This window comes from Salvia miltiorrhiza, chromosome 5 (genome assembly GCF_028751815.1).
Source record: "Salvia miltiorrhiza cultivar Shanhuang (shh) chromosome 5, IMPLAD_Smil_shh, whole genome shotgun sequence".
Taxonomy (NCBI): domain Eukaryota; kingdom Viridiplantae; phylum Streptophyta; class Magnoliopsida; order Lamiales; family Lamiaceae; genus Salvia; species Salvia miltiorrhiza.
This window is the reverse complement of record NC_080391.1, coordinates 32,275,200-32,419,378: the sequence shown is the minus strand read 5'-3', so window position 1 is coordinate 32,419,378 and position 144,179 is coordinate 32,275,200. Positions and strand designations below refer to the sequence as shown.

At 36.9% G+C, this 144,179-nt stretch overlaps 3 protein-coding genes and 2 long non-coding RNA genes across 5 annotated transcripts; 3 read left to right on the top strand and 2 right to left on the bottom strand.

Moving 5' to 3' along the window:
• The first annotated feature begins 40,138 nt into the window (after positions 1 to 40,138).
• Positions 40,139 to 53,497, top strand: LOC130986866 (probable leucine-rich repeat receptor-like serine/threonine-protein kinase At3g14840). The gene is made up of 24 exons (XM_057910395.1): positions 40,139 to 40,313; positions 40,408 to 40,576; positions 42,172 to 42,243; positions 46,667 to 46,738; positions 46,815 to 46,886; positions 46,973 to 47,044; positions 47,126 to 47,197; positions 47,268 to 47,339; positions 47,431 to 47,502; positions 47,583 to 47,654; positions 47,728 to 47,799; positions 48,548 to 48,613; positions 49,099 to 49,161; positions 49,294 to 49,356; positions 49,439 to 49,471; positions 49,561 to 49,598; positions 50,630 to 50,991; positions 51,077 to 51,275; positions 51,534 to 51,668; positions 51,880 to 51,998; positions 52,081 to 52,291; positions 52,383 to 52,620; positions 52,703 to 52,853; positions 52,935 to 53,497. The coding sequence occupies exons 1-24, from the start codon at positions 40,232 to 40,234 to the stop codon at positions 53,292 to 53,294; spliced, it is 2,937 nt and encodes a 978-aa protein (XP_057766378.1). The 5' UTR covers positions 40,139 to 40,231; the 3' UTR covers positions 53,295 to 53,497.
• Positions 53,498 to 55,808: 2,311 nt separating this feature from the next.
• Positions 55,809 to 80,834, top strand: LOC130986864 (probable leucine-rich repeat receptor-like serine/threonine-protein kinase At3g14840). The gene is made up of 24 exons (XM_057910394.1): positions 55,809 to 55,981; positions 56,076 to 56,247; positions 67,710 to 67,781; positions 74,211 to 74,282; positions 74,362 to 74,433; positions 74,519 to 74,590; positions 74,671 to 74,742; positions 74,813 to 74,884; positions 74,969 to 75,040; positions 75,120 to 75,191; positions 75,263 to 75,334; positions 76,081 to 76,146; positions 76,588 to 76,650; positions 76,782 to 76,844; positions 76,927 to 76,959; positions 77,049 to 77,086; positions 77,946 to 78,310; positions 78,416 to 78,614; positions 78,846 to 78,980; positions 79,209 to 79,327; positions 79,408 to 79,618; positions 79,709 to 79,946; positions 80,032 to 80,182; positions 80,264 to 80,834. Exons 1-24 carry the CDS (start codon positions 55,900 to 55,902, stop codon positions 80,621 to 80,623), a joined length of 2,943 nt encoding a protein of 980 aa, XP_057766377.1. The 5' UTR covers positions 55,809 to 55,899; the 3' UTR covers positions 80,624 to 80,834.
• A 12,877-nt stretch (positions 80,835 to 93,711) lies between these two features.
• LOC130986863 (uncharacterized) lies at positions 93,712 to 94,579 on the bottom strand. The gene is made up of 2 exons (XR_009089458.1): positions 94,034 to 94,579; positions 93,712 to 93,913 (listed from the first exon to the last, which is right to left on the bottom strand). It is a non-coding gene; the product is annotated as an uncharacterized LOC130986863 (long non-coding RNA).
• A 12,018-nt stretch (positions 94,580 to 106,597) lies between these two features.
• On the top strand, positions 106,598 to 124,446 carry LOC130986862 (protein trichome birefringence-like 41). The gene is made up of 5 exons (XM_057910393.1): positions 106,598 to 106,997; positions 109,138 to 109,309; positions 123,531 to 123,706; positions 123,788 to 123,952; positions 124,023 to 124,446. Exons 1-5 carry the CDS (start codon positions 106,744 to 106,746, stop codon positions 124,306 to 124,308), a joined length of 1,053 nt encoding a protein of 350 aa, XP_057766376.1. The 5' UTR covers positions 106,598 to 106,743; the 3' UTR covers positions 124,309 to 124,446.
• Positions 124,447 to 136,026: 11,580 nt separating this feature from the next.
• On the bottom strand, positions 136,027 to 136,841 carry LOC130986861 (uncharacterized). Its single transcript, XR_009089457.1, has 2 exons — positions 136,763 to 136,841; positions 136,027 to 136,255 (listed from the first exon to the last, which is right to left on the bottom strand). It is a non-coding gene; the product is annotated as an uncharacterized LOC130986861 (long non-coding RNA).
• Between the last annotated feature and the right edge of the window lie 7,338 nt (positions 136,842 to 144,179).

The window sequence follows — 144,179 nt, the reverse complement described above, 5'->3', positions numbered from 1 at the left end:
ATTTACCCATTTTTATACCATGGTCCAAACTCAATTTCAGAAAAATATCCAAACCCTTAGAACCGATAACGGGGGGAGGAAGGGGGGAATTTGTCAATAATTTCATGAAAAACCTTTGCCAACAAAAAGGGATAATCTATCAAACCACTTGTCCCCACACTCCCGAACAAAATGGTGTTGTCGAACGAAAGAATCGAATTCTCCTTGAAATGACTCGTGCTATGATGATTGAGTCTCGTGTGCCCACCCATTTTTGGCCTGAAGCTGTTGCTACCTCTGTTTATCTTATAAATCGCCTTCCTACTAGAACTCTCCAACTTCAAACCCCCTTACAAAAATTGTCCACTCTTGCCGCTATACCTCTCACCCTTACTCTTCAACCTCGAGTTTTTAGTTGCTCCGTATTTGTTCATATTCCCAAACATGAAAGAACTAAACTCTCTCCTTGTGCTATTAAGTGTGTGTTTGTTGGTTATGGTGTGAACCAAAAAGGGTATAGGTGTTACAATCCCAAAACCTATCAACAGGGCCGGCCCTTATTAACATTTGGTGGGGCAATGGCCTAGGGCCCCCAATTTTTGGGGCCCCAAAATTTAGGCCCACTTATATTATATACCCTACAAAAAAAAAAAAATTTACTTACCTACTTTCTAATGGTATAGCCGACAGCAGCAGCAATCAATTCATAAAAAAAAATTTAGGCCCACTTAAGCTCTCCCACGCTCTCTCTCAACGGCTCTCTCTCTCTCTCACGCTTTCTGATTCTCTCTCTCTCAGAACTCTCATCTCTCTGCTCTCTGACTCTCACGGCTCTCCCTCTCTTTCCATCTCTCAACTCTCTCCTCCATCTCTCACTCTCAACTTGACAAATTGAACATCTCATCTGCTGTGTTCTGCGGCTGCCAGCGCCTGGAAGCGGGGAAGGGTCCGACGCCGAAGGGAGTTCTGTTCTTCTCCTCAAGTGGTCGCCGGACGTCGGTGCTCCGACCTGCTGCTGCGTCGTCGGCTCCCGGTCGCCGGTCGGGTTCAGTTCTACAGCAGAAATAAGCTGGTGTGTTGTTCCAATTTTAAATTTAATTGCTTTGAGGTTTATGGTATTTTTGGTGGATTTGTGTTTGATTGTGAAATTAGAATTTATTTGTTACAGTGGATATTGCTAATTGTTATTGTCTTATTGAGGTTGAAATTTATTGTGGTTATTATGTTGCCTAGAATATTGTTGACTATACCAGTTACTGTAGCTTTAGCAGAAAGAAGTTTTTCAAAATTAAAATTGATAAAATCATATTTACGTTCTACTATGTCTCAAGAAAGGTTGAATGGATTAGCGGTTTTATGCATTGAACATGAGGTATTAGAAAAGCTTGATCTTGAAGAAATTATTGATGATTTTGCTTCTCAAAATGCTAGAAGATCTAAGTTATTTTTGTAATTATCTCATCATTGTTTTCTAGTTTATTGCCTAGGGGCCCCTTTTTTTCCTTTTCGCCTAGGGCCCCCGGAATGTCAGGGCCGGCCCTGCCTATCAAGTCTTAACCACCATGAACTGCAATTTTCTCAAAACTGAATACTTTTATGATAATCACCTTAACAGTCAGGGGGAGAAACAGTCAGAGGGAGAGTGAGAAAGAGAGTAAGATCGACTTGCTAAGTTGGTTACCAATGCCAGGTCCGAAAGCAGATCCAACAGAAAAAGTTAGCCTTGCCACCAAACCAATCTCACCCACCTCAGAACAATCCAATCCGCTGCCCGAGCTCATATCTCCTCCGCCACTGATATCTGAGGAAGATAATATGGTGGATGGTGATACTGGGAGATATGTGCTACCACACATGAGTAATCGGGGTGTTCCTCCTAAACGATATCCCCTAGAGAAGACTATGCGAAATACTCGATACTCTGTTAGGAATTTCGCCAAGGGAAATTTGTCCAGAAGTGCCACAGCCTATGAAGCAACTTTATATGAAGAAAAGATCCCACAAACAGCAGAACAGGCTCTCAAGATCGAACATTGGAGAAATGCCATGAATAAAAAGTGATAAGTGCATTAGATCGAAATCATACATGGGAGAAGTGCAGATTGCCAAAGGGGAAGAAGCCTGTAGGATGCAGATGGGTTTTCACAATCAAACGGAAACTAGACGGTGAGACGGGCCTATTGAACGATACAAAGCAAGGCTTGTTGCAAAATGGTACACACAGACATATGAGATAGATTATGCAAAGGCATTCTCACCAGTGGCAAAAATGAACACTGTCAGAGCTCTTCTTTCTATCGCTGCCAACAAGGATTGGGATCTTTATCAGTTTGATGTTACAAATGTTTTTCTTCATGGGGAATTAGAAGAAGAAAGAAAGGTCTACATGGAAGCACCCCAGGGATTCTCAGATGAGTTTGAAGATGGTGAGGTTTGCAGATTGAAGAAAACTCTAAATGGGCTTAAACAGTCTCCTAGGGCTTGGTTTGGAAGATTTACCTCAGCTATGAAGAAATTTGGGTATCAACAGAGCAATTCAGATCATACCTTATTTCTAAAGAGACGAGGTAACCTTATCTCCTGTTTGGTTATTTATGTGGATGACATGATAATAACAGGAGATGACTTAGAAGAAATCTAAAAGTTGAAAGAAAATCTGTTCAAAGAGTTTGAAATGAAGGATTTGGGAAAACTAAAGTACTTCATCGGAATTGAAGTACTCAGATCAAATATGGAAATTTTCATCAACCAGAAGAAGTATACTCTAGATCTTCTTGCCGAGATAGGAATGCTGGATTGGAAGCCAACAGAAACACCCATTGCTGTGAATCATGTGCTACAAATTATGGAGGGGGCAGAGTTAGCAGATCGAGGGTAATATCAGCGTCTGGTAGGGAAACTCATCTACCTTTCTCATACCCGACCTGATATTGCTTATGTCGTTGGTGTTGTGAGTCAATTTATGCACCAACCACAAGCTGACCACTTAGAAGCTGCGCTCAGAATTGTGAGATATTTGAATAGAACTTTTGACTATGGGTTGCTGTTCAAAAATACTGGACATCTAGAGATACAAGCATACACTAATGCTGATTGGGCTGGAAATCCAGTCGATAGGAAATCTACAGTCAGATACTTTGCTTTTATTGGAGGTAATCTTGTCTCATGGAGAAGCAAAAAGAAAAAGGTAGTGGCTCTATCAAGTGCGGAAGCAGAGTTTGGAGAAATCAAGAGTGGTCTAACAGAAGTCCTTTGGTTAAGAAGACTGTTGATGGAACTAGGTATTCATCCAACAAAGACATGCCAGATGTTCTGCGACAACAAAGCTTCAGTATATCTGAGAATCATGTGCAACACGACAGAACGAAACATGTCGAGGTTGATAGGTACTTTATCAAAGAAAAGATCAAGGTTGATACTTTCTGAAGACCAACTCACTGATATTCTAACCAAAGCCATGAATTCCAAGAGTTTTACAGAAGTTCTTGACAAGTTGAGCATTGGAAATCCCGTCACTCAACTTGAGGGGGAGTATTGAAAGGAAAGAATCAAACAACAAAATTAAGGGATCAATCTTTCAATCAAGATCCTTAATTTATTGTTTTCTTTTATTTACTTTCTTTGTATATCTTTCTCCAACCCTATAAAAGGGTTGCTGTAATTCTCAATAACTCAAGCAATACAATACAAATTCACAGCCTCTAAATCTTTCTCTTTTAACTATGTCTATACCATGTTTTAACAAATACTGCTCGGATAGGAAACAACTATGCTCACATATGCTGATATCATCAAGACCTAAAGGTTAACAAATTCTGACACATCGGTTGCAGCTCTGACTCGATGTTACACGCGTATCACGTGACCCGAAGAGGTGATGAGCCCAAGTTTGTGCTCTGTTTTTGTGTCTGTTTTAGGTCTAGATCGAGTCTTTTTCCTTTTATTTGTGTTGTTTGGTCGTCTGGGAGGGCGTAGTTCAGTGGCAGGACCAACTTATGGGCAAGAGGTGCTCCAGGGGTCGAAAGTGCTGTCACCTTTCATGAAAGAGGTATGCGCCGGAAGCAAAGGGGATTTGGAGGCAAAACCAGCCCTTATGCCCATAAGTACTGCACGAGAGCTGGCAGGCAAGAGAAGGAAGGCAGAGGAAGAAGTCGGGAGCACAACAGGCGGGCGAGGGAGGACTGCAAGTGGGAGTTTGACATGGGCCTAGGGCGGCAGCTATCCAAAAGAGACCGATGAGGCCAAACCACCGCCTTATCCAAAAGGAAATAAATCTTCATGAAGATTAGGTCTGAAGGGGATAAGCATCTCCATGCTTGCATGGATCCGGCCGCAACATCATGGGCTGGGCCTTATGTTGCCCTAATCACTCCTTTAAATACCCGAAGAGCTTCTAAAGCCAGGGGTGCTGAAAAACCGTCCTGTTGTGTAGTCTTTGTGAAGTTGAAGCTAGCCCGGGCTGTGGGCATAATCTAGTACTTTTCGCTACATGTTTTGCACGGCACTTTTGGCCGTAGGTACTTATATTTCCTTTTAAGCAATTTCAATTTCAGTTATGTTTTCCTTTATTTCTTTTGCTTGTGTTATTTACTTTATGTTCGGCTAAGTTTTATATTCTGATTTGGGCAAGATGATCTAAGCATGAACACTTAACTCGAGAGGTCTAATTTGGGCATAACAACTGTATGAGCATATTCCCGATACACTAGGTTTGATTCTAATAAGGTTGTAACAACTCGGTTAATTAATTGATCACTAGTTAACTAGGAAGTTCTGGCCACAAGTAATAATTTGGGCATAAGGCGATACGCCATCGACCTCCAAAATAGTACAACGGGTGTTGGAGCCGTGACTGCTGTGAAATATCGGCGTAAGAGTCAAGTGGGTCTATCTAAATCCTAAGGCATTCTGGGCAAAGCACAACTAGCGATAGGCCATCGCAGAGAGCGTGGATGTTGCCCGGGGTAGTTGATTTCCATTAGCTGACCCTTCTAAGGATTCATAAACCGAAAGGATAGATTGGGCAAGGGGTTTTTGCGTGCGTGACAAGTGACAATAGGGGCGCAACAATTCTTATGCCTATAACCACTGGTATGCGAGTATAGTGATTTATCTTTTCACCAATGATCGAGTGTTCCGTTCATGTTTAGTGATTCAAACCCAAGTCAGAATTGTTTTGTTATTTGATTTATCTACTTTGTTATTTCAGTTTAGGTTGGAAACCCCGTTCTGCCCATAAGCACGTTTTGGTCAGAACACTGCAGGATACAAACCCTTTTTAGTGACACCCTTGCAGGAGAAGTTACTGCTCAGTTCCCTGTGGATTCGACTCTGGACTTACCACTAGCTAGTCTAGTTGTGGGCACATGATATTTTATTTGCACAAAGCTCAAACGACAGCTTCGGCAAGAGGAAATTACTATATTGCCCCCAAGCCCATGTATCCTATAAATAGATTCTATCGTCATTTGTAATGGACACGCATAAATACGATCTATTGTCATTCTCTTTTACATATTCCACAGTCTCTCTTTCGTCATCTTCCACATTTGTGCAGATAATCCACCGTTTAGAATAGGATCCCACGTTATAATTCATCATATTTATTTAGGGAATGATTGGAAGCGATGAAATTTGATCAATGTTATATTTTGCTAATTAAAGATTAAAGTTGGTATCGTTTGAATGATTAATTGAAGACAATTACATACCTTTAAAAGAGAATAATACCACTGAATTACAATGCTCGTGATATATCAGTTAAATAAGCTAAATAATGACTCACAAGTAAAATTTGAATTTTCGTACCAAATAGAACTATACATGACAAAAAGTGTAATATCATTTAAAATTTCATATTATTGGCATCTTATAAAAAATATCATGAACTATAAAAAAATACTCCCTTTCCCATTAATAATATCTCAATTCCTCAAAGAAAATAAACATGAACTAGGTCTAAAAATACTCCCTCTGTCACATTACTTATACACATCAATACATTGTTACATATTTCTAAACCAATAAACTCTAATAGTGATATCTATTTTTATTTTTTTTCAAATTCGATATTTTTTTTTGAAAAGTATAAGAGGTATCTAATATATAATCATATAAACAACTAGGGATGTCAATCGGGCCAACCCACTCGGTTTTGGGCCAACTCATTCGGTTTCGGGTTATTTTCGGTTCGGGCTAGTCGGTTTTTTTATTTTTCGGGCTAAAATTTTTCGACCCTAATCCTAACCCACTCTGTTTCGGGCTAGGCCGTTCGGGCCCACAAATTTACGATTTTTTTATATGTATAATTTTTTTGTATGGATAATCATATTATTGTAATTAAAATATGTCGTGCTTTTTAAATCAAAACATTTCGCCTTATTTTAGATACAAAAATTAGTGTTATTTTAATGTAAATTTACATAATATCTAATTTTAACTTTGTTTCCTATAAAAATTGTATATAGATATAACATAAATTACTATCTTTCTTTGACTTTTATATCATAAATATTTATTATTAATCGTTAGAAAAAATCAAAACATATTATACAATCATCAAAATGTTATTATCAAATTAAAAAGTAAAGTATTAAAGTTTAGAAATTAATTATTAAGAAAGTGTTCGGTTAATTGGGCCAACCCACTCGGTTTTCGGGCCAACCCTATCGGGCTCGGGCTATTTTCGATTCGGGTCATTCGGGCTAAATTTTTTTCGGGCTAAAAATTTTCAGCCCTAACCCACCCTTTTTATCGGTTTATTCGGGTCGACCTGTCAATTTCGGGCTTTTTTGACATCCCTATAAACAACCCACACGCGGGCGGGAAAACAACCGCACACATGCGGAACACTACCCACACAAAAATAGAAAAAAAATTACCTGCATGCAAGCGGGATTGAACCCAAGACCTCTCACAAAGGAAAATCTTTTGGTGCATCAGCTTTGCCACTTGAGTTAGAGCTCATTGATATATATATATATATATATATAGGGGGCCGCTCCAATGAGACCCTCTAATTTTAGTGAGATCTAGGGTACGATCTGGTGCGTTTATCTTATCAATCATATGGCTGATATTGTATCTGGAGAGAGATTTTTTTCGCAGGGTTCGAATCTTGGAGGGAGCAGAATATTTAAAATTTTGTTATTCATCAGTATATACATCTTGTTCGTTAGATATACGTCTTGTTCATTAGTATTATTGTCTTATTCTAGAGTGCGCCCCTATATATATATATATATATATATATATAATTTGGACAAGTTTGGGTTGAAGCTAAAGTCGTTTTTCATAACCATAAACCAAATAAAAAGATTTCGATTTATAATATTGAACATGAACCGCACCGTTTGAGATAAAAAATTGAAACCAAACCGCCAATTACGGTTTGAGTTGATAGTTTCGGTTCGAGTTTGCTCACTGTAATAGCTTATCAGTTTGACAAATAACTGACTAGGTGTGGTGATTTTGGTTACTCAGTTTAAGTTATGAAAACCATACTAAAGTTTATCATATCATATACTTAGTCAGGTTCGAATATGATCAACTGATGAGAGATGCTGATAAGATGTTGTATGTGTGTACTGAATGCGAGTTTAATATAACAGTTGATAAGTACAAGAATGTAAAGCATACAACATTTAACATAGTTTGGAGTAAACTGCTCAAACGTTCCATATCCTGATTTAACATGAGAATTCAGTAGAATTCTTTGTTTTATGGTTGCAAGCCAACCGTTCAGTTCCCACTTGAACTAAACCATGGATTTTAGTCGTGACAAAAAATATAACTTCGCTTTCAAACAATTAACATTTTTTGGCTTACTAACTTTCTACTTTCTAACACAAACCTATCTTTTGTAAGAGGCAAATGTTTCAAAAATGATTTTCAATTAGAGCAAACTCTTATAATAAGAACAATTGAGTATGAAAGTTTGCTCAAATCTAGGTTAATGATTGCAAGAAGATTTGTTTAGAATTTAAGGAAATGTGATTGAGATCTCCGATAAGAAAAGTCTTAATGAACATAGAGATCTTCTAGACTTTGAAAATTTCCTTATTCGAAAATGCATTGTAAATTGTATTGAGAGCTATGAATTTTAAATGCTTCAGAGATTAAGTCTGTGCAGAGTTTCCGGTGTTGATTATATTGAACCCACGCGGATTTATATAGGAGGGGTTTGAGAAAGAGTCATTGGAGAGCCTGTTCAAAATTGCCTTTTGTAATCCGTTGAAGAATTCTGCCCGTTGGTGGTTGGTAGGATATCCCTATGAATTCTGCAACATCGTATACAATTTTCTAAACTTTACAAAATCATATATCTTGAGATCTTGTCGAGCACTGTACGATTCAATTGTGTTTCGTCAATTACCTTCGAGTTGGTTAACGAGTCTTTTATGTTGATTAAAGTACTTTAAATTTTACTAAGTGATTTATGTCAGTTGGGTTGACCAATAGCTTTTACTTCATGCACTACTTTAGTTGGTACGAGGTCTTGAGTTTTCCCTTGATACTTGTAAAAGAAACACAAATTACTAGCTAGTAAATTGTAAATTAATTACATTAAATTGAACACCATTTCAAGGATTTTGGTATTAATTAAGAGGGTTAATTATTTGAAAAATACTGAACTTGCACCAAATTCTGGTTGTGCATATAAACTTTAAAAGGTAGCGTGGTAATTACTGAACTTTCGTCAAATTGTGGTTTTGCATACAAATTTTAAAAGGTAGCGTAAAAACTTTAAAAAATAGCGTGGTAATTATTGTACTTTCTTCGAATTTTGATTTTTTGCATATAAACTTTAAAAGCAATGCGGTAATTATGAAACTATTGATTTAATATAATTTTGCTACCAATTGGGATTCTGACCAAATGTTGGGTCCCGGAGGGTTGACTGAACAGGTGTATGGGGGGGATACACCTGAAGGTTATTTTTCACAAAAATTGATGTTTGAAAGAAAACAAGAACTTAACAGTTTTCAGTTGAAGAGAGGCAAGCGACTGATACTGATAATATTATCAGTGGATGACTTCAGTTATCCAAATCAGTCGGATAACTTTAGTTCAGAAAAGGCTTCAGTCGAATTTGAACGTAAACAGAGGAGTGTTATGAATCTTACTGATTATCCGTAGATTTATCAGTTTGACTAATAACACTAGCAGTGGAAATTAAACTTAGTTCAAGTTGCCTTAGAGAAGTTTGTCACTTAATGAAATCCTTAGTTACTCTTTTCAGTTAGTCAGTTTCAGTTGCAAACACGTTAAATATAAGTAAAGAAAAACTGAAAGCAGAAAGAACACAAGGAGTTTTTACGTGGTTCGAAAAATAGATTCCTACGTCCACGGTCAGATGATTATTCTGACTCACACTCTGGGCTAATGCTTACGGGTGCACAACAAATCGAAGTGTGCTTACGGGTGTACACTAAACCTTGAACTGAAAATCAAATTCTTAGTACCAACACACTGGATTGGATTTCTCGCTCGCTTTTAGCACGCTAAGACACACTCGTGCTCTCGTAACGTTTTGCTAAGATCTTTGGAGTCAGAACCCTGGTCTGAACTCCGCTCTACTCAAACTCTTTTCGCTCGATTGAAAAGGGTTCGAAATCTTCCAACAAGGATTACTGAGAACATGCTTGTTGGAATAAATAACTAATTAATGCCATAATTACTTTGGTAATTAATGGAATTAAATGATAAATTTAGAATCTACATGTTGAGTAGATTAATTTGGTATATTTACTTGTTCAAATCTATTAAGAAATAAATTAGTAATTAATGCCCAAAGATAGCCATTTGTATATGAAAATGTGGTTTGCTATCCCACATTTGAAAAACAAGGAAGTTGTATGCTATTTATAAAGTTCTCTCTACCATAAAGGAGCAATCAAGTGTGCTCCTCTATGGTGGACCTTATGGTGCACTCAAGTGGATTTTGACTTAGCCTTTTAAGGTTAAAACTCAAATTCCTACGAGGAAGGTGCAAAGCACCTTCTGAGTCCGAGGCCGTACACGTGCACGTCGCACTTGTCGCAATGGGCGCTTTGTAGGCGCACTTTGCACTTCGCATCGTCGTAAGGAGCCTTTAATTTTGATAAAGGAAACGGTGGCTCGGGTGACGTGGCAGTGACGTGGCGAATAAGGGCGACGCGTGGCACCTATGTGGCGGATAAGGAATCCGAGTGGAAGGGCACTGCTGACGTGGCAGCGGTTGGATAAGGCTGGGTGAGATAGCAGTGGTTGGATCACACCCTTTGGCTGAAACAGTGTGATGGTTCGAACCATTGCACTGGTTCGGTCAGCCACCTCCCTGCAGGCACCCTTTCACAGCACCCATCCACCTACTATAAATAGGACCCCCCTCCCCCCTCGAATGAGATTAAACACACTCGAATTCAGATAATCAATCTTGTCATATTGGTTTAGTTCACATACTCAGTCCCAAGTATCAAGCCGTTCGACCGGATAGCGACCTCCTAGTGCTAAGAACTCGTCTATCATCCTTAAACTGTTGTATCTTGGGGGCAATTACTGTAGATCCGCGAGCACAGAGCGGAAGTAATTTTGCCTTACAGAGAGAGATTTATTCTCGCCTCGGTTCTGCTTCTTTTCCATTCATCGTCATTTTATTTTCTATACTTTCAAAATAATAAGGCTCTCAAGTAATCGAGACTTAGGCTTTGGGTAAAATAAGAGTTTGCCTAAGGTAATAAGAGAATGTAGATAATCAGTGATTTGATTTAGACTTTCAGGATTATCTTCTTCGATTAAAACTTTTGAAGGCGGTTGAAGGATGAGTTGAAAATTTGGCAGAGGTTCAGCTTGTGTGTTTGAATCGGTGAAGATTGCAGTGTTCCTCGAGCTCTATTTATAGGCGAAGTCTTGAATAGATCCGTTGGAGAGAAGGTCTTCAAGAGTTCGCCGTTGTGAGAGAAACTTTGAATTTGGCTGAGGTTACAATCTTCGAGGTTCCTGTTTTGGTGAAGGATGGCGTCTCAAAAGTACGACAAGTATGGCGCCTCTGAAAAGCTTGCACCAAATAGGAACTCTCTGCAGAGAAAAGACGATCTTCTAAATCTCTGCATTTAATGCGGTTGAAGGAGCATTTAATGCCGGTTTCAGCGATTCAGTCCGATGAAGAATGTCAACTGATTCTTACCATGAGTATCAGTCCGCTGTTTCCACGTGGTCCGCATTAATACTTCAGTTATCACTGATCGTTCAGTGAAACTCTCGTCCAGTCAATACATCAATATTTGATTTTGTCTTTTCGCAACAATCTTCAGTCTTCAGCAGTCAAACTAATAAACATGAACTCTAACACTTGAGTTCGAAAAGTTCTAGTCTATTGCAATAGGGACAAGGAGTTTTGGTATTATCAAAACTAGGGATATGATATTTCATTAAGTTCCCAACACCAAATTTTCTACTAACATGGCTAGTTGAATAATCTGATTTTGTAAAATTTCAAATAGTGGTTTCGATGTGCCATAGCATACATCATTTTATTCCCTTGCTGATTATGTCACGTCAATTATTCAGCCAGCCATGCCAACATTAAATTTGACCGAAATTTCGATTGGCAGCAAAATCAGAAATCAATAGTTCGATAATTATCAAAATATATTTTAAATTTTTTTATCCAAAATAAGAATGAGATAAAAGTTCAATAAAATTTGTATGCTAAACTAGAATTTAATAAAATTTCAGTATTTTACGAGCAATTCATCCTAATTAAACCTTTAAATTTTTTTCCGTAAAAGATGACACGGCCATGCCCAAATATTGTTTTTATTTGACCTAATATTCAATCTTGCATTGAGAACTTCATCCAATATAAAAAGTTAGACGTGATTCGTTTTTGTTTGCATTCCCGACTAGTCCACACGGGAATAAACAAGAGGGGTGATTACTTAATTATTTACTTAATATCATAATTAAATCTTATTAAAAAGTATTTATATGTATATAACACGATTTAGTTAATGTAATTAGTTGTTATCTATATATATAGGGTGCACTCCAATGAGATTGCTATCTTTCGTGAGATCATGAATACAATTAATAAAGCAATACACAGTGTTAAATAAGGCAGTATATACTAATGAATAACGATATTAAAAAAAATTGGTAAAATTTCCGCTCCCTCCAAGATTCGAACCCTGGTAAAAAATTTCGCCCTCTAAGTAAATATCAACCATAGGATATATGAAATCAACACCCACAAATCAATCTAAAATCTCACCACATATATGAGATCTCGTTGGAACACTCTCATATATATATATAGGAGTGGACTAAACTAAAAACACATTTTAGAATATAAAATAGGAACTATTTTCAACCCTTAGATCATTAAGATCTACAGTTGATTCATCACCTTGTTGGATGAATTCATGGTCTCGAATTCAAATCTCATAGGTAGCAAAAAAATTATTTTTCGCAATTCATATAGTCACACAGCAAATTCATACATGTTCTACATAGAATTCATATATTTTAACTCATTCGCATTTTATATGATAAGAAGTGTTTATACCCTAACTTACCCCTATATATATATATATATATATATATATATATATATATATATATATATATGGAAGAGCTACCGTGAAAATACTTCTTAAAATAAAAATAAAGATATTTTTCAACGTACGAATTTTATGTAGAACACGTATGAATTCATCCAACAGGGTTACGAATTGTGAAAAATAAATTTTTGCTACCTTTGAGATTCGAACTCAGGACCACGAATTCATCCAACAGGGTTACGAATCAACCGTAGATCTTGATGATCTAAGGGCTAAAAATTGTTTATATTTTATATTTTAAGAAGTGTTTTTATTTTAGCCATCCCTTATATATATATATATATATATATATATATATATATATATATATAGGTAAGGGCTAAAATAAGAGCATTTCTTAAGATATAAAATAAGAATCATTTTCAGCCCTTAGATCATCAAGATCTACGGTTAATTCGTAATCCTGTTGGATGAATTTATGGTCCTGAGTTCGAATCCCAGAGCTAGCAAACATTTATATTTCACAATTCATACATTTATACAACAAATTCATACGTGTTCTACATAAAATTCATACATTAAAAATTGCTCTTATTTATTATTTTAAGATGTGCTCTCACGGTAGCCCACCCCTATATATATATATATATATATATATATATATATATATATATATGGTTTGGTTCAAGTATAAACTCTATCTTACGGTGAAAATTAGATCCTATGAACAAACACATAAAATACGTGAACAAGAGATAGTCAAATCGTGAACAATTAAATGTTCACGTGTATACAAGATTCAACTATTCTTATTCATGTATTTTATGTATTATAATTGTTCACAACTTGACTATCTCTTGTTCACGTATTTTATGTGTTTATTCATAGGATCTAGTTTTCACCGTAAGATAGAGTTTACATTTGATCCTTCCACTATAATAGATTCCGATAGATCCAAATCTAAACCACACATTTATGACATGTGGCGCATCAAGATGGTGACACGTGGCAAGGCATTTCAAGGCAAAATTTGGAGAGGGGTAAAATTGGAACGTAATTTTTGGATTTAATAATTAAAAAAAAAATAGATTTTCTCAAAATATATATATTTTAGATGCATAAAGTTTCATACGAGAATGCATAAACTTTCATATAAAAATGCATAAGATTTCACTCCACCCCAACCCCACCCCCCACACCCCTGACCCACCCCACCCCTGAACCCCACCCCCACACACCCCCCCTCCCAAAAAAAAATTATTTTTTAAAAAACTGATTTTCTGACCACTGACCCACCCCTACCCCCCACCCACCCCCTACCAAAAAAAAAATATTTTTTTATTTTCTCAAAAATTGATTTTCTGACCACTGACCCCCCACCCACCCACCCCCCCACCCCACCCCCCAAAAAAAAAATTTGAAAAATTGATTTTTACATGCATAAAAAAATTAACTTTCCCACATAAATGCATATACTTTCACACAAAAATGCATATAGTTTCACACAAAAATGCATTACATTTTTTGAAAAAATATAATTTTTTTTGGGCTGGAGGGTGGGTGGGGGGTCAGCGGTCAGAAAATCAGTTTTTGAGAAAATAAAAAAAAAAAATTGGTGGGGGGTAGGTGGGTAGGGGTGCGGGGGGGGGGGGTGGGGTGGATTTTTCTGTTCAAAGTTATGCATTTCATGTGAAAACTTTATGCATCTTTGTGTGAAACTATATGCACCTAAAATATATCTATTTTAAGAAAATATAAAAAAATATATATATTTTTTTAATTATAAAATCCTAAAATTACATTCCAATTTTACCCCTCTCCAGATTTTGCCTTGAAATGCTTGGAAACTCCTTGCCACGTGTCACCATCTTGATGCGCCACATGTCATAAATGTGTGGTCAAGATTTGGACCTACGGATCTATTATAAGCATTGGATACTACATGATCCCATTCCTATATATATAGGGGTGAGATAAAATAAAAATACATTTTAGAATATAAAATGGGAACTATTTTTCAGCCCTTAGATCATCAAGATCTACAGTTGATTCATCACCTTGTTGGATGAATTCATGGTCCCGAATTCGAATCTCATAGGTAACAAAAAAATTTATTTTTCGCAATTCATACATTTACACAACGAATTCATACATTTTACATAGTTCGTATTTTATATGTTAAGAAGTGTTTATAGCGTAGTCTTCTCATATATATATATATATATATATATATATGGGAGGGCTACAGTGAAAACACTTCTTAAAATATAAATATAAACGTTTTTTAATGAACGAATTTTATCCAACAGGGTTACGAATTCATCCAACAGAGTTACGAATTGCGAAAAATAAATTTTTGTTACCTTTGAGATTCGAACTCAGGACCACGAATTCATCCAACAAGGTTACGAATCAACCGTAGATCTTGATGATCTAAGGGCTGAAAATCATTTATATTTTATATACTTAAGAGTGTTTTTATTCTAGCCCTCCCCTATATATATATATATATATATATATATATAAAGGGGAGAGTTCAACAAGAACATAAATATTTGCAAAGTCTAGAGCCATAATCTCGTTCGTTAGATCGTGATGAGGACTAGAATACTCATCAGCGCTGCGCTCGGCAATACAAGAATATCTTACCTGATTATTATTATTGTTATTATTATTCTTATTGAACGAAGCCAACCAGCGCAGGTTTAATTGAAGACCTTAGATAATAAAAGGACTCGGCAGCGCAGACAAAGGGACTCGGCAGCGCAGACGAAGGGACTTGGCGGCGCATACTACCTAAGTTACTTGGCAGCACAGACTCGCCTGCGCAGCTCAAGGAAGCTACTCAACACGGGCAACGAAAGACAGCGCAGATGGGTCAAATCAAGACTAAACTGTATTAAGGCATTAAAGGGCCTAAATCCAATTATTAGAGTTCATGGGCCTAAGGCCTTTAGGGCTCACTCTCACATCTATAAATAGAAGGTTAGCATTAGCATTAAGGCATGATAGTTTATTTGGAAGCAACACTTGTACAATGTAATTATCTCACAATATAGTGGAAGAACTCGAAGAAAACCCGTGGATGTAGGTCTTAACGACCGAACCACGTAAATCCTGTCTCGATTATTGCTTTTTAGATTAGGCATTGATTTCATGCTTCACCAACTGGCGCCGTCTGTGGGAAACGGGGGCTATGTCGTGAGTTCCGACGAGCCTCTAAAAAGAATTTTGGGAAATTGGGGTGACTGTTCACCAATGGTTACTGTTCATAAAAAAAGGAAATCAGGCATAGCTACTGTTCATCGGAAATCAAGAAAAATGGGGGGATCAGGTCCGACTCTCTCTACATGACTTCACCGATCAACTGCCATCTCAGAATCCCGGCGGCGTTGCCACCGGGCATGGATCCATCATTCTCTCGTCGTCCTCACTCTCACAGATCCAGAACAAATCTCTCTCAATTTCTACTTTCATCTAGAAAAGTCGAGCTCGACTGTTGTGACCCAATGAACCTTGCTCCAGGAAATGATAGGGATTGTTAGGTTTGGCTGTTCGATCGGCCGGGAAAGTTCCGGCATGCGTCGCCACCAGAAATGGATCCGGCCCTCCCCTCTGTAAGAGGTGGCTCGGTTCTAGATCAGATTCAGTCTCTCTCTCTATCGTTGGTCTCTTTTCCTCTTCCACAGATCCAAATCGGGTCTCTTTCACGGGCATTCGCCGTTTTTCTCTCTTTGAGAGGCGGCTCATTCAGTCCAACCCGCCTAATCGGCGAGATCAGCGATTCACTGGTTCAACGAGCAATAATGGCTCGCCGACCATGGGCATAGGGGAAAACCCCCAATTTTCTGATTCATGAATCTTCTAGCAATTTTGAACTAATTATGGCGAATCATGATGATTATTTATGTTTTCCTCATTTTTGTAGTGTTCTGGCAATCACCGCCACCTTCTCTGAACTCCCATGCGAGAAACCCCAAATTCGTCCCGTTTCCGGTCCACAACGGTCGGGGATTCTGGTGAAGCATGAAATCTTACCCTAATTAAGAAACGATAAACGAGACAAGATGTACGTGGTTCGATCATAAATGATCTACGTCCACGGGAGTTCTTCGTTGGTTTCACTATACTTTGAGAGAGTATTTACATATTACAAGTGTTGCTCAGAAATAAATCATCCTGCTCAATGCTAATGCTAAGCTTCTATTTATAGATGTGAGAGTGAACCCTAAAGGCCTTAGGCCCATGAACTCTAACAATTGGATTTAGGCCCTTTAAAGCCTTAATACACTTTAGTCTTGATTTGACCCATCTGCGCTGTCCTTCGTTGCCCGTGTTGAGTAGTTCCTTGAGCTGCGCAGGCGAGTCTGCACCGCTAGGTCCCTTCGTCTGCGCTGCCAAGTCTGTTTCTTCGTCTACGCTGCCAAGTCCGTTTCTTCGTCTACGCTGCCAAGTCCTGTTTCTTCGTCTACGCTGCCAAGTCCGTTTCTTCGTCTACGCTGCCAAGTCCTGTTTCTTCGTCTACGCTGCCAAGTTCGTTTCTTCGTCTACGCTGCCAAGTCCGTTTCTTCGTCTACGCTGCCAAGTCTGTTTCTTCGTCTACGCTGCCAAGTCTGTTTCTTCGTCTACGCTGCCAAGTCCTGGCTGCGCAGCTCTGCTCTGGCCGTGCAGCTATGCTGCGCCGCTCTGGTCTCCGTTGCTATGCTCTGGCCGTGCAGCTTTGCTGCGCTGCTCTGGTCGCGCAGCTCTGCTGCGCTGCTCTACGCTGGTGGTCTTGCAATCTAGCAAGACAGTAGCTTTGCACTTTGGTCAAGGCTGATTGACTCTTCCTACTCATTTGTTAGCAAGTCTTTTTAATTAGACCTACGCTCGTTAGTTCCTTTGATAATAATAACAATAATAATAATCAAGTAAAATGTTCTTGTATTGCCAAGCACAGCGCTGATGAGTATTCTAGTCCTCATCAGCTACTCCCCCCTAGTCTGGTTGAACCGTGTCTTCTTCGTGTTCAACCAGTGGTGTGTGATATAGAGTCAGCGCTGTGCTGCTCTCCCGAGTAGGGTCCAAGTGTTTTTTAGCCCTGCAGCCCTCTAACTTATCACAAATCGAGTACTTGTAAGCTTGCAAAATAATCAATGATAGAATAGTACGTCCCTGCCAATTTGTCAACAAAAATATCCCAACTCTGTCAAAATATTTAGAATAACAGCAAGAATAATAAGAGTGAAGCAACTCCCTTTCGAACGTGCTCGTTGAGCTGCTTTTTGATTATTATCATTGTGCTCGTGCTAAGGCAGCTCCGGGAGCTTTGTACTTATGCAGCTTTAAATTTCTTAGGCGGCGAAATTCCCCAAACTTCTCAAACTTAAAAGCATAATCCCCAATATAGTCATTAAAGTTCAGTTGCACATGCAAAAGATGATGTTCCCAATAAAAGTAAAAACAACTCGGGAAGTTAAGGAGTGATACAACAACACCCGAATCATGAATTGAGTTCAAAGTACGTGATAAGCGCAATCTTAACAATCAGCAAGTACAACCCAAGAAAATAACTAATTCATCAAGAATTAACATAATGAAAGGAGATAACTTAGCTTCCTCTTATATTAGTGTTTATCAACGCCGAAAATTCAGCGCAGGCGATGAGATGGACCGGTATATGGCATTGACCTGGTGAAGAATAAAGAATGCGCCGCAGCACTGGTGAAGAGCAAGGCATAACATCACAGCGCTGGAAACTTCGTTGTATCAAGATCAATATATCCCATAGAGTTGAGACGCTAGAGTAATTTGTTTGGCTTGGTGATCATAAAAACTGAGACTTTGTCATCCCAGCTAGTTCACCTCAGTGGTGGGTGTGAGTTGCCGACGACGTGATTTAGATTTCGAAAGGCGACATCTTCGTATGTCAAGGAGCTCTGAAGCTGAGAGTGCATCTTCAATAATATTAGCCCATCTTAATCACGAGCGGCAACAAAGGAGAGAGGCGGCGCTGGCTGCGTTGCCGAGCAACAAGCGAGGGAGGCGGCGCTGCCGAGCAGCAACAAGCGAGAGAACAAGTTAGAGAGGCAGCGCTGCCGAGCAGCGACAAGCGAGAGAGGCGGCGCTGCCGAGCAGCACCAAGCGAGATAACAAGTGAGAGAGGCGGCGCTGCCGAGCAGCGACAAGCAAGAGAGGTGGCGCTGCCGAGCAGCACCAAGCGAGAGAGGCGGCGCTGCCGAGCAGCGACAAGCGAGAGAGGCGGCGCTGCCGAGCAGCGACAAGCGAGAGAGGCGGCACTGCCGAGCAGCACCAAGCGAGATAACAAGTGACAGAGGCGGCGCTGCCGAGCAGCGACAAGCGAGAGAACAAGCACGAGCCCGTTTTCCTTAGGTTTTGAATTTTTTTATCCCTAAAAAATAGGATATAAGAGGTGATGGGGGCATACACCCCCTACTCCCCCCCAGTGTTGTGCGCGTACTTTAGAAGTCAGGCACGATTGTTGAAGACTTGGAAGAGTTGAGAATGCCCTCGAGTAGGGTTGGAAAGCCGGTGCCGAGGAGTGACCCGGGAGAACGGCTGAATTGCCCCTTAAGGCTCATCCTCAGTCTAACTTTCACGGCTTACGATGTTTTTGCGCGGAGCATAGACATTGAGGCCTTCATCGTGCAATTAATGCCTTGAGTTGTGCAATTAATGCCTTGAATTTTGCAATTAATGCCTTGAGTTATTCAGTTAATGCCTTGAATTTTGCAATTAATGCCTTGAGTTATGCAGTTAATGCCTTGACTTTTGCAATTAATGCCTTGAGTTATGCAATTAATGCCCTTGTCTAACTTTCGCGGCTTACAATATTTTCGCGCGGAGCATAGACGATCAAAGAACCCTGTCTAACTTTCGCGGCTTACAATATTTTTGCGCGGAGCATAGACGATCAAAGAACCCTGTCTAACTTTCGCGGCTTACGATATTTTCGCGCGGAGCATAGACGATCAAAGAACCCTGTCTAACTTTCGCGGCTTACAATATTTTTGCGCGGAGCATAGACACCGTGAACTGACCACGACTCGGACATTCTGCACCGACCGAGATAACTGTTTTCCCTGTACTTGAAATAGATGCTCTGACTGCGCTGAGATAGTCACACTGGTCGCACTGACATGATCACTCTGACTATACTAAGATAGCCACACTGAGATAACCACACTGGCTGCGCTGATATAATCACTCTGATTGTACTAAGATAGCCACACTGGCTGCGTTGAGATGATCGCGCTGGCTGTGCTGAGATAGCCACACTGGCTGCGCTGATAAAGCTCAGATAAATTCTGAAGTTGATAGCTGCACAGGCTGAGATAGCTTGTCCTGACTGCGCTGAGCGAGCTCAGATAAATTCTGAGGTTTACAACTCTGGATCGTAGTTAAGTTACCATTTAAGGTTTTAATATCTGCTACGCGGCTGAGTTGCCATTAAGGCTCGAATATCCTGCTATGTTTTTCGAGAAAGCACATGTGGTGGCATATACTCCACTTCCCCCCTTAGCAACATGTGCATGGGTCAACTAAACATGTTATGTGTATACTTGTGCTTGGTGTCCTCCTTTGTGATGCTAGTGGCGGCGCTGACATGACTATAGTCCCGAAGTAAGTTGTTCAAATTATGTTTCAAGCCTTAACATATATATGCAGAAAGTATGCAGCTTCATGTACTTAGTCAATTTATATTCTAGCCTTAGGCACGTATGCAGAAGGTGTGCAGCTTCGTGTACTTAGTATTAAATTCCCAAGTCCCATCAGAAGATAATATAAGTCATGCTTATGGTCAAAAACTAAGCTATAACATTTCCTAGTTCCCAATCATGTTTTCATGCTTCGATGAAATAGCTAAGATCATGTAGTAAGGGATTGTAGTTCTGCGAAGTACCTGAGTCACCACTTGTTAGTAGGTGACCTTTTCATGTGTATAGTGTTCACCATATTTGCTCAAGTCTTTCCCCCCAAAGATGTTTATCCTGTGCTGTAAGGATTCTTAAGCGAAAGTGTTAGTAAAAATATGAGAGCCCTTTAAACAGAGCTGTGATTCTCGTTGCCCCGAATAGGCAATATGCGGAGCTGCCAAATTGACCCCGCTAGTTCAAGACTTGGATAAATGTAGAGCCGGCAATCCTGAGAAGTCCCGAGCAGCGCTGGGGTTCCCCGTTCTGCTAAGAAGTCAATGCAGAGCTGTAATCATCCGTTGTGTCGAGACGTCCCGAGCAGGACTGTCGCGTGCCCCTCAGTAGTTTGAGAGTTCCCTTAAATAAGTACAAGCGTAGAAACACCCATTTTGATGGCCCTTGTAAAGAATAAAGTAAAAATAGAGCAAAATTAGTTCAAAGACAGATTCGAACCCAAAAATTATAACCAAAGCAAGTAGACGAAGATAAAGATGAGCCAGAGTTGGCTGCGCAGCTGAAGCGCTGCGCTGCCGAACCGTGACGAGAGAAAGGAGCGTCGCTGGCTGCGCTGCTGAACCGGCGACGAGAGAGAAAAGGCAGCGCCGACGTGCTGCTGAGCCGCGGCGAGGGAGACATGGCAGCGCTGTAAGTTCTTGCGCTCCATCCCATGTAGAGAATTCCGTGAAAAAGTGTAGAGTTGTCATCTTATGTTCAAGAATGAGGCACAAGGCTGGAAATCCTCGAGAAATATCTCTCATAGGGCTGGCAGTCTCGGTATGCGTGAGAAATCAAGTGCAGGGCTGAAAACCGTACTTATCACAAGGCTGTCATAGTGAGCATTAATTCCCACTGTCCAAGTTCTTCCCAACCATGTCTCACACTTTGAGAATTCCTTTGGATTAAATTAAAACCGAATGTTTCTGACGATATTGAGCACTACAACTTTGCAAAGTCAGCCCCACGATTTTCAGAGATGAACAATGGCTGCGCTGCCGAACTGCAGCGAGGGAAAGAGGCAGCGCTGGCTGCGCTGCTGAACCGCGGCGAGGGAGCTAGGCAGCGCTGGCGAGGTAGAGGGCAGCTGCACTGCTGAACCACGGCGAGGGATAGGGCAGCTGCGCCGCTGAACCACGGCGAGGGAGAGGGCAGCTGCGCCGCTGAACCACGGCGAGGCTCTCGGCAGCGCTGACGTGCTGCTGAACCATGGCGAGGGAGAGGGAAGCTGCGCCGCTGAACCACGGCGAGGGAGAGGGCAGCTGCGCCGCTGAACCACGGCGAGGGAGAGTGCAGCTGCGCCGCTGAACCACGGCGAGGGAGAGTGGCAGCGCTGGCTGCACTGCCGAACAGCGACAAAGGCGAAGGCGGCGCTGGCTGTGCAGCCGAGCGGCGATAAGGGCAAGAGGCGGCGCCGGCTACGCTGCCGGGCTTCGACAAGGGAGACCCGGGCTGAATACTTTGAGCGTCTGCACGCAGAGCTGTCATTCCCACCAGAATATTTTGACTACATCCTTTCGCTACTTAGGCATGCTTCCGCATTGTTAACAATTCCCTTCCACTTGTTGGGTTGCTTCACAATAGCCATGAGGCGTTGAGGATTTATGAGGAGTTGAATTAGGAAATCCTCCACGGTATAGATCTTGTTATCTTGAAGTCTTTTATGGATCTTACCACCCTTCCAAACAGAAACTAACCGATATACTGGATCAGATAGAGATGGATTCTTGTGTTTCTTGTAATATTTGGCGCGGAAGATCTCGAGGGCGAAGGCCTCCGTCTTGGCTTCCTTTACACGAAGGGAGAGGGCAGCGCTGACGTGCTGCTGAACCATGGCGAGGGAGAGGGCAGCGCTGGCTGCGCTGCCGAACGGCGACAAGGGCGAAAGCAGCGCTGGCTGTGCAGCCGAGCGGCGACAAGGGCGAGAGACGGCGCCGACTACGCTGCCGGGCTTCGACAAGGGAGACCCGGGCTGAATACTTTGAGCATCTGCACGCAGAGCTGTCGTTCCCACCAGATTACTCCACAAAGAGATCCCAATTTCTCGACCAGGTAGCTGGCGTATAAAGCATGGACGAAAGCTTCGCGAGAGCTTGAGTAAGCCAGGACTCTGAATCAGAGCTATTCTGAATCTCCATTTTTCCAAACAGCTCAGAATTATCCTCCCATGTCCATCCTTTAAATTGGCCAATTTATCCTCCACTTCCCTACATCGTACCATACACCAATAATTAAATCGAACCTCGCTAGTAGATGAGAATTGCTATGTAAAATTTTCAGGCCCATTAGCTTGGTAAACTCAAATTCTGATTATGGAACTCGAGAACACAACGGTGGTGACCACCGAGTAGCCAAAGCAGGCTGAGCAGCCCCTAGCCGGTATCATAAACACACGAAAAAAAAAACACGAGGTTAACCAAGATTTGCACAAAATTGATGAGAGATACATATTAGCTAAGAAAATTGAGAGGTGGCGCTGGCTATGCTGCCGAGCAGCGACAAGGCCGTGAGGCAGCGCTGGCTATGCTGCCGGGCTTTGACAAGGCCACGAGGCGGCGCTGACTATGCTGCCGAGCAGCGACAAGGCCGTGAGGCAGCGCTGGCTATGCTGCCGGGCTTCGACAAGGCCGTGAGGCGACGGCGGCTACGCTGCCGGGCTTCGACAAGGCCACGTGGCGGCGCTGGCTGCGCCGGACTTCGATTGTAGAAAATTACCGGAGATCTGATTTGAAATACGAAGAAACATGAAGAATCATCAAAATTTACCATAAATTGCTTGGAAAATACATATTAATTGAGAGAAATGGGGGTTTTCCCCTTTGCCCATTATTTGCGAGCCGTTATTGCTCGTTGAACTGGTGAATCATTTGATCGCGCCGGTTGGGCGGGCTGGATTGACTGAGCCACATCTCCAAGAAAGAAAAGCGGTGAACGTCAGTGAAATAGACCCGATCTGGATCTATGAATGAGATAGAGCGACGATCTATGTTGGTGGGCTTCGATTGCTGGAGGTGTCTTCAGCGATTCGAGATTCCAGAATTGGAATGAGGGCTATGATAAACAAGGGCCGGAGCCGCAAATCTGGATCGAAATCTTCGAAGATGAGAGAGAAATCGAGCGAGGCTGACGAACATCAGCCGGAGATTTTTTTCCAGAACTTGTGTTTCTTCTTTTTTTTTTTTTTCGATGAACAGTAATCAGATCCCTAATTTCCCAAATTTTCTTCGATGAACAGTACCAGATCCCTAATTTCCCAAATTTTCTTCGATGAACAGTAATCTCTCGATGAACAGTACCAGATCCCTAATTTCCCAAATTTTCTTCGATGAACAGTAATCTCTCGATGAACAATAACCAGATCCCTAATTCCCATTTTCAGAGGCTCCTCGGAACTCACGACGTAGCCCCAATTTCCCACAGACGGCGCCAGTTGGTGAAGCATGAAATCTTACCCTAATTAAGAAACGATAAACGAGATAAGATGTACGTGGTTCGATCATAAATGATCTACGTCCACGGGAGTTCTTCGTTGGTTTCACTATACTTTGAGAGAGTATTTACATATTACAAGTGTTGCTCAGAAATAAATCATCCTGCTCAATGCTAATGCTAAGCTTCTATTTATAGATGTGAGAGTGAACCCTAAAGGCCTTAGGCCCATGAACTCTAACAATTGGATTTAGGCCCTTTAAAGCCTTAATACACTTTAGTCTTGATTTGACCCATTTGCGCTGTCCTTCGTTGCCCGTGTTGAGTAGTTCCTTGAGCTGCGCAGGCGAGTCTGCACCGCTAGGTCCCTTCGTCTGCGCTGCCAAGTCTGTTTCTTCGTCTACGCTGCCAAGTTCGTTTCTTCGTCTACGCTGCCAAGTCCTGTTTCTTCGTCTACGCTGCCAAGTCCGTTTCTTCGTCTACGCTGCCAAGTCTGTTTCTTCGTCTACGCTGCCAAGTCCTGGCTGCGCAGCTCTGCTCTGGCCGCGCAGCTATGCTGCGCCGCTCTGGTCTCCGTTGCTATGCTCTGGCCGCGCAGCTCTGCTGCGCTGCTCTACGCTGGTGGTCTTGCACTCTAGCAAGACAGTAGCTTTGCACTTTGGTCAAGGCTGATTGACTCTTCGTACTCATTTGTTAGCAAGTCTTTTTAATTAGACCTGCGCTCGTTAGTTCCTTTGATAATAATAACAATAATAATAATCAAGTAAAATGTTCTTGTATTTCCAAGCACAGCGCTGATGAGTATTCTAGTCCTCATCAGATTCGTTGCTCGATCACGCCACTGTCGATCCCGTCATTCTCTCTAAATCTGGACAAAGCGCCGCCGTTCAGGCCTTCGTGAAAGCACAGAACCGCGCGTCGCCGCCGCGCAAAGGCCGTGCCCTGTCGGCGATTCATGTCGTGCGTCGCTGCTGCGTCCAGAGCTACGCCTACAGACACCTCGTCTTCTTCGGTTCGATTTCTTCAATTCAGGGCAAAGCTCAATCCTAAACCGCAACGCCAGAGAGCCCTAACTATGCCCAATATTGCAAAGCTAAGTGTATTTTTACGATTTTCTCTATCAGATTGGGATTCTAATTTTTGTCTTCGAAACATATGAGCATGATTACAATAAGATTAACACTCACCTTTGAACCTTGTTCTAGCCACTAAACTTGTTCAAATTGGTTTTCTGCTGGTTACTGAATATAGTTTGGGCTCATTTCTGACAGTGAAAATTGAGGTGTAACTCAGGCTCACCCTCATTGTACAGTCCAGTTTTTCATATGCAGAGTGATTTAATGGATCAAGGAATCAGCACGCACAAGGAATCAGCACGCAATGCCAAACAGCTCTTCCTTGTCATCGTCTTACGATGCTACTCCAATGACAGTCGAATTAATGCCGAGGCCTTGATCATATTTGGTATTCTAAAATGTGGCTATGTATCCCAGTTTTCTCTCAGCTGCAGAGCAGCGCCTTGGCGGTGGCGGAGGCCATCCATCGCTGACGAAGTTTTTTACGTGAGTTGCATCGCCGACAGCCGCACCAACAGGTTCTCTCATCTCTCCCGTCGGAGTCGAATCTGCTGCTTCTCTGGTTTGATGGAGCAGGGCACGCACCCCTCTAAACTCGAAGGAATGGATACACAACCTGCTAGCTCCAGATTTTATTGTCCAAGCCCACAAAGCTAAGCCTGATAGTCCTTCAAAACAGAAGCTAAGTTCTTCATTTAGTTGACTATAAATTGAAAAATGACCGCTGTTTTATGTCTCGTACACAACCTTGTTAATACACTCACTTTGATCTTGCTGTTGTTGTTAATACACTTATTTTGAATTATTGAATGGAAGAGAGGGATTTTATGTGTTGATGAACTGTTCAAACTCAAGGGATTTGATGTTCCTTATTACAGGATGTATTTTTGGGGCATGTTGTTTGAGTATCTATGATTATGTTCATATTCTTTTTGAGGGATTATTCTGTATTGGAAGTTATATATCCATATAATGGGGATGTATTATCTGCTATGTTTACTTGTATCTCTACCGATAATCACTTCACCTGATTTAAGGCTTGAGTGACTGATTTAAGACTTCACTATGAGCTTGATCTATTTGTTGTAGTTTATCTGAAACTGCTGCTACTGTTGTGACTAATCGGAGATCGATTATTGTTGATTCAATCACTGGAAAAATCAGGAGTATGCGCTTCACAGTGCCTTGGGGGTAGCTGACGCTGGCCACCAAGTTACATCTATCGGGGGTTAATCGGTTCATCCTGATCTCGCTGTTGTCAATAAGCTCATAGGGAAGGTAGAGGGCAGTTCGCCACTGCATTGAAGCAGCGAGGCATCAAGAACGTCGGATTATCTTCAAGGAGAATTGAAGCATCAAGAGGGCAGCGCAGTACGTTCGTCTTAGAGAACATCGCAGGAATCTCGAACTCCAACAACAAAGACTGAAAGAGTGGACTAAATACGAGATGTCTCAGGGCAGCGCTGCTATATCTTTCTACGTAATTCCAGCGCAGGATCATCTTTCAAGAAATATCTACAAAAAGCCGAATTAATGTTGAAAATGGGGCCTTATGGAATTTCTAAAAAATATGCTTGAAGAATTCAACGCAGCTACTCAGCTCGGGAAGAAGTTTTCAATCTTCAGTGTTGTACTCTAGCCCCGCGGGGATAAGATAACTGATGATTGGGAGATAAACTCATCGACGAATCAAAATTTAGGAACGCTACGGGAAAATCATGAGAGCCATGGTTCAACTTAATTTGACAGGGAGATTTTCACTTTCATTTGAGACTTTCTTGATTCATGTCATGACCAGAGCAGTCCCCGAATTTCATTCGTTTACTTTGCTTATGACTTCCTGTGCTTTTGTTTGATTTTTTGCAAGGGCATGTTAATACCACTATGACGAGTACAGCTTGATTGCTTAAGGGAATTATCGATTGAAAACACCAACTGGTCATCCAAGTCGTTGACGATTTGTTCAATATCCATCAGGCTCGTGGTTTGGGGTTCGCAACTACTGCAGCTCAGCCTCCGCGTCGATACCTGCTGTGAAAGTCCCGCTTCACATAGCCTATACCAGGAAAAATTGAAGAAGAATTGTCGGTATGAGGCAGCAATCAAAATCATATCTTCTCTGTGAAGTATGGGAATAAAACGAGGACTCCTCCAAAGGAAACAGTAGCTGATGAATACTCAAAATTCTGAGGATGAAAGTTATCTTATCCAGGATGTTGGCTCCACCAGGTTATTGCTACCTCGCAGTTCAATCTCTGCTCATGGCTTTACTTATACGTGTAAAAACATTGTTTGTGTTGTTGAAAACATGACTCCTCAGCGAGGGAAACTCGCACTTGAACTCAAAGCTCTCTATGATTTTATCTTTATATCTTGTTCGATTTTGAGAACGAGGAATATTCTGTTAAGCAATAAATGTATAGCAATATTTTACATGATCAAAGGTTGAGATTATCTTCGCAATAAGTTTATAGCCTTGTTAAGAGGGGCTCTCATGTTTTACTAACAGTGGTACTTGAGGATTCTTACAGCACAGGATAAGCATATTTTGGGAAAACACTTGAACAAGTGTGATACATGGTGAAGCATGAAATCTTACCCTAATTAAGAAAACGATAAACGAGACAAGATGTAAGTGGTTCGATCATAAATGATCTACGTCCACGGGAGTTTTTCGTTGGTTTCACTATACTTTGAGAGAGTATTTACATATTACAAGTGTTGCTTAGAAAATAAATCATCCTCTTCAATGCTAATGCTAAGCTTCTATTTATAGATGTGAGAGTGAGCCCTAAAGGCCCTAGGCCCATGAACTCTAACAATTGGATTTAGGCCCTTTAAAGCCTTAATACACTTTAGTCTTGATTTGACCCATCTGCGTTGTCCTTTGTTGGTGAAGCGGATAACTCTGGCTCTAGCAAGGCGGCGCTGCGTTGGTGAGGGAAGGAGGCAGCTGCGCTGCTGTTCTACGCTGCTCTGGCTATGTTGCTCTGGCTGCGCAGCGCTGCTGCGCTGCTCTGGTCTTTGCTGCACTGCTCTGGCTGCGCAGCTCTGCTGCGCTGCTCTGGTCTAGGCTGCTCTGGTCTGGCTGCGCAGCTATGCTGCGCTGCTCTGGTCTAGGCTGCTCTGCTCTGGCTGCGCAGCTATGCTGCGCTGCTCTGGTCTGCGCTGGTGGTGTTGCACTCTAGCAAGGCAACAGCTCTGCACTTTGGTCAAGGCTGATTGACTCTTCGTATTCATTTGTTAACAAGTCTTTTTAATTAGACCTGCGCTCGTTAGTTCCTTTGATAATAATAACAATAATCAGGTAAAGTAGACTGAAACTACTAAGCACAGCGCTGATGAGTATTCCAGTCCTCATCAGCTACTCCCCCTAGTCTGGTTGAACTGTGTCTTCTTTGTTCAACCAGTGGTGCGTGATATAGAGTCGGCGCTGTGCTGCTCACCCGAGTAGGGTCCAAGTGTTTTTTAGCCCTGCAGCCCTGTAACTTATCCCGAATCGAATACTTGTAAGCTTGCAAAATAATCAATGATAGAATAGTACATCCCTGCCAATTTGTCAACACAAAAATATCCCAACTCTGTCAAAATATTTAGAATAACAACGAGAATAATAAGAGTGAAGCAACTCCCTTTCGAACGTGCTCGTTGAGCCCTTTTTTGATTGTTACAGCTCGCAACTAAGGCAGCTCTGGGAGCTCGCGACTTAGGCGGCTCTAAGACTTGAATTTTTTGCAATTAATGCCCCTGTTCCTTAGGTTTTGAATTTTTTTATCCCTAAAAAATAGGATATAAGAGGTGACGGGGGTATACACCCCCTTCTCCCCCCTAGTGTCGTGCGCGTACTTTAGAAGTCAAGCACGATTGTCGAAGACCTGGAAGAGCTGAGAATGCACCCGAGTAGAGCTGAAAGGCTGGTGCCGAGGAGTAACCCAAGAGAGCGATTGAGTTGCCATTTAAGGCTCGTCCCCTGTCGATTAGGCATACATGATTCCCTGCACTCGTTAGATAAGAACTTGACAATTTTTGTAAGAATAGTAAAGACAAAGTATTTCAGTGCTGCAAATGAACCAAGATAAAAGAGAGTAATTTTTCCTTCGAATTATTTGGATGTCATCAATGATGACTAACTTAAGGCTTAAGTATCCGCAGAGCGGCTGAGTTGCCACTTAAGGCTCATCCCCAGTCTAACTTTCGCGGCTTACGATGTTTCTGCGCGGAGCATAGACATTGAGGCCTTCGTCGTGCAATTAATGCCTTGAATTTTGCAATTAATGCCTTGAGTTGTGCCATTAATGCCTTGAATTGTGCAATTAATGCCTTGAGTTGTGCAATTAATGCCTTGAGTTGTGCAATTAATGCCTTGAGTTGTGCAATTAATGCCTTGAATTTTGCAATTAATGCATTGAATTGTGCAATTAATGCCTTGAATTTTGCAATTAATGCCTTGAATTTTGCAATTAATGCCCCTGTCTAACTTTCACGGCTTACAATATTTTTGCGCGGAGCATAGACAATCAAAGAACCCTGTCTAACTTTCGCGGCTTACAATATTTTTGCGCGGAGCATAGACACTGTGAACTGACAACAACTCGGACATTCTGCGCCGATCGAGATAACTGAGATAACTATTTTCCCTGTACTTGAAATAGCTGCTCTGACTGCGCTGAGATAGTCACACTGGCTAAGATAACTGAAATAAGTGAGACGGCTGCGCCGGCTGAGATAATTGAAATAACTAAGATAGCTGCGCAGGCTGAGATAGCCTGTCCTGACTGTGCTGGGAAAGCTCAGATACATTCTGAGACTTACAGTTCTGGATCATGGCTAAGTTGCCATTTAAGGTTTTAATATTCGCTACGCGGCTGAGTTGCCGTCAAGACCCAAATATCCTGCTAAGTTTTTCGAGAAAACACACATGGTGGTATATACTCCGCTCATCCCCTTAGTAACATGTGCATGGTTCAACTAAACATGTTATGTGTATACTTGTGCTTGGTGTCCTCACTTGTGATGCTAGTGGCAGCGCTGACATGACTATAGTCCCGAAGTAAGTTATTCAAATTATGTTTCAAGTCTCTTTATGCACTTAGTCAATTTATATTCCAAGTCTAGGCACATGTGCAGAAGGTGTGCAGCTTCGTGTACTTAGTATCAAATTCTCACATCCCATCAAAGATAATATAAAATATTAGTATGCCCAAGTGTTCAAGTAGAATATTTTGCAAATCCCAGTCATGCTCACGTGCTTCGATAACTAAGATCATGTATGAGAAACTTTAGTTCTGCGAAGTACCTGAATCATCACTATTTAGTGGGTTTCCCGTGTTGTAATGGTGATTATCATGTTTGTTCAAGTGTTTTCCCGAAACAGGTTTGTCCTGTGCTGTAAAAATTCTCAAGTACCAATGTTAGTAGGACATGAGAGCCCCTCTTCACAGGGCTACAAAACAATTATTGAGAATGAATTTAGAAGACAAGTGCTCTGGTCTGTCTTGTTGTAGTAAAATGTTTCATGCAGAGCTGAAAATATTCGCCCAGAGCATCTCGGTCAGAGCGAAAAAATATCCGTCCAGAGCAGCTCGATCATAGTTGAAAAATATACGTCCAGAGTAGCTCGGTCAGAGCTGAAAAATACACATGATGGCAGCGCTGAGTCACCACTTGTTAGTGGATTAACCTTTCGTGATATGATATTTATCATATTTGTTCAAGTACATTGCCAAGTTGGCTGCGCCGCTAAATAACAATAGAGGATAAGGCGGGCCAGAGCTGGCTTCGCTGATGAACAGCAACAAAGGAGATAAACGGCCAAAGTTGGCTGCGCTGCTGAACAAGAACAAAGGAGAGAGGCGGCCCAAGCTGTCTGTGCTGCCGATCAAGAACAAAGGAGATAGGAGGCCCAAGCTGGCTACGCTGCCGGGCTTCGACAAGGGCGAGGGCGGCGTTGGCTGCGCTGCCAAGCGGCGACAAGGGCGAGGGCGGCGCTGGTTGCGCTGCCGAGCGGCGACAAGGGAGACCCGGGCTGAATACTTTGAGCGTCTGCATGCAGAGCTGTCGTTCCCACCAGATTACTCCACAAAGAGATCCCAATTTCTCGACCAGGTAGCTGGCGTATAAAGCATGGACAAAAGTTTCGCGAGAGCTTGAGTAAGCCAGGACTCTGAATCAGAGCTATTCTGAATCTCCATTTTTCCAAACAGCTCAGAATTATCCTCCCATGTCCATCCTTTAAATTGGCCAATTTATCCTCCACTTCCCTGCATCGTACCATACACCAACAATTAAATCGAACCTCGCTAGTAGATGAGAATTGCTATGTAAAATTTTCAGGCCCATTAGCTTGGTAAACTCAAATTCTGATTATGGAACTCGAGAACACAACGGTGGTGACCACCGAATAGCCAAAGCAGGCTGAGCAGCCCCTAGCCGGTATCATAAACACACGATAAAAACACAAGGTTAACCAAGATTTGTACAAAATTGATGAGAGATACATATTAGCTAAGAAAATTGGGGGGTTTTCCTGTCGATTCTCTGAAATACTCGAGCTGGTATTGGCATGTCCTTGTAAGAAATCGAGCAAGATCATAACATAATTAGAAACAAAATGAGCGTGCCAGAGTTGGCTGCGCAGCTGAGTAACCATAGAGGAAAAGAGCGTGCCCGAGCTGGCTGCGCAGCTGAGTAACCATAGAGGATAAAAGCGTGCCCGAGCTGGCTGCGCAGCTGAGTAACCATAGGGGATAAGAGCGTGCCCGAGCTGGCTGCGCAGCTGAGTAACTATAGGGGATAAAACGTGCCCGAGCTGGCTGCGCAGCTACCAGAGGAGAAAGACGAACCCGAGCTTCGATGCAGGATTCAATTGGAGGAATTTGAAATTTCTCGCAATGGAAACTCAAGAGCGGCGGCGATGCGCGCCAGACTTCGATCGTAGAAAAATACTGGTGATCTGCTTTGAAACACAGAGAAGCACAAAGAAATATTAAGCTTTATCAAGATTTGTATGAAATTATTGAGGAATACATATGAGTAAGAAATATGGGGATTTTCCCCTCTTCCAAACAAATCGAGAGAGTCAGCCCAGAATCACAGGTGTTTATCGATCCCTAATTTGGGATCTTTGTTGCCGATCGAATCGACAAAACTCAGGAAATGGCGCTAGTAATCGTCGATTTGCTGTGAGAGATTTAGGATTCTCGATCTGGGCACGGCGGCAATCGCCGATTGGAAGAGATTTGAAGAGATCTGGATATTGAGCAATTGGTGTATGACGATGTGTATCGCACTTATGTTCGGATGGCGTGGAAGGGAGAACTGGGCAGGCCGTTCCGGTGGAAGTCCGATTGTATGGGGTGGAGATTTGGTGCGTGTGAACAGGAGTCCCCTCGGTTGGGCTGGTTGCGCTGCCGAGCAGCGACAAGGGCGAGAGGCGGCGCCGGCTGCGCTGCTGAGCAGCGACAAGGGCGAGAGGCGGCGCCGGCTGCGCTGCCGAGCAGCGACAAGGGTAAGAGGCGGCGCTGGCTGCGCTGCCGAGTAGCGACAGGAGCGAGAGGTGGCGCTGGCTATGCTGCCGAGCAGCGATAAGGGCGAGAGGCGGCGCCGGCTACGCTGCCGGGCTTCGACAAGGCCGCGAGGCGGCGTTGGCTATGCTGCCGAGCAGCGACAAGGGCGAGAAGCAGCGCCGGCTACGCTGCCGGGCTTCGACAAGGCTGCGAGGCGGCGCTGGCTATGCTGTCGAGCAGCGACAAAGGCGAGAGGCGGCGCCGGCTACGCTGTCGGGCTTCGACAAGGCCGCGAGGCGGCGCTGGCTATGCTGCCGAGCAGCGACAAGGACGAGAGGCGGCGCCGGCTACGCTGTCGGGCTTCGATAAGGCCGCGAGGCGGCGCTGGCTGCGCCGGACTTCGATTGCAGAAAATTTCCGGAGATCTGATTTGAAATACGAAGAAACATGAAGAATCATCAAAATTTACCATAAATCGCTTGGAAAATACAGATTAATTGAGAGAATTGGGGGTTTTCCCCTTTGTCCATGATTTGCGAGCCGTTATTGCTCGTTGAACTGGTGAATCATTGACCGCGCCGGTTGGGCGGGCTGGATTGATCGAGCCACATCTCAAAGAAAGAAAAGCGGTGAACGTCAGTGAAATAGACCCGATCTGGATCTATGAATGAGATAGAGCGACGATCTATGTTGGGGGCTTCGATTGCTGGAGGTGTCTTCAGCGATTCGAGATTCCAGAATTGGAATGAGGGCTATGATAAACAAGGGCCGGAGCCGCAAATCTGGATCGAAGTCTTCGAAGAGGAGAGAGAGATCGAGCGAGGCTGACGAATATCAGCCGGAGATTTTTTTTTCTGATCTTGTGTTTCTCTTTTTTTTCCGATGAACAGTAACCAGATCCCTAATTTCCCAAATTTTCGATGAACAGTAATCTCCCGATGAACAGTAACCAGATCCCTAATATCCCAAATTTTCTTCGATGATCAGTAACCCGAAAAAATGATGAATCTCACGCCTTAGCTCAGTTTCCCACAGACGGCGCCAGTTGGTGAAGCATGAAATCTTACCCTAATTAAGAAAACGATAAACGAGACAAGATGTACGTGGTTCGATCATAAATGATCTACGTCCACGGGAATTCTTCGTTGGTTTCACTATACTTTGAGAGAGTCTTTACATATTACAAGTGTTGCTTAGAAAATAAATCATCCTCTTCAATGCTAATGCTAAGCTTCTATTTATAGATGTGAGAGTGAGCCATAAAGGCCCTAGGCCCATGAACTCTAACAATTGGATTTAGGCCCTTTAAAGCCTTAATACACTTTAGTCTTGATTTGACCCATCTGCGTTGTCCTTTGTTGGTGAAGCGGATAACTCTGGCTCTAGCAAGGCGGCGCTGCGTTGGTGAGGGAAGGAGGCAGCTGCGCTGCTGTTCTATGCTGCTCTGGTTTTGCTACACTGCTCTGGCTGCGCAACTCTACTGCGCTGCTCTGCTCTGGCTGCGCAGCTATGCTGCGCTGCTCTAGTCTAGGCTGCTCTGCTCTGGCTGCGCAGCTATGCTGCACTGCTCTGGTCTGCGCTGGTGGTGTTGCACTCTAGCAAGGCAACAGCTCTGCACTTTGGTCAAGGCTGATTGACTCTTCGTATTCATTTGTTAACAAGTCTTTTTAATTAGACCTGCGCTCGTTAGTTCCTTTGATAATAATAACAATAATCAGGTAAAGTAGACTGAAACTACTAAGCATAGCGCTGATGAGTATTCCAGTCCTCATCAATACACACTATATTACAACATGGGAAACTCATTAAATAGTGATGATTCAGGTACCTCGCATAACTAAAGTTTCTCATACATGACCTTAGTTATCGAAGCACGTGAGCATGATTGGGATTTGAAAAATATTCTACTTGAACACTTGGGCATACTAATGATTTATATTATCTTCTGATGGGACTTGGGAATTTAATACTAAGTACACGAAGCTGCACACCTTCTGCATATGTGCGTAGGGCTAAAATTTGATATTAACCAAGTACACGAAGCTGCACACCTTCTGCATATATGCTAGGACCTGGAACATAATTTGAATAACATACTTTGGGACCATAGTCATAACAGCGCTGCCACTAGCATCACAAGCAGGAACACCAATCAAAGCATACACATAACATGTTCTGTTGAATCATGCACATGTTACTAAGGGGGGGAGTGGAGTATATACCACCGTGTGTGTTTTCTCGAAAAACTTAGCAGGATATTTGAGCTTCAACGACAACTCAGCCGCGTAGCGGATATTAAAACCTTAAATGGTAACTTAGCCACGATCCGGAACTGTAAGCCTCAGAATGTATCTGAGCTTTCTCAGTGCAATCAGGACAGTCTCAGCTTGTGCAGCTATAAGCCTCAGAATGTATCTGAGCTTTCTCAGTGCAGTTAGGACAGGCTATCTCAGCCTGTGCAGCTATCAACCTCAGAATGTATCTGAGCTTTCTCAGCGCAGTCAGGACAGGCTATCTCAGCCTGCGCAGCTATCTTAGTTTTTTCAGTTATTTCAGCCTGCGCAACCATCTCAGTCATTTCAGTTGTCTTGGCTGGGAGAACTATCTCAGTTATCTCAGTACAATCAGTGCTCAAATTATCAGCGTGACTATCTCAGTCAGCTCAGCCTGTGCAATCATCTTCATCTAAGCCATCTGCAACGCAGATTGCATAAATTATCTCAGTGCAGCCAGTGTGGCTATCTCAGCTATCTCAGTACAATCAGCGCTCAAACTATCAGCATAACTAGCTTAGTCATTTCAGCGCAGCCAGTATGGCTACCCCAGTGCAGTCAGTGCGATTGTATCAGCGCAGCCAATATGGTCATCTCAGTGCAGTCAGTGCGATTGTATCAGCGCAACCAGTGTGGCTATCTCAGCGCAGTCAGAGCAGCTATTTCAAGTACAGGGAAAACAGTTATCTCAGTTATCTCGGTCAGCGCAGAATGTCCAAGTCGTTGTCAGTTCACAATGTCTATGCTCCGCGCAAAAATATTGTAAGCCGCAAAAGTTAGACAGGGTTCTTTGATTGTCTATGATCCGCGCAAAAATATCGTAAGCCGCGAAAGTTAGACAGGGGCATTAATTGCAAAATTCAAGGCATTAATTGCACGACGAGGGCATTAATTGCACAATTCAAGGCATTAATTGCACGACGAGGGCATTAATTGCACAATTCAAGGCATTAATTGCAAAATTCAAGGCATTAATTGCACGACGAGGGCATTAATTGCAAAATTCAAGGCATTAATTGCACGACAAAGGCCTCAATGTCTATGCTCCGCGCAGAAACATCGTAAGCCGCGAAAGTTAGACTGGGAATGAGCCTTAAGTGGCAACTCAGCCGCTCTGCGGATACTTGAGCCTTAAGTTAGTCATCATTGATGACATCCAAATAATTCGAAGGAAAAATTACTCTCTTTTATCTTGGTTCATTTGCAGCGCTGAAATATTTTGTCTTTACTATTTTTACGAAGATTGACAAGTTCTTATCTAACAAGTGCAGGGAATCATGTATACTTAATTAACACGGGAGAGCAGCACAGCGCTGACTCTATATCACACACCACTGGTTGAACAACGAAGAAGACACGGTTCAACCAGACTAGGGGGAGTAGCTGATGAGGACTAGAATACTCATCAGCGCTGCGCTCGGCAATACAAGAATATCTTACCTGATTATTATTATTGTTATTATTATTATTATTGAACGAAGCCAACCAGCGCAGGTTTAATTGAAGACCTCAGATAATAAAGGGACTCGGCAGCGCAGACAAAGGGACTCGGCAGCGCAGACGAAGGGACTTGGCGGCGCAGACTACCCAAGTTACTTGGCAGCACAGACTCGCCTGCGCAGCTCAAGGGAGCTACTCAACACGGGCAACGAAAGACAGCGCAGATGGGTCAAATCAAGACTAAACTGTATTAAGGCATTAAAGGGCCTAAATCCAATTATTAGAGTTCATGGGCCTAAGGCCTTTAGGGCTCACTCTCACATCTATAAATAGAAGCTTAGCATTAGCATTAAGGCATGATAGTTTATTTGGAAGCAACACTTGTACAATGTAATTATCTCACAATATAGTGGAAGAACTCGAAGAAAACCCGTGGATGTAGGTCTTAACAACCGAACCACGTAAATCCTATCTCGATTATTACTTTTTAGATTATGCGTTGATTTCATGCTTCACCAGATCGATTTTAATCAAGGGCTGAGATTAAAAGCTAATCTAATTAATATAATAATTTTTGAAAATAAAATTGGTAAGATTATAGTATCCCTTAAATTACTCACTTCCCTCTCTCCTCTCTCCTCTCTCATCTCTCTCTCTTCCGTCACTTTTTCCCACTTCCATCTCTCATCTCCCCTCTCTCATCTCTCTCTCTCCCGTCCCTTTTGCCTCTCTCTCTCGTCTCTCACACAGAACACACACACACCGGTAGAACACACACACACACACACAGAACACACACAAAAGGTGGCACTGCCTCCTTCCTCGGCGTCGCCCAAGTTCAGCCCACAAGTTCAGAGCCACCGCCGCCTTCGAACGCCCTCAAGTTCAGCCACCACCGCCGCCTTCGAACGCCCCAAGTTCAGCCCACAAGTTCAGAGCCACCGCCACCCTCAAGTTCAGAGCCACCGCCGCCTTCGAACGCCCTCAAGTTCAGCCACCACCGCCGCCTTCTGAACTCCGGCCGCCGCCCCCTTCTCCGTGCATTGAACATTCGTCGGAGAAGAGGAAGGGGGCGGCAGATTTTGTAAATAATTTTATTGAACTTATACGTATAATTCTGTGAACTTTTGAATTTGTGGTATTGAACTTCTGAACTTGTGTTGAACTTGTCTTGAATGGTGTTGAAGTTTTCTGGTGTTTAATGGGGGAAAATCGTGAGAGAGAAAGAGGTAGATGGGATAGTAGGATTGAACTTGCAGATATAGTTTTATGAACTTGCAAATACAGTTTTACGAACTTCAACACCAGTTTCATGAACTTAATTATGTATTTTGATTTTAAGAGAGAGAGAGAGAGAGAGGAGAGAGGGGACGAGAGAGAGAGAGGAGAGATGTGAGGGGTGACGGGAGATAGAGAGAGGAGAGAGAAGGGAGTAAATTAAGGGATATTATGAATCTTACCAATTTTAATTATATTAACTACTAATCTCAGCCTTTGATCAAGATTGATCTGACGAACCAGATTGCGACTCCATTCTCCATCTAATATTGTGTTTCCATAAAATGCAACCCTATATATTATGTATATATATATATAAAGAAAGAAAGAGAGAGAGAAAAATATGTTATGCTACATATATACTTTATATGAGTACCTTATAACCGCTTAGGTTTTGCCCCTGTTAATTTTATCTTTTCTATTTAAGCGTTAGATGCATATAAATTATTGAATTTTCATAAAAAATATTCATTTTGCACATCAACTTTAAAATATATATTAAAAATACTCAACTACTATTTTTTTTTCTCATTTTGCTATCTCCCTCATATTCCAAATTCAATGCTAAAGTCAGGGGCGGATCCAAGATTTGTCGATAGGGGGGTTGAACTCGAATGTATTGAACAGAGGTTCGGGGGCGGTAGCCTCCGAGCCAAATTTTTCGGGCAGTCTGTACAATTCATTTTTATGTGTAAGTAGAATTTTAATGGATTTAGGATTAGAATTAGATCACCAACTATAATAATAATTATTCTCATTCTATTTATTCAGTAACATATACTAACGCTACCCCTACGAATTGTACCATTATAGTTGAAAGAATATAAAAAACTACATCTATATATTTTTTTTAAAAAAATTAATTTATCTTTTACAAGAATAAATTAATTTTTTTTTTTATGTTGAAAGTTTTTTTTTTTTCTGAAAGTTGGACTGGCTGGTTCAAATAAAATAAGGCATATGCAAAATTACTGTGACGATTTTATATGGAAAACAGAAAAACGTAATTTGTCAAGCAACACAGTCCAAACAAAACAAAAGTTGCGTATCAATAATCCTTGCATTAGGGAGCATAGTTATGTGATAACGACTAACAAAACCATTGAGATGGCGTAGAACACCACCAAGCACTAATTGACTACAATCTCACTTCTTAGCCTTCATAATTATGGTAACACCAAATGGTATATTCATAAGTCCAAACCCCAACTAGCGACAAAAAAAAATGTATTTTCGCCTACTATATAGTAAGTGAATTACATGTTGACATAGATAGCAGATATAACATGTCGAGCCAAATATAACAATATATAGACTTATAAAATCTATAAGTCTATATAGAATTAAGACTAACAGAATCCACGGATTATAAAAAGTCGGTCAAAATCTTTTAAATTCTTATTTGAGTACACCCCCCTTAAGTTTGGCCGGAAATATGGCGAAGTAGCAAAATGAGAAAAAAAATTAATAATTGAGTAATTTTAGTACAAATTTTAAAATTGGTGTGCAAATTAAAATGAGAATATTTCAAAAATTCGGTAATTTAGATATATGAAATTAACCTTTAATTTTATACATTTATTTTGATTGTAATACCACATAATTATTATTGAAATTCTTAATTTTATAAATTACATTAAAATCAAAGTTCAATTTATTTTTTTTATTAATTATTTCTATTTGGAGTGAATGCGTTAACCAAACCCTGTGTATATATATTATTTTTTGATAAATATGAACATTAACATTTGTAAGCTTAAATAGTTAGGCAAGCTCGTAAAAAGCTTCAACCCGACCAATTAATTCAGGGGTTGGTCTTGCATGCGGCCGGTTACTTTTAATTAGCATAAGATATACATTTGTTTGCACAAATGTATACTTATGTAATAGTACAAGTTCTCATGAATAACAATTATAGTGAATAAATGTAATACTTTAGAAATATTACATTTCATTGTAACAATAATTATTTTTTATACGACAATGATTACCTGACCAAATAGTTAAGAATATAAGTATTAATGACTGAAAATAACTAAAAGTATAAGTTCTTATGAATAAAAGTAAACATTATTGTGAAGAAATGTAAACTTTCAAAACACGGATATATAGATAATCGATCAGGCTTAATTAGTCGTAACTTGTACAACCGCACGCAAGTTTTCTAAACAGCCACATTGTGGTCACCCACAATTTACCTAAATAGAAAATAATTTAATTTATTTAACTTATTTTTTAAAATAAAAATAAGATTTAGTTATTTCATTATATCTTCTACATTGTAGTTATTTTTTTGCAATTTTTTGATAACTTTTTTATTTTTATTAAAAAATAAATTAAAAATAAAAATGCAAATTTTAAAAAAAAAAACAAAATAGTATAATTTTACGGTAACGTATGTGGGTGGCCACAATGTGGCTGCAATGTGGCTGCATAGTAGCGTGTGGGTGGCCACAATGTGGCTGCATAGATTTATTGTTAGAATTTTACGGTAACGTATGTTTTACTTTAGAGACATAAATTGGTTGCATGCTGTCATTGTTAAGTACAAAGCATTTAATTGTCTTAATTAAGATCCATATTGGGTTGCTTCAAAAATGTAGTAAGTTTGAATTTTGTTTTTGAGTCGTCGCAAAGTCGTCGCATTTTTGCATATATTTGAAATTACATACATCTATAAAAACATAAACAACCCTCTCTTGGAATGCATATTAATTGTTCATGGGTTCTTGATCAGTTTTTCAAATTACAAAACCTTACGACATATATATCGATCTAATATCTATAAGTAATATAATAATGTTGTTGGCATCAAGGTTTATAGCGTTGATTTGGTTTGTGGGGTTTGCTTGTGTAGCAGCTCGTTTACCTGCTCAAGAATGTAAGTCTATTATATATTCACACCGACACCCACACATGATTAATGCTCTAATCCCAATTTTGTAATAATGAATATTCCTTTTGTTGGATAATAGTGGAATCATTGTCGGTGGTAGCAAGGAGGCTGGGGAAGAGGGATTGGGATTTCAATGGCGTAGTTGATCCATGCTTAGGGCTGCCTTGGTGGGATAATACTACTAAAGGTGGACTAAATTGCAGCTGCATCCCCTCTGGGAATGTTACTACTTGTCACGTTATCGAGATGTCAGTCACTCTACTCTTCCCTTCTCATCTCTTATTTGCTAATTCTACCATATATATTCCTGCAAGTGCAACTCAAACAAATTCATCGTTACACTCAACCGATGTGTATGTCGTTGTCGACAAATAGAATACTACGTACTCTATCATTAACTCTGTCGTTATTTCTCGATACAAAGATAATTCGTCGTTGTTTTACTTGAATTATGCCAATGTTCGCGTAAACTGTACTAGTACCTTTATGGGTACTTTATTGAATCATGAAAATATCACAAAAATTTATGTTAATATTAATTAAAATATAGTAGTTGTTTCTCCACTGAAATTATTCAGCGGTTTTTAGAAATTATATTCTCAATTTTATTTTTTAATTATTCAAAAATCTCAATTTTCTCAGTGTTTTACAAAAAATTACCTCAACTTTCGTTTTCTATTAGAAACTTTCTAACTTTTTGCATTTTTTAAATAATATTTCGCCATACAAACTTCAACGAGCGTATCGTAAGATTCTTAATTAGGTGAAACGATGTCGTCTTATTGGAAGAGGTGCAAAAGAAAAACATTCCACCGAAAATTCAGCTAGGCTACTCATCATTTCGTCGTCGAATGTAATACAATGGGACAATTTCAAAAAACTTCGAAACTTAGGGGGTTTTGAATAAAAAGTAAAAGTTGAGAACCACTTTTGAAAAACGATGAAAATTTGGGACACAAAACATGATTAACCCGTCTTTTTGTTGATGAACAAAAGGTCATGTATTTTTTAATAAAAAAAATACTTCTTCCTTCCACCAAAAATGACGCACATTCTTTGAGCACTGATTTTAATAAAATGAGTGATTAATGGAGAAAAGGTCTCATCATTGTATAAAATGAGTGATTGAGATTGAATTAAAGATGATTTTTTTTTAATAAGGGGTGTTTGTAAGAATAAAATATAAGAAAAAGAGGTGGATTCATGTACTAAAATGGAAAGTGCCCCATTTTTTATGGACGTTAAATATATTAATTGTGCCCTATATTTTGTGGACGGAGAAAGTATTAATTAAAAATAAAAATTTAATTTACTTTCTATGTTTAAAGGTGATTAACCACCCCCTCCCCCCAAAAAAACAAAAACAAATAGTGTTAATTAAATTGACCTATGTTTATAGGTGATTAACCACCCCCTCCCCTCCCCCCCAAAAAAAAACAATAACAAATAGTGTTAATTAAATTGACCTATTGGTGGGATGCATGCATAGCTTTGAGGTGAAAATGTATACAAATCAAATCGGACTAACGCCAATATATTATATTATACATCAAACATACATATGTTGATTTAGCGGTAGGTGATTAATATTTAAGATTTGAGATTTTGGGTTCAAATCTATCGTAGTGTAATTTTAATTTTTTTATTTAATTATGCAATTTATATATAAAAAAATACATACGTAGTCCAAAAAATTAAAACAAAATAATATAACCAAAAGATGCTATAAATTTGTGTATATCTGAACGTTGAATGTATTCATTTTTAATTAGAATTCATCAATTTTTAATTTAAATATATTAGGATACAATTAAGTAAAACATCATGTTGTCCCCCATTGCAGTATTTTGAAGAAGCAGAATCTTAATGGGTCACTCCCGAAAGAGCTGGTCGGACTCCCTTCGCTCCAAGTCATGTAAGTATCACACAATGTTTCTCAACCAATCAATTATCACAAAAAATCAAAATTTTGGAAAAGAAAAAAAAAAAAAAAAAAGGAAACAAAAATAGTTGTCTCGAGACCAATCACGTGAAACAACTTATATAACAAAACTTTCACATAATAATTATAAAAAATAATAATAATAATAATAAAAACAAAACAAAACAAAACAAAAATAAGATTGTGGCATAATGAATAGAGTGCATTATCTTCTTTTCATTGATCTGAGTTTGAACCTCACTAGCAATAATAAAAGGCTTCATCATCCAACTGATAAGGTGTTGATTATTTTAGTATTTTTTTAAAATATTTGTTTACAATTTATATTTTCACATTACAATAAAGTACTTATTCCGTCCCATGTCTCATTACATTTGAGCACGCATGTTAAGAAAGTATGTAATTAGTTATAAAGTGAGTTGATAGAAATTATTTAAATATTATGTATAGAGAGAGAATATATATGTTGTGAAAAAATGAACAAGACATTTGTAATGAGATATTCTATTATGAAAAATGAGACATTTGTAATGAAACGGAGAGAGAGAGTATATAATAATGTAAATGAAAACTTCATGACCCAATATATAAGTTGTTGATTTATTAATCTAGAGGTACTAGTCAATACCTAGTTGATGTACTTATTTATTTATTTATTTATTTTTTCACAAAAGCTTGTGATACTTTTGATGAAATCAAATAAAACTTTTATAATAGATAAGATGTTCATTAAAATCAAATAAGATTTTTATTAGCGGATAAGGTGTTGATTATTTTAGTGCTTATTAATTTTATAGTTTTTTTTTTTTTTACAATTTATCTTCTCACTTTATAAATAAACTAGCATATAATAACATTAATAAAAGTTTCATGGCCCAATGGATAAAGTGTTGATTTATAAATCTAGAGGTAATAGGTTTAATTCTTAGCTGAGGTAATTTTTATATATTACTCCCTCCGTTTCACTTCAATAGGCTCATTTCTTTTGGGCATAGTAATTAAGAAAACTTACTTTTTAGTAGGAAAGTGGTAGTAAAGTGGTGTGGTCCACACCAATTAAGTACAAACTTTTTTACCCAAAAAGAAAAATGAGCCTATTGGAGTGGAACGGATGAAGTATTTTTTCTCACAAAAAACTTGTGATACTTTTTATGAAATTAAAATAAGACTTTATTAACACCAAATAAGACCTTTTTAATAACAAATAAGACTTTAAGACATTTTATTTATAAATTGGACTTTGTTTAAATGTAAATAAAACTTTTCATAAAATCAATTAAGATTTTACAAAATTAATTAAGACTTTTACTTGAATGTAACTTTTTTTTTATGAAATCAAATAAATTTTTTATTAATAACAAATATAAGACTTTAAGATTTTTTATTTGTAAATGAAACTTTTTGCTTGAATGTAAATAATATCAAAAAGTGAAACAAAAAATATATCAAAATTGTTACTTATGAATGGAGCCAATATTGATATGATTTGGAGGTGGTCTTGGGTACAACCATGCGTACCGTACAATCGGGTTGACCCGCATCTTGATCTAAACCCGCATCCCAACCAAAATCATGTAAATGACAATATTCACTTATACAAATGACATTGTCTGTAATTGAAACTATTATGTTATACAAGTGACACTGCGTATAAAATACACTATAATATTGTAAAAGTCACTGTGTATAATTGACACTATTCAGAAATATAAATGACACTTCCTGTAATTGACACTATAAAATTGTAAATGACACTATAATATTTTTATGACATTATAACATTTTAAAATATTACAGTGTCATTTATATAACCTAATATTGTCAATTATAGGCAGTGTCATTTGTATAACCGAATAGTGTCATTTACATGATTTGGATCAGGATGCTAGTTTGAATCTGGATGCGGGTCAATGTCTGAGTACGAATAAACCTGTTTGTACGATACACCCAGTTATACTTTCGTGTATGATTTGAAGCACAATTAATTTCTCCATTTTCTTGCCCAATTCAATATTTGAAGCACAAATTCTACTTCTCATCGAATCGTCATTATTCAAATTTAAGATATTATAAATATTTTCTATTTATTTTTTACACCATTTGAATCTAATACTTCCTTCGTTCACCAAACATTTTTGGTGCACACAAGTTTTAATAAAAATTATGGTGATCTTTATATGGTGGAGAAAGGACTCCACCAAAATTTGAAATTAACGGTTGAGATTGAATTAAGGATGATTTTTTTGTAAATAATAAGTGTTTGTAAAGATAAAAAGATAAGAAAAAGTGGTGGGGTGAGGTCATGTCTTAAAATGAAAAATATCATAATTTTTGTGGACACCCAAAACAACAAAATTGTCATACTTTTTCACTTCGTGGATGGAGGGAGTATGCATTAGGATAAAAGTAAAATAATTTAAGTCTAGATTAAGTCATTAATAAAGTATAGAAAATAGAGATTACTTTAAGAGCATTAATAATAATTACTAACACCGATGATAAATTCTAATAATTTAGAATGTTTACTTTGCATAATTAATAAAATACATGATTGAATATTTTTATTCTTAATAATATTATTTTTTTTGAAGAGTGGATTTTGAAAATAGCCACTTTGGAATAATAAATTTAAAATTTGCCCACTAAGATAAAAAAAAAATTAAAAATTAGTCACGCTTACCATTTTACCCTTGCATATAAAAATTTAAAAATTATCCACGCATTCACACACAATCGAATTCACAATCAACATTCATTTTAGTTGTGATCTCAAGTAGTCGTGAATTTGAGTTTTAAAGTTTCAATTCACAACTAAAAATAGTGTTAGTCGTGAATTCAAGTTTTAAAACGTGAATTCACAACTATAAAATATTGTTAGTCATGAATTCAAGTTTTAAAATTCAAATTCACGACTACTTGAATTCACAACTAACAATAGAGTTGGTTGTGAATCCGATATTTAAAACTCGAATTCACAACTAACACTAGCAATTCAGTTGTGAATTCATCAAACTTGTTGTGAATTCTAATTTTAAAACTCGAATTCATAACCAAAACAACTAGGTGTGAATTCAAACTTTCAAACTCGAATTCACAACCAACACTAACGATTTAGTTGTGAATTCATAGATCTAGTTGTGAATTCAAGAACATTAATCAATTTTCAATCCCCCAGCCACAAGAAGTCGCCGAAAAAGGGGAGAAAGAGAGAGAGAGAGAGCTGATTCCTCAAATGTCTAATATTATCTTCTGAAAGTGAATTCATCAAATTAATACCTTTAACCATGGTATTCGCCACATCAAATATCAATATCAATACCTTTTGAGTTCGAAAGGAAAGGAGCATCACGCATCATCGCACAAACTCATTTTGTGAGTTTTATGAAAGCGAGACTGCACTCGCAGTTAGATGACTATTTTCAAACGAACAAATGAAATGATTTTTATGAATTTACAAGTAAGAAAAGTCCATAATAAAGTGGATCTTATTTACATCAACTCCACTAAGAATCAGTCCATGAGAGAGAGTGATGGAAGAGAGAGAGCGAGAGAGAGAGAGAGAGGGAGAGAGAGAGAGACCGTGTGTACATAGAGATAAAGAGGAAAAAAAGAGAGAGTGTATGTACAGAAAAAGAGAGAGGAGATCTGTTGTGATTTTTTTTTTTTAAATGTGTAGTGTATTTTTTGTGATGATGTTTTTGTGGGTAATTTCTTAATTTTAATCTTCATTTAACACACAAAAATGGCTATTATTTAAATTTTTTATTTGAGTGGGTAAATTTTTAATTTACTATAAGAAATAGGCTAGTTTGATATGTTGACTCTTTTTTCAGTCTCATTCTTTCAATAAGATAAGAATCAATCAAAAGTAATTTAAATAATAGAAATAATTAAGGGTATTAGCATATCTCAAAGTTTCAATACATCAATGTAAACAACGAATTAACCTTATTATTTTTATCTATCAAAGCTAATTTTTCAAAATAAATAATCATGATTGTCTTATCTTTGAATGATAAATTTATCATGAAAAAAGAAGGGATAGTAAACTTTTTTCCATTAAAATCACTTACTTTTCCTTTATTTTCCACAAAAAAAGAATTTCATTATTTTTCATTGCTTCTTTTCACTTTCTTCATTTTCATGTGATAATATAATTTAGTTTTCAAATGAAAAAAAATAAATGAGAAATGATGAAATTTTTTCTTTGTGAAAAATAAGGAAAAAAGAATAAGGATTTTGAAAAAAAAAATTACTATTATTTTAAATTTTTTATAATAAATTTATCAAACAAACACTATAGCCCATCTAAATAAATTGATTTGTTATTAGAAGATTAGAGTGAATAGGTTATTGATGAATATATTCACACACATAACTGTCTGAGTTTGGACAGTGACCTGAGTCGGAACTACCTCGACGGCATCCTCCCTCCAGAATGGGGTTCCATGGAATCACTTTGGAAAATGTAAGAGTTCGCTGCTGTTTCTGTATTCCATCTCCTCTCCCAAAATCAATTGATGATGCTTTAATTAATACTGCAGTGCTGTTCTGGGAAACCGTCTCACGGGTCCAATTCCAAAAGAACTTGCCAAAATCTCTGCACTCGAAGAACTGTACCAATCTTTTACCATAAATTATTCTTCTACTTGATATGCTGTGTTTATGGAATTTTTGCAATTCAATTTTTCTTGCTATCAAGGGTGTTGGAGGCTAATCAGTTTACAGGAGGTATCCCTCCGGAGTTTGGGGATCTTCCTCGATTTAGAAAATTGTAACTCTACTTGTCTCCTACCTCATTATATTTATATTATGAAGATATAATTAGTCTCTAACTGCACCTGCACCCATGTAGCCAGCTTACCTCCAACAATTTAACTGGAGACTTACCCGCAAGCCTAGCAAAACTCAACACTTTGGAAGCTTTGTAAGTTTCTTAATTCCCCCTTGATTTTACATCTCAATTCTTGATTTTTCTTCATATCGTTTGCCTGCAGTCTAATTAGCGACAACAACTTCACAGGAAGCATACCAAATTATATTCAGAACTGGTCAAATATCAAAAGATTGTAAGGCATTTGGTGGTTTGATGATATGTTCATTCACTTTTGGGATTTTTTTCATTAATGCTTCAACTTTGAACTTGAATCAATATCTCAGAGAGATTCAGGCTAGTGGTCTCAGTGGACCCATCCCTTCCAACCTTTTGTTTCTAACCAACTTAACAGACTTGTAAGTATCTATCAAAATGAAAGAACATTTTCCTTTGTCAATGAGACTTAATATCTGTGGTTTGTGATTCTGCACTGCAGAAGAATCAGTGACCTTAATGGGGGTCAGTCAGCTTTTCCGAATATTAGTACCTCAACTAGTTGGGATCAAGTGTGAGTGCAATAGTTGCTCATTGCTTTATCGGAAAATAAGTCATTTCTGTTAATCATTGGATCTTATTTGCAGGATATTCAGGAGTTGCAATATTGTGGGGGAACTACCGACCTTTCTTGAAAAACTTGATTTCAACGATTCTCTGTTAGTATAATGTTTTTTGGTGGTTTTATTTATTATTTTTTATATTATTGGAAGCTAAAATACATTTTCTTTTAGTGAAAGTTGATGGAATTTTAGTAATCTATTTCGAATCCTAACATTTAGGCATATTTGCTTTCATCCTTGGATGTCCGCACAAATTATTTCAATGTATCATGTAAGTATTTATGGTAATAGATTGTAAATTGTTTGTAGTGTATTTTGATATTTTATTTCAAAACAGAGTCTTTTTCCCCTTGTAGGAAAACTATTTATTAGAGCAAACTCCCTGCAACATATCAAGATATCAGATGATGAAAATATTATTCTGAGACAGTATAATAAGAAAATACTTGTTTCCATCTTCAGAGAAGGAATGAAATAAATCTGGCTTAAATTAATGTTTTCCTTAAATCTCATAAACTTTTCCTACATATGCTGTCTTTGGTGTTCTGAATTGAGGCCATTTTGTTCTATATGAATATAAAAACTTTGTTTGTTTGTCATATCAGTAAAACTTTCAAGTTATCGTGATAGTTAACTGACAAGTCAACAACAAAACCTTAAGCTTCAGTTGTCTTGTTCTGATTGTTAAGCAAGGTTTGGAATGATTTGTTGGCTGACAATGGTAAATATTGCAACTTACCAGCATTTTAATGTGAAATGAAATATATAACAATTTTATTCCTTACTACGCCATATTGTCCTACTTTTCTTTTCATTCCTTTAAATACCATCATTTCTTGTGCAGAGATTTGAGTTTCAACAACTTAACAGGACCAATTCGTCCAGGTCTTGGTGGTCAAAGAGGCGACATGTAAGAGTTTAATTGACAACTTTTAGCAATGCTTATATTTGACTGATTTGAGAAACTACCAAATAAAGATTCAATGCATTCAAAGAGTAATGCTTTTATTTCAATGTTATGATGTTTCATATGGTGTAGTTGGCAATAGGGGCTGGTGGTTGGTAATTATATAGCTCAACTTTCATCATTTGATGTGGTTTCTTTGTCTCTTAATTCATGTATACTTTGAGCGTTGGAATTCTGAATTCAAAATTTTGGTGTTGGTTTACACATAGTGGTTATATAACACAAGCCTACTAACTACTTAGTTCAACTGTTCATCTCAGATTTACCTGGATAATAGTTTATCTGCACCCAATTTGGTCCTTTTTATTCTATACATATAAAATCATATACTTGTGTGAAGGGGTCCTTCTGATACTAAACAAATATCGTTGCAAAAATTATTCAGTTTAGAACTATTGAATTGCTAACTCGAGATGTTCATTTTCCAGCTACCTAACTAGGAACTTCCTTAATGGGAAGGTGCCACAATTGATGGAAGAAAATGCGAAAATGTGAGGTTCCCTTTCCATCCAGAACTTAACGCAACCTGATATTTCCCACTCATCATAGCAGTGAAATGCTAATTTCATGCTCAAAACCCATATAGCAATGTAGTTAATTGAAAACTTACAATTTGGTTGCAGCGACCTATCCTACAACAACTTCACATCAGTAAGTCCAGAACCAAATTGTGCGCAAAACAGCCCGTGAGATTACTAATGCTCATCTTTTTGTGGATACTGTGTCTGGATTTTCCATACTGACTTAGATATCACCAATTCTTTTCAGAAACTTGTTTGCCAATGCAAATGGAAGCACTTTGTGAGTTACTGGTTTATATTTGATGCATTTTCATTTAACATCTCATCATTTAATGTAACATGAACCTTAATATCACAATCTTTTGGCAGTGGTACTTTCTATTGCGTAACACAGAAATGCAAGCCAGGTAAGTGACCATTCAGTTGTACATAGAGGGAATTGATTAAATAGCTAGTTCCTGAAATCTATCATGTTGAGCTCGTCCATAACTTTTGCCCTCTAAAAAAAGTTGTGCAGTTTGGGATAAATGAACTGACTTGGCAGATAAAATTTTGAAACGTTTCCTGATAAGCATTGAAGACGCTAAGCTTTATTGGATATTTCTCGAGTGCTTTCTTTTTTCTCTTTTAAGATCTTACAAGTAATATCAAATATAGTACCATCTCAATGAGTGTGAGGGCTTCCAGAGATGGATAGAGTTACCCTAGAGTTTCATAGTAATAACCTTAGGCAAGTTGAGACAATTGATCTTTGCCTAGCACCGATTCGCCTTCTTGTAAATCTTATGGAAGATGATTACAAAGACTAATCAACTAGTTATCCTTGAAGATCAAAGACACCTCCTTAGCAAACTAAAAGTTAGTTCATGATTAAGAATTGATGGCTCTTAAATGGTGCTTCTTATATCAAGAATACTATTACAAAAGTAAAATTTCATGTTTTCGCTCATTTATTCCTTCTTTTCATATGGAATGATATCTACTTTTTCCTTAGGTCAATTAATAGTATATAGAGGTGCTTGGTATGATGGAATAAAGGAGGGAATGGAATGGTGATTCCTACCTCCACTCCATTCCTTTGCTTGGTATAATGTTTTATTAGGAATCACCATTCCCACTAGATTAGGCATAGTCATTCCTTCCTATACCTGTGGTAATAGTCATTTCATTCCTCCCTCCATTCTATTCCCCTCATTCCATTCCATCATACCAGGCACTCCCTTACTGTAGGATAGACATTGAAGAATGACAATTATAAATTATATATAATTTTAAAAGAAAAAGTTTTTGTTTTTATTTTTTGGGAATCAAGCCATTAAGGTAGTTTGTGTAACGTACTGAGGATATTTGTATGCCTTGTGGCTCTTTAAAATGCTAGTTTTGTATTTCAAGTGTAAGAAAAATATTCAAAATTCATAGCATTTCTTTTTTCTCTCAGACGAATTCTACTCTTTCCATATAAACTGTGGAAGCGACAGAATCTTTGGTGATTATGAAGCAGATTCGAATACTGGAAACTTCCACCAAGATTCAAACTGGGGATTCAGCAGCACGGGCCAATTTTGGAATTCAGATAAATATGGAAAGATTCTTATTTATAAATCAGTCAACTTAAGCATCTCAGGGCCGGAATCTGATCTCTACTCGAGCGCACGCCTTTCCCCACTGTCATTAACTTATTATGGATTTTGTTTGAGAAATGGAAAGTACACAGTGAACCTTCACTTTGCGGAGATCATGTTTACTAACGACACAACTTACGCAAGTCTGGGAAGGCGTATATTTGATATTTATATTCAGGTACTCATCCAACTTTACGTATTGATATGAAAAAAAATTATTTCCCAAATTCATTCTTGATGGTTTTTAAAATAAATAAATTCAGGGAATTCGCGTTGAAAAGGATTTCAACATTGAGAATAGAGCAGGTGGAGTCAACAAGCCCATAAAGATCCCCTATCCTGCATTTGTTGATGATCACACCTTGGAGATCCGCTTCTACTGGGCTGGAAAAGGAACAATGTCTCTTCCTGAAAGATCCGTATATGGGCCTCTCATTTCAGCCATATCTGTCACTCATGATAGTAAGTTTGATTTGGTTCTAGAGATAGAGCACTCCAAAAAAAACAAAACTAAAAAGAAAAACTCATTTTCTTAACCCTCTCATTTCCTTGGTTGCACGCGAAATTACCAGTTTTCTTACTAATTCCAAAGGTTCAAATATGTTCTGGCATTCATTAAAATCTTACTGCAGCCTTTTACAGTTTACATATCTGATGATAACCAATAAAGAGATTACATTTGCATTTCATCTTACCCTATCCATATATCAATTTGTCCAGCTTATAAGCCTGGAAGCGGCATCTCGACAGGAGCTAAAGTTGGTATAGTAATGGCAATTATTTTCGCACTCGTTATGCTTTTGGGTATTCTGAGGTGGAAGGGCTGTTTGGGGGGCAAATACTCGATGCATCATGGTAATGGAATTTTCGGACACAGTCCTACCAGCTTTTATGTTCAAGTGGTGTCTGGATCTAATTTTTATGTGTGCAAATTTATCAGTCCAGTATTTAACAAATGTGATGTGAATTGTGATTCACATGTTAATTAACTTGTAGTCGAAAAATTAGATAGGGTTTGTATGCAGTTGGGTAAATTGCTCTTAGATTTACATGGAGCTTCTTGCAGATTTGAAGGGCCTTGACCTTCAGACTGGGTCATTTACCCTAAGGCAAATTAGAGCTGCCACAAACAATTTCGATCGTGCTAATAAGATTGGAGAAGGTGGATTTGGTCCTGTTTATAAGGTGATAACAATACATATTTGTTATAATATGAATTTTTCTCATTCATTTTGCTGGAAAATATGAAGTACTTGTATATTTGAAGGGCATTCTGTTAGATGGAACCATCATTGCTGTGAAGCAGCTTTCTTCCAAATCAAAGCAAGGGAACCGAGAATTTGTGAATGAAATAGGCATGATTTCCGCTTTACAACATCCTCATCTTGTTAAGCTGTACGGATGCTGCATTGAAGGAAACCAGTTGTTGCTTATCTACGAGTATTTGGAAAATAATTGCCTTGCTCGTGCATTATTCGGTAAGTTTATATGACAACTTTAACGTTATTACTTGTATTTTTGGGGTTAATGAAAAAGGTCATCCATTTTGTTTATTTCTAATTATAACAGGTCCGGTAGAACACCAATTGCATTTGGATTGGGCAACGAGGCATAGGATCTGCATTGGAATAGCAAGAGGTTTGGCTTACCTCCACGAAGAATCGAGACTGAAAATTGTCCATCGTGATATCAAGGCTACTAATGTGCTTCTTGATAAAAATCTAGTCCCTAAAATATCTGATTTTGGGCTTGCCAAGCTGGATGAAGAGGATAACACCCATATAAGCACGCGCATTGCTGGAACTTTGTGAGCAATCAATCAATACTTGTCTCTGCTACAATTCAATACAAAAACCAAAACTTATTTGTTATATATGATAACTTGTCAGTGGATACATGGCACCTGAATATGCAATGCGAGGATATTTGACGGACAAAGCTGATGTATACAGCTTCGGAGTTGTTGTTTTGGAAATCGTCAGTGGGAGGAGCAACAGTAGCATCAGGCCTAAGGAGGATAGCTTTTATCTTCTTGATTGGGTAAACATCACATAAATTTGCATTTCTTTCCTTGAAGATTTCATGATGAGTTGATTTGAGCTTTTTTATGCTTTCACTCAGGCAAATTCCTTAAAGGCGAGAGGGAACGTGTTAGAGCTAGTCGACCCAAGATTAGAGTTGGACGTGAACAAGGAAGAGATCGGTAGAGCTATCAATGTGGCGCTCATTTGCACGCATGTTGTAGCTGCAGAAAGGCCAAGTATGTCAGCTGTAGTAAGCATACTCGAGGGGAAAGATGGTATTTCGCAGTTTGTTTCTGAGTCGATCATCCCGATTGATAAGACGAAAGCTGGTGAAGTGGAAATGAATGCATTTGAGAGTGTTTCCATAGATAAGCCATGGAGTGGTTCTTCAACTTCTGCTGATGATCTCTATCCACTTGCCCCCGATACAAACTATTGGGAGAAGAGAGGTTTTTAGAGGAAACTTTCTCTCAAAATTTAACTATCTTGTTCAATTTTGCTGTTGCAAATGCATGTATTCAATTTGTATCCTGACATTCCTCATTTTTCACGATACTTGTTTAGGGCTTCCACAACAATTTTTTAGGGTTACATGCATCTAAATTCATGAACTTTAGTAAAAATTCATTTTTAATACGAATTTTCAAAAATTCATTTCTATACACCAACTTTCGGATCCTGTTCAATTTTAATAACAAATACTAACGTGTAAGCTCACTACCCTCACTACGTTAAATTGTTGTATGTTTTACTTTTAGTTTTTATCTTCAGCATTGTTAAACTGTCATAAACCAGCACACAAACACTCAGCATTGCAAAACTCAGGTTAAGCTCGAAACTGTATTTTCACCTTACTCAACAGACTTAAGTTGTTGATAATACTGAATATTGATTAAGCTAAAAACTTAAACTTAAAGATTTTCAAAATACGTGAGTAGCTTAACCATCACATGTTGGAAAAAGTCTATGTTTTGAATGATACAAAAACCCTGATGATGACCATACCTACTGTATAAAAGAATTTCGGTTCACTAGTTTGGAACATTTCTCTTTACTTAACAGATTCTTGGCCAAGGGGAAACATGCTCAACAAGGATGATGATGCAACTGATTCAGATCAAAATGTTTCTAGCTAAAGTGCAATAAGCTGATATCTAAGTCAAGGATCTCTGTATGACATTTTGTGAAAGAAGACTTAAGAAAATTCTTTGAAGATCAAAGCTACTAGAAGACCCAAAATTGCCCTAAGTTTAAACGAAAGACTTTGCCTATACAGGTGGACTTACTTTCCAAATGTATGATTGAGTTATTAAGCTCTAAATGTTTCATTGAAATGCAAACTGTTTATCCAATAAAATATTTTTGTGCACTCTGCTCTGTTTCAGGCTCGCATAAGTTAATCAATTGAAGTTCTCTTATGACCTAACACAATGTTTGAGAATCGTGTACACATGCTAGCAAAATGGAAAAATTAATAATTGAGTAATTTTAGTACAAATTTTAAAGTTGGTGTGCAAATTAAAATGAGAATATTTTAAAAGTTTGATAATATATATATATATATATATATATATAGAAATTAACATATAATTTTATACATTTAATTTGATTGTAATACCACATAATTATTATTGAATTTATTAATTTTATAAATTACATTAAAATCAAAGTTCAATTTATTCTTTTTATTAATTATTTGGAGTGAATACGTTAACCAAATCCTATGTATATATATTATTTTTTTATAAATATGAACATTAACATTTGTAAGCTTAAATAGTTAGATAAGCTCGTAAAAAGCTTCAACCCGATCAATTAGGGGGTGTTTGGCTAAGCTTATTTTAAAGAGCTTATAAGATGTAATTTTTAAGAGCTTATAAGTTGTCAAAGTTTTTGGATAATTAAACTTATAAGCTAGAGAGAGAAAATCGAATAAAAATGAACTTGAATGGTATTTTTTTTAAAATAATAGTAAATTATAGTTGAAAAATATTTGTAAAAAGATTATTGCATATGAGATTATAAAAAAATAAGTTGGGGTATAGGAACTTATATTTTGGGAGCTTATAAGCTCTTAGAGCTTATTTGGAGCTTATAAGCTGTTTAGGAGCTTATTATGCCAAACACTTTGAAGGAGCTTATAAGCTGTTTTGAGGAGTTTATAAGCTCAGCCGAACACCCTCTAACTCTGATATATAGATAATCAATCAGGCTTAATTAGTCCTAACTTCTACAACTATCCGAGATATTTACATCCCGAACTTTCAGCATTTTTCATAAAATGTCCCGAACTTTTATTTTCTCCTAAAAAGTCCCGAACTTTCAACTTTTTTCATAAAATGTCCCGCTTGGTGACAGAAAGATAACTTATCTCGCGTGGATGAAACACTTTGAAAATCTTCATTGTTGAAAAACCATATTAGGAACCACTGTGGGTGGAAAATATTAAAGTTCGAGATTTTTTGTCACCTTTCCATCACCGAATTTTGTATAGCAGGACATTTTATGGAAAAAGTTGAAAGTTCAGGACTTTTTAGGAGAATATGAAAGTTCGGGACATTTTATAGAAAATACTGAAAGCTCGGGACATAAAACACTATTAACCAAAAAAATTATTACATTCAAAGAAAGGAAAAACATAGTCACACTCTAATATTCTAGGTGACTCGAACCCCCGACCTATTAATTGGCATCTTACCAACAGACTGCGCTTCATCATCTCCTATTTCCATCATTAATACTAGCTAGTCAAACATGGGATTGGAGGATGACTGGATGAGCTTTCGGTTTGTATGCTGTCATTGTTAAGTACAAAGTATGCAGCATTTAATTGTCTTAATTAAGATCCATATTGGCTTGCTTGAAAAATGTGGTAAGTTTGAATTTTCTTTTTGAGTAGACCCCTTCCCCATCTCAAAGTCGTCGCATTTTTGTATATATTTAAAATTACATACATCTATAAAAACATAAACAACCCTATCTTGGAATACATATTAATTGTTCATGGGTTCTTGATCAGTTTTTCAAATTACAAAACCTTACAACATATAAGTAATATAATAATGTTGCTGGCATCAAGGTTTATAGCGTTGATTTGGTTTGTGGGGTTTGCTTGTGTAGCAGCTCGTTTACCTGCTCAAGAATGTAAGTCTATTATATATTCACACCGACACCCACACATGATTAATGCTCTAATCCCAATTTTCTAATAATCAATATTTCTTTTTTTGGATAATAGTGGAATCATTGTCGGTGGTAGCAAGGAGGCTGGGGAAGAGGGATTGGAATTTCAGTGGCGTAGTTGATCCATGCACCAAGGAGCTGCCTTGGTGGGATAATATTGCTAAAAATGGACTAAATTGCAGCTGCATCCCCTCTGGAAATGTTACTACTTGTCACGTTACCCAGATGTGAGTCACTTACTCTACTCTTATTAGCTAAATCAACAAATTTTACCATTCCTGCAACTCAAACACATCCGTCGATACACTCATCACGATGTCTATGTCGTACCGACAAATACTCTCTCACTAAATCTATTAGTAATTGTTATTTATCGATACAAAGATAATCTTATTTTTGCTTGAGTGGTGTCAGGATCAATGACAATGTTGATCCATTCAAAAGTTTCATTGATGTAACTGTAATAGTGTTTTAAGGATCATAAATATATAACAAACAATTATATATGTTAGTATTAATTAAAATAGAATTGTTTCTCCACTAAATTATCCAGTGATTTTTAGAAATTATTCTCAATTTTATTTTTTATTCAAAAACTTCAAACTTTCAGCGTTTCACATAAAATGACCTCAACTTTCATTTTCTATTCAAAACTTCCCTACTTTTAGCATTTTGTAAATAATGTCTCGCCATATAAAATTCGACGATGGAAAGATGAGTCACATCGCCAGATTAATTCTTAGGTGAAACGCCGTCGTTTTATTGGAAAAGGTTGAAAAGAAAAACATTTCACCTAAGAATTCAGTTGGGTAACTCATCATTTCGTCGTCAAATTTAATACAACGGGACAATTTTGAAAAACTTTGAAAGTTAGGGAATTTTGAATAACAAGTGAAAGTTGAAGATATTTTTTGAAAAACGATGAAAGTTTGGGACACAATAAATTGTGTCCCATCGTATTCTACCATTAATTTCTCTATTTTATAATTATTTATTAGGGTTATTAGCTTGTAAATACACAAACTTTTCTCATTTTTTAAAATTTAACATGACTTTTATTTTTTGCCCACAAATACATGAACTTAGCTTTTTTTCTGATTTTTGACACCGACAAGAAAAAATTCTAATTTATTGTTGACGTGAAGGTCGTAATACCATGTCATTCACTCTCCAATAAAAATAATAAATACAACTACTATATTAAAGTGCATATTTCGTAGTCCAAGTCATGTATTCCGGCCTCCACGTCAATTGTAAATAGAGTTTTTTTTATGGGTATAAAAAAAATGCTAAATTCTTGTATTTGTGGGCAGAAAATAAAAGTCATGTTAAATTTCAGAAAGTGAGAAAAGTTTGTGTATTTACAGGCTAATAACCCTATTTATTGCTCTCTCCGTCCACGATATCGTTTCCACATTTGCCATTTCGGTCCGTCCGCAATTCGTTTCCACTTCCATTTATAGAAGTAGGGTCCACAAACTTCCACTCACAATAATAGTGGGACCCAAACTCCACTCACTACAATATTCACTACTATCTACTATTCCCTCCGTCCCACTAGAATTGACACTTTGGAGTTGGGCACGGAAATTAAGAATAAATGGTTAAGAGTGTAAAATAGGTAGGGTCCACTTATTTTATGTGTGTAGAAAATTGGGCTTTATTTTGTAAGTAGCCGACTGGCCCAATTATTAGGAGATTGACGGCTATGACGGGATTTAATTCCTTAATCCTTATTTTTGTTACACCACTTAGCCGCCACATTAGGTAGATATAAATATTAAGGAATTAGTTTAGTTGAGAGTCACGTTTTGTTTTTAATTAACTAGACTAAGAATTGATTTTTGGCTTTTTATTTTTGTTCTTGGGAATTGGCAGCTACTTTGGAGAATTGGTGACAGACGCTTTTCTTTGGTTATTTCAATTGGTGGTGATTTTATTTCTTTCAATTCAATTTTATTTATTTAGTTTAATGTTTGATTTTATTTATTTTATTGTTCTTAGTTTTATTATGAATAGCTAAATCTTTAATTCGACGAGAATAATGAAGTATTGATTTAATAATCTGTGAGACCTAATTGAGCCTATAATTGATTCATGTTTGATGATGTCTAACATTCATACCTAAATCTAGACGATTAAAAAAGGCGTTTGGATTAACCTGTGTAGTCGAAAATGGAGAGAAAACTTGCAGATGAAGAATTTCCAAATTTCTTAAGATCTTTTCGCGTGTCTCTAACTATGGATTACACGAGGTATTTATAGAATTACATTAGGGCGAAGGGTAAATCTGACTTTATAGATCACTCACGTACTCCTCATGCAGTGTACGACCGTGAGTCACTATCTATCAGAAACCTTTCCTAACTAATTTACAGCTTTATGGCAAACGTGCGGTCATTCCATCAGCGCTGATTTCTTTCACCCTTCGTCTGCGCTGACTTCGTCTAAGTGAGTCTTCGTCTTTTCACTTTATTCTCCTATTTGACGTAATCGAACTCTTCGTCTGCGCCGCCGCCTGGTCTCGTCTGCGCAGCCGCGTTTCTAGTTCTTACTTCGACTAGGGATGCTTCCTTTCCTGAGTCTTCTTCGGGCATTATCTCAAGGCCGAGCCGCCCTTTGGCCTTACTGATTCTATGTGAATTTTAGTCTGCGCCGTCCTTCGTCCGCACCGCTGGCCCCTCCACTTCTGACTGCTTGGTAGCACATCTACTCTCTTTAAACCAGGTGTGACTTAAGCAGAAGTCGGCGCTACTGACTCTCCCTTCCATGTCCCTGTTATAGCCCTATGTTGTCATGGTCAGTAGTTTTTTGATAATTAAGTTAATAAATTCCCATTTTTTAGAATAGAATAGCTGACGAGATCCTTACTCCTCATCAGCTACTCCCCCCTAATCTACGAAAAGAAGTCTTTTTTTTGAATTTGCTCTGGCCTCTAAGCTGCTGCTGCTCTGATTTTGCACATGAACCTTGAGGTTTGGCAAATGGATGTCAAGACCTGTCGCAGCCCGACGTCTAGCCAGTGATAGCGTAGACCGGGTATCGATACGACTAAATAAAATAATGAAGTAAAGAAGGAAGAACTAGATCAAACAACAAGCGGAAGCTCACAACAAAACATGCAAAGATGAACAACAATAACATCATCTCAAAGACACAAATATTATCGGCTTCATAAGTTCAAAAGTACAGGGATTCTCGACAAAGTTTACAAAGCGGACATAGTTAAAAATTTACAAAGGTTTATAATTTACAGAGTCTTATTCATAATGAGTATTTTTGGTATTTTATTATTATTATTTTTTTAGAAGAAAAAACGCACTTATATTAAATCACGATGAATAATATCCAAAAGCCAGGATGGAAAATCCGACTTCCAAATCATTACACCATCAGACCAAGCAGCAAAGTTAGCTAAACAATGCGCAACTCTATTCGCCTCACAACGAACATGCTTAAAATCTAAAACAATAACATTCTTAACATGAGAGAAAACATCAAATAAATCATCAGAAAGAGAGTCCGAACCCTTGTAGTCGTCATGCACCACATGTACCGCAAGAAGAGAATCTGAATACACAATGATAGGCCCAATATCATTCTCCAAACAGTATCCAATGCCAAGCAACATCGCATGTAGTTCTCCCATCAAAGTCGTCTCCGTTCGACTAATCCGGTGGGCAGCAGCTGCAAGGATATTGCCACCATCATCCCGAATCAAAAACCTCACACCCGCCGCTCCCGTGACATCGTGTATAGAGACATCTACATCGAGGCGGAAAACACCTCGCCGAGGGACCCACCTGCTGTCTCTAGGCAGCAGACGGTGTTGAGAAGAGACCCCCGAGCAAGCTTCGTGAAAAGCAGTCAAGTACTGCTCACAGCTAGAAAAGTCGTCCAAGAGAGTAGCCGACGTATTGCCATGTTTAAAATCATACAACCACGTCCAAGACCACCATAATGCCATGCAAAAAAGCTCAAAACTTCCATCATCACACTTAAGTTTAACCAGCTCACAAATCTCCTCCATAGACAAGTTCCGACAATCTTTTAAAAGCCACCACCAGTTAGAAGCCTTCCACGCCTCTCTAACCCGATCACAGAAAAGCAAACAATGAATTGTAGTTCCCTAATCACGCCGACACTAGAAGCAGATTCCAGAGGTAGGAATATGATGCCGCTTTAAATTGAAGTTGGTAGCAACTAAATTTTTTGCCACACGCCAAATGAAAACCTTAACCTTTGGAGGAATTTTCGAACACCAAATAATACTCCACCACCTTCGTGGATCATCGGAAGTGGTAGAAGGATGAGGTTCATAAAAACCAACAACATACAAGTATCCGGACTTCACCGAATATCTCCCTTTTTCATCGTACTTCCAAAAACAAGTATCGTCTTCATGAAGTCGCTCCAGCTTTATCGAACAAATAGTCTGCAAATCATGAGGTGGGAAAGAGGTAGAAAGAGTATTAATATCCCATTAACCATCGCTAATAAAATCCGACACCTTAGCCTCCACCATCAACGGATCATAGCAAGTGGCTAACCTCAGACCAGAACCCGGAATCCAAGGATCATGAAAAGCTCTAATAGTCTCCCCATTACCAACCCTCCACTTCAACCATCCTTCAGCAAATCCCTTCCCCGCATAATCGACCTCCATGAAAAAGAGGTATTAGAAGAAATCTTTGCATCCAGAAATTGACCATTTTTAAAATATCTTCCCCTAAGCACCCGAGCAGCGAGAGTAGAGGGATGTTTAACAAGTCTCCACGCTTGCTTTGCCAAGAGGACTCGATTAAACGCCTCCAAATTCCAAAATTCCATACCGCTTTTAGATTTTTGCGAACATAATTTAGACCAAGAGGCCCAATGCATGTTCTTACCATTCTCCTTTTCACCCCACCAAAAGTTAGCACATGTTTTCTCAATATCATAGCACACAGGTACCGGAATCTTGAAACAACTCATAGAACATGTGGAAATCGCTTGAATAATAGATTTAATAAGGACTTCCTTCCTGCCAGCTAAAAAGAATTTATTTTTCTAGCTACTAAACTTTTTGCAAACTCTCTCTCGAAGATAATCAAACTTGAGCCTCTTATTACATACAATGAAGGTCGAGAGAGCAAGGTAAATAAAGTGTCCCTGCGTCTCTTTGATAGCCAGAATATGCACCACATCATCAATACTCTTCCTATCAGTACAAGAGCGGAAAGTTACCGCAGACTTGTGGAGATTCACCAGCTGGCCTGATGCCACATAATATTTATCAAGGATATCCCGGATAACCAAAGTACCAGCCGCCGATGCCTTGAAGAAAAGAAGGCTGTCATCAGCGAAGAATAAATGCGAAATCACCGGGGACTGATTAGCGATCTGGATATCTTTAAAAGGCCTTCCTTTCAGAAAAAGTTTTAAGAGCAGCCGAGAGGCCTTGAGCGCACACAACAAAAAAGAACGGAGAAAGCGGGCAGCCTTGTCTCAACCCACGAGACAGCGTTAAGGCCCCATGAACTTTACTGTTAATGACAAACGAGAACTCAAGAGAGGAGAAACAATCCATAATAACCGAGATCAAATGGGCCGAACCCAACCTGGCTAACATCTCCTTTAAAAATTTCCACTCAACCCGATCGTAAGCCTTGGCCATGTCTAGTTTAGCCGCAGCGAAACCCATCTTTCATTTCTTCTGATTTCGGAGCCAATGCATACATTCATATCCCACAAGTGTATTATCTGATATCAATCTACCAGGAACAAATGCAAACTGATTATCTTCCACCACACTACCAAGGACGCTATAGATTCGGTTCGCTAAAGCCTTAACCACAATTTTATAGAGAGTGTTGCATAAACTGATCGAGCGAAAATCACTAACTTGGTTGGGACCTTTTTTCTTTAGAATAAGCACTATAAGGGTTTTGTTCCCCTCTAACAGATTAATCCCCATTCAACACCATAAGAACTTCCCGAGTCACCGCCGTTCCAATCTCTCCCCAGTACTTTTGAAAGAATAGAGGAGAAAAACCATCTGGGCCAGGAGCTTTATGCGGATGCATTTGAAAAACGGCTTTCCTGACCTCATTCTTTATAAACGGCTCACTCAAAACCTGGACCTCCGAGTCCTCAAACTTTTTAGAAACAAACTGCAAAATATGATCCATGTCCCCCTGAGAAGGCTGATCAGAGGTGAAAAGTTGAGCAAAATACTTCTAAATAATCGTTGCTTTATCCCGATAATCTTTCTGGAGAACACCAAAAGCGTCGAGGAGGGCCTTGATCTCATTCTTTTTCTTCCTTGCCGACGCAAACGTGTGAAAGTATTTGGTGTTGCCATCTCCAAAATTGAGCCAATTAGCCCTTGATCGTTGCTTCTAATGTAGTTCCTCCGCTTCAGTAAGACGGTCAATCTTACTATTAATATCATTTAGCTTTGCAGTGCAATCTTTATGGGGAAAAACTTTCAATAAAAGACCTCTCTTCTTCCTCAACTCCTCTAAACTACTAGTAGGAGTATCAAACTCTGACTTATTCCATTTAGAATAGCAATTCTGGCAGTGCTCAAGACGGAGGTGAATAGGGAGACCTCCGCTGAGTCTCCAGTTCATAAGTAAGTCCGCCGTAAAATTCTCCGCTACCATCCATTTCTGCTCGAAGAAAAACCTCTTAAAACCTCCATAAGATTTTCATGTTTCTTGATCTGTGATGTGGAATAAAATAGCTCTATGATCAGACCCAAAAGTATAAAGCACCTTGACTTGATTATCTTCCAAGGCTAAGATTCCTTGGTCATTAATAAGGAATCTATCGAGTAACTCATGTATCGCCGCACTCCCTTTCCGTTGATTAAACCAAGTATACTCCACATCACTCTTTAACATTCTCAAGCCGCAAACATCAAGAGCCTCACGACAATTAGCTATATAAGACCAAGCTCATCGAGACCCCCCACTTTTTTCACATTGAGCCAGGATTTAATTGAAATCCCCTCCAATTAACCAAGGGCAAGTTCTATGAAAGTCCCCCAATGGTGATGCTTGGCCGAATTCGGGTTTCCGTAGAAGCCGGTAAACCTCCATGGGTTGTCTCCCATAGATACCAAATAATCAATATGTCCGAGAGAATAGTGCAAATATTCACATCAAGAGAATCTTTCCAAAAAAGCATCAAACCACCACTAACACCAGTCGGATCCGCTACAAAATGTCCATCATACCCAAGAATATACTTCCATCTATCACATCTTCTCGCCGAAGTCTTAGTCTCCGAGATGAAAAGGAGACTAGGCCGCACGCTAACCACAAGCCAACATAGTTTATGGAATGCTCGAGGATGGCCAAGCCCCCGAGCATTCCAGGCTACACAATTCATAATGATCGACGGGGCTGCGAGGCAGCCGCCGCCGTTTCATCAAAACCTGTAGTGATATTGGAACGTAAAGTTTTCTTCTTGGGAGTGCCTACCTCCGCATCCACAGTAGAACTCCCTTCCTTTTTCTTAATACCTCGGGACCCTATCTCACCCGACATCTCCTTATCTCTCATCTTCTCACTCTTACCCTCACCCTCCTGAATAGATTCCAGCCCAAAACTCTCCCCTGTCGGGCTCCCCAAAGACCCCCCATCCGCCTCACCAAATCCACGACCCCCTCTCCCTCCTTTCTCTTCCCAAGTAACAGAACCCACCCGAGCCCTCTTCTTCCAGCTGGAAGTTAAAGATTTCCTCCTTATGCCTCCCTCATCCACCCCCTCACTCTCCACTCTCAGCTTGCCCTTTTCTACCAAAATCTCCACCCCCACAGACCCCTCCTTAGAACCCCCCATACTCTCCTGGATCAGAGGCTCTTTTAGTACAACTTGCTTATTAGCCTCAGAGTTACGTTGCTGCTCCACCAAAATATCCTCCTCACCATAAGTATGGGCCGCCGAGGACGTCTGACTCCCTTTCTTATCAGGGACCGAAGCGGAACTCCTAGCCTCATTGGTACCCTTAATTGCTCCCATCTTTCTTCGTGCCTCCTATCCTTTCACAGCATATAACCAGATGCCAAATTTATATTGCATTGAAGAGATAACAAGAACCTCACAAAGTTGCATGATATGGCCCACTCGCCCACACTGAAAGCAGAAATTTAGAAGTTTCTCGTACTGAAGGACAATGAAAACTTCTTCCATAACCCCATCCGGGAGGAGTTTAACATACTGTTTTAAGGGTTGTGAAATAGGCCAACTAACCCTAACACGTGCAAAACGACCAGCGCATTGCCCTCCACTCCCCATATCTATCTCCACCACCGTGCCAATACTTTCACCAACACGGCGTACAACATCTGGGTGCATGCATGCCACCGGGAGATTGTGACATTGCACCCACCCCATAAAGTTCTCAAACCTGACATCCGAGGGATTTTGGAATCCCTCAATCTCTGAAAAAAGGAGAAAGTCTTGGAAAAAGTGCCACGAACCCCCATGTAAAGCATGTAGTTTATCGCCCCCATGTAAAGCATGTAGTTTATCGCTTAAAGAACGAAACGTAACCACAAAAACGTTAGATCCTACAATCTCCACATCCATGCATTTTTTGGGTTGTAAAATAATTGGTAGGTGCGTTAATAGCAACTCTCTATTAATCTGACGACAGACAAAAACTTTCCCCACCAAACGAAACTTTGAACTTTCAAGAAGGTTTGAAGTTAAATCCGGTGGTAAATTCACAATTGGGGCCTTATCTTCACCGGATAACTTCAGTTGGTTCACTAACCGCTGCAACTCCTCCGAATCCATCAGAAAGACACCGTAAACACAAGACAATCCCAAGCAAGAGGGAAGAACACGCCAACGAGAGCGACGACTATTCCCACAAAACCCTGCAAAAACCCTAGAGGCGTTGGATAAAAAATTTATTTTTTAAAATAGATAAAAGTAGCCATTACTTGTTCCTTAATAAAAAATAATATTACAACACACATGTCCCAATATGACCTTTTAAAGTTGAAGCCATCATCTGCGCAATAATTCACATTTCCTCTCTATTTTTACGGACATCCATGCTCCTTTTCTTTCTTTTTCCCGAGTATTTTTTGATACTCCCTCCGTCTGCGATATTATTTTCACTTTGTGAACGATACGAATTTTTTAAAAATAGTACTCCCTCTGTCTCACAAAAATATGAACATTTGTAAGTGGCACGAGTTTTAAGAAATGTTAGATAAAAGTGTATTGTGAGTGAAAAGAGGTCTCACTTTATGAAAAGTAGAGATGAAAAATAAAGGGATTGTGGTGGGGTAGTGTACCAAAATAGAAATGTTCATGTTTTTATGATACGCTCCAAAATGGCAAAATGTTCATGTTTTTGTGAGACGAAGGGAGTAAATTATAATTCAAAATAATAAATATTATTATGAGTGATGTTTGAGTCCTATTATTATTGTGAGTGGAATTTATAAAACTTACTGTTATGAATAAAAGTAAAAATAATAAAATGGACGAACCAAAGTGATAAAAGAGGAAACAATATTATGGACATGAGAAGTATAAGATTTGGGTTACCGACATGAAATGAAATCAATCTACCTCTTTTATGAAACGATTTGATCCAAAAGATCTCGTATAATAAGTATATACTCCCTCCGCCCCACTATAAGTGTCTCAAAATTTTTCGGCACAAGAATTAAGGAGAAAGTGTAAATTTGTTAAAAGTGGTAGGGTCCACACTTTTTTAAAGGGTTAAACTTTGCCATTTGTAGAAATAGGCCACTTATAGTGGGACGGCCCAAAATGAAATACATGCCACTTTTAGTGGGACAGAGGGAGTACTACTTAAAAAGCTGACATTGAAAAACTCTAAAAAAAAATATATAAGTATAAATTATTCTCAAGTTTAAAAAGTAAAGCTCCATGTTATGAATGCAAAATATCTAATTAATAAATTTAATATTTTCGAAACGTATTCAGTTTCACGATAAGTCATACAAGAACTAGTCTCCAAAATACATTTCTAAGAAAAAAGTGTTAAAACTTTTATTAATTCCATTATAAGATAAAAATTTTGATTTAATTAATTAAAATATCTTCGTATATGGTATAGATCATCAAGATTAATATATTAAATCTTAATTAGGGTTTGGAAAATAAACTGAAAACTCGGTATACTAGCCATACTGTATCGAAAAATACGGTAAAATATCGAACTTAAGGTATACTGAATTTTTCAGTAACGTATGATACCGTACCGAAGATTTACAGTAAAGTAAATGTACGAGTTTTGCAAATACCGGTGTATACCTATACCGCGGTATATATCATACCATACTAAAGTTATATACCGGAACAAGTATGATATAATATTACCAGTATATACCTACAATGCGGTATCATACCTTATTCTGGTATCATACCTTGTTTTGATATATCATAGTTGTCGGTATATATCAGTATACCGAAAATAGCGGCATATACTGCATCAAATTCTATAATTTTAAAATATATAATAATAGTAGTATATTTTTATGTATATACTTTTAAGAATATTGGTTAATATTATAGAAATGATGTGTATAATCTATATTATATGAATATATACAACTATAAAAATATAAATATCATCAAATGATATAAAAACGAACAAAATATAATATATAGGTTATACAATTTAATATAATTGAATTGCTTATATTGGTATTATAATATACTTATAATATAATATTCATCTTATGTGATTTACATAGTTATATTCTATAGTATATGACTAAGATTATTATTTTACAATTACATATAATTTATAACATTTATATACAAGTATGAGAATATAAATATCATCAAATAATATAAAAATTAACAAAATAAAATATATATAGGTTATACAGTGTAATATAATTAAATTATACTAGTATCATTTATATATATTGATATTATAATATAGTTATAATATAACATTCAATTTATGTGAGTTACATAGTATTATATATTATATAAATATATACAAGTATGACAATATGAATATCATCAAATGATATAAAAATGGTTGATTATTTGAATTTTGGAATTTGAAGTTAAAATGGTTGATTATTTGAATTTGCTTTCGTTGAAGTTTGATTGTTGAGACTTGAAATATAGATAATGTTAATTTTGTTATGTTGTAGACTTGTACTAGTTTGAAACAACGTTAGATCTCCTTTAGGCCAATCGGCGGCCCGAGGGAGACACTTTCTACCCACCTTTCCCCTCAGGATCTTAGAGTCGGGTTCGAGATCGAGCATTTGATTCGGGCTTAATTCCCACCTTTCATCGAATTCAAGAATTCTTGATTCACGAACTTTACGAACTTTATTTATTTTATTGTGTTTGAGTTTTATTGTTAACATTATGTTTGTTAGATATGCATTAGGTAAGCAGGTAAAAAATAATAAGTTATCGGTATATCGTACATAAATTTATCTATACTTTTTTAAAGGTTAAATTTTGTTATTTAGGAAAACAGATTACTTATAGTGGGACAACTTAAAATAAAATATATATTATTTTTAGTGGGACTTTGGCAGTATAAATTTGTGTGTATCTGAATGTTGAATGTATTCATTTTAAAAGAATTCATCAATTTTTAATTAGAATGTATTAGGATACAATGAAGGTGGATGCATAGTAAGATGCCTCTAACTAAAACATCATGTTGTCCCCCATTGCAGTATTTTGAAGCAGGAGAATCTTAATGGGTCGCTCCCTAGTGAGCTGGTCGGACTCCCTGCGCTCCAAGTCATGTAAGTATTACACAATGTTTCTCACCCAATCGATTATAAAAATAAAAAATAAAAAAAAAATCAAAATTCTGGAAAAGAAGAAAAAAGAAAAAAAAAAAAAAAAAGAAGAAGAAGAAGAAATACTTATATGTTATTGGTCTCATATATGATATCAATCGCGTGAAACAATGTATGTAACAAAAATTTTGATTTTTTTTGTTGATAATCGATCGGTTGAGAAATACTTATATGTGATTGGTCTCGTACAAAAGATCAATCGCGTGAAACAACTATATAACAAAAAATTTCACGAAGAAAAGGTTGTGGCATAATGAATATAGTGCATTCTCTTCTTTTCATTAATGTGGGTTTGAACCTCACTAGCAAGCAGCAACAATAAAAAGCTTCATGGCCCAATGCATAAGGTGTCTTATATATATATATATATATATAGGAATGTTATGCTACATACCTTATGTGAGTATCTTACGTAAAAATTAATAAAAAGAACAAATTAGACTTTGATTTTTATGTTATTTATAAAATTAATGATCCTAATAACGATTTATGAAGTATTAGAATAAAAATAATTAATCAAAAGAACAAATAATTAATAAAAAGAACAAATCGGACTTTGATTTTTTGTTATTTATAAAATTAATGATCCTAATAACAATTTATGAAGTACTCCCTCCGTCCCATTGGGCTTGTCCCATTTGGTTTCGGCACGGTTATTAAGGAGAGTATTAGTAGTGTTAAGTGTGTAGATAAAGTAGGAGAGAGAAGGAGAGAGAATATGATAAAGTAGGAGAGAGAAAGTGATAAAGTAGGGGGGTTATTTATAGAAATGGGACAAGATGGTGGGACAAACAAAAAAGGAATACGGGACAAGATCAATGGGACGGAGGGAGTATTAGAATAAAAATAAATGTCTAAAATAAAAAAGATAATGCTAACAAGGGCTAAACGTGAGTGGTGCTCACGTAAGGTGCTCACATAAGGTATGTAGCATAACATTCCTCTATATATATATATATATATATATATATATATATATATATATAAAGGGGTGGGTTACCGTGAGAGCACATTTTAAAATAAGAAATAAGATCAATTTTTAATGTATGAATTTTATGTAGAACACATATGAATTCTCGCTGTATAAAGGTATGAATTGTGAAAAATAAATTTTTGCTACCTTTGGGATTCGAACTCATGACCATAAATCCATCCAACATGATTACGAATCAACCGTAGATCTTGATGATCTAAGGGCTGAAAATGATTCTTATTTTATATCTTAAGAAATGCTCTTATTTTAGCCATTCCCTATATATATATATATATATATATATATATATATATATAGGGGAGGGCTATTCAGAAAACTCCTCGTAGACTATAACCTATAAACTAATTAAAATGTATGAATTATATGTAGAACACCCATGAATCCGCTGTGTAAATGTATGAATTATGGAAATTAAATTTTTTGCTACCTATGGGATTCGAACTCAGGACCATGAATTATTCCAACAAGGTGATGAATTAACCGTAGATCTTGATGATCCAAGGGCTGAAAATGGTTCCTATTTTATAGTCTAACTTTGGTTTTTATTTTAGCCTTCCCCTATATATATATATATATATATATATATATAAGGGAGTGCTACAGTAAAAACACTTCTTAAAATATAAATATAAACGTTTTTCAATGTACGAATTTTATCCAACAGGGTTACGAATTCATCCAACAGAGTTACGAATTGCGAAAAATAAATTTTTGCTGCCTTTGGGATTCGAACCGAGGACCACGAATTCATCCAACAGGGTTACGAATCAACCGTAGATCTTGATGATCTAAGGGCTAAAAAACATTTATATTTTATACACTTAAGAGTGTTTTTATTCTAGCCCTCCCCTATATATATATATATATGGTCGCATTCAATGGAGACCACTCCCTTAGATAAAGAATAAAGACTAAATCAATGCCATTCATCTTACTCCAATCAACGGTTCATATAATTTCCTGATTTGATTTTTCATGTAATTAAATATTGGTTAATTATATTTATTTAATCCGAAAAGGGCAAATATGTCCACTCAAATCCTCTGAAATCTCGGATCACATTGAAAAAATTCCGAAAATTCTTGTCTTCCCATTCTGAGACCTGATCCGTCAATGGACATAATAGGTGAACATTAGAATGTTCGTTTATTTTTCTACGAACATATCGACGAACATTAGTATGTTCATTAGTATTTTCTACGAACACTACAGATCTGCAGATCCGGCGACGGCGCGACGGTCGCTACCACGAGCATCCACGTGACCGCCCTGGACGGCTTGGTGAACGTGAACTCCCTCTTCACCATCGCCGTCTTCGTCGGTCGTTCCTTGGCGACGCCAGCAACGATGGGAGAGAGAGAGAATAAGTTGGGAGAAGAAAATACAAAATGACAAACCTAACCTTTATTATATAAAATGAATGAAATAAAATCATAATTAAAGGTTAAATTATCACCCTTAGATTAAGCAAGATCGATGCACGTGACTTGGTCTTTATTCTTTATCTAAGGGAGTGGTCTCCATTGAACTCTCCCATATATATATATATTTAGAATTTGACTTTATAAATAAAATATATAATAATATAATTAAAAGCTTCATGGCCCAATGGATAAGTTGTTGATTAGTATTTTCTACGAACGTGTGGGAGATAGAGAGAGAGCGTGAGTTTGGAGAGAGGGACGGATCAGTGAGGGAGAGATTTGAGCATAAATAAAAGATTTGATTAGTTGTAATTAGGGAACTAAATAAATATGGAAAAATTAGAATAATTAATGGACGAATGATCACCATTAGATTAACCAAGATCGACGCACAAGATTTGATCTTCATTCTCTATATAAGAAGTGGTCTCCATAGAACTCCATCCTATATATATAATATATATATATATAGGGGAGGGCTACAGTGAAAACACTTCTTAAAATATAAATATAAACGTTTTTTTAATGTACGAATTTTACCCAACAGGGTTACGAATCTATCCAACATGGTTACGAATTGTGAAAAATAAATTTTTGCTACATTTGGGATTCGAACCCAGGACCATGAATTCATCCAAAAGGGTTACGAATCAACCGTAGATCTTGTCTAAGGGCTGAAAATCATTTATATTTTATACACTTAAGAGTGTTTTTATTCTAGCCCTCCCCTATATATATATATATATATATATATATATTATAATTTCCCTTTTCATAATAATATTAATAAAAGTTTTATAATCTAATGAATAAGATGTTGATTTATAAATCTAGAGATACTAGGTTCTCAATTCCTAGTTGAGGGTAATTTTTATTTATTTAGTGCTTAGTGCAACATCTTAAATTGAGAATCCAAATCCTAAATGGATAATTTAAACCCTAAATGGATTCTAAACCCTAGGGAGAATTGTTCAAAATGGTCATATAACTGTACTCATCTAAATAATATCAGCACACAGGTATATGACACTAATGACACTAATATGACCATATGTATCATTCGTGCAACACTGAGTATATGGCATTAATGGCACTAAGAGCACCTCCAGCGCGCGAGGCGAAGGATGCCTCGATCTGCGTCGAAGGAGAGGCACCCGCGCTGGAGACCCGGGGCGAGGATTGAAGGAGTATGGCACGTCCGAAGGACGCGCCCAATTTAAAAAAAAAAATCGAAAATCGTTAATTTTTTTAAAAAACTGACCGTTGGGTATTTTTTTTTAAATTCGACCGTTCAAATCAGCGGCTATTTTGATTTTCTTTTTATTTTTTTTATTTTTTTCCCCTTCTATAAATACCACTCTTCCACTCTATCAAATTCACCAATATCTTCAACTACAATTCTCTCCCAACAACAATTCTCTCTTCTACATTTTTAAATGGATCGTGAATTCGATGAATACCTCGAGCAACAAGGCGGATCGAGGCTTCCAATGATGGGGTTTGCTCCATTTTCACAAGCCTCCAATGTCTTGGCTACGGGATGTTCCCACGCCGGCGGCGAACGCCAACGTTCAAGAAGAGCCGGAGGAGGTGAAGCCGAAAGCCAAGGGTACCCGCGCTGCATATTCTAGCGAGGAGTCCGAGCTCGTGGCAATATTGTGGGCGGAGGCAACCCACAATCCTATTTTGGAGACCTCCCAAAAGTTGCTCCAATATTGGGGAGCAATCGCCGAGAAGTTCAACGCGCTCAATACATCGAGAGCGCCGCCGCGAAAGCCGGATCATCTCAAGTCCCACTTCGCCCGTGTCCAAAAGGAGACAAAATTCTTCGAGGGCTTCTACAACACTTGCAAGGACAATTGGGGGAGTGGTATGAGCGACGATCAAATCTTCCAACAAGCCTAGACGATGTTCGAGGCGAATTTCAAGAACCAATTCTCCTACGTCAAAGCTTGGAAAGTGCTTCGTGAATGCCAAAGATTCACGTCGCAAGCCGGGGATGTCCACTCCGCAAAAAAGTCGAAGGGCTCCGATGGTGGAGCAACCACTACTTCTTCGGAGCCGAGTGTCACGGCGAGACCCCAAGGCCAAAAAGCGGTAAAGCGAGACAAGGGCAAGGCGAAGAAGGGAGAAGGGTCTTCGGGAGGAGGATCGGCGTTCTCCGACGCCCTCGAGAAGGTGGCCGAAAGCATGAGGGAGCATGCTCTCAAAACGGGGGAAATCGCCGAGGTCAAAAAAATGCAAGCCGAGATGAAACGAGAGGAGATGGATATGAAGCTCTTGAACAAGGACACGACGGGTATGACGGAGGCACAATTGGCCTTGCACAACCACCTAGTCCAAGAAGTGCTCAAGCGTCGAGGGCTTATTTAAATTAGGAAATTATGTTATTTTTTATTTTATTATCGTATTTTAATTATGTTTTTAATTTTATTTTAATTATTGTAATGTTTAATTTTATTTTTAATGAAATTAGAAAATTTAAAATAAAAGTGTAGAAATATGAATTTTGTGAAAATGAGGATTTAAGCACCCACCTAAGACACAATGCATTGGAGAGGGGTGTGTCTTAGGTGGGGCCCACTCCTAAGACACTCCTCTAAGACACAAGCATTGGAGTTGCTCTAATAGTATCATGTGTGTCTAACCCGCGCGCAAAGCCGAATCTAACTCGAATCCGATCCGCCCTAATTAAGGGCAAAACAGTCATAAAACGTAAGAAATGACCAGATTTTGTGTTTTTTCAATTAGTGACCAAATATTGTGTTTCCTTCTTCAAAATGGTCGTGCGAGTATATTGTTTCTAACAAATAATGCTCCCTCCATCCCATTATAAATGTCTCATTACTTTAGGGCACAAAGATTAAGAAATATGTAGAAAGTAAATAAAATGAGTTGGTGAAAATTGTTAAATAAAATGTAGAATATGTTGCAAAAAAAAAAAATGAGATATTTATAATGGGACATCCTATTATGAAAAGTTAGACATTTGTAATGGGACGGAGTGAGTAATTAGTTATTATAATTATTACTATTCATTAATATGGTTATAATAATAATAATAATAATAACAATTCATTCATTCGTTGTAGATACCAGTCATAGGAATCTTATATTTCATTTCATTCCATTTTCATGGACCATGACCAGTGGCGGATTCAGGAGGGCTGGGGGGCTGCCCCCCTCTCAATTTTTGAGGTTTTAAAATTTATTTATTTATTTTAAATATAGAAATTTATTTTACTTTATATATCTATATATATGTATATGTGTATATAAATAAGAAATAGAAGAAAAAATATAATACATTATTTATAGTATATCCAACTATCCATATTAATTCTTTGAAATTGTACATTGATTTGTTACATTTATGTTATTTTTATCCTATTTTTTTTTTCTTATTTAATTTTTAATGTTGAATTTGAGTCCATTCCAAAGTTAAAAGTAAAATTACTAATTATTAACAATGAAAGTTAGTTTATTTGTTTAGAAAATGAAATATATTTTTTTAAAAGAATACATAAAAGTATTGTTTTGTATACTTTCAATCTACTTGATGTTGAATTAATTGAATTGCAAACAATTATCTATTATATTAAGTGATTGTTAAAAAAATGCATGAAAATAAAGTGTATAAATATTCAAAAAAATTTACTTCGGGAGCAAAACCCCGAACCCCCGCTGTAGATGTCTACATACATGATAGATCAATAAATTCAACTCCCCCTGACCTCAAATCCTAAATCCGCCCTGACCATGACCATTCCATTACTAATGCATTTCCATCTAATTCCGTTCTTACATACGAGCCAATGACCTTACTCTAAATAAATTGATTTGTTATTAAGATTGGAGCGGTAGTGGTTATTGATGAATATATTCTCTCTCGTACCCCCACACACACATAGACATAGCGAGGGTTAACTAATATAACTGTCTGAGTTTGGACAGTGACCTGACTCGGAACTACCTCGACGGCATCCTCCCTCCAGAATGGGGTTCCATGGAATCACTTTGGAAGATGTAAGTGTTTGCTGCTGTTTCTTCTGTATTCCATCTCTTCTCCCAAAATCAATTGATGATGCTTTAATTAATACTGCAGTGCTCTTATGGGAAACCGTCTCACGGGTCCAATTCCAAAAGAACTTGCCAACATCTCTGCACTCCAAGAACTGTACCAATCTTTTACCATAAATTATTCTTCTATTAGATTTGCTGTGTTTGTGGTTTTTTACAATTCAATTTTTCTTGCTATCAAGGGTGTTGGAGGCTAATCAGTTTACAGGAGGTATCCCTCCGGAGTTTGGGGATCTTCCTCAAATTAAAAAATTGTAATAATTTTAACTCTACTTGTCTCCTCGTCTCATTATGAACATATAATTAGTCTCTAACTGCACCTGCACCTATGTAGCCAGCTTTCCTCCAACAATTTAACTGGAGATTTACCCGCAAGCCTAGCAAAACTCAACACTTTGGAAGAATTGTAAGTTTCTTAATTCCCCCTTGATTTTATATGTCAATTCTTGATTTTTCTTCATACTGTTTGCCTGCAGTCGAATTAGCGACAACAACTTCACAGGAAGCATACCAAATTATATTCAGAACTGGTCAAATATCACACGATTGTAAGGCATTTGGTGGTTTGATTTAATATGTTCATTCACTTTTCACATCAATGCTTGATCTTTGAACTTGAATCAATATCTCAGAGAGATTCAGGCTAGTGGTCTCAGTGGACCCATCCCTTCCAACCTTTCTTTTCTAACAAACTTAGAAGACATGTAAGTATACATCAAAATGAAAGCAGATTTTCCTTTGTCAATGAGACTTAATATCTGTGTTTGTGATTCTACACTGCAGAAGAATCAGTGACCTTAATGGGGGTCAGTCAGCTTTTCCGAATATTAGTACCTCAACTAATTGGGAACAAGTGTGAGTGCAATATTGCTCATTGCTTTATCGGGAAATAAGTCATTTTTTTTAATAATTGGATCTATTTGCAGTATACTGAGGAGTTGCAATATTGTGGGGGAACTACCAACCTTTATTCAAGAACTGAAAGTCAACAAATCTCTGTTAGTATATAATGTTTTTGGTGGCATTATTTGTTCAATATTATATTGAAAACTAAAATACATTTGCTTTTAGTGAAAGTTGATGAAAATTTTAGTAATATAGTATTTAGAATCCAAACATTTAGGCATATTTGGTTTCATCCTTGGATGGTCCGCACAAATTAATTCAATGTAATCATGTAATTGTTTTTGGTAATAGATTAGAAATTATTTGTACTGTATTTTGATATTTAATGCAAAGCGGGGTTTCTTTTCCCCTTGTAGGAAAATTATTTATTAGAGCAAACACCCTATAACATAGCTAGACACCAGATGATGAAAATATTATTCTGAGACAGTATAATAAGAAAATGCTTGTTTCCATCTTCAGAGAAGGAATGAAATAAGCCTGACTTAAATTAATGTTTTCCTTAGGTCCCATAAACTTTTCCTACATATGCAGTCTCTGGCGTTCTGAATCGAGGCCATTTTGTTTTTGTATGAACATAAATACTTTGGTTGTTTGTCATATCAGTAAAACTCTCAAGTTATCCTGATAGTTAACTGACAACAACAAAGCTAAGCTTCAGTTGTCTTGTTCTGATTGTTAAGCAAGGTTAAGAATGATTTGTTGGCTGACAATGGTAAATATTGCAACTTACCAGCATTTTAATGTGAAATGAAATATATAACAATTTTATTCCTTACTACACCATATTGTCTTACTTTTCTTTTCTTTCCTTCAAATACCATCATTTCTTGTGCAGAGATTTGAGTTTCAACAACTTAACAGGACCAATTCCTCCAGGTCTTGGTGGTCAAAAAGGAGACATGTAAGAGTTTAATTGACAACTTTTAGCAATGCTTATATTTGACTGATTTGAGAAACTACCAAATAAAGATTCAATGCATTATAAGAGTAATGCTTTTATTTCAATGTTATGATGTTTCATATGGTGTAGTTGGCAATAGGGGCTGGTGGTTGGTAATTATATGGCTCATTTGATGTGGTTCTTTGTCTCTTAATTCATGTGTTGGAGTTCTGAATTCAAAATTTCGGTGTTGGTTTACACATAGTGGTTATATAACGCAAGCCTACTATCTACTTAGTTCAACTATTCATCTAAGATTTACATGGACAATAATTTATCTGCACCCAATTTGGTCTGTTGTATTCTATACATATAAAATCATATACTTGAATAAATATTGTTGCAAAAATTATTGACAGTTTAGAACTATTGAATTGCTAACTCGAGATGTTCATTTTCCAGCTACCTAACTGGGAACTCCCTCAATGGGGAGGTGCCACAATTGATGAAGGATAAAGAGAAAATGTGAGGTTCCCTCTCCATCCAGAACTTGACGCAACCTGATATTTCCCACTCATCATAGCATTGAATGCTAATTGCATGCTCAAAACCCATATAGCAATGTAGTTAATTGAAAACTTACAATTTGGTTGCAGCGACCTATCCTACAACAACTTCACATCAGTAAGTCCAGAACCAAATTGTGCGCGAAACAGCCCGTGAGATTACTAATGCTCATCTTTTTGTGGATACTATGTCTGGATTTTCCATACTGACTTAGATATCACCAATTCTTTTCAGAAACTTGTTTGCCAATGCAAATGGAAGCACTTTGTGAGTTACTGGTTTATATTTGATGCATTTTCATTTAACATCTCATCATTTAATGTAACATGAACCTTAATATCACAATCTTTTGGCAGTGGTACTTTCTATTGCGTAACACAGAAATGCAAGCCAAGTAAGTGACAATTCAGTTGTATATAGAGCTTGCGAATTGATTATACAGCTAGTTCTTGAAATCTATCTTGTTGAGCTCTTCCATAACTTTTGGCCTCCTGAAAGAAGATGTGCAATCAGGGACAACAGACTTATATTTGATAAATTGGTCATTTTTATATTCTAGGCAGATAAAGTTACAAACCTTTCCAGATAAGCATTGAAGACGCTACGGTTTATTGGATATTTCTCGAGTGCTTTTTTATTTTATTTTTTAAGATCTTACAAGTAATAACAAATATAGTACCAACTCAATGAGTGTGAGGGCTTTCAGAGATGGATTGAGTTACCCTAGAGTTTCATAGTAATTACCTTAGCCAAGTTGAGACAATTGAACTTATCCTAGTACTGATTCAGTTTCTTATAAATCTTATGGGAGATGATTACAAAAACTAATCAACTAGTTACCCTTGAAAATTGAAGACACCTTCTTAGGAAACTAAAAGTTGGTTCATGATTAAGAATTGGTGGCTCTTATATCAAGTATACTATTACAGAGGTAAAAGTTCAGGTTTTCGCTCATACATCCTTCTTTTCGTAATGAATGATATCTACTTTTTCCTTAAGGCAATTCATAGTATGCATTAGTGATTGTAGGATGGACACTGAAGAATGACAGTATAAGATACAATTTAAAGGAAAAAGTTTTTGTTTTTATTTTTGGGGACGTGGATCAAGCCGTTAAGGTAGTTTGTGTAAAATTACTCTAATTGCGTAAATACTGAGGATATTCCTATGCCTTTTGGTTCTTTAAAATGCTATTTCATATTTCGAGTTTAAGAAAAATATTCAAAATTCATAACATGTCTTTTTTTCCTCAGACGATTTCTACTCTTTCCATATAAATTGTGGAAGCAACCAAAACGTTAATGATTATGAAGCAGATCCCTCTACTGGAAATTTCTACCAAGGTTTAAATAATTGGGGATTCAGCAGTACGGGCAAATTTTGGAATACAGCTAGCTTTGGATCGAGTCTTGTTTATCAACCATTCGACTTAAGCATTTCAGGGCCGGAGTCTAATCTGTACTTGAGCGCACGTCTTTCCCCCCTCTCATTGACTTATTATGGATTTTGTTTGAGAAATGGAAACTATACAGTGCACCTTCACTTTGCGGAGATCATGTTTACTAACGACACAACTTATGGAAGCCTGGGAAGGCGTGTTTTTCATATTTATATTCAGGTTCTCATCTAAATACTCCCCACCCCCCCCCAACTTTACGTATATATATGAAATAAATTATTTGCCAAATTCATTCTTGATGGTTTTTAAAATAAATAAATTCAGGGAATTCGCGTTGAAAAGGATTTCAACATTAAGAATAGAGCAGGTGGAGTCAACAAGCCCATAAAGATCCCCTATCCTGCATTTGTTGATGATCACACCTTGGAGATCCGCTTCTACTGGGCTGGAAAAGGAACAACTGTTCTTCCTGATAGATCCGTATATGGTCCTCTCATTTCAGCCATATCTGTTGCTCACAATAGTAAGTTTAATTTGGTTTGAGAGAGAGTCTCATTTCGTTGGTTACTAATTCCAGAGGTTCATACTTCATAGTACAAATGCAGCTTCCACTTTATACTTGATGTTTTCAAATATGTTCTGGCTATTCATGAAAATCTTACTGCCACGTTTAACAATTTATATATCTGATGAAAACCAATAAAGAGATTACCTTTGAATTCATCTCACCCTATCCATATATCAATTTTTCCAGCTTATAAACCTGGAAACGGCATCTCAACAGGAGCTAAAGTTGGTATAGTGATGGCAGTTATTTTCACACTCGTTGTGCTTTTGGGTATTCTGAGGTGGAAAGGCTGTTTGGGGGGTAAACACTCGATGCATCATGGTAATGGAATTTTCGGACACAGTCCTACCAGCTTGTATGTTCAAGTGATGTCTGGATCTAGTTTTCATGTGTGCAAATTTATTAGTCTAGTATTTAACAAATGTGATGTGAATTAATTTTTCATGCGATTTTGCATGTTGATCTAATTTAACTTGTACTCGAAAAATTAGTTGTAGTTTGCATGCAGTTGCGTGTATTGCTCTTAGATTTACATGGAGCTTCTTGCAGATTTGAAGGGCCTTGACCTTCAGACTGGGTCATTTACCCTAAGGCAAATCAGAGCTGCCACAAACAATTTTGATCCTGCCAATAAGATTGGCGAAGGTGGATTTGGTCCTGTTTATAAGGTAATAACAATACATATTTGTTAATATGATTTTTTCTCATTCATTTTACTGGAAAATCTGAAGTTCTTGTATATTTGAAGGGCATTTTGTTTGATGGAACCATCATTGCTGTGAAGCAGCTTTCTTCCAAATCAAAGCAAGGGAACCGAGAATTTGTGAATGAAATAGGCATGATTTCCGCTTTACAACATCCTCATCTTGTTAAGCTGTACGGATGCTGCATTGAAGGAAACCAGTTGTTGCTTATCTACGAGTATTTGGAAAATAATAGCCTTGCTCGTGCATTATTTGGTAAGTTTATATGAAAACTTTAACGTTATGACTTGTATTTTCGAGTTAATGAAAAAGGTCATCCATTTTGTTTATTTCTAATTATAACAGGTCCGGTAGAACACCAATTGCATTTGGATTGGGCAATGAGGCATAGGATCTGCATTGGAATAGCAAGAGGTTTGGCTTACCTCCACGAAGAATCGAGACTGAAAATTGTCCATCGTGATATCAAGGCTACTAATGTGCTTCTTGATAAAAATCTAGTCCCTAAAATATCTGATTTTGGGCTTGCCAAGCTGGATGAAGAGGATAACACCCATATAAGCACGCGCATTGCTGGAACTTTGTGAGGAATCATTCAATACTTGTTGTCTCTGCTACAATTCAATACAAAAACCAAAACTTATTTGTTATATATGATGAATTGTCAGTGGATACATGGCACCTGAATATGCAATGCGAGGATATTTGACGGACAAAGCTGATGTATACAGCTTCGGAGTTGTTGTTTTGGAAATCGTCAGTGGAAGGAGCAACAGTCGCATCAGGCCTAAGGAGGAAAGCTTTTATCTTCTTGATTGGGTAAACATCACATAAATTTGCATTTCTTTCCTTGGAGATTCCATGATAAGTTGATTTGAGCTTTTTTATGCTTTCACTCAGGCAAATTCCTTAAAGGCGAGAGGGAACGTGTTAGAGCTAGTCGACCCAAGATTAGAGTTGGACGTGAACAAGGAAGAGATCGGTAGAGCTATCAATGTGGCGCTCATTTGCACGCATGTTGTAGCTGCAGAAAGGCCAAGTATGTCAGCTGTAGTAAGCATACTCGAGGGGAAAGATGGTATTTCGCAGTTTGTTTCTGAGTCGATCATCCCGATTGATAAGACGAAAGCTGGTGAAGTGGAAATGAATGCATTTGAGAGTGTTTCCATGGATGCGCCATGGAGTGGTTCTTCAACTTCTGCTGCTGATCTCTATCCACTTGCCCTCGATACAAACTACTGGGAGAAGAGAGGTTTTTAGAGGAAACTTTCACTCAAAATTAAACTATCTTGTTCAATTTTGCTCTCGCAAATGCATGTATTCAATATGTATTATGACATTCCTCATTTTTCACAATACTTGTTTAGGGCTTCCACAACAATTTTTTAAGGTTAAAAGCATCTAAATTCATGAACATTAGTCAAAATCCTTTTTTAATACGAACTTTCTAAAATTCATTTTTATACACCAACTTTGGGATCCTGTTCAATTTTAACAACAAATTCATCTTCTCCGATTTAGAAGCACACATGGTACTGACGTGTAAGCTCACTAACCTTACTATGTTAAATTGTTGTATCTTTTACTTTTAGTTTTTATCTTCAGCATTGTTAAATTGTCATAAATCAGCACACAAACACTCAGCATTGCAAAACTCAGTTTAAGCTCGAAATTATATTTTCAGCTTACTCAACATTGCAAAACTCAAGTTAAGCTCGAAACTGTATTTTCAGCTTACTCAACAGACTTAAGTTGTTGATAATACTGAATATTGATTAAGCTAAAAACTTAAACTTAAAGATTTTCAAAACACGTGAGTAGCTTAAACATCACATGTTGGGAAAAGTCTATGTTTTGAATGATACCAAAATCCTGATGATGACCCTACCTACTGTATAAAGAATTTCAGTTCACTTGTTTGGAACTTTTCTCTTTGCTTTATAGATTCTCGGCTAAGGGGGAACATGCTCAACAAGGATGATGATGCAACTAATTCGGATCAGAATGTTTCTAGCTAAATTGCAGTAAGCTGATATCTAAGTCAAGAATCTCTGTATGACATTTCGTGAAAGAAGACTTAAGAAAATTCAATGAAGATCAAAGCTGCTAGAAGAACCAGCTGAAGAGAAAGTCCCAACTGAAGTGAAGTCCCAGCTTAAAAGGAGAACCAGTTGATGAAGAGATCCTACTGAGGAAGAAGATTCAGCAAAGGAGAACACCCAACAGAAGGTTAGATCCAGCTGAGAGCGAAAACGCAACTACTTAAATATTCCATCTGACCAAGAATCCACTAAAGTGGATCCCACTGAAGATCTTTCGTACTTGACAGACTACAAATAATTTTGAGGTTGCAGAGTTCTAAGTACAAAGTTGCAGGATTCGACAACGACAACTCTATACAGTCTAACATGATCGAGTTCAACTACCACCAGGCCAAGAATTTGAAGATGACTCTCTCCAACGACTCTATTCAAGACCTCGCGTATATAAACTCGGAAAATCATAATCCATGAGTACCAAATTTGCCATGCATTTGAATTCTCAAGCTATCAGGCTTTTTCTCAAGACAACAACAATATTCCGAAGATGAACTTGATCTAAAGTGTAAAATTTCAAGTTCATACTTGTGAATCAATACTTAGTTCCTAACTAGACATTCTGTATTGTAATAGTTCCAGATATTTACCTTGAACCAATTAATGATCTAACGATAGAGCTTGTGATCACGGGGCACATCTTGGTATTGAGGAAAAAAGACATGGCCTAACAGCATAGAGCTTGGGAAGCTCGGATCCGGACAATCTGAAATATCTTGTAAAAGTTCTTGTAATAAGAGTTTGTGTATTACCAACAAACGTATCAACGGTGCATCTCGTCTGTTAGTTGATGTGTTAGCAAACATGATAACTAACAGACATGAAAACCTTACTTGATTTCCATGCGGATTTCATGTCTCTTTATAACCAGTTTTATCTTTCTACTATATTGTACACAACTATATATTACACGTTCTTACAAGTTATACAATAAAGGGAGTAAGTAATTTTGCAAAGGAGTGAGCAGCGGTTATGAAGATCATGGGTGATAACTATCGAAGAAAGTTATCTCCACTTATGCAGTTGGATATGAAGACCACAACCATGGGACTCTAATAAATACTAGAGAAGACCTCATTTGCGAGGTTATGCATTTGGAGATTGAAAAACTTGCTGCAAACTCGAGAGCTCTTCCAAATACCTCATTCTGCCTACCAATGTTAGCTACTGCGTCTTCTGAAAGAGGTGTTGTGAGTCCAGAACAGATTGTGGAATCTTTGAAGCTTCAAGTATTGTTCTAACCGAGTAACAAAGGAGCAACACACGTGTAGGTAGTCTTCTCCTTCTTCCTTCAATGTCTCCTTCTCTGACAGAAAAGTCGCCTGCCACCATCACCGTCGTTTTTTGAACAATAGCAGTCGTACCATTGTCGTCTTTCTCCATTGACTGGTTGAGTAATAGCAGCCCACAACCATCATCTTCGTTCAATGCCACCATCCTGCTGTCTACTCTCTCTCTTTCTCCACAGACAATAGAAGTTAACGAGCCTCCGCCGATTTTACCTCTGTGCAGATTTTGCCTAGGAAGGCTTTGGAAGCTCCTTGCCACGTGTCACTCTCCTAGCATGCCACATGGAGAAAATATGTGGTTTAGAATTGGATCTATATACTACCTAAGGGAATGGTTATTATCGGAACCCAACCCTATATATATATATATATATATATATATATATATATATATATATAGGGTTGGGTTCCGGTAGTATCCAAGCTTATAATAGATCCGTAGATCCAAATCTAGACCACACATTTATGACATGTGGCGCATCAAGATGGTGACACGTGGCAAGGCATTTCAAGGCAAAATCTGGAGAGGGGTAAAATTGGAATGTAATTTTCGAAATTAAAAAAAAAATAGATTTTCTCAAAATAGGTATATTTTAGATGCATAAAGTTTCATACGAGAATGCATAAAGTTTCATATAAAAATGCATAAAGTTTCATACGAAAATCAGTTTTAAAAAAAGAAATTTTTTTTTTGGGTGGGGGGTGGGGCAGGGGTGGGGTGGAGAAAATACCAGATTTATTAAAATGAAATGCATTTTTTGTATAATTTAATGCATTTTTATGTAAAATCTTTATGCACTTTTGTTTGATTTTATATGCATGTGAAACATGACTATTTTGGGGGGTGGTAATGGGGAGGGTTGAGGGTGGTGTGGGGTGGGTTGGGGGGTGGTGTGGGGTGGGTTGGGGGGTGGTGCGGGGTGGGGTGGTGAAAATACCAAAACTGTAAAAATCAAATGCATTTTTCTGTTCAAAGTTATGCATTTTATGTGAAAACTTTATGCATCTTCGTGTGAAACTATATGCATCTAAAATATATCTATTTTGAGAAAATCTAAAAAAAAAATATATATTTTTTAATTATTAAATCCGAAAATTACATTCCAATTTTACCCATCTCCATATTTTGCCTTGAAATGCCTTTATGCATCTTGATGCGCCACATGTCATAAATGTGTGGTCTAGATTTGGATCTACGGATCTATTATAAGCATTGGATATTACATGATCCCATTCCTATATATATATATATAGGGGAGGGCTATTCAGAAAACTCCTCTTAGACTATAAACTACTGTAGAACACCCATGAATTATAGGGGAGTATAAACTAATTAAAATGTATGAATTATATGTAGAACACCCATGAATTCGCTGTGTAAATGTATGAATTACGAAAATCAAATTTTCTGCTACCTATGGGATTCGAACTCAGGACCATGAATTATTCCAACAAGGTGATGAATTAACCGTAGATCTTCATGATCCAAGGGCTGAAAATGGTTCCTATTTTATAGTCTAACTTTGATTTTTATTTTAGCCTTCCCCTATATATATATATATATATATATATATATATAGGAATGAGATCATATAGATCCCAATGCTTATAATAGATCTCTAGATCCAAATCTTGACCACACATTTATGACATGTGGCGCATCAAGATGGTGACACGTGGTAAGAATTCCAAGGCAAAATCTGGAGGGGTAAAATTGGAATGTAATTTTCGGATTTAATAATAAAAAAAATATATTTTTTTTAGATTTTCTCAAAATAGATATATTTTAGATGCATATAGTTTCACACAAAGATGCATAAAGTTTTCACATGAAATGCATAACTTTGAACAGAAAAATGCATTTAATTTTTCCAGTTTTGGTATTTTCACCACCCCACCCCATACCACCCCGCAATCCAGCCCACACCACCCCCCAACCCTCCCCATTACCACCCCCCAAAAATATGCATGTTTCACATGCATATAAAATCAAACAAAAATGCATAAAGTTTTCACATAAAAATGCATTAAATTATACAAAAAATGCATTTCATTTTAATAAATCTGGTAGTTTCGCCACCCCACCCCTGCCCCTGCCTCCCCACCCCACCCACCCCCCCCACCCCCCAAATTTTTTTTTTATTTTTATTTTCTCAAAAACTGATTGCTGGCCCACCCCCACCCCACCCCCCACCCCCCCCCCAAAAATTTTTTTTTTTATTTTTTTATTTTTTTAAAAATTGATTTTCAAAAAAAAAAAATTGGGGGGGTGGGGGGTGGGTGGGTGGGGGGGTCAGTGGTCAGAAAATCAGTTTTTGAGAAAATAAAAAAAAATAAAAAAAAATTTTTTTTGGGGGTGGGGTGGGGGGTGGGGGGTGGGGGGTAGGGGTGGGTCAGTGGTCAGAAAATCAGTTTTTAAAAGAAAAAAATTTTTTTTTGGGGGGTGGGTGGGGTGGGGTTCTGGGGTGGGGTGGGGTTCAGGGGTGTGGGGGGTGGGGTTGGAGTGGGGTGAAATCTTATGCATTTTTATATGAAACTTTATGCATTTTTATATGAAAGTTCATGCATTCTCGTATGAAACTTTATGCATCTAAAATATACCTATTTTGAGAAAATCTATTTTTTTTTTTTTAATTTCGAAATTTACATTCCAATTTTACCCCTCTCCAGATTTTGCCTTGAAATGCCTTGCCACGTGTCACCATCTTGATGCGCCACATGTCATAAATGTGTGGTCTAGATTTGGATCTACGGATCTATTATAAGCATAGGGATCCACCGGAACCCAACCCTATATATATATATATATATATATATATATATATATATATAGAGGTGGGCTAAAATAAAAACAGTTTTTTTTGTATAAAATAGGAACAGATCTCACCCATTGATTTTTCTAGATCGTATGGCTAGATTTCATCCTAGTTTTCAGCCTACATATACACGCATAGGATGCTAGAGGATATTGATGTCATTTTAACTTTTCACAAACGGTTACCAATATATGATTAATTATTAGCATATTATTTCCATATCAAAACAAATCTTTTTTTTCCTTAAATCATAACCTAAGCGTGTAATCTATACTATATTAAAACAGCAGTTTTCAATTAGAAATTGATTTCAAATTGATTTGTAATCAATTTCAATGGCGATTTTGTAATTAAAAGTTAATTTAAGAGCAAGAATTTTAGCAATAATGTGAACATAAAAAAAACTGCCGTTTGTGTCCCACTACCTTTTTATCATCTCACAACAAATCTTAAAAATTGTGAATATATAATTTTAAATTTATATTCATCATAAAACTGCCGTTTGTGTTCCATTTAAAAAAAGCGAAAATATAGTATTGTTTTATGTTTTGCTATTTTTTCTCTTCTGAACAATTATTTTGCTCAACGTTATGCTATATTTTCAAAGACAAAGAAATGCGACTCAATCCTCTCAAATTAACAATGTTGAAAATTTAAATTTATTTCTTTTTAGGTAAGGAATATATATAATAATTCATAAAGTTGAAAATAAGTTATATAAGCCCACAAATATTAACATCTACATTATAAATTCATTATTGATTTTTTTTTTCACAATTGTGAAAAGAAAAAAAAATAGCCAAATATAAAATACATTTTTTAAGATATAAAATAAGAATAATTTTCAGCCTTTAGATCATCAAGATCTACGGATGATTCATCATGTTGGATGAATTAATGGTCTTGAGTTTGAATCTCAAAGGTAACAAAAATTTATTTTTCGCAATTCATACCTTTATACAGCGAATTCATACGTGTTCTACATAAAATTCATACATTTTCCTTAGTTCTTATTTCTTATTTTAAGAAGTGCTCTCAACATGATATTAAAATAAAGTAGCGATCATCAAGTTACAAAATATAGATGATATTTTCTCACTTAATTAGAATGAATACTTAAATATTAGTTTTTCAACTTTGAATTATGATTAAAAGATTTAAATAAGTTAATTATTTCATATTTTAACTTGACTACTTTTTTTAATATTATTACAGTTTAATTCTGCCATCCATTTAAATAGGGGAGATAAATTGATTAATTTACTACAATTGCAAGGAATGGTTAGATATGACGAGTGCGGGCTACGTAAATTCCTATCTATTTTATCTTTTGAACAAGACTACCTACTTCTATGATTTTTTTTTTGTAGGAGTATAATTTGATACATAATTCATTTTTCTTTAGCCCCTATTTAATTTAATAATGAAAATAATAATAAATGTTATAAAATTATGCTTTCTTAAAACCACTATGTGTATTTAGACGTTTTAATATAAATTTTTAAAATTGCATTATTTTTTACCATTCATAATTTTACATTTATGTATTTGTACATTTTAATTTTTTGTATTATTTTTTAATATAATATAATGGCCGTGCATCGCACGGTGGGCAAATGCTAGTCTCTTTAAATATGCAGTGCAATTGTTTACATACTGAAAACCCAGAAAACTTGAGATTTCTTTAATCTCGTCGTTGCTTGAAGATCCATATATATGGGTCGTCTGGTACGCCGTTCTACTCAATTTACTGTTGTAGGCATTCGTGTCTATATATTTAGTATCTAGGTGCTTGTCAATATAAATTCCTTGAATTGCGCTAAATATAGAACACAAATTCCTCATATTTACGATTGGTTCAGGAATTGTTTAAATAATTCATGCATACATGTTAGTAATTCATACTCACAGTTTAAACTATCCTCCCCTTATTTTATATATAGCGTTAACACAGATTCAGAATATCTATTATGATTTGGCTAAATTTTTTTTTTCTAATTCATTCATAATGAAGTAGTGGTTCACGCCATAAGTTTCATGAAATATGTTGCAATTATAGAACAAAGCGTAAATTAAATTGCATGAATTACGTGTTGATACATCAGGAATCGAAAATTAAATTGCATGAATTACGTTTTGATATAACATGGATCGAAAATTATTTTAATCCGATTCAGGAACTGTTAAAATAATTCATGCAATCAATTTTGTGATTCATTTATGGTGTGAATATTGTAGCCATATTAGTTCTCTATTCACATCTTAGATTATGTCCCATGTGCATATCTAGCACGTTGATATGTTTTTTAATTAATTCATACACAATAAATTTGTAATTCATGATTCAAAATAACTCTAATTATTTGATAAGCTTTCCCAGTGATTCATACATAACAAACTAATTATTCATATTTAATATAATTAGTAATATGATAGTAGTTATTTGATTGCATGCATATCAATTGTATCCAAATTCTGGATTGTCCTCTAGAAAAGCATGATATGTTATATTATAATAGTAACAACAAATGTATGTAGATAATTTCATTATATTTTTAATATATCATGTTTCATTTCCATTTAACATCTGATTCTGAAAAGGGGAAGAAACCGAGGAGAAATTGCAGGAAATGCGATCGTCTTGTTCGTTACGTAATTGCGGGAAGGTAGTTGACAAAGAGAGCGACGAAGAGTGACTACCACTACTGCGTTGTCAATTCATTATCTCATTGCTATTGAACAATTTTTCGTTTTTCACATTTCAATCTTAGACATTGGGTTTTTGGATATTTTTGATGCTTTGAAAAAAAAAAAAAAAAACTTCCATTGATTACGACTGTTGTTGTTAACTATTTAGTTTGAATTAAGCTCTTATACTGTGGAACCATTAGATACATGGCAGTCCTTAAATTGCTATTTAACAAGCATTGAATCATTATAAGTTAGTATTTACATCTCTTCACAACAACAAAAAATAATAAAAAATAAAAACTAGAGATCAATTCATGCCGATGAACTCAAATATTCATGCAATTGTATGTAACAAATGTACCACATGTGCCGCCAATTCATACCAGTTCCTCGATTATTAATATATTTTTCACAGTCACACAATTGAACTGTCGATATACTTTAAAAAAACCCCCCCAATAAAAAAAATGAACTTGATGCTGAATGAATTACTAACATATCAGTTTTTTATAACGTGCATTAATGTTTATGAATCTAAAAATTATTAGTTTGACGCTATTTGAGTGTTTTAGCTTATACTTCTTATTAAATTTTGTGTGTCATACATTGATATTCAGTTCATGTCCTACAATGATAATTCGGTCCACTTTAGTTAATGATTGATGCAATTGCCTCACGCTATATCTCCAACTCAAATCTAATTCGTATAAACATGGGAAGCAGTTCACCCCATAGTTAGTACTTCATACAAAAACCCATGGACAGTATTTCATGCTTTGTAACCTATTAGTTTGTGCATTTTATCTTCGTAAACTGAAAATATTCAATCTTTATTACTTCGTACAAAATAAATGACCACACATTCATCATAAGTTCATAATGTACTAAATAATCTAGAATAATCAACAACATTCGTCAAAACCTCCAATGTATCACTAAGAATTCAATTTACCACACCAAATGTGAAACCAAAGCACAAATAGTCTGTAACTATCCATCACCCAGTAGTTAAGCTTCTCGGGTAGATCCTGGATAGGAAGATCCAACAAATAATTAAATCCTAATGTCGCCGCTGCTTTTGATGCTAGTTTATCTCGTTCAACAAGGACGACTAATCTTCTGGACGTCTGACAACCCACTCCTTGTAATTCACCATCACCGCTTTGCGCTTCTCGTACCTTGTCTTTTTTATAACAGCGACGATAGACCTCCAACATCAACTGAAGTGTCTGAATTATCTTCACCAGACTGCTTTGCAACCTTCATTTCTTTACTCTTTTTCAAAACTCCTAATTCATTCAAACAACTAAATAATTCAAAAAATACACAAACATGACCAAAAACATGTAACCACATAATGCAAAAATTCAAGTACCACCTAAATATAGAAAAAAAGTACAACCTAAACCACTCTTAAATTAATAACAGTTTAACATACCGTCTATCATTGCAAGCTTCAACTCTGTTAGCAATGGGTCATTCCTATGCTTAGTTCGTGCTGCATAAAGACGAGGAATTGTATCTCCTTGCATAAAACAAACTTGATACTGGACAAGTAACATAAACAAACCTTCACTTGTCTGTCTACTTGCATCTCCTTCAACGTCCCTCTCCCGAATTACTATTCCCCTTTTTTGGGCACTATTGCTGCAATTCACGCGCAAATTTCTTTCATTATGCACACATATTGTGGCTTCACAGAACCTCAAAGATATAAATTTATCACACTCACACAAACGCATATCTAATATCAGTTGGGTTCACACTCATCACCCACGCAAACTTGTAACCATTTCTAATCAATTACTACCTAATGAGCTGGCAATCATCAGCTAAACAATCAGAATACACAAAACAGATGTCAATTCAGACACAACACAAAATATTTTCAGATTACAACATGGTTCACGCTAATAAAGTTCGTATATGCAATTTCATAATTATGGATTCATACAACATCTAAAATTGATTCAAGGCCAACATGTAAGAGTGATTCATACAACAAATTCATATCAAGAACAAAACTGATTCATAATTAATATCAGTAATTCAAAAAACTCATAATTTAGCAATATCTTCCTTTGAATGGGTTCACACAAAGTACAGAGTTCTAATTCATGGTTGCAATTCTGGTAAAACACATATATGTTCATGAACAAATGATGTCCCGATTCACATTGTGGACATCATCAGATAATGATTACACAAATGAATATTATTAAATTCGCATTAATACCCCCGAAAATCATCATTGTGATATGTCATCTACAAAAAAAAGGGGGAAACACCAGAAAATAAACCCAAAGTTTCGATTAATTCATATCTTACAATCTCAGAGATCTCAAGAATACACATATATTGAAAAAAGAAATAACAAACCTAATAGAAAACTTGCAATTAGACGAATTCCTTAAAAAAAATTGATATGTGTAGATCCACTACAAAAAATAAAATGACATCTCACACAACATTGTTCTGACACCAATTAATCTGTTTATTAAATTATAAATCTGACAAAACCATTTAAACTAACAAACTAATTCATGCAAATTAAAAATTGTACAAGTACAGTCCATGAATCAAGCAAACATGCAAATTCGTAAGCAAATATACAAATACTTTAAACCATTAGAGAAATTGCACATCACAACTCACTCACCGGAGCTCTTCGATTTCGTTTTCACCATTAAAACATGGGATTAGTTTCGCCTACTTTTTTGGGGGTTATAAATTTCTGTTCTCTGCGGAATGAATCTGCAGACGAAATACGAAGAAAATTGCCTGCAAAAAATGGTAGAAACTAAACCCTAAAATGATTGGTTCATAAGATTTTATTGATTTTAAATTAATTCTCCATAGCAATCATATAAAATCTGATTTTCCTTATTTATTGAGCACAATTTTCGGGGAATAATTGTTGCAGATAAACATTCGAAAAATACTATACCAAAAAAGCCCTTGTAAAAAACTTTGGTGTGAATCATACGTATATGACCTTCGAACTAGATAGCTAAATAATTCACAATCTCAACCGTCCAGATTTCTAGATTAAGGGTTAAGATTAGTTCCTATTTTATACACTAAGAGGTGTTTTCACCCTAGCCCTCCCCTATATATATATATATATATATATATATATATATATATTAAAAGATCATATACAATTTCTTTTTGAATGCCCAACAATTAAATTCTAGTCCAATTTTGAACTAAGTTTTCTGAAAATACAACTTAACGCTCAAAGTTGATATTAATAGAATAATTTTCTTAAAAACAATTCCATCAAAACTTTCGCTTTAAAATTCGAGTAATAAATCAATCCTAATCACACATTGACTTTCAGGTGCAATGGCTAATTCGAAAGAACCACGAGCTCACAAGGCTTCTAAACACATAGAGAGGAAGTATAATACAATTAGAGAAATAGTAAGAAGATGCTATATTGTGGTTACCAGGATTGCAACTGAGTACAACATAGTAGATCCTTTCACAACGCCTTACCAGGCCCAACGTTCGATAGTCATGTGAAAAATATGGAGTGAAGTGTATTGGGGACATGCTTTGAGTATAAGTAAGAGATTTTGTTAGACTAGGGGTATACTCGAAAATATGTTTGAGTATAAGTGGGAGATTATTAGGGTTTGGTTACTGCAAAGCTTGCTTTAGAGCCACTTGTATATTGTCAAACCTTATTTCCCTATTTATGAGAAATTATTATTTTATCATGTTGTTTGCTATTTAATTTATTTGTTAAATTATATTGCAATGTGTCCAGTATTCTACGTTTTAGATCATGTGGTGATCGGCGATTACAAAAGATCACATGGATATTTTTTGTAGAATAAAATATGTTCACATTCTAAAAGATCTGGACAATCTATTGGTAGTGAATGAAGTATTTAGTTCTGAATTTAGCTTGTCTTGGCTAATTAAAGACATTTGTGCGGTTGTAACACTTAAATTAGATTCACAGTGACATAAGTTTTAAATGGCTGTCAGAATTAAGAACGACATCTTTATTATGCACTACTTTGATTTATTAAGGGGTGAGAATATTGGTAGTGACTGAATATTTGATTATTAATATAATAAAATATTCTCGATATCTTGGGTAGTGGTAATTTAGTCTCGAGATGTGCTATTATATTATTGTATAAATTCGTGTCTCGATACATCAAATTGATGATGTCTTATTAAGGTGCTCATAATGTTTACTGTAATAGAACTCAACCAATAGAATCTATTTCCAAGAGCAATATTATGTTTAGGGATGGCAACGGGCCGAATCTGGACCGGGTCTGGCCAATACCAGATCCAGATCCGTTTTCATATACCAGATCCAGATCCAGATCCGTGGATCTGAAAATTTTGGATCCAGATCTAGATCCGTCAGATCCGCGGGTCCACGGTTCGAGATCCATGGATCTACTATTTTTAAATTAAATTAAAAAAAATTCACAAAATCAACAACATCTAATTTCCATCATGAAAAATATAACACAAAATACTTTTATCTAATTACTTTTAGTTTTTATTCTTTTGAATATAATTTATTTATTATTTTTAATTTAGTTAATATTATTAGTAAACTAAATAATATAAAAAATATATATAAAATAAAACGGATTCACGGGTCGGATTTGGGCCGGATCCGGATCTAAAATTTCAAGATCCAGAGCCGTTTTCAAAACTGAGATCCAGATCCGTCGGGTCCAAAAAATTGAGATCCTGATCCGTTTTAAAAACGGATCTGGATCCACGGATCTGGACCGGGTCCAAGATCCACTGCCATCCCTAATTATGTTAGAGCAATTATACTATTGAATAATAAATCAATTAATAGTTAATTAAAGTTGATAGCAAACTTAAATTAATTAATGGACATGTGCTATCTTAAACACGAGAAATAACTAAATGAAAATCATATTCGTAATATAGATCATAACGAATAGTTCACTATTAATTCGTTAATGGAATTAATTAATATTAATATATTCAATTTGAGTTAGACTCAACTTAAGGTAATTTGAAGTTTATTAGGAGATCCAATCCTAATCCTCGAAAGAATCTCTAGCATCATTCCTATAAATAGGGGAGTGATGATGCATAACACATCACTCATTTTGAATGCTCTAAATTGAGAAATATGAATAGAATTATTCATTTAAAAAATATCTAAATTCAAAAACTAAAATAATGATTCAAATCCATCGAACCCTATTTATAGAAGGCCTAAGTCCCAAAAATTGAATTTGAATCAAGTCCAAGATCCACTTCCATATTAAGCTGAGCCTACTTTGGTAATACAAATTTTATAGAGAGTCTTAGCCCAATATAGATTAGATTGTATAGGATTTGATCTATTTTTACTCGCACTCTGCACCACTTACATATATTCCCCCGTCCCATTATTTATGACACGTGCCTTTTCGGCACGGTGATTAAGAAAAATAAAATTAGGGAATTCGAAGTGTGTTTAAGAATTTGTTCATCACCAACAATTGAGAAACATCCCAAAGATCTACACAACAAAAATCGAGAAACAAAAAGATCCCAAAGATCTACACTTCCAGAAACAAAATTTGAGAAACAATAATTATCCAAACATCCCAAAATCTCCAGTTACACCTCCAGTTCTTGAAGACAAGATCTACACATCTAAAACCAAGAAACAAAGAAAAACGTTCATTCCCAGAAACTCTAGAGATGCATCATCAAGCATAATCTATTTGCTTTTTTGCTTTGATTTAAGGAATGAAGTAAAAGAACTGAACTAACCAAACTTGTGTTGCTTGAATATTGGGGGAGGTGGACTATCATCGGAGTGGTGAGTCGAGAAGAGAAGGGGCTGGAGCAGGGCAAAGTAGTCGGCGGCGGTTGTGGCCTGTTGGTCGTTGCTGCTTGTCAGTTGGTAGGGAGATGTAGGAAACAACGGATGGTTAGGGTGGAGGAGACAGGCCCAACGACGACGGTTTCTCTACTGGCCGTTAGCCAGAGTAGAGAGAGAGAGAGAGAGAGATCGACGACAACCTCTTGTAGCAGTCGGTCCAAGCATGAGAGAATGGAGAAGGTGTTGGCGCGGCTGTTGTTGTCACTAACGGTGGCTAGTGGCGGCGACTTCGTCGCATGAAGGGGACGAGGGGTGAGAGGTAGGCAAAAGCTAGGGATTTTTTTTAGAAATTGGGGATTTAGCGGTTTCGTGGAATCGGGAGAGAGAAGAGGAGGACGATGCTAGTGAGAGCAGAAGGTGGTTGGCGGCGTGCCTAATGGCTGCGGCTTCTCGTCGTCCGACCGAGGGAGGCGGTGGAGAAGAAATGTGAGAGAGACGGAGGGAAAGTGAGAATGAAAATAAAGTAGGGTTTATGTTTAAATAGTTAGTTTAATTAAGTTTTTAATTAAGTTCTAATTATGGATCAAAAATGAAACATGCCATGTTACGTAGAACGACTTAAAAAGGAATACATGCAACGAATAATGGGATGGAGGAAGTACTTGCTTATTAATTACTCACTCCGTCCTCTAATTTAATACTCCCTCCATCCACGATATTGTTTCCAGTTTTATCATCTTGGTCCGTCCACAACATCATTTCCACATCCATTCATAAAAGTGGGGTCCACAAACTTCACTCACAATAATAATAATGAGATCCAAACTCCACTCTCAATAATGCCCACTACTATATATCAACTACTATTCACCACTTTTTTAAAACTCATGCTATTCACAAAGTGAAAACGATATCGTTGACGAAGTGAGTACCTTTTAATAAAGTGGTTGAATGTGTTGTGAGTGGAATATGAATCTTATCTTTATGAGAGTGTTGAAGTGATTAAAGTGAAACAAGACGCCAACTTTAAAGTGATTAAAGTGAAACAAGATGCCAACATATTTTATAGGGTTGTGTGAAATACTTTTACTAGAAATAGAAATAGATACTCCTTTCGTCCCATTAGTAATGTTCTAGTTGTTATATTGAGACGTTCCACTAGTAATGTCTCATACACTTTTTAATAAAAAAATAATTATTTAATATATTATTAATAGTGGGATCAATTAACTATATACATCAACTCATTTAAAATAATTATTAAATATCTTTCACCAACTCACTTTATATACTAATTATATATATATATATATATATCTATATATATATATAGATATAAAGGGAAGGGCTACTGTGAAAACACTTCTTAAAATAAAAATAAAAACACTCCAAGGAGGGAATACACCTATAGACTATTTTTTAAAAATAACAAACACAACCTTTTGACCGATGAAAGAGTTAAAGAAAATTTTAGTTGCAAAGGTTGAAGACTAATATTGAATCTCTCTTCAGTAAAGAGATGTTAGTTAAGCGCAAGGCTTTAACTGATATGCGTGAGGCTTCAGTCTTGTTGTAAAACAGAGGAGTGCTATGAATCATACTGACTATCTGAAGATTGATCAGTTAGAATACTAACACTGGCAGCGGAAAACTTTTCTTTTGAAATAGCATTTGTGATTAACACGTTGTCAAGATTTCGGTTTCACTTTGCAATTAATCAGTTTCAGTTAACAAAGAGTTTGTACACAGATAAGAAAGTAAAGACTGAAAGCGATAAACGACAAATGGATTTTTACGTGGTTCAGAATCTAATTCCTACATCCACGGTCAGTTGATCACACTAACAAACACTCTGGGCTTGTGCTTATGGGTGCATAGCAAATCTTACAACTGAAAATCAAATTTTCAGTACCAACACACTGGGTTGGATTTCTCAAACACTCTGAGCACGCTAAGACACAACAATGCCTTTGCTAGCGCTGGCTAAGATCTCTTGGAGTCAGAACACTGGTCTGAACTCCTCTCGGCTCAAACTCTCTTTTCGGTCAGTTGAAAGGAGGTTAAAAAACTACCAACTAGATCACAGAGAACAGACTCTCTGTAATCGGTAACTTAGGCTTTGGATAAACAAGTATTTGCCTAAGGTTCTAAGAGAATGTATGTAATCAGCAATGGACTGATTTTAGCTTTAGGATTCTCTTCTTCGATTCAAACTTGGGAAGGCTTTGATTGGCTGAGTTGCGATTTCGGCAGCGTTTCAGCTTGGGTATTTGAATCGGTGAAGATTGAAGTGATCATCGAGCTCTACTTATATGAGAGGTCTTGAATAGATCCGTTGGCGGAGATGGTCTTCAAGAATTCATCCGTTGTGAGAGTAATTTGAATTTGGGCTGAGGCTTCAATCTTCGAGGTTCCTTGTTTGGTGAGAAACGGCTACTCAGGTACAGGAGGTAAGGCGTCTCTGAAAAGTAATCACCAAAAAAGAATGCTTTACAGAGAAAGGACGATCCTCTATATCTCTGCATTTAATGCGGCTGTACTTGGAGTGCGTGGCTTTCTTTTAGAACTCTGGAGGTTCAGTCCGGTGAAGAATGTTAATTGATACTTGACTTTAATATCAGTCCGCTGAATCCACGTGGCATGTATTAATGAATCAGTCATAACTGATTCTTCAGTTGAGAAACTCGTTTAGTAAAACATCAGTATTTGACTATGCCTTTAATTGCAAACATCAGTCGATTTCTTCAGTCTTCAATCTTCAGTCCTTCGTTCTTCATTCTTCATTTCTCCGGTCTTCAGTCTTCAGTCTTCAGAACACTAAACAACTAGAAGGTGAACTCCAACACTTGAGTTCGAAAGGTTCTAGTCTATTACAAAGAAAACCTAAGGATTTTAGTATCATCAAAACAAGGGCTAGGATATTTCATTAAGTTCCCAAAAAATTTCCCCTTTTTGATGATGCCAAAACTATACAATCAGTTCTAAGACAAGAAGCGACGGAAAGCAAAAGGCAAGTTACTAAACAAGGTGAATACTATTCTCCCTTAACAGATTATCCTTAAAACTTGCACTTAGAGGAAAAAAAGAACAGTTAAAGAACATTATCTTCAGGTTGAGATCAAATGGAGTGGTATTTTCATTTCAAGAAGGTAATTGATGAGAAATCAGTTTTGGTACAGAGTACAATACATACAAACAAACACAAAATTGAATTTGTGTTGCACTCCATCTTGATCTTGATCTTGATCTTTTTCTTGTTGTTGTTCCTTTGCTTGTTTCTTCTACAACACTTGTTCTCCTTTGACTCGAGGTCTTTTTGGTTCGTCTCCCTTTTGAACTTCTGGTGATCCTTTTGCTTTACCAGCTTTAGTCTCTGAAGGTTTTTCTTTGCCTTCTTTCCCCTTTTTTGGTAACATAAAAAATGAAGGATGACTAATGATGAAAGCTGTGATCAGACGATACCCAACTCCGTTTCTCAGAAACCCGTGAGAAGATTCGAGAAGAGTTTGAGCAGAGGTGACTCAGAAGAGGAAGACGCCAGTGGGTGAGGGAGATGATGAGGGATGAGGAGAAAAGGAGCGTGGATGTGGAAATGAAGATGGGGGATATCGGTGGGTATGATAGCTCTTATGAAAAGAACAAAGAAGAGTGGCTATACATACGGACCTTAAAGGGAAGGAATAGGGTTTGAGATGGAGAAAGGGGGAGAGTATATGAGATGGGTGTGAGAGGGGAAAATCAAATCAGTGATAGTCGTGAGGACTAACATTGTCGATTTGTCTGCACTGGGTCTATATTGAGAAGACCGTATGCGGCAAGGGATGCCGGCATACAACGAGAGAGAGCTCGTTGTTGTTGCCATTATGAGAGGTGTGCAAGAGGCACGAGATAAATAACCAGTTGAAGTAACTAAAGAAAGTTGTTACTTCAACGTTTATCCTCCCGAAGCTTAGAAGCTTCTTCGCGCCTGGCATTATGATGGAAGACACTCGAATCTCCGGATACAAGTGAGAGAAGAAAGGAGCTTGACGTCGGAGAATGATAGCAATCCAGTTGAATGGTCCTGTGTAGATCAGGTCGGCGATCATCATTTTCCCACTCCATGACTTCTTGGTCATTGGTCTCTCCATGGTTGGAACATGAATTTTCTGTAAAATGAAGAATTCTCACAGAGATGTCTGTGGAAGATTGTAAGTTGTGATGAAGAAAGATTTCAAGGTAAGGTATTTAAAGTACGAAGATCTTGAAGATTTTTCGATTTTGGTGCCTTAAACAGAATTTTAAAAGAAAAACTTCACATCCGCCATCACCGCAGGGGATATATGCCTCAAAAGTAGAAAAGAAGAATAAAATCATTGTATCTTGTCAAATTAGTGAAATTTTCAAGATTTTACTGCCGAGGCATGGGAAAAAGGCGGAACAAATTAGGACATTTTTAAAGGTAACATAAAAGATTTTGTCCAACAAGGATATTTCAGTTAAAGTTTCCAACAATCAATTGAAAGAATTTAAAAACGTACTTATCAATTGGAAAGTTGATTATATAAAAGTGAAAGTTCATAACTGAAATAACTGATATACTATATAAATCAAATTACTTACTAGTCGACTGATTATTGTAGTCAGTCGATGCCATGTCTTCAGTTGAACTGTAGAGATCAGTTCTCCCTCAAGAAGATACTTCTTCTTAGGTTGCTACGTCATTAGTTGAGAAGCTTCAGTTGACATCCTCAAAATCAGCATCATTCTTCGGGATTTAGAAGTCCGATCCTTCCACATAGATCATTAAATCTATCTTCCGGAAGAGCTTTGATCAGCAGGTCGGCTCGTTGAATGCTTGTATGGATCTTTACAACTGCTACATCTTTCTTTTCCACATGATCACGGATGAAGTGATGACATACTTTGACATGTTTACACCTGGTGTGATGCACTGGATTCTGTGATATCACAATAGCACTGGAGCTATCGCAGTAGATGAGAACTTCTCTTTCTTCGATCCCGTAGTCCTTCAGTTGTTGGACTAACCACAGAATTTGCGAGCAGCAACTTCCCATAGCAATATATTCAGCTTCAGTTGTAGAGGTAGCGACTGAAGTCTGCTTCTTTGAAAACCATGAGATAAGTTTGTTGCCTAAGAATTGACAGGTGCTGGAAGTTGATTTTCGATCAATTTTGCATCCTGTAAAATCCGAGTCTGAGTATCCTGAAAGCTTGAAGTTGTCGTCAGCTGGATACCAAAGACCTACATTGGGTGTGCCATTGAGATATCTTAGAATGCGCTTTGCAGCATCCATATGAGCTTCTTTCGGATCTGACTGATATCTCGCATATACTCCGACTGTAAAAGCTATGTCTGGTCTACTTGCAGTTAAGTAAAGTAGTGATCCAATGATTTCTCTGTAGTTAGTTGATGATATAGATTTTCCTTCATTTCCTGGATCCACTTTCCAGTTGGTATTCATTGGGATCTTCACTGACTTCATATGTTGAATGCCAAACTTGTTGATCAGTTCCTTGGCATACTTTGATTGATTGATCAGTATCCCTTCCTTGGTCTGCTTCACTTGTAATCCCAGAAAGAAATTCATTTCTCCCATCATTGACATCTGGAATTTGTTCGTCATAATTTCAGCAAACTTCTTGCACATTCGTTTGGATTTGGATCCGAAAATGATGTCATCAACGTAAATCTGAACAAGCAAGAGGTCCTCTTCTTCTTTCAATGTGAACAGAGTTCTGTCCACTGATCCCTTCTTGAACCCTTGTTCAATTAGATACTCAGAGAGAGTATCATACCATGCTCTTGGTGCTTACTTCAAACCATAGAGCGCTTTCTTCAGCTTGTACACCTTGTCTGGTCCAGCAATTTCAAAGCCTGGAGGTTGTTCCACGTAGACTTCTTCAGTGAACACTCCATTGAGAAATGCACACTTCACATCCATTTGGTGTACTTTGAGTCTCTTATGAGTGGCATAGGCTAGGAAAAGTCTGACTGCTTTCAGTCTAGCAACAGGGGAAAAGGTTTCATCGTAGTTTATTCCTTCTTCTTGACTGTACCCTTTGGCCACTAGCCTTGCTTTGTTTCTAACCACATTTCCTTCCTCGTCCTTTTTATTCTTGAAAATCCATTTTAGTCCAATAACTTTTGCATCATCTGGACGACCCACAAGTTCCCAAACTGAATTCCTGTTGAATTCATTTAGCTCTTCTTGCATTGCGATAACCCATTGTGTGGACTTCAGTGCTTCTTCAACATCTTTAGGTTCAGTGTCTGATAAGAAATAGCTGAAATTTTCATCTTCATTGATGCAGTTCTGGTTGATGTCATAGACGAGGTTGCACATTGATCTTCGAGTCTTCACACCGTTTGATGGTTCTCCAATTATGTTGTCCTTAGAGTGTAGCTCAAACCATATTCTATACTTCTTGATTTCCCCTGGTGAAGGTGAAGGTTCTTCAGTCAGGATAGATCGCAGTCCTTCTCTTGACTGTTGTATTGAGAGGTCTTCAGTTGCTTCTTGAGCTGGGAGTGTTGAATTGGTGGTGTAGAAGGTTCTCCACGCTCTTCAGTTGCTGCTTTTCTGGTTTCTCCAGTCGTTGAAGTTCTCCCTTGACTGATGCCTTCAGTAATAACTTTAGTTGGACCTTCAGTTCTTTGACGAATCTTCTGATACTGAAGGTTTTTAGTATCTTCATCTCTTCCTGGCCCCCACACCAACACTTCAGTAGGTTCGGTGCTTTTGATTTCAGTATTTAAAACTCCTATATTTTGAGCATTTTCTCCAGTTTCCTATTTTCTGAAATCATTAAAAGACTCACCAAAAATAACATAAGGTGTTTCTTCCACACATAGAGTTTGAGAGTTAAACACTCGATAGGCTTTGCTGGATTCTTCAGTTCTAGAATATCCAAGGAAAATTCCTGGATCAGCCTTGCTATCAAATGTGTTTAGCTTTTTCTTATCATTGTTATGAATGAAACACCTAGAACCGCAAGCATGAAAGTATGAAATTATTGGCTTCCTGTTCTTCCATAGCTCGTATGGTGTTCTTCCATGTCTTTGAGTGAGGAATGAGCGATTCTGAGTATAGCAAGCATTGTTGACGGCTTCAGCTCAAAACTTTAGTGGTAGTTTTGATTCAGCTAGCATCGTCCTTGCTGCTTCCTTCAAAGACCTATTTCTTCTTTCAGCTACTCCATTTTGCTGTGGAGTTCTTGCTGCAGAGGTTTGATGACTGATCCCTCGTTCTTTGCAGTAGTTCCGAATAACTGAATTGGGGAATTCAGTCCCTCTTTCTGATCTGATGCTGATGATGTTGCCATCTTTTTCAACACTTAGTCTTTTCATCAGTCTTGGTAGTTCCTTCAGTGTCTCACTTTTCCTATATAGAAAAATAATCCAGGTATATCGTGAATAATCATCTACTACTACTAGGGTGTATTTTCTACCGTTATAACTTCTGGGAGACACTAGACCAAAAAGATCCATGTGAAACAGTTGAAGAATCCTTTCAGAGGAGTGTCTTATTTTTGACTTGAATGACGTCCTTGTTTGCTTTCCTCTTTGACATGTTTCACATTCTTGCTTCTTCTGGAAAACAATAGAAGGTAAACCTTCTACTAGTTGATGTTTAGCAAGTTTGTTGATCGTCTTGAAGTTGAGGGGGTTGAGCCTTCTGTGCTATAGCCAGTTCAGCTCTGAGTTGCTTTTGCTGATGAGGCATGTTTCAGGTGGGCTATCTTCCCATGAAACGACGTAGAGGCTTCCTTGCATGATTCCTCTCAGCACCACCTTCTATTGGTTGTTTCTCATAGTGAACTCATCCTTCTTGATCTTCACTGCGAATCCGCTGTTACAAAATTGACTCACAGACAACAAATTATGTTTTAGTCCAGAAACATAGCTAACATTACTGATAATGGCGTTACCCATATTGAGCACACCATAACCTTTTATTTCTCCTATTGAGTTGTCTCCAAATGCAACTTTTGATCCAGCTTTCTCAACATAATGCGTTAGATATTCTTTGTACCTCGTCATGTGCTTTGAGTAGCCGCTGTCCAGATACCATGTTTTGATTGAAGCTTTAACTTCTTCTTTCTTCTTATATTTCCTGGTTTTGCCCTGCAAGGAAGAGTTATTTTAGGTACCCAATTAATGTTCGGGTCCTTTAGAGTTAGTTAGTGTTCCATTTGGAACCCAGATATGCTTCAGTACTGGTCGTTGCACTGATCTTCTACGGTTGACTGATCGTCTGACTGAAGTTGTTGATATTTCAGTTGGCATATGAGCTTTTGTCGGTTAAGCTTTCTTCTTTGAAACCTCTTTCTTGTAGTAATTTTGTCTGGTGTAGATCAGAGGTCTCCTTTGCTTTGCTGTGTATCTTCCTTGAGATACTGGTGTCAATCTTGGCTGATGAGGTCTTGACTAATAATGTGGAGCATAGAACTGATGTTTTCTGAGCTGAGACTGATGAGGTCCAATCATATAATGGTGTGAGAAATTTTGAGTTCGCCTGGACTCGTCATAATTTTGTCTCCATGGTTGTTGCTATTTTCTGAACTGAACTGATTTCAGTTTCTGGTTGTTCTTGTTGTTCTTCCCCCTTAACTGATGAGGAAGAATCTGTTTCTTTGTTCCATTTGCATGTTGTCGTTTCAGTCTGGATGTTCATTCCCTATATTTTGACTGAAATCTGCTCTTCAATCTTTTCAGAAGAGCGAACTGATTTGGTGCCTCCTTTGCTCGTCTGTAGTTTTGTGGAGTTCCTATTCACCATCAGGTTCCTATTCACCATCAGGTTCCTCTTGACTGAAGTTCCTATTCACCATCAGGTTCCTCTTCTATATTTTCTTCCTTGTCAAAATCCCTTGGCTCTTCTGCTGCGTTGTCGTCTGATACTTCAGTTATATCCTGAATTATGACTTTTTTCCCTTTGTCAGTGGGGATCACCTTTCCTCCAATACTTTCCACAAGGGCTTTTGATAGAAAGTTATCTATTAGAGGAGATTTCTTCATGCAGTCCTTGACTGTTAGCTCTAATTTGTAATTGAGCCTCTTGATCTCATGGAATGCTCTCTCACATTCTTTTGCTGATTTCTTGAGCTTTGCTTTCAGTTGGTGATTCTCCAAAATCAGTTCGTCAAGACAGTTTTCATCTGGATAGTAGATGACTGTCTCCTTCTGACATTAATCTTTACTGATTTCCTTTTCCATTTCCTGATTTTGTAGCAGAAGTTTCTCAAACATTTTTCTCAGCTTTCGATGATCATTCATGAGCTGATCATACTCATCAACTTCATTGACCGAGCTGCCTCCAAATTCTGAATTATCTCATGTAAACAACAAGGAGTTATCAGTATTAAGAGTTCTAGAGTAAGAGTTTACCTCAGGCCCATTCATTCCGTTGTCATAGCTGTTGCCTGAGTTGTCAGCCATGCTTTCAGCATCCTTGGCCATGAGGGCTTGGCTCTCATCATCTGAGCTGGTGGAGTTGAAGGCTGATGATTCAGATGCATATTAAGAAGATCCAGCATCTTCAGCTACCATTGCCCTTTTCTTCGCGTATTTGCGATCCCTCTTAGCTCTTAGCTCTTTGCGCTCTTCGTGCGCCAATTCAGGGCATTCTGATCTGTAGTGCCCTTTCTTTTTGCATCCAAAGCATTCCACATCTTTGAGATCAGTTGTGGATGATTTCTTTTCTCTGCTCATGTCCGTGGAGTGTCTTGACTTGTGTTCTCTCTCTCTTCCCTTGAAGTGTTTCTTGTGAAACTTTCTGTACTTGCGGAATTTAGATTCCATCTTGTTGAACCTTTCAGTCAACAAAGCATATTGACTGAAGAAGTCTTCCGGCTTTAGTTTAGTTGGTTCCCGCGACTGCTTCTTACTTTCTTTCGCTGAAGCTTTCACTGCAGTTCCTTTTGATGTCAATGGAGCATCTTCGTCTGATCCTCCAGCTTTCCTAGTTTCTCGATTTCTCTGGATATCAAATTCATTTGCTACGAGATCTGAGAAAAGCTTGTTGGTTGGAAGCATGTTCAATCTAAGTTTGTTCTGATGAGCAACTGCATAAATTTGTCATTCGCCTCGCGGAAGTGCTCGTAGAATCTTTAGATTGATTTCTCATTGGGTATACTTGTCCTTAGAGATGGATTGAACCTCGTTCAATATTTGGTTGAATCTATACTCCATCTCTTCGACTGATTCATTTTTTAGCATTAGGAATGTGTCGAACTTTTGACAAGCTATAGATAGTTTATTTTCTTTTATTTTCTCTGATCCGATGCACATTATTTCAAGAATATCCTCTTGGTGTCATGTTTGTCTGTGACAATTCCGGAGATGATACTCTTGGCAAGATTATCCAGCTCATCTTGCTTTCTTTCTTCAGTGGTGAAGTTGGCCTTCGGTTTGATCTGTACTTCATTATATGGGTCTCGTGTGGTGTCCAGTGGTATCTTCTTGACCACTTCTATGATGATGATTGGTCTTTTGGTGATGACTTCCCACATCCGAGTGCTGAGCCGTGAAGAAGCTTTCCAGTCGAAACTTCCATATATCATATCTTTCAATATTGAACGTCGGGAGTGATGAGGCTCTGCTGTAGTTAGTTTCCATTGAACACAAGAGATATAACAGAAAAAGAACGCACGGAGCACAAGGAAAAAGAAAAAGTTTTAAGACCTTCTTTTTAGAAAATGATCTAGTTCAGTAGAACTGGGTTAAAGCAAATTGTTCTTGCGAACAACCTGCTCTGATACCAATTGTTAGGTCCCGGAAGGTCAAGATAGGTGTATGGGTGGGGGGGGAAGAATACACCTATAGGCTATTTTTAAAAAATAACAAACACAACCTTTTGACTGATGAAAGAGTTAAAGAAAACTTTAGTTGCAAAGGTTAAAGACTGATACTGAATCTCTCTTCAGTAAAGAGATGTCAGTTAAGCACAAGGCTTTAACTGATATGCGTGAGGCTTCAGTCTTGTTGTAAAACATAGAATTGTTATGAATCTTACTGATTTTCCGACGATTAATCAGTTAGACTAATAACACTGGCACCGGAAAACTTTTCTTTTGAAATAGCCTTTGTGATTAACACGTTGTCAAGATTTTGGTTTCACTTTGTAATTAATCAGTTTCAGTTAACAAAGCGTTTGTGCACAGATAAGAAAGAAAAGACTGAAAGCGATAAACGACAAATAAATTTTTACGTGGTTCGAAATCTAATTCCTACATCCACGGTCAGTTGATTACACTGACAAACACTCTGGGCTTGTGCTTACGGATGCACATCAAACTTTACAATTGAAAATCAAATTTTCAGTACCAACACACTGGGTTGGATTTCTCAAATATTCTTAGCACGCTAAGACACAACAATGCCTTTGCTAGCGTTGGCTAAGATCTCTTGGAGTCAGAACACTGGTCTGAACTCCTCTCGGCTCAAACTCTCTTTTCGGTCAGTTGAAAGGAGGTTCGAAAACAACAACTAGATCACAGAGAACAGGCTCTTTGTAATCGGTAACTTAGGCTTTGGATAAACAAGTATTTGCCTAAGGTTCTAAGAGAATGTATGTAATCAGCAATGGACTGATTTTGACTTTAGGATTCTCTTCTTTGATTCAAACTTGGGAAGACTTTGATTGGCTGAGTTGCGATTTCGGCAGCGTTTCAACTTGTATATTTGAATCGGTGAAGATTGAAGTGATCATCGAGCTCTATTTATAGGAGATGTCTTGAATAGATCCGTTGGCAGAGATGGTCTTCAAGAATTCATCCGTTGTGAGAGTAATTTGAATTTGAGCTGAGGCTTCAATCTTCGAGGTTCCTTGTTTGGTGATAAATGGCTACTCAGGTACAGGAGGTAAGACGCCTCTGAAAAGTAATCACCAAAAAAGAATGCTCTGCATAGAAAGGACGATCCTCAGTATCTCTGCATTTAATGCGGCTGTACTTGGAGTGCGTGGCTTCCTTTTAGAACTCTGGAGGTTCAGTCCGATGAAGAATGTTAACTGATACTTGACTCTAGTATCAGTCCGATGAATCCACGTGGCCTGCATTAATGAATCAGTCATAACTGATTCTTCAGTTGAGAAACTCGTTTAGTCAAACATCAGTATTTGACTCTGCCTTTATTTGCAAACATCAGTCGAGTTCTTCAGTCTTCAGTCCTTCGTTCTTCATTCTTCATTCCTCCGGTCTTCAGTCTTCAGTCTTCAGTCTTCAGAACACTAAACAACTAGAAGGTGAACTCCAACACTTGAGTTCGAAAGGTTCTAGTCTATACAAAGAAAACCTAAGGATTTTGGTATCATCAAAACAAGGGCTATGATATTTCATTAAGTTCCCAATATATATATATATATGTATATTAAAATTTTCGTGTTCAAAAGTAATGGAATATTGTTAATGAGATGAAGGGAGTACTAAATTGAAAGAGAAATTAAAATGAAAATATAAATATTAAATTGCGAGGGAGAGAGTATTTATTTGTCACCACCAACTTACTATACTAATTCTTCACCCCATACAAAAGCACACATATTGAGAAAGACAGACATATATACCCAGATAGGTGAGGTATCGTCTTTTCTCTCTTTCTCTCCCTTAGCCGTGTTGCTGCTTCCAATAACTTGTGGGAGAGAGAGAGAGAGAGATGAGGTTAAGGGCTGTAGTGGTTGCAACTGCCGTTAGCTGGTTAGTGTTGCTGCAATCCAAGTCAAATGCAGAGCAAAAATCATGTGATCTATTTGAAGGGAAGTGGGTGTTTAATTCGTCTTCATCGTATCCTCTCTACAACTACACATCATGCCCCTTCATTCAGAAGGAGTTCAACTGCCACAACAATGGCCGCTCCGACGACTTGTACCTTAAGTACAACTGGCAGCCCCACTCCTGCAGCTTATCAAGGTGCTCTGCTTCCCTTTATTCCTACTCCTTTTTTTTAATCTATTTGTCATTTGAGAAACTAAAAGAAAAGAAGGAAAACTATTATTTTGAAATGAGTCCCTTTTAAGAGATGTTGTTGTAGTGCAGTAAATGCAGCTAATTAAACAGTGAAAAAGAGAATTGTGAGAGGTTGGGTGGGGCAGAATTATGTTTCGTTTCACATCTTTTTTCTGAAATCTAGTTGTTTAATTAATTATCATAAATAATGTTGTGATGTGAATCTTGGTTTGGTATGTGAATGTGTGTCGTTTGGAAATCCGGGCTTCACCGTAAAATAGTACTCCCTCTCTCTCTCTCGTGAAATTTGAGTAATTTCTTTTTTATATAGATTTTAAGAAGTTAGTATTTTGTGTTTTAAATGTGATAGGTGAAAAAATAAAAATGTGAATAAAGAGAAATTTTTTTTGTCATATAAAAAATGCTCAAGGTTTATCAAATTATAGCCAAAAATAAAAGAATGTTTATAATGTTTATAAGAGTTTGAAGCAGAAAGAGGAGTAAAAAATAGCGGTGAGGACAGATGACAACCGAGACCACAACTACATGGCAGACTTGGTTTTTACTTTTTCGCCATAATAATTATCTTCTCTCACATTTTTGTCACCCCAAGTTATATTTTGTAACTATAGTAGTAATTATTTAATATTTGTGGCAATTGAATATCTGTTTACATTTCTTAAAATGTATGCTTTATAACATATAAAATAATGATACGAATTTTGTTGCTTAATTTAATTTTCTAAATGTGTGAGAAAAGGCTTAAGATGATAGAGTGAATATTAACACATTTTGTCTTTTACGAAACAACTGTTTGGGAAAAGTGTCATTTTCCTACTGCGTCACTGACTAACGGCAGGCTCGTGATTTACAGTTGTCTGATTTTAGTCTGCATAAAAATTTCTTCACAAAATTTCTTGTACATCCAGTCGTACTCAACCCGGATCCTGACTCGAATCTAATCCAATTAGACTATATATCCTACCTAAATATCAAGTGTTAGTGTCATTTCAATATAGTGTTAGTGTCATTTACATGAAGTGTTAGTGTCATTTATAAAACAAAATAGTGTTAGTGTCATTACAAGATTGTGTAGTGTTAGTGTCATTTCAAGAAAAAATGGATCATGATAGTTCAACTGGATCAGGATCCGGATCGGATACAACCCGAGTGTACGGTACACCCGGATGTACAGGATACCACCTCAAATTTCTTAGGTTTAATTTCGTCAATTGATGTTTGATCCTCTTCACATAATTTTATTTTCATGTGATAGTTATCATTCGAAGTTCATAAACAATAAATTTAGAATAACTTGGGCATCTTTGGTTCTATTTTGTGGGGAAAGTTTATGATAAATAAATTTCCGTGTTTGCAATCCTGAAAAATAATTATCTTGTGATTGACGCTGTTAACATTCATTTACATATTTATATATACATATAATTATCGGTTTTACGCTAATTTGGTACACAATATATATTTAATAAGACGTCATATATATATGTTCGGCTAAAAATATTTTTTATTACTAATAATATATTAATATCATGTTTGGCATGATGCATGTGAAAATCAATAATACGTTGGATGTATTTATATAAAGTATATATTGTTAATATTTGTTATGAATATGATTTGTATCATAATCTCTTTTACCTATTTGATTTTGCTTTTTTGGTTTGATTTTGAACGATTCTTTATTCATTTAGTATCAACATCTCTTATTTTGAATGGATCTAGCAACAATTCCTCATAATTAATCTTTACTAGCTTTGTCCCTAAACAACATCCTAATGAGGAATTCGTGCCAACAAGAAGAATTTTTTTCGACTAACATTGACATGAATACAAGGAGATCTCTCGTGTGGAAGTTTTTATACATGGATAAAATGATCAAATTGACAACTCAATATTAAGAAAGTAACCCAATATATTTGGCAAAGTTAAGCATCCTTCACATTTTGCTAACGAACTATAAAAGTCGCCTAATTGAAATATCACCCCTAATCTGATTGAAAGTGACCTTTTCTATTTACGAAAATTCGAGTAAAGCAATATAGACATAGAAAAGTTATTTTGTCATACGATAAATATTGTGCAGATTTGATGGAGAAAATTTGTTGAAGACATACAAAGGGAAAAGCATAATGTTTGTGGGTGATTCCCTCAGCCGAAACCAATGGGAGTCTCTCATATGTATGCTCATCGCCGCCGTGCCGGAAATCAACTACACTCACACCTCATCAGCCGAGCTCACCATCTTCACATTTACGGTATGTTTTTTTTTTCTGAACAAATTAAAATTAAAGTTTCAAATTTAATGCCATATGGAAGATGCACCAATAAACATCTTAAGTGGTTATATATAAATATCTGAATAATGATAGTGAATGTACATTATTGCTTAGAGAAAACCGTAACGTTGTTATGACTTGTTGCGTAATGAAAGAGGCTGCAATTATTTGCCATGCACATTGAAAAAGCGACACTTTAACAACCTTTTTGTGTTTTTTTTTTATATGAATTTGATATTACTTTTTTAAGTGCAATATTTAGGTGATGTTGAGAATTGATAAGAATAAACAAGTATACCAATAAACACATCATGCAATTAGCTAAAATACTAGTTAATTAAAACTAACAGCTGTCGCGCCAAAATGATCAAATTTTTAATTTCGATTTATTCACTTAGTTAATTTTTTGTTTGATAAAAAATTCTTCCTAATTTTTAGGGACGAAATATTTTTTAACTCTTTTTTGAAAATAATCTAACTATCATCCTTAAAAATTTCACATATTTACACATATTGTCATTAATAGATCCACATAAATCAACAAACTATCACCAATTTCCTTTTAATTATGACTCTCTTCTTTACTCACCAATTATATAACTAACTTTTTTTGAAAACTCGTATCCACTTCATAGAAAATTATTTTTTATGGACAGGGTAGTATTAACTTTATGTAATTGAATTAATCTATTCACAAATGAGTGGATTTTGAAAATAGTCACTTTGGAATAGTAAATTTAAAAATTAGCCACACTTACCATTTTACCACTGCATATAAAAATTTAAAAACTGCCCGCGAATTCACAACTATCATTAATTTTGGTTGTGAATTCAAGTTTTGAAATTCGAATTCACAACTGAATAGCTAGTATTTGGTTGTGAATTCAAGTTTCAAAATTTGATTCACAACTAAAAACAGTGTTAGTTATGAATTCGCGTGAATGCACAACTAGAAATGTTGCTAGTTGTGAATTCAAGAACATTAAGTTGTGAATTCATAAATTTTATTGTGAATTTAAGAACATTAAGTTATGAATTCATAAATCTGATTGTGAAGTAAAGAATATTGATCAATTATTCAAAATCTCTTTTTTTTTTCAATCGAATCATATCTCTCCAACAAAATTCACACATCATCATAAACTCACAAATTCACATCTCTTTTTATTTCCTTGCTTGCGCAATTTCCCCCAATGAATCCCCAACGCAAATTAAACTCACCTCTCTCTTATATTGACTCTTCAGAAATTGTATAACATATTTAGAATCCCCATTTTCATATTAATTAGTACGACCCGTGCAATGCACGGTGAAGATCGAAATTAAATGATATATTTAAATAAATAATTATAAATATTAAGCAAAATTTAAATATAAGCAAATACTGAAATGTTTTAAAATTAAAATAAAATGATCCACGTTAATTACTCAATCTGAATTTGAAAACGTAAATTTTCAACTTTGTATAAAGTGTAATGATGATTATAGTTATTAAACAATTGAAAATTATTTGATAACGAAAATTATTATCATTATTATTATTATTATTATTATTATTATTATTATTATTATTATTATTATTATTATTATTATTATTATTATTATTATTATTATTATTATTATTATTATTACACATTATAATAAATAAATAAATAAATAAATATTTTCATTTACAAACACAAATAAAAACTCATATTTAAAATGATATTTTCAATATATATGAATAATTATTCATCTATAAAGTCATATTAAAATTAATACCAAAAAATATTCCACCTGTCTCATAAAAAAAGTATTATTTTTTTTATTTTCGTCCGTCCCGTAAAAAAATATCACTTCCATTTGGGAATATGACCTAACGCATTATCTACCCACATTATTAATTATTTTTTCTAAAAAGTAGTGAGTTCCTTTCTCCATTCAACCTATTATCTACCAAATATTTCTTAAAACATGTGTCATCCCCCATATGATACTCTCTTATGGAGCGGATGGAGTAATTTTTAAAAAAGGTTATAAAAATCTATATATTTTCCTTCACCTCTATTATATTCTAAACTATTATAATTAAAAAAATATGTAAAACACAAAATATGATATTTACTTATTTCGCTTTAAAAACACAAAAGAAAAATAGAAAAAGAAATAAAAATAATATAGTAGAAATAAAAAAAAGTAAACATGTCATTAAGGAGAAATAAAACACTAAAGAGAGTATAGAGGAAAGAGAAAAAAATATTTTGAAACTTTAAATTACCATAAGGTATTTGTTCTAATTTTTTTTATGCTTTTTAAAATTAAAGAGTTCTAATTAAAATGGAGCAATAAAATTTCTTTCTCCTTAATTGTACTAAAAACTATTATAGGTACAAAAAAAATGTAAATAAATCAAAAAAATTGATATAGAAAATAAAATAAAATTAATTCAACACATAAATGAGATGTTTCATTTTTTATTTTTATAAAAAAAAATAGAAGAGAGATAAATTTTTATAGGGGCCACAAATAGTTTTACCTAGCTAGTATTTTTATCTATTATTTCCCCAAAGATCTTGCATTTTTGTTTGCCACCATCTTATTAATAATAATACAAAAATGTCTTCAACACAAAATATAAATTATCTGTTATATCTCTATTACATATTTTATTTTAATGGTAATTTGTAAATAATATATTATACATTTTTAAGAATATATAATTCATTAGATCTTATATTAAATCTATTTGATATATATCTATAGTTATGTGATGACTTATAAATAAATATCTATATTTAATAAAATATAGCATTTATTTTGTCCTTTAATATTATGCATGTTTTTTTTTATACGTCCTCAAATATATGCACTTTTTATTTTTGGGCATCACCTCACACATAATTTGAATAATTTTACCCTTATAACTTAAACTTATTTACCCATGATCAACATAACACTATCCTCACTATGAGATACCTTGTTCACTATCAATACACTCAACAACTTTTTATTATAACTCGTGCTAAAAGATTCCCTGAATATATTTAGGGGTCAGAGGGAGTATATAAAAGAATATATATATATATATATATATATATATATATATAATATAATCTAATGAGTGAAAATTTAAAATGACCTATTCCTTATGTTATATGTGAAAAATGCTCTATTTTATAAACATAAGCATTCTATGCCCTATTCTTTAAATACTCTTTGATTTAATGGGTTTGCTTGGTTTTTTGTGAAAGCCTTACACATTTGATCGATTTGACAGTTATCAGTCATAAAAGTCAACTATTTGACAGCTATCAGCCAAGAATACATATGATCGGTGGGTGGCTAGATCATGTGTCCGCCAGGGCGCAGGCGGACACATAATTTTACCATGTGGACACATGATTTCACCAGACAGACACATGATTTTACCAGGCGGACACATGATCGAACCACCCAGATCATGTGTCCGATCGATAAAATCATGTGTTCGCCCGGGCGGACACATGATCTAGCCACCCACCGATCATATGTATTCTTGACTGATAGCTGTCTAATCGTTGACTTTTATGACTGATAGCTGTCAAATCGATCAAATGTGTAATACTTTCACAAAAAACCAAGCATGCCCATCAACATCAAAGGGTAAAATAGGTACTTCACATAATTAGGGCATTTTTACTATAGAACTTAAGGAAGTGGACATTTTTGCCTATTAACACTAATTTTTATGCCCACATTCTTAAGTCAAAAATAAAAAATGCTCACTTCTTATAAAAACTTGATCCTATACCCAAAATACCTAAACTACCATTGATGTCAACATCTATTTTTCTTCCAAGTATAATTTTCTTACACAATCTTACACATTCATGGTTTTTCATTTGTTTGAATAGAATATGATGATGTTTTTTCTAGTCTTTCGTATTAATCATTGACAAATAAGGTACAAAATTAATAAATTTAAACGAAAATACACGCTGGACTGCAACCTTGCTGTCCCAATTGAATTTTAATTACGATTGACATGCTCCATACACGAGCGGTATGCTCTATTTTTTTTTTAAATCTCAAAATTGATAGAGCAGGCACGCCACCCAATTGAATTCAGGCTCAGGAATCTCTAAATAAAAGGAATAAGAATCTTTGACTAATTTATTCTCATTCCAACGGTAAGATGACAAAATTCAAGGAATAAGAATATTGACTAATAATTATTATTCTTTATATTTTGAAATTAATCTTGTGGCCCCACGAAAGTTAAAATCTAAAACCCTAGTATATTACCCCCCACCACTCTGCAACAATTTCACACTCAAACGACAAGGTTTTAATTTGGAGAATTGGAAGCAACAATCGGCATGGTTGAGATAAAATATTGGGGAGAGAGAGAGCATTCCGGCGGCTTGGAGAATTCCGGCGAGAGAGAGACCATTCCAGCGGCTTAGAGAATTCCAGCGAGAGAGAGAGAGAGAGAGAGAGAGAGAGAGAGAGAGAGAGAGCATTCCAGCGAGAGCAATACGCAATGGCTTCAACTTCACAATTTTTCTAAATATTGTTTATATCATGAATTAATCACGTTTTTATTTTTTAATTCGTTTATTATTGTTTTTTTCCAAAGTTTTAGACATGAATTAATCAAGTAGATTAGAGTTAAGAATTAATTAATCACTTTTATATTGTTTATATAGTTTCTATTTATATCGATTATATTGTTTAATTATTTATGTGAATTAATTTAGAACGTCAACTAATCGTGCATTAGACATAATTAAACGTTACACGGACATAAGTATTTAAAATAATAGCATGCCGCCCGTGATAGAACAATGTCGATCGCTCGGCACCCTTTAATTCACGGGCGACATGTTCAATTGTTGGCTAATTGTGTTACCATCGCCATAAGCTCTCCTAACTTTGGAGAGAAACCATTTCCATGATTCGTCATTTTCTTTATGGCCAACACCATATGCCAATAGGTAAACTTGCTCGTTGCCGTCTTTTATCACTGCAACGAATAAAATACCCTTATTTTTACCCTTGAGGCGTGTCCCGTCGATGACGATGACTGGCTTCAGTGAAAACATGAATTGCCCAATAGTTGCCCCGAGGGCAATAAAACAATGAGGAAATAGTCCATCAGAATCCACTTGTATGTCGATCAATGACCCGGGGTTCGACTGCCTCAACACGTGAAGATATTTAGGCACATAATGAACGATTGATCATGCTGAACGTATATCATCTCGATCGCATGATGGGTCATATTCAAAGTCGACAAATGAGGCTGAACGATTTATCATGCTGAACGATTAGCTTCTGCACTCTGCTTCATGTTCCACAACCCGACAACGACAACCAAATCATTTTTGCTGTAGTAGTATGCATTCTTGCTGATTTCGGTCACTCTAGACGGGTCATATTCGAAGTCGGCAAATAAGGCTGCAACATCTTATGGAATTACTAGAACCAACTAATTGGGATTGTGCTGCTCATCGTCACTATTACCACGATCTACATGGTTGGTTCAGTTGACTCATGCCTTTGCATTTTATCAAGGACAGTAAGTAGGGTAGCCCACCTTCTTGATGTACCCAACCTACAAAGTCAACCCCAGTAAATCTAATTCGTTCGCCATTGGACAATTCTTCGATGGCATCTGAATCTGTTTCCTCCTCAGTCGTCTCTTCTTCATCTTCATGGTGGAGTAACTCTTTCACCATGTGCGGCTTCACCTTGTTCTTCCCAAGGTACTGGTCAGTGAAGTAGTGTTCGGCCATTCTTCACCATGTAAAGAATGAGTTGGTGGTTGACCCAAAGAATGCCATCTACAACACGCGATGCATTTGTTGGTTGATCCATGTTTGACTCGGACTAAGACGCGATGTGCTCCCAAGGTGCCGGGATATGTAATCTATCTGTTACTGCGAATAACTAGTATTTTGCCCTTCGTCTTCACCAAACCAATTCATACCATCATACCTCTGAATTGATTCCAATCCTTCGTCAACTTGATGTGAAGATGGCCCTTCATCATTACTCAACCAATTCATACTGCCATACATCTGAATTGATTCCAATCCTTCATCAACCTGATGTGAAAATTGTCTATGATCAAACGAAGGGACGTAAACGTCTTCAACTGGCATTATCGTGATCAATATACACAATATGATTTGTTTGTACAATAAATAAGTTGCTCACATGCTCGTTCACATCAATTCGATGTTTTTTCAGCCTACCAAGCTAACTCTTTGATAAATAAAATAGCTCGTAGCTAGATGATCGTCATTCCACGGGCAGTTGGTGGTTAATTAGGTATAGCAAGGTCAGAATATCTGTAGAAATAACTGTAACCACCATTCTACCCCTATCGACGTACTTGCACCCCTGAAATACACCCGCGTATTTCACAGTAACGTTTTTTAGGGAATTGATCCATCCACAAATAATTTACAAGATATTAATATTAATTACAAATACTCGAAATATAAGTTCATGCATTAAATTTTCCATCTACAAGCAATTTACAAGATATTAATATTAATTACAAATGCTCCAAATATAGGTTTATATCAAAATATCTCTTATTTTCTACACCAAATTTTCCGCCTGATTGTGTATGAATGCCATTGTATTAAGATTGTGGCTATTTATCAAATTTATGTCATGCATTATTGTACTAGATTTACTATAGTAAATGTGACTACACATTCACGTGAATTATAAAGGTAAGAAAGCTGCAGAATGGTGTACTATGAATTTATTGCCTCAATTTTGGGAAATAGGGAGCTTGCCACCGGGCGGCAAGCTCAGCATATCGGTTGGCATGCTCGGATTGTCGGCAGTAAGCTATATGCATGTGTAGAGGATTTAATTTCCAACTGAACAGTGTATTTTGTTAATTTTTTTCATAACAAATGGGTTAATTCGAGATTTTACTCTATAGTTTAATAATTAATAGGAATATGGTTTAAACCAAACAACTATGCGACAATTTATAGAAATTCTACTAGGAAATCATTAATATGAGGACCATTACAATTCAAATAACGTCCTACATAGAGCTGGAATAGTAGCACACGTATCACATTACATGGAGACTAAAAAAAAAACTAAATAAAGACGTATAGAAATTTGGGCAAACAAATTGGCCTTCGTCGCAGCTAATTCTTAGTTCGTTACGATGAAAATGTACTTCGTCTCATGAAATTCTTCATACGGCACCATGAAAAATTCCACGAAGTAAGAAAAATATCGGGTCCCCGTGCTCCGTGTACGCACGCATTAATGGTTTACTCTACAAAAATAACACGATTTTAATAAAAAAAAAACTCCAAGTAAGGATATGTATTACAATGTTTGCATCATACCTCAACATACTCCTCCAAAACTTCGTGGCTAATTGTCATGATGTTATACAAAGGATCTTATTTGAGTTCAGGATCTTGAATGAGGCGAACAAAATGATGAAAAATTGCTTCCTTAACTCTCTAATGTTAAGAATGTAGAAAGAGTATGTGAGTCGTACGTCAATCTCTCGATTAAGGTTGTTGATAACAACACGGACGATTTGGATAGAAAGATGTCGCGATAACCCATCCCACTCTCCAACATCGACATATGGTAGGAGTGCTGAGAGGAATTTATACTCCATCATCGGAGTCCATTCCCTTTCATACCACAATTCATGTTGATGCACATCAATAGTATCTAGGATATTTCATTATGAGATTGACGTACGACTCCCGTACTGTTTCTATATTCTTAAGATTGGAGAGTTAAGGAAGCGATTTCAACGTTTTGTCGCCTCATTCAAGATCTCGAACTCAAATGAGATCCCTTATATAACATCATGACATTTAGCCACGAAGTTTTGGAGGATTATGTAGAGGTATGATGCAAACATTGTAATACATATCCTTACTTAGAGTTTTTTTTTTTTTAATCATGTTATTTTTGTAGAGTAAACCATTAATGCGTGCGTACACGGAGCACGGGGATCCGATGTTTTTCTTACTTCGTAAAATTTTCCATGGTGTTGTATGAAGAATTTCGTGTGACGAAGTACATTTTCGTCGTGACGAACTAAGAATTAATTGTGACGAAGGCCAATTTTCTTGCTCATATTTCTATAGGCCTTGATTTAGTTTTTTTTTTTTGTCTCCATGTAATGTGGTACGTTTGCTACCATTCCAGCTCTATGTAGGACGTTATTTGAACTGTAATGGTCCTTATATAAATGATTTTCTAGTAGAATTTTTATAAATTGTCGCGTAGTTGTTTGGTTTCAACCATATTTCTATTAATTATTAAACTATAGAGTAAAATTTCGAATTAACTCATTTGTTATAAAAAAAAAAAAACAAAATACACTGTTCGATTGGAAACTAAATCCTCTACACACGTACATAGCTTGCCGCCCATGATCCGAACATGCCGACCGATATGCTGAGCTTGGCGGCAAGCTCCCTATTTCCCAAAATTTAGGTAATAAATTCATAGTACACCATTCTGCAGCTTTCTTACCTTTATAATTCACGTGAATGTGTAGTCACATTTACTACAGTAAATCTAGTACAATAATGCGTGACCTGAATTTGGTAAATAGGCACAATCTTAATACAATGACATTCATACACAATCAGACAGAAAATTTAATGTAGAAAATAAGAGACATTTTGATATGAACCTATATTTGGAGTATTTGTAATTAATATTAATATCTTATAAATTATTTGTAGATGGATCAATTCCCTAAAAAATGTTACTGTGAGATATGCGGGTGCATTACAGGGGTGCAAGTACATCGCTGGGGATAGAATGATGGTTACAGTTCTTTCTATCGATATTCTGACCTTGCTATACCTAATTAACCACCAAATGCCCGTGGAATGACGATCATCTAGCTACGAGCTGTTTTATTTATCAAAGAGTTGGCTTGATAGGCTGAAAAACATTGAATTGATGTGGACGAGGATGTGAGCAACTTATTTATTGCACAAACAAATCGTATTGTGTATATCGATCATGATAATGTTGATGTGGATCGTGTGGTCGAAGAGCCAGTTGAAGACGTTTACGTCCCTTCGTTTGATCATGAACAATCTTCACATCAGGTTGACGAAGGATTGGAATCAATTAAGATGTATGGCAGTATGAATTGGTTGAGTGATGATGATGGGCCATCTTCACATCAGGTTGACGAAGGATTGAAATCAATTCAGAGGTATGATGGTATGAATTGGTTTGGTGAACACGAAGGGCAAAATACTAGTTATTCGCAAGTAACAGATAGATTACATATCCCGGCACCTTGGGAGCACATCGCGGCTCAGTCCGAGTCAAACATGGATCAACTAACAAATGTGTCGCGTGTTGTAGATGGCATTCTTTGGGTCAACCACCAACTCATTCTTTACATGGTGAAGAATGACCGAACACTACTTCACTGACCAACACCTTGGGAAGAACAAGGTGAAGCCGCACATGGTGAAAGAGTTACCCCACCATGAAGATGAAGAAGAGACGACTAAGGAGGAAATAGATTCAGACGCCACCGAAGAATTGTCCGATGGCGAACGAATTAGATTTACTGGGGTTAACTTTGTAGATTGGGTACGTCAAGAAGGTGGGCTACCCTACTTACTGTCATTGATAAATGCAAAGGCACGAGTCAATTGAACCAACCATGTAGATCGTGGGAATAGTGACGATGAGCAGCACGATCCCAATTAGCTGGTTCTAGTAATTCCATAAGATGTTGCAGCCTCATTTGTCGACTTCGAATATGACCCATCTAGAGTGACCGAAATCAACAAGAATGCATACTACTACAGCAAAAATGATTTGGTTGTCGTTGTCGGGTTGTGGAACATGAAGCAGAGTGCAGAAGCCAAAATTCATAAATCAGATCACAAACGCATTTACTTCAAATGCAAGCACTCGGACAAGTGCCCTTTCGAGGTTCGATCATCTAGCCACGACAATGGCGCATTTTGGGGTGTCTCTATGTTCACTGGTGAGCACACCTATTCCCATTAGGTTGGTCGTGTGATGCGGATAAAGGTTCATGCGAATATTGTTGCAGCCTATTTGGCAAAGAAAATACATGACAACGCAGAGATCATAAAGCCCAAGGCAATTTTAGTGGAGCTACAATGTGAATTCGGTGTGCTCGTGAAATATGATGTGGCTTTACGGGCAAGAATCTTGCGATCGAGATGATATACAGTCAGCATGATCAATCATTCATTATGCTGCCTAAATATATTTATATGTTGAGGCAGTCAAACCCCAGGTCATTGATCGACATACAAGTGGATTCTGATGGGCTATTTCGTCACTGTTTTATTGCCCTCGGGGCAACTATTGGGCAATCCATGTTTTCACTGAGGCTGGTTATCGTCATCAATAGGACACGCCTCAAGGGTAAAAATAAGGGTATTTTATTCGTTGCAGTGACAAAAGACAACAACGAGTAAATTTACCGATTGGCATATGGTGTTGACCCGAAAAAAAATGACGAATCATGGAAATGGTTTCTCTCCAAAGTCCGGAGAGCTTATAATTTTTGTAACCCCCTCTTGGTCGTGTCTGATAAGCACATCTCAATTGCTAACACTGTTGCTAGTGAGTTACCACATGCCACTCATGCTTTATGTTATTATCATTTACAAAGTAACATTAAGCACTACGGGAAGCTTGTGGTGGAGCTCTTCCGAGAGGCTGCATATGCCTACGACCGAGCGGAGTTTGAAAAGACCATGAAAGCTACGAATAGTCTAGTCTGAAGCCGGAGCCATACCATAAGTTGATGGATCTTAGGCCTGATAAGTGGGCTTGGTCGTGCTGTCAAGTTAAGCGTTACAGTTTCATAACATCCAATGCAGTTGAGGTCTTTAATGCAAGGTTGTTGTGGGCAAGACGTCTTCCTATTTGCTCGATGCTAGAGGCTACAAGGATTGCAATGAAAAAATGGTTTACTGAGAGACTTAAAGCAGCACAACAAAGTTCAGAACGCCTCATTGAAGAAGCACATCAAAAGTTGGCAGTGGAACTCTAAAAAAGTCGTCGATACACTGCAAAGCGTTCTAGAGGTCATACGTATAAAGTGCGCGGGTACACTGATGCCCCTCCAACACGATTGCCGAGCTCGTCTCCTAATTCTGGAAGGCACTCAAGTGCCCAAACCATCAATGCCCAAGAGGACCCGTAGTAGTGGCACTTCGGTGAAGTACCCGCATGCGTAGTGTAGTGGCTGAACAGCTTGTAAGCGTACGCACCCCATGGAAATTGGTTGAATTCAACGATATCATCAACCAACGCCCAAACTAACGTCTCAACGAGCCTGTCTGAACCAAAGATAATGGTGTGGGCAACATAGACGAGGACCGCACGGAGATATAAACTACCACCATCGTCCCGTATCTTATTTTTCATAGCTGTGATCCTAGAAATCAAACGGGCTACCGTCAACTGCTGGCAACGACAAAAAAGTTGGAACGCCTTCATGTGTCGTGCATCGTGCTCGGTAGTAGGATCGAATATGGACCCCCCAAAATTCAACCCCGTCACGAGCGCGAAATCGACTGCAAAATACCTAAATTTTTGCCCGCGCAAAAAGAACCATATAGCGTCATCATAGCTCCTAATCTGGTTGGAGGCCACGTGATGCAACGTCATGTTGCACTTGTACCTTGGCCTCCAATTTGCAAAGTGCCCGAAGCACGTGCTCCTAAAGGTATCGAACAATTGTTAACCACCGATTACTCGTAAGATATCCATCAGCTTGACAAAATCTTTGTCCTTCTAGTATGTGCTGATCTCAGATTGTTGGTTAACAGTCACAGGTCGACGGTACTCGATATCCTACAATAAAATATAAAATGACTAATAAAAATTAAATAAGTAACTAATTGCAATCAATAGACTTAAATCCACAATTAAACTTATTTAAACGAATTACGGACATAATTAGCAAAAATACAAGGTTGTCGCCCATAAATTCAATGTTGCCAAGCGATCGACAATGTCGTATCACGGGGGCAGCCTATTATTTTTACTAATCCGTTAATCATTTAAATAAGTTCAATTGAACATATAAAATTGTTATTAGTTAAAAAAAATTATGTACACAATTAAACTTAGTTAAACGAATTACAGACATAATACAACTAAAATACAAGGTTAAATGGTGACCAAATTCGAATATTATTCAAATGGTTTTATTCGAAACTAATTAATTACTAATAATACAGTTAAATGGTTACAAATTGCTCCCTCTGTCCCATGAAGCATGACCCGGTTATTTTCGGCACGAAAATTAAGAAATTGGTATTTTGTGTGTTAAGTGGGGTAGGTGAAAAAGTGAAAAGGTGAATAAAGGGTAATTTTTTTGTCATTTTTAGAAACAGGTCAAGCTTCATGGGACAAACCAAAAAGAAAACTGGGTCATGCTTCGTGGGACGAAGAGAGTAAAAACTTATTCAAATTTACCAATTTATTCGAAACTAGTTTGACACTAATTAATTGCTCTAATTCGAAACTAATCCACGTGAATTCTACTAATTCGATTGCTAACAAATTCGAATCAAATTACTAATAATGAATATGAATATATACGAATTAATTGAGAATGTACCAAATTCAAACACAATTAGCCAACAATTGAACATGTCGCCCGTGAATTAAAGGGTACCGAACGATCGGCATTGTTCTATCACGGGCGGCATGCTGTATTAAAAGAATTATGTCCGTGTAACGTTTAATTTAGTTTAATCCACGATTAATTGACGTTCTAAATTAATTCACATAAACAATTAAACAGTATAATCGATATAAACAATATAAACATGATTAATTTATTCATAACTCTAATCGACATGATTAATTCACGTTTGAAACTTAAAAAAAAAACGAATTAAAAAATAAAAATGTGATTAATTCATGATATAAACAAAATTTTAGAAAATTAAAGAAATTAACCTGTGAAGTTGAAGCCATTGTGTATTGCTCTCTCTCTCTCTCTCTCTCTCTCTCTCTCTCTCTCTCTCTCTCTCTCTCTCTCTCTCCGCGGTATTTTATCTCAACCTTGCCGATTGTTGCTTTCAATTCTCCAAATTAAAACCTTGCCGTTTGAATGTGAAATTGTTGCAGAGTGGTGGGGGGTAATATACTAGGGTTTTATGTTCTATCTTTCGTGGGGCCACAAAGTTAATTTCAAAATATAAAGAATAATAATTATTAGTCAAGATTTTTATTCCTTTAATTTTGTCATCTTGCCGTTGGAATGAGAATAAATTGGTCAAAGATTCTTATTCCTTTTATTTGGAGCTTCCCGAGCCTAATTGAATTCAATTGAGCAGCGTGCTTGCTCTATCAATTTCGAAAAAAAAAAAAATAGAGCATGCCGCCCATGTATGGAGCGTGTTGATCGTAATTAAAATCCAATTGGGACGACAATGTGTGAAAGCTTGCCGCCCAGCGTGTATTTTCGTTTAAATTTATTAGTTTTGTACTTTATTGTTAATTATTAATGCAAAAGACTAGAAAAAGCATCATCATATTCTATTCAAACACTTGAAAAATCGTGAATGTGTAAGATTGTGTAAGAAAATTGTCCTTGGAAGAAAAGTAGATGTTGACATCAAGGGTAGTTTAGGTATTTTGGGCATATGATCAAGTTTTTATAAGAAGTGGACATTTTAAATTTTTGACTTAAGAATGTGGGCATAAAAAATTTCGACTATAATATTATCCCTCAAATTTTGGTGTGATATTATTATCCTTAATTGGGGTGAAAATGAGGAATAAAAAATGGTTACATTCTCTTTTGTAGAAATTGAGGAAAAAGAAAAAAGAGATTTAAAGGGAGAAATTCTTATTATTTCTTATTGTCTCATGATAAATTTACAACCAAAGATAACACACCTTAATTTCATCGACTAAGAGTGCATAATTTCGTCAAATATCATAAGTTATGTGTGAACTCATGATACATTTTCTTAGTAATATTCATTTCATATATTATTGTAGATCATATGTACTGAACGGTATGCCATATATAGTGGATCACACTATACATATACTCACATATAACTTGTATAGATAATAAGTAAAACCAAACTGCAGCACGAAATGGACTAGAGAAACTTTGTTGAAGATTTTTTTGACATCACCATGTTTAGGAAAAAACAAAGTGATGATAGTGATTCGGGTACAGGATTATGAAGTTAAGGTGATGCTGGATCGTAGCGTATATCTTGTAGACTTAGTGGGAGAAGCACAAGGCAGAATACTGAAACTGGACTCCATACAAGGCGGCAAGAGGTGGCTTGGGGTCGACACGCTCATCTTCAACACATGGCATTGGTGGAACCGCCGCGGCGCCTCTCAACCGTCAGTTTCCATTTCAAATTAAACACTCCACCTTTACATACACTACACTATCCAAACGTGGTTAATATGATCATTCCACAGATGGGACTACATCGAAGTAGACGGGCAACTCTACAAAGACATGGATCGTGTCGTCGCCTTCGAGAAAGCACTTAATACATGGGCTACTTGGGTTGACGAAAACATCGATCCTACCAGTATCATGCCCAATGTTTTCTTTCAAGGGATATCACCATCGCATTACAAGTAAGCTCATGAAGCTCTTTCCTGATCGCTTGCAATTAATTTTGTTTTACTTATGTTTGGGTGTTGGCAGTGGGAGTGAATGGAACGAGCCACAGGCAAAATCATGCGTAGGGCAGAAAGAGCCGGTGGCAGGGGAGACGTATCCAGGGGGGTTGCCACCGGCTCTGGCAGTGGTGAAGAAGGTGCTGGGGACGATGAAGAAGGCTGTCGTGCTGTTAGATGTAACGAGTCTTTCGTTGATGAGGAAAGACGGGCATCCCTCCGTTTACGGGCTTCCATCGATGGACTGCAGCCATTGGTGCCTGCCGGGAGTGCCGGATACTTGGAATCAAATTCTTTACAACCTTATTATTTGAAAGATTACTTACATACGTACACTTGACATTAATTTTTACTAGGAATTTATCACGACAGAAATGGATGAAAATAATCAATTATTATTTTGAGATTGATACGAACCTGATTAATTGTCAGCAGAATAAAACTGTATTTGGGCTGCCAAACGTCTGGTGATAGATATGATTCTACAGTTTTCGACCAAATTCTTTGTTGCATTTAATTTGCCTCACACACCAAATTCTTGTTTTTTGAGATTGATACTTTTTTTTTTATAATAACATGTTATAAGTTTTTGCAATTAAATGAATCATTTAAAGATGAAAATAATTAATACTATAAAAAATTAAAGGGATATAACAAAATAACTATGGGGGAAAATAAAAACAAACAAATTCTCAATTTGTATATAAACTTTCAAATATTTATTAAAATTACTCAATTTTTAATTTTTTTTCTTAATTTGATATTTCGTCAAATTTCAGCATAATGACATGGCATAAATATACTCCGTGGGCATGAAATGCTCGTGTGGCATAAAAACCTGCCATCTCACTCCAAACCGTCAACAATTTGTTGATATAAACTCCCATTAGTTGTCAAAGAAGAATCGATTCCTTCATTAATCCTTATTCTTGGAGACTTCTATGACCTTTTATCTTGTTGCTTTTGGATAGAGAGATTATTTGATACAGAGGCTCGTGTGGTACAAAATAATTTCCAACAAAGAGTGGCGAGCGACGCAAAAATGGCCCCATTGACTTCACAAGCTAGTAGGAAAATGACAATCAGGTAGTGTAACACCCTAAAATTTACTAACTAGAAATAAAATTTTAATTTAAAACTTTCAATTACCTAAAAGTAAACGAACCAAAATACAACTTCGTTTTAACCAATTTAAACACCAAATCAACAAAACAAGTTCAGATGCAGAAAATCATCTACGAAGCCTTAAACGATTAAATACGTCTACGTCAAGTTCATCATTCACCAAAAAAATTAGACCAACAACCAAAAACTTTCATAAAATAAAAGCAAGCTTAACCTCAAAATGACTCAAAGAAAAATTAACAAATTTAAAGTCTAACGTTCAAAGCGGAACCACAAGTCCAAATCAACTTCACCACACCCATTCCGCCACGCCGCTCAAAAATCACTGACCTGAAAATATTTTAACGAAAGGGGGTGAGCACGAAAACGTACTCAGTAGTGGGAAACAATAAAGGTGATATGATTTATCCAAACGTGTATTAAATTGTGGAAAGCGATACTCATTCGCAACCTGCCTCACCATCACAGCATAAATAACACATCTTACCTCACCTGCAAATAATCCAGCCACACAGGCATGGAACCATTCACAAGATTGCCACACAGGCAAATAATCCAGCCACCCAGGCATGGAACCATTCACAACATTACCACACAGGCAAATAATCCAGCCACCCAGGCAAGGAACCATTCACAACATTACCACACAGACAAATAATCCAACCACCCAGGCAAGGAACCATTCACAACATTGCCACACATGCAAATAATCCAGCCACCCAGGCAAGGAACCATTCACAACATTGCCACACAGGCAAATAATCCAGCCACACAAGCATGGAATGATAATAACCGACTGGCTCAACTGTGCACAGGACCCTGTCATACTCGTCGTCCCCAAATCAGTGACTCGTTGTCACGCTGCCATAAGTACCAATGCGCATACTCACCGTATGCAATCAAAATCGTATCTCAACCACAATATACACGTTGGATTTATAGAAGAGAATATTTCATACACGTTGGATTTATAGAAGAGAATATTCCATAAACAATTTTAATTCACGTGGCAATTGAAACATATTTATTGAGTTAGAAGAAAATTCACCCACCTCAATATCAAGCAGAGCAAAAGAACTCAATCAATTTTCAGATGAGGATCCTAGTTGCGCCACACCTAATCCAATAAATATAATTTTATAAGGACTTAAACAATCTTACTCTCAAATAAAATTTGCATATACATATATACATATATACATATATATATATATATATAATAATAATAAGTTTCTGGCCAAAAACTTGAAAACTATACAATATGACCTTCATCATCACTACACTAAGAAAAATAACATTCGATACTATTAAATTTAAAGAATCTGACAACAATTAAATTATTATCACATAATTATTTACTAATTAAAACTAACTCTAGTCCCGAATAGAGTAATTTAGCTTCAACCCCCAATTAATAATGAACGAATTATATATATATATATATGTTTAAGGAAATAAACCAATTTACTTTAAGTTAATGGAACCTTAAGTTTTGAAACCAATTCAGTAGCACACGCGTATATGTAATGGAAGTCAGTATATGCATAACTATAATCTACTTTAAAATTTCAATTTATGATATTTGATCCAAGGATTAAAAGCATTGAAATCATTCATTGATAAAAAGTGAAAACAACTAAAAACGAATGCTATTAACTAAAGATAGTTTAACATGAAACTTTGACTTTATTTTCCTTAAAAAAAACAATCAACATCCTTTTCGAAAATAGGTAAATTAAAATAAATTAAATAATGCTCAAACAATTAAAACCCCTTTTGCTAATTGATGAAAACGAAGCATTGTACCTTTAATTAATCACCTAATTCAACTCTCTCAAACACGTAGATGGAAGGAAAGAAAATATATAAAAATGAAAGAAACTTCATATTATTAACACGGATGAGGGCAGTCATAAAGTTTATTTATTTATTTATTTTGCTATGGTTATCTAACCAAGTTTCGACACATGAAATCACGAGAAAAATCAAACGGCTTGCCTAGTCTTACTTTATTAAATAATAAGAACATACCAGTGATTGAACTGATTCAAGATTTGTAATCAAACCAAAGCTTCTGAATTTGCCAGAAAAATAGAGAGACGAGAAAGTATTTGAAATTCTTTTTTTTTTTTTTGTTGATCGGGCAAAGTCATGTTAGATGTTAGTAGTTAGTTCCCCATCCACTCCAAGAACCACCTTATCTCTCCATTCACCAAATCCACCTTATATCTCCAATCTCCAATTCGCTCCCAAGAGGGATCGAACCCAAGTATTTGAAATTCTATGAATGTTGTGAAAATAGAACCACAGACGGTATCTGCTCAATTTATTTTCGTGATTTACGGGTATACATTTATAACCCTAATAGAATCCTACTTCTTCTCTAATTCTGCTTAATAAAATAACGATAATAACATTAATTATTAGAGATACAATATAAAAATAAAATACTGCGAATTTGAATTTGAGATATAACAATTTTTATTCTCTTAGCCCAACCTCTCCATAAACCCAAATTAAAGGGAAATTATATTATATTTACTACAAAAAATTCTAGAACCCTATATATACACATATAAATATTTCTATTTGACTTTTAACTAGGGAGCAACTACGGACTCCCTCAAGTCCAAGATTATAAAATCAAGCATCACAAAAAAAATCATATTTTAAATCACCATAAATAAATAATTTATCACATGTAAAAAGCGGGGCGTTACAACCCTACCCACTTAACAAAAATTTCGTCCTCGAAATTTGCCTTACCAGGAGCTATAAGGGTTAGGTATTTAGCTAGGATTTCATCTTCTCGCTCCCAAGTTGCTTCCTCGGGCCATGACGACTCCATTGTATTTAAACTAGTGTCACTTGTCGGTGCCTTAGCTCGTGGATTTTTCGCTCTAGAATCGCAACAGATTCTTCCTCATAGCTCAAATCTTTATTAAGCGATATCCCACCAAATGACACCACATGACTCGGGTCATGCATTCACTTCCTCGGCATCGAGATGTGAAAGACATTGTGCACCAATGACAACTCGGGTGTTAATGCTAAACGATAAGCGATATCTCCAATCCTTTCAACAATTTTAAAAAGTCCAATAAAAAGAGGCCTCAACTTCCCTGTCTTGTTAAATCTCAAAATTCCCCTTATTGGTGCTACTTTCTAGAACACTTTATCACAACCTTCAAAATACAAATCCTTTCGTCTTTTGTTCGTGTATGACTTCTGTTGATCCTGAACAACTTTGATTCTATCTCGTATTTTTCTTGACCACCTCCACTTTGGTATTTCCAATGATTTCAACAACCAGAGGATCTTTGATGCTCGATTTTCACCTGTTGATAAGTCAAATACCGTTCCACATACTTGGCTATTGATATCTTCATTCCATACCATCAAAAAAAAATTCTTCTCTAAATCCTAGTACATCTTGGTACTACTAGGATACGAAGTGTATACGGTTTTGTGTGATTCATCTATTATCTCATTTCTTAACTCCTCACTCTCGGGTACACAAATTCGTTTATCCAGCATAAGAGTCCCGTCTTGTAAAACTGAAAAAAAAAAACCTTTCGGATTGTCGTACACCTCTCTAGTTCGCATCTTCTGCAGAAAGCCATAATCCATCTGTGCTTCATGAATTCAATAACGCAATGCTGGACGCACTACCGAGGCTAAGATAATCGCATCCGCCCCATCAGGGAAAGTCACCACTTCAAGGCTCAACCGTTCAAAATCCTTTCCTAGCTCCTCTAGCTTGTTGAGTCAATCTTCTTGCGGGGTTAGGATTCTTTTTTTTTCTTTTTTCTTTTTTTCTTTTTTTCTACTGAGCGCGTCAGCCACTACATTTGCCCTTTTCGGGACGATACAAAATCTTGCAATCATAGTCCTTTACTAACTTCAACTATCTCCGTTGTCTCGTATTCAACTCTTTCTGCGTGAAGAAATATTTTAGCTCTTGTGATTCGCGTAAATCTCACGCCTACCTCCACAAAAGTAATGCCTCCAAATCTTCAAAGCATACACTATTGCCGCCAATTCTAAATCATGAGTTGGATAGTTAAGTTCGTGCAACTTCAATTGTCTAGATGCATAGGCCACAACCTTCCCTTCCTGCATTAACACACAATCAAGCCCTTGCTTCTATACATCGCTATAGATCACATATCCCTTGGAGTAGTCAGGGATAGTCAAAACAGGTGCAGTTATCAATTTCTCCATTGGTATTTGAAAACTCCTTCCACACTTCTCGGTCCGCTCAAAAGTTACTCCCTTCCGCATTAGCTGAGTAAGAGGCCCCGCAATCTTGGAGAATCCTTCAATAAATCTTCTATAGTAACCTGTCAGTCCAAGAAAACTTCGTATTCAGCTGCATTTGTCGGTGCCTTCCAATTACTCACCGCCTCAACCTTCGCCGAATTCGCCTCGATTCCCTCTAATGTTACCATATGCCCAAGGAAACTAATTCAGTTAAGCCAAAATTCACACTTCTTAACTTGGCATACAAATGTTCCTTCCTTAGTATCTCCAACACTGTGCGTAGATGTGACTCATGTTCCTCTCGGTTCTTCGAGTATATCAAGATATCGTCAATAAGGACTATCATGAACTTGTCCAAGTACGGATGAAACACTTTGTTCATCAAATCCATAAAAAAATTGCGGGGGAATTGTTCACACCAAAAGGCATGACTACAAACTCGTAGTGTCCATACCTTGTCCTAAAAGCCATCTTTGGAATATCACCCTTCTTCGCCTTCAATTGATGATATCCAGATCGTAGGTCTATCTTTGAAAAAAAAACTCCTGCACCTTTTAATTGATCGAAGAGATCTTCAATTCTCGGCAATGGATACTTGTTCTTTATGGTGAGTTGATTCAGGTCTTGTTAGTCTATGCACATACTTATGCTGCCGTCCTTCTTCTTCACGAACAAAACCGGTACTCCCCATGGTGACATACTCGATCTAATATGCCCTCTATGCAGCAGTTCCTGTAACTGTGCTTTTAACTCCTCCAGTTCTTTAGGTGCCATTCGGTATGGAGCCTTGGAAATTGGTGTTGCCCCCGGTACGAGGTCAATGGCAAACTCCACTTGTCGGTTTGGCGGTGGTCCTGGTATTTCTTCAGGAAGCACATCGGGAAATTCACGAACTATCTCGACATCCTCCACCGTTGCCTCTATTGGTGTCGACCCCATCAGTTTTACTAGAAATCTTTGAACATTAGGTTTTCTCAACATCTTCATTGCTTTCATGGCAAAAATGACCCTGGGTAACTTACCAACACTTGCCCCATAACATGTAAACTCCCCCTCCTCCGGTCTTTGAAACACCACTTCTCTTTGATGACACCTTATGGTGGCATAATTGCTACTTAAGCAATTCATCCCCTAAGATTAGATCAAAATCATGCATCTCTAAAACGTGACAGTCGACCGCTAACCTTTTTCCTCCCAAAAATCAATTTAATATTTCTTACCATCCTATCAGTTCTTCAAAGTTTCTCCTGAAGGGAGTCTAACATCAAGTGTTAAGTTCTCTACTTCCACAAGCACATTGATTTTCTCATATAGCTCAGCAGATATAAAAGAATATGACACACCAGAATCAAAAAGTGCCAAGACAGATGGCCCAGAGGTATTAATCAAGCCAATAAAGGAGACATAAGCTACCAGAGTATAACATCTTACAAAAATTTACCATATATAGATACCTAATACTATCTCTTGCTAATAGTTAACTATTCACAATTGTTCCTCCAATAACACAATTTAAGACGAAGACATTGTCAAAACTTAATATACGCATCCACTTGTTCTAACCATAAATGAGAAAGAATTCGTATAAAGCTAAACTATGATATTCATCATCACTACTAATATCTATAATCTCTATGCTGGGATCCTCTTCGGGGTCCTCCTCTTCCCCGGGGTCCTCTTCTTCTATTAGCCCCGCTTCCTCTTCCCCTATGGGCTCTACTTCCTGTTCTGGTACCTCCTCAGGTGCTCCTACATTTTGTGGGGGTGGTACGGGTTCTTCATCATCGTTTATATGGATTATGCCACGACAAAGTTGATGGTACTTTCGAATCAGCGTTGACATAAATTCTTCGAAATTTATTTGCCTTCGTCCATCGGGTAGAATCCACGCTCGGTCCACCTTTGCTTTCCAAGTTATGGCACAAACCTCGTTAGGCACCATTTGTTCTATATGGTCGGCAGTAGCATATTCAGATATTGGTGGCCCATGGACTCCAATTTGCCGCCACAAATCTCTCCATACCACCATATTTTCCATGAGTCCTATCGTGGTATCCTACTCATGCGACCAGAATTTATGTATTGCATAGGCGTGAAGGTATTTCGCAGGTATTCCTCCGTTGTTTGCCATTCTAACCTCACACGTAGAGCCTAAGATTCGATCACCTAGGTTTTTCCTACTTTCGAGGACAAAACGAGAAAATAATTCGCATTTATGTCATGTTTTACAAGATTTTATCATTCAAAAACTTTTACAACTCACATTCCATGCCACATATAAATTCCACCACATATCACCATATTAAAAAATAGTTCATTATTTAAATACTCACCAAAATAAACAAAATAAAAATAAATACCTCAAGCAGGAGCGTGCGTCGGAAGTGGGTGATGGTGGTTTTCTCAATCACGAACCAATTTAAGTTTGCAAGTCTACAGAATCGTAGACCTGCTCTGATACCACTAAATGTAACACCCTAAAATTTACTAACTAGAAATAAAATTTTAATTTAAAACTTTCAATTACCTAAAAGTAAACGAACCAAAATACAACTTCGTTTTAACCAATTTAAACACCAAATCAACAAAACAAGTTCAGATGCAGAAAATCATCTACGAAGCCTTAAACGATTAAATACGTCTACGTCAAGTTCATCATTCACCAAAAAAATTAGACCAACAACCAAAAACTTTCATAAAATAAAAGCAAGCTTAACCTCAAAATGACTCAAAGAAAAATTAACAAATTTAAAGTCTAACGTTCAAAGCGGAACCACAAGTCCAAATCAACTTCACCACACCCATTCCGCCACGCCGCTCAAAAATCACTGACCTGAAAATATTTTAACGAAAGGGGGTGAGCACGAAAACGTACTCAGTAGTGGGAAACAATAAAGGTGATATGATTTATCCAAACGTGTATTAAATTGTGGAAAGCGATACTCATTCGCAACCTGCCTCACCATCACAGCATAAATAACACATCTTACCTCACCTGCAAATAATCCAGCCACACAGGCATGGAACCATTCACAAGATTGCCACACAGGCAAATAATCCAGCCACCCAGGCATGGAACCATTCACAACATTACCACACAGGCAAATAATCCAGCCACCCAGGCAAGGAACCATTCACAACATTACCACACAGACAAATAATCCAACCACCCAGGCAAGGAACCATTCACAACATTGCCACACATGCAAATAATCCAGCCACCCAGGCAAGGAACCATTCACAACATTGCCACACAGGCAAATAATCCAGCCACACAAGCATGGAATGATAATAACCGACTGGCTCAACTGTGCACAGGACCCTGTCATACTCGTCGTCCCCAAATCAGTGACTCGTTGTCACGCTGCCATAAGTACCAATGCGCATACTCACCGTATGCAATCAAAATCGTATCTCAACCACAATATACACGTTGGATTTATAGAAGAGAATATTTCATACACGTTGGATTTATAGAAGAGAATATTCCATAAACAATTTTAATTCACGTGGCAATTGAAACATATTTATTGAGTTAGAAGAAAATTCACCCACCTCAATATCAAGCAGAGCAAAAGAACTCAATCAATTTTCAGATGAGGATCCTAGTTGCGCCACACCTAATCCAATAAATATAATTTTATAAGGACTTAAACAATCTTACTCTCAAATAAAATTTGCATATACATATATACATATATACATATATATATATATATATATATATATAATAATAATAAGTTTCTGGCCAAAAACTTGAAAACTATACAATATGACCTTCATCATCACTACACTAAGAAAAATAACATTCGATACTATTAAATTTAAAGAATCTGACAACAATTAAATTATTATCACATAATTATTTACTAATTAAAACTAACTCTAGTCCCGAATAGAGTAATTTAGCTTCAACCCCCAATTAATAATGAACGAATTATATATATATATATATGTTTAAGGAAATAAACCAATTTACTTTAAGTTAATGGAACCTTAAGTTTTGAAACCAATTCAGTAGCACACGCGTATATGTAATGGAAGTCAGTATATGCATAACTATAATCTACTTTAAAATTTCAATTTATGATATTTGATCCAAGGATTAAAAGCATTGAAATCATTCATTGATAAAAAGTGAAAACAACTAAAAACGAATGCTATTAACTAAAGATAGTTTAACATGAAACTTTGACTTTATTTTCCTTAAAAAAAACAATCAACATCCTTTTCGAAAATAGGTAAATTAAAATAAATTAAATAATGCTCAAACAATTAAAACCCCTTTTGCTAATTGATGAAAACGAAGCATTGTACCTTTAATTAATCACCTAATTCAACTCTCTCAAACACGTAGATGGAAGGAAAGAAAATATATAAAAATGAAAGAAACTTCATATTATTAACACGGATGAGGGCAGTCATAAAGTTTATTTATTTATTTATTTTGCTATGGTTATCTAACCAAGTTTCGACACATGAAATCACGAGAAAAATCAAACGGCTTGCCTAGTCTTACTTTATTAAATAATAAGAACATACCAGTGATTGAACTGATTCAAGATTTGTAATCAAACCAAAGCTTCTGAATTTGCCAGAAAAATAGAGAGACGAGAAAGTATTTGAAATTCTTTTTTTTTTTTTTGTTGATCGGGCAAAGTCATGTTAGATGTTAGTAGTTAGTTCCCCATCCACTCCAAGAACCACCTTATCTCTCCATTCACCAAATCCACCTTATATCTCCAATCTCCAATTCGCTCCCAAGAGGGATCGAACCCAAGTATTTGAAATTCTATGAATGTTGTGAAAATAGAACCACAGACGGTATCTGCTCAATTTATTTTCGTGATTTACGGGTATACATTTATAACCCTAATAGAATCCTACTTCTTCTCTAATTCTGCTTAATAAAATAACGATAATAACATTAATTATTAGAGATACAATATAAAAATAAAATACTGCAAATTTGAATTTGAGATATAACAATTTTTATTCTCTTAGCCCAACCTCTCCATAAACCCAAATTAAAGGGAAATTATATTATATTTACTACAAAAAATTCTAGAACCCTATATATACACATATAAATATTTCTATTTGACTTTTAACTAGGGAGCAACTACGGACTCCCTCAAGTCCAAGATTATAAAATCAAGCATCACAAAAAAAATCATATTTTAAATCACCATAAATAAATAATTTATCACATGTAAAAAGCGGGGCGTTACAGGTAGGACCCAATATCTTTTAAGCTTTGTGATCCCTTTACTTTTGTATTTCTTTATGAATTATTTTAGTGATTATTTAAACATTTAGTTGTTAGCTTTGTGATCGCTCATACTTTGTAATGTTATATGTCTATTTTAAGATTCTTGATTATAGGGTTGTTACAACATGTTAACTGGTTTTGTTTTCTTATGCAGTGAATATTGTGCGTTTTACTTTAGTTATAGGGGCAATTTCACTACAAAAGATGGTTGTTTTTGTTATACCGGGAGAGATTTTAAGAGGGTACAAGGGTTAGATAAATTATAGGTTCAACTATAGAGATGAAATTGAGAATTTAGGATTTGAATCATTGTCCAACTTGTGGTATAGAATTTCACACACACACATACTTAGAATGCTATCTTTTGTGAGAAATGAGAATGATTGCATAAGTCAGTATATAGTGTTGCATAAGCTGCAGTATAATATTGCACAAAATTTTTATCTGAGTTCGAATCCTGGTGGGAGAGAAAATTTTATTTAATTAATTGAATTTTGTTATGCAGCCATTACAAGAAGCTTATGCAATCATCCTCCAGTCTCACCATATTTGTCCATTATATATATATATATATATATGAAGGGATCATATAGAACCTTTTCCCTATAGGTAGTATATAAGTCTCAATCTCGGCCATCCATGAATTTGATCTAATGGCTGAGATTAAACCCGTTTTTTTTCCCCTTTTCACGCTTAATCTGTTTAGTAAGGGTAGTTTAGTCATTTTGTTTTCTAATTTTACCCCATGTGTGTTGCGTGCTTGTTAACAGCTTACAGATTAACAAAATTTTCTTTCCTTTTCAGATTTTGTTTTCTTTTTTTTGTGATTCCTTTTTCTTCTCGATTTTTACTCATGCGATACTTATACGTGGTTGTTTCTCAATTCTTCTCTGTAATTCTTATCGATTGCTTGAGATATATTGGCTTCTCAATTGTTCTCTGTAATTCTTATCGATTGCTTGAGATATATTAATGCAATAGATCAAGTTACTGAAATTCTGAGTCCAGGTACTACTTATATTCTGCAATTCGGATCAATTGAGTTGGGAGATTAATTTTTATATATTTTTGGTTTGGTATTTTGAAATATTATTGTTCGAATCTTATACTTGTTTTAAATTAAGCTTTAGCTTTGTCAAATTCATGCTTATATTTATCATTGAGTTTCTGCTGATATGCATCGTTGAATTTGTACTAATATCCAATGTTATACTTGTTTTTGAATTAGGCTTTAGCTGTCACAGCCCGCAACCCTTAATGACAATTTAGCCGGGGTTATGACTTGGGGTGAACAATAAGAAATGGAAATGGACAATTACTTAACATTAAGGTATATGAGAATGTCACTCATAGATAAGATGCTAGGATCATATATGATCATTTGGATACTTATAAAACATACACATGAAGGAGAACTGATTAAGGTGGGTTATCCAATAACACGTGTCACAACTTCATAACATAGAGTTATTCTAATCAAAGTGTTTTGCAGCGGAAAAACGTGTGAGATATACATATGAAGATGTATACTCAAGGTTACATTTCTTGAAATGTCAAAAGAACACCCGCTCAACATCATTCCATTCCATCAGCTGCTCAACCTGCACATTTAGAAATACATGCAGGGCTGAGTATAAAAATACTCAGTGGGCACATATGCCTACTATGAAATATAACATGCTTCGTAAAGATTTAAATTGTCATGCCATCATAAACAGTACAGCAAGGGGTTTTTCGCTAAAAATGCCCAAGCTTACTAAATTCAGTTGTGATTCTTAAAGTTCGACTGCAGTCTAAGTTCTCTTGTAATCTATCATATCTGGAACTGTGTGCCGGAGAGGTGGCCACCTCTCACGGTCACTTGACCGGCCAACCCGCTAGATGACTCACGGTCACTGGTGTACACTAGCCCTGGCAGGATAGCTATCAACTGCTCAAGACCCGAATTCGATTACATGATAAAAGCCACATCAGATAGATATCATACTGAAATTGAAACATTTTATGGCAAGACAATATTTGAAATAACTTCAATTAATTTAGTCATGAAATAACTTGCTTGAACGTAACATTTAAACTCATTTGATATATATGAAAGTAATGCCCACCTGGATAGGCAAAGCCTGAAGATCATACACATAAAAACCTGTCTTGGGAAAGCAGCGCTAGTCTCCCTGGTCACAAAGCCTACAAGAAATTCTATTCTTAATAGGTCTCCTTGAATCTAATCTTAAGCCATGGTGTAGTGCTTAACATTCTATGATTCACTTAGTCGGTTTTCAAAATTTAATGAATAAATAATTGAAAACATTTCTCTTGAGTTAAGAACACCAACAATATTCTTACCCATCTTTCTTTAATAATTGGAATTATAAATAAAACCAATTAAATCTTAAATACTCTTATTGCAAAAATATAATGCAAATTCATGTCATGCTTGGCATATAATAAGAAATTACTTAAAATATGCACATAATAATAATAATTTAATATTATTATGAAAATTAAAATAATTAATCAAACTTAATAAGTCTAATTAATTATAATAGTGTAGCTTTTTTTTTTTTAAAACAACTCTCCACAATCCAATTAAATCAATAATTGGGCAGCCCATTTAAAATAATTAAATCAAGGACCTCCCTTTTTTTTTTTTAATTTCGCAGCCCACTAAAAAAAAATGGCAGCCCAAGTTTAAATAAAATGAGTCCCAACCCTTTAATTAAACACTGGCCCAACTGAAATAAAATTTAAACAAAACTCGGCCCAATAGACTCGGCCCAACACTCAAGCCCAAACCTAGCCCAACCTAGCCCAACACCCCCACCCCCTTTTCCTCCTTATCAGCCGCACACACACATACAAACACAAACGCAGCTGCACACTCCTCTCTCCTCTCTCTCTCTCTCGGACGATATGTCCGTCGCCGCTGCCGTTCAACGGCGCCGTCGCCGCCGGCGAGCGGCGCGGCTCTCCCTTCTTCGGCATCTTTCCTCTCCCCGACGACTGCTCATCTCTTTCTCCCTCACGACTGCTCGCCTCTCTCCCTCGCAACTGCTCGGACTTCACGGCCGTTGGAGCTCGCCGGAGCAAGCGGCGACAAGCTCCAGCTCCCTTCTCTCTTCTCTCTTCTCGGCGACTGCAACAAGAAAAGCTGCCGCCGACGTGACTCGGACTCCCTCTCTCAGATCTCCGGCGACGACAACAGCGATGAACTGCTGCAGCGCCTGAACCCTAGTGACCTCAATCCAGTCGCCCTCAGTCTCCTCCAGTGACTGCACGGTTCCTCTTCCGGCGACGAACGCCGCCGGCCACCCCTCTCTTTCTGAATCAGTCCGGCGACCACAGGACAGCCATGGCCGCCGCCGTTCTCAGATCCAGAGCAACGGCAGAAAAGCCGCCGCCTCAGATCTCCTCCCCCTTTTCACTCTCCCTTGGCCGGACAGCAGCGGCGAGTTGCCGCCGTGCCGTGCTCTACCTCCCTCCATCTATCGACTCTCACAGCCAACAAACACACCAAAGGACTCGACGCAGTAAGGTTCGAAATCAGGGGATAACAAAGCTTCAAGACTTCTCTTTTATCAAGTCGATTCTTTCATATGTACAAACATAAGTCTTTTCTTTAAATCAGTAAATGAATTTTGTTATACATACTGAAAACTTGGTTCAATTGTTAATGCGGATGCACACATATTTATATATATACACAGAATAGATGTATGCGAACATATGTATGAATGTATTCTTCTAAAAATGAAAGATTGAGTTGTTGTCTACTTTAGTAAACACTGCGTAAATAATTTGGTTGAAATAAAACCTTGAGTTGATGAACATCTTGGTGGTTTTGATTTGGCAGTCTGGTTCAATAGTGAATTTGAAATGAAACCTTGATGAAAATGTTGTTTGTTTTATGGACTGAGCTGGAGCTCTATCTCTGGTTGAGAAATTTGTGTGGGATGAAGGAGGACTTTGGCTGATGATATAAAAGGGATGCACAGGGTGGGGTGACTGCACGGCTATGCTGTTACTTTTTCAAGAGTAGATGTGTGAATGAAAGAAAATAGAGTGTAGGAAGACTTTAATTGTGTGAATGAAGGAAAATAGAGTGTAGGAAGACTTTAATTGTGTGAATGAAGGAAAATAGAGTGTAGGAAGACTTTAATTGTAGGGAGTGGCTTGATGGTAAGTGTTGTTAAAAGCAATGAAATAACGTGATGTGACAATTAAAACATCTGTGATGAATTGTCAAACTGAAATAATTCTTTAGGGTTCAAATGCTCGTATAAAAAAAAATTCAAATGCTCAATTTTAAATAAATATGCAATGCATAAGAATTTAAATAACTAAATTTACAAATATATTTTTGTAAATCGTCTTTGTTGGAATTAAAATAAATTCATTTTCTTTTATTCGGCGTGAATCATCTTCCTATCTAAGTTCAAAATTTTTCTAAACTTAGCTCGAGGAAACGGGGTATTACATCCCTCCCTCCTTATAAAAATTCCGTCCTCGGAATTGCATATCTGGTATTCTAGCTTGTGATACTAGTCATTCGTTTCATTCATCTCTTTTGTAGCCTTTTCCATCCTGTGATGGTTCCACTACATGACGAGAACAATATTATTGCCTCGTAACACTTGAACCTTGCAATCTAGTCACTAAACTGATTTCTCTTCATAACTTAAGCCCTGAGCTTGGACTATCTCATCTTTCTTAATCACATACTTTCTTAACTGCGAGACGTAATATTCAGTGTATACATCCACAATCCTCCACTAACCATTAGTGCACTATTCCTGACTTTCGTGAATCCTTTCGTTTTTCTTATTCTTGAGGCGAGACACATTTTCTCACCAGTATCCATTTTCATTTCGTGCTTTCATAATCCTTTCTTGCAATTCACACTTAACTATTGATGCAACTACACAACTTGATATTGTCTCCGGATGGTGAACAAGTACTAAACCAAATAAGGCAATCACCAATCGGTTCTTCATATTTAGTGGTGAAACATCTTCTCTTAATTTCCAATTGATGGTACCATCATAATTCTTCACTAATTCGAATCGTCTCTGTTGTCTTACATTGAAATCTCTTTGCTCGAAAAAAAAACACTTCAAATTCTTGTCAGCTATAAGGACCTCACACTTAACTCTGTAGAGATAGTGTCTCCAAATTTCCAACACATGCACAACCACAACGAGTTCTAAGTCATAAGTCAAGTAATTCAACTTTGGGGCTAATGAGACATAGTGCTCAAGTTCTCTGAAGTTTAAAACAAATATTTGCTTCCTTTGAACATTCCTATTGATGGAGTTTTTGACACTTTAGCCGAAACAATCACCCTTCTAGTGTGAGGTTGTTGGCTCTGAGGCTGGGTTGGATCTTAAGTCTTATTCTAAAGTTCTTTTTTTTTTATTCTCAAATTTTCTGTTGTTTTCTTCATTCCATTTTCTTTCCTTCACCACATCTTGAGGTGGTGTATATCCAGATTGTGTCAGAGTCTTCCCATTCTCCCTTGGTAGCAGTGATTCGATGGTGAGAGTCTTACTCGTTGGTTGCTCCTACGTAATATTTCTTTGGCTTGGTAGGGGAATTGAATATCTCATGACGCCATTCGTTTGTGAACTCCTTCACGCGTTTCTCATAAGTGTCCACCACATTTGGAGCACGTCCTGACATTTTGTTGAAAACTCTATCATACTAGTTATCTGCCCTGGTTCTCCATTTGGGATTCCAGAAGTTGCTTTGTTTCTACCGACTGTCGGTCAAAAGATAGGTTGATGCTTAGTGTATCTTTCTAACTGTGAGAATATCACCTTCTAGTACTTCGAGAACTGACAGCAAACTAAGTCATTCTAGTCATTACTGTGCTTATCGTGGTAAAATAAGATCTTATTGTGACAACTACATAGTGTGAGTCTATACATTGGGATGACGCCCTACTCAAGGACAAAATCCTAATTGACAATCACCGAGATCTTAGTTATATGGGCTGGCCAGACCCAGCACAATGAATCACTCAGTCAAATGGGAGCTTCGCCCCCAATCATGTCAACTTCTTATCTCTTATAAAGCTCTAAGTCAACTTCTAACTTAGAGCACTTACTAATAAGTACTTCATCATAAGTTACTGATACCATGAAAGTCCATTCTATGTTGTTCTAGCCAAGCTATCACGACTAACATCATAATCATAAGCAACATAAGTTCTTATGTGAAAAACTTAATCTCACCGCTATTGAAATAACTCAAGTGAATCCTTAGTCTTAAGGCATTGCCTCTATGTTGTAACATCTCTATGTTAAACATTTCTATCTTACCAGTCTTTACTTAAATCGATCAAGCGGTGCTATCACGATTAACATTCTCAAAGCATTCTTAGGTGGTACTCAAACGGTTTGTAAGAGGACCCATCATTCTAATCGTATAGGCAGCTAGCCTAAAACGACAACATAAAGCTTTCTCATTCATTCATACATACATACTTCTATTTCTTTTGAAACCTTAACATATATGGACATTTAATGTCCCTTTCATGAAAACTTTGCTTATGTCGGAAAGATTCAAGGAATCTAACTCGACCATACATACATACATACATACATTGATTCGTTAAGGGCTCGGGTTGTCCCAAACACGAAATACATTCATTGAGTCGTTATGGGTTCGGGTAGTCCCAAACACGACAAAAAGCATTCACATAGCATCGTAAACATAAGGCGCACATTTTCTTGAAAAACTTTCATAACATCTGAAATACATATATGTATATTTTTGAAACTATTATCGTACCTTTGTTGCGGCAGTGTGACGGCGAGCTGAGGGTTACTGACATTCTTAGAAGTCTAGAGATACTATTCTAGACTCGACATCAAAAACTTATGGTTATCAGAGACATGAAAGGAAACTTATGCTCTATCTCATATTCTATCTCCTTACTCAACTCTATATAAACTCTCCACTCATCTCAAATAAAGTTCAAGGATAGGTTTCAAGAAAATCATGGTTCTAAGTCTCGATTTGTCTCTCATATAAGGCTCGTCTAATCTCATTCAAACACATAGACAACACAATCACCTAAGGCCCATAAGAAAACACAATCAAACATTATCAAATCATGCTCTATTTTTTTACATTGACTCAACTTCAAAATCTAACCTGTTCTGACTCCGACACCTCCTGGACTCGAGACTCATACCAAAAGAAAGGTCTTCGAGTCTAGTTTCATATAAAAAAAAAAAAACATAGAGTCAAAAACTCCAAGTATTGTAGGAGATATGACTGTTTTACTACAGTCTACCATATTCGGCAGTTTTGAGCAATCGAAAACTTGTATTTTTGAAAAATAGTAAACGTTGTCAAACTGGGCTCAACTTTGGTGGATATCTAGCTAACACAATAAGATTAATACCATAAAAATTTTTGAAATCTAGATCACACAGGAAGATACTTAAATGAATGACTCTTTCTCCTGTTCTCTGAAATTCTCGGTAGTAATGTGCAGTTTAGGTTTTGTATTTTATAAAAATAGTAAACGAAGTCCAAATGACTTGAAATTTTACCGGTGTGCTTAAGACTCATGTAGGGATTTGCTATAAAATTTTCAAAGCTATTAGACATCGAAAAACCGTCGATCACAGTAGGTCAGTAGGCCTACGAAATTCACTAAAATCTCATCTCAAACTCTTAAATGCTCAACTTAACATCCCTTCAAAGAAAATCAATCAAAGCTTATTTTAAACACATATAGCACTTGAAAATATTCAAGCACATTATAATACTCATCATACTCAATCTTGACTCTCTTCTTACATCATAACCTCAAATCTCAAGTAAAACGTTTCAACGAACGCATCATTAAAATTCTCTTCTCATTTTCATGCTCAAAATTACTCAAATACTCAAACATGATCTCATTCATCATATAAATCATTATACACATATAGATTCCCTTTTATCATGTAAACTAAACTCTAATGAAACTTCATGTATCATCATAAAACTCTTAATAAAACATGACAAACTTTCACATAATGGTCATAAAGCAATTAGACCTCATTTTATCAATCATCGACTTCTCAAAATATGAAAACTCAAAAACTCATACAAACTAAACTAAGTCAAAAATTTTCTTAGCCAACAAAAGACTTACTCAAACATAATTATACACTAATATCATGCTCAAATACATATATCTTAAGCCAAAATCACTTAAATAACACATAGGCAAAAAGTCCTAATTTTTATTAAAGTAAACTCTTTGAAATTTAATAAACACACATGATACCTTAATCCATTCATAGATCTATCAATCTTAGCCAATTAATCTCACATATAACCCATCAATTTACAAATTAGAGCATAGATACACATATCCCTAATTTTATTAAACTAACTCATATCAAAATCATCAATTGACATCATATACTCAATTTACTCCATCAATCATCATCATATACATCTCATGGACTCATCTTCATCATCTATTAATCATTTTAACCATTAACCCGAAAGTTCCCAATTTTGGGTAAACTAAACTCCATCGAACTTTCACATCTCAAGGCATATACTTCACATATAACATCATACAATCTAGATCTATAAAAATAAGAATCACTTACCCAAGATTAAACAAAGATCATAGTTTTCCTTTCTCACTCTTCAAACCAAACCCCACGGTCCTCTTGAAATCTTCAAGAATTGAAAGGTGTTTATGTTGATTTGGTGGAGGATTTGATTTTGATGTGAACTTGGAAGCTTTGGTGATTCATCTATGGTGATCTTTTGGAGCAAAATCGGAAGAGAGGGAGAGAAATTGAGAGTGGCCGAATGGTGAAGGAAATGAGGGAAATGAAGTGAATTTGTCTTGCTTAGGAAGGATGATTGGAGACCAAACACTATTCACCATTTAATACTTGTCCCCCCTAAACCTACACACTAATCCCTTCCCTTCATCTTCATACCACACGTCCACTTCAAGTAAGGCTAAGGAAATTAATCACAATGAGACACAATTATATGAAGCCATAGTTTGGGTAGTATACTACGTCGGTAGACTAACACTTCTTGGTCTTATCAAACAAGAGGATCTATTATGACAACTCACGAGTTGCAAGGCTCAAACTCAACACAACATTAAAGCAAGGTGTTGTAGAAATTGTTCAAGAGAATCAAAAGAATGACCAGAGGGTATGGAATGATTAACTACTAGGTCGAACAAAATGACCTCGAGTATGAACCCATCTGGCTTTTCAACCGAAAGTTGAAACACATGGGTTTTCAACCCAAAAAGACGTCTACTGAGATTTGGATCATGTGGACTGGCCAGGTCCAACATCATCACCTCCCAGTCACACGAGAAACATCGTCCCGAACTTGGAGAGCCATGAACACACTATACATAACAAAACATAAGCTCATCATGACAACTAAACTTATCTTAAGGTTCCCTATCCTATTGATCTCAAACCCCAAACCTCTCTTAAGACATATACACACAGACATACGTACACAGGCAAAACACAC

Excerpts from the sequence above, each read along its gene's own strand:
- LOC130986862 (XM_057910393.1), top strand. The coding sequence starts at position 106,744 with ATGAGGTTAAGGGCTGTAGTGGTTGCAACTGCCGTTAGCTGGTTAGTG. Across the intron at positions 109,310-123,530 it reads TCACCATCTTCACATTTACG|GATTATGAAGTTAAGGTGAT; the intron begins GTATGTTTTTTT and ends ATTCGGGTACAG. Across the intron at positions 123,953-124,022 it reads ATATCACCATCGCATTACAA|TGGGAGTGAATGGAACGAGC; the intron begins GTAAGCTCATGA and ends GGGTGTTGGCAG.
- LOC130986864 (XM_057910394.1), top strand. The coding sequence starts at position 55,900 with ATGTTGCTGGCATCAAGGTTTATAGCGTTGATTTGGTTTGTGGGGTTT. Across the intron at positions 56,248-67,709 it reads ACTTGTCACGTTACCCAGAT|TATTTTGAAGCAGGAGAATC; the intron begins GTGAGTCACTTA and ends CCCCCATTGCAG. Across the intron at positions 74,434-74,518 it reads ATCTCTGCACTCCAAGAACT|GGTGTTGGAGGCTAATCAGT; the intron begins GTACCAATCTTT and ends CTTGCTATCAAG.
- LOC130986866 (XM_057910395.1), top strand. The coding sequence starts at position 40,232 with ATGTTGTTGGCATCAAGGTTTATAGCGTTGATTTGGTTTGTGGGGTTT. Across the intron at positions 47,198-47,267 it reads CTCAACACTTTGGAAGCTTT|TCTAATTAGCGACAACAACT; the intron begins GTAAGTTTCTTA and ends GTTTGCCTGCAG. Across the intron at positions 51,669-51,879 it reads CAAATACTCGATGCATCATG|ATTTGAAGGGCCTTGACCTT; the intron begins GTAATGGAATTT and ends AGCTTCTTGCAG.